This window comes from Rhinatrema bivittatum, chromosome 7 (genome assembly GCF_901001135.1).
Source record: "Rhinatrema bivittatum chromosome 7, aRhiBiv1.1, whole genome shotgun sequence".
NCBI lineage: Eukaryota > Metazoa > Chordata > Amphibia > Gymnophiona > Rhinatrematidae > Rhinatrema > Rhinatrema bivittatum.
Genome location: NC_042621.1, coordinates 161149093 through 161293271, shown reverse-complemented (window position 1 = coordinate 161293271; position 144179 = coordinate 161149093). Strand labels below are relative to the sequence as shown.

Below are 144179 nucleotides of genomic sequence, written 5' to 3'. Positions count from 1 at the left end.
AACGGGTAGATGTGAATCAGTTATTTACTCTTTCGGATAGTAGAAAGACTAGGGGACACTCCATGAAGTTAGCATGGGGCACATTTAAAACTAATCGGAGAAAGTTCTTTTTTACTCAACGCACAATTAAACTCTTGAATTTGTTGCCAGAGAATGTGGTTCGTGCAGTTAGTATAGCTATATTTAAAAAAGGATTGGATAAGTTCTTGGAGGAGAAGTCCATTACCTGCTATTAAGTTCACTTAGAGAATAGCCACTGCCATTAGCAATGGTTACATGGAATAGACTTAGTTTTTGGGTACTTGCCAGGTTCTTATTGTTACAGTTTTGGCTGCAGTGCAACCGCCTCACCACCAGGGGTCCCTCTAGTGCTGGCTCTCCTGACAGGCCCAGGCCATCTCCCCTGTCCACTCTATGTTCTGGGTTGGCCCTTATAACCCTGCCTGACAGTTCCCTCGGTGCTTCGGCATCGAGCTCACCTGGGCTCCCTGCTCTAGCCTTGCGCGGCCTTCGGGCCTTTCCTTGCCCTGCGCGGCCTTCGGGCCTTTCCTTGCCTTGCGCGGCCTTCGGGCCTTCTTCCTCGCTTTTCTTACCTGGCCTACGGGCCTTCTGACCTGCCTGCTCTGCTTACGGTGTGTGGCCTACGGGCCTTCTGTGTATGTGTGGCCTACGGGCCTTCTGACCTGCCTGCTCTGCTTACGGTATGTGGCCTACGGGCCTTCTGTGTGTGTGTGTGTGGCCTACGGGCCTTCTGACCTGCCTTGCCCTGACTACGGTGTGTGGCCTACGGGCCTTCCGTGTGTATGTGTGGCCTACGGGCCTTCTGACCTGCCTGCTCTGCTTTCTGTGTGTGGCCTACGGTCCTTCTGTGTGTGTGTGTGTGGCCTACGGGCCTTCTGACCTGCCTTGCCCTGCTTACGGTGTGTGGCCTACGGGCCTTCTGTGTGTGTGTGGCCTACGGGCCTTCTCTGCCTTGCCTTTGTGGCCTACGGGCCTTCTGTGTATGTGTGGCCTACGGGCCTTCTGACCTGCCTGCTCTGCTTACGGTGTGTGGCCTACGGGCCTTCTGTGTGTGTGTGTGTGGCCTACGGGCCTTCTGACCTGCCTTGCCCTGACTACGGTGTGTGGCCTATGGGCCTTCCGTGTGTATGTGTGGCCTACGGGCCTTCTGACCTGCCTGCTCTGCTTTCGGTGTGTGGCCTACGGGCCTTCTGTGTGTGTGTGTGTGGCCTACGGGCCTTCTGACCTGCCTTGCCCTGCTTACGGTGTGTGGCCTACGGGCCTTCTGTGTGTGTGTGGCCTACGGGCCTTCTCTGCCTTGCCTTGCTTACTGTGTGTGGCCTACGGGCCTTCTGTGTGTGTGTGGCCTACGGGCCTTCTGACCTGCCTTGCCCTGACCCAGCCTGAACCCAGACACTGCTACTTGCCGCCTGCCCTGACCCAGCCTAGACCAGACACTGCTACTTGCCGCCTGCCCTGACCCAGCCTGAACCCAGACACTGCTACTTGCCGCCTGCCCTGACCCAGCCTGAACCGAGACACTGCTACTTGCTGCCTGCCCTGACCCAGCCTGGAACCAGACACTGTTTCTAGCCATTCCTGTCTCTCTCCACCTGGAGCCACCCTGCTGGGTGGTGTTCACGACTCCTGACCGGAGCCCAAGCGTAACACTTATGGCCTGGATTGGCCACTGTTGGAAACAGGATGCTGGGCTTGATGGACCCTTGGTCTGACCCAGTATGGCATTTTCTTATGTTCTTATGTTCTTAATGTGAACTAGCAGCAAATAATGAGGAACAGGAGGCAAAAGCACCTCTCTCTTAACCTTCAACTTCTTGACAAATGTAAGAAATGTGATTAATTAAGAAATAAGCTAAACTCTGTTTCATGAATGCTGTTAACAGGCCTATTTTTCAAGATATCTACAATAAATATTTATTTAATATATTTGAATGCCATGCCTTCCAATTAGTTAATATATCTTATGCATAATCATTGTGCATATTCTGAAACCCAGACCTGTTTGTGGTACTCAAGGCCTGGAGCTGCCTACCAATGACCTATAATAAGAAACCATTGCAACAACCTCCCTTAGGGGTGGTAGCGTGGTTAATAGGGATGTGAATCGTTTTAGGACGATTAAAATTATCGTCCGATAATTTTAATATCGTCTTAAACCGTTATGGAACACAATACAATACAGATTCTAACGATTTATCGTTATAAATCGTTAGAATCGTGAGCCGGCACACTAAAACCCCCTAAAACCCACCCCCGACCCTTTAAATTAAATCCCCCACCCTCCCGAACCCCCCCCAAATAACTTAAATAACCTGCGGGTCCAGCGGCGGTCCGGAACGGCAGCGGTCCGGAACGGGCTCCTGCTCCTGCATCTTGTCGTCTTCGGCCGGCGCCATTTTCCAAAATGGCGCCGAAAAATGGCGGCGGCCATAGACGAAAAAGATTGGACGGCAGGAGGTCCTTCCGGACCCCCGCTGGACTTTTGGCAAGTCTCGTGGGGGTCAGGAGGCCCCCCACAAGCTGGCCAAAAGTTCCTGGAGGTCCAGCGGGGGTCAGGGAGCGATTTCCCGCCGCGAATCGTTTTCGTACGGAAAATGGCGCCGGCAGGAGATCGACTGCAGGAGGTCGTTCAGCGAGGGTTCCGGCGCCTCGCTGAACGACCTCCTGCAGTCGATCTCCTGCCGGCGCCATTTTCCGTACGAAAACGATTCGCGGCGGGAAATCGCTCCCTGACCCCCGCTGGACCTCCAGGAACTTTTGGCCAGCTTGTGGGGGGCCTCCTGACCCCCACGAGACTTGCCAAAAGTCCAGCGGGGGTCCAGAAGGACCTCCTGCCGTCCAATCTTTTTCGTCTATGGCCGCCGCCATTTTTCGGCGCCATTTTGGAAAATGGCGCCGGCCGAAGACGACAAGATGCAGGAGCAGGAGCCCGTTCCGGACCGCTGCCGTTCCGGACCGCCGCTGGACCCGCAGGTTATTTAAGTTATTTGGGGGGGGGTTCGGGAGGGTGGGGGATTTAATTTAAAGGGTCGGGGGTGGGTTTTAGGGGGTTTTAATGTGCCGGTTTTTCGATTTTTCGATTTTTTAACGATTTTTCACGATTTTTCACAATATTTTACCCCCCCAAACGGCAACAATACGATTCCCTCCCCCTCCCAGCCGAAATCGATCGTTAAGACGATCGAGGACACGATTCACATCCCTAGTGGTTAATTTATATATATGTATATTTAATTTATGATCTTTCAGGCACTTCAAAGAAGATTACATTAAGGTACTGTAGGTATTTCCCTGTCCCTAGAGAGCATACAATCTAGGAGCCTGATTTACTAAGACTTTTCTCCCATTCTGTATCTATGGGAAAAATGCTTAGTAAAATGAGACCCTAAGTTTGTACCTGAGGCAATAGAGGGTGAATTGATTTGCACAAGTCCAGAAGCAGTAGTAGTGGGATTTGAACCTTATATTCCCTGGTTCATAGCCCTCTGATCTTATCACTATGCTGCTCCTCCAGTCTGATAGTATACTCCTCTAACCTACGTATGCAGCATGACACTTCTAAAAGGACATACATATTAGGTATGCACATGCTCATTTTGTTTTTCATGTTTTCATTTTATTTCTTGCTTATTTCATTTTGTTTTATTTATTCAAAACAATATAAACTGCCACAAGAAATTAAACATAAAACACAAAGAAATGAAAGACTCACCTCCTCCCACCAATGAAATCAGCTTAAATGGAAGACTGCTTCTAACTCCCAGGATCCCTATGGCCTTTCCCCCACCGTTCAAACCCAGCTCTTTCCTCATTGGTTGTCTTCCAATGACAGGAACAATCCCCAGTCACTCATGTCCTGCAGCTGTAGACCACTAGTCAACCCAGGGCACACAACATTATGTTGTACAGCAGAATGACTAAACTCAATCATTTCAATCACATCCTGCAGCCTCTCTCTCTAATTGGTATATCTGTTTCTCTATCCTTTCATGTAACTCCCCAGTTCAGTGCTTGATATTGTTGACAGTCTACATCTCCCCAAGCATTTGCAAGCTATACATGAGTGGTAATTTAGCAGCACCAGAGTACATTCCCGCTGATATCAAGCATCTTTAATAAGGCTGCACTGAACTTTTCATATTATGTGCTTCACTCACCCAACCAGTCAAAGAAAAGGAAGAAGACACGATATAAGGGCTGTATTATATTCTAAGAAAGCAATTTGCATGTTAAAATCTGACATGACTGAATTTTTTTTTCTAGTTAAAAAACATCATGAAAGGCTTCTTATTAACCTAGAAGCTTATAAAATTATCTTTTCTTTTTCAAAATAATAATAGAATGTAGCACAAATTCCACTGCCTCCTAAAAAGGAACAAACATTTACACACTAAAGACATCTTTTTTTTTAACTGGATACAAGTAAAAGACAATTACATCATGAGCTTTGGAACAGTTTGTTCCAGTCATCTTAATGTCATTTAAGGGCATATGCACTAAAACGTGTGCTAAAATCATTTTAGAATGCATACTCAAATGGCTCTTAAAGGACAATCTGCTTATGTTTTAGTGCACCCAGTAAAATGTAAACACCATAGCACATGTGCAATTAGATGCATGCTAACAAAAATATATAGGGTCTACACACTATGTCCATCCAAGCACTAAATAGCATGTGGAAGCTACAAATATACAGTACATGCTAAACTAAGCATGCTTGATTCTGTTTTCCTCATTACCTTCTTCCCTTTTTAGCTGGACACTTGGAACTTGTTTCTACTGCTGAGGGGAGACATAAGGGAGTACCTAGACCCCAAGGAAAGCAGAGTGCTCCAAGACAGAAAACAAACAGGTATCTTCTGAGCTTGTGCTGTGTCTTGTACTTATACAAAATAGTGTAGCTAGGTTAATTTGCGGTAAGAGTAGAAATGAGAGTGCTGCTCCATTCTTAGCTTTCCTCCATTGGATACCGGTGTTGGACAGAGTAAGGTTTTAATTGTTAACTGTTTGTGGAGTAATGGTCTAAAGTACTTGTGTGATAACTTGGAATGGTATGTTCCAGGTCGGGCCTTGTGGTCTTTGCAGGGTTTCCAATTGTTAGTTTCAGTGGGATATGGATTTCGTTTGCAGTGTTTTTGTAAAAGATCTTTTACTAGCTTAGCTGCACAACTATGGAGTATGTTAACAATTGTAATATGGTCGGAAATGAATTATCAAAAACTCCAGAAACATGTTAAGCCTTTCTTGTTCCTTAGTGATGAAATGGATGGGGTAAAGGGGTAAAGAGGTAAAGGGTTTAGCAGTGAATAGGGTGATTATTTTTGGTTTGTTTGTTTTAATATTTTATAGATTTTTTTTTATTGTAAACCACTCTGATAGTTTTGCTTATGATGTTGGGGATATAAGTTTTTAATTAAATAAATTAATTAAATAAAAACTATGAATTACCTTTCCTTGTTTATTGTTATATTGGGTAAGAGCATAAGTTGTGTAAATCCCTTTTTGCTGGGGTCACTTTTCCAGACCTGGAGAGAACTGTATTTGATCAATGAGGGGAAATGAGTTTCTGGGTCCCATGGAATGGGGGCAGGAAATGCCTGCAAGGCCAAACTGGATAGAGGTTACCTTCAAAATCAAACAAGGTTGTGCTCCAAACAGAAAAAAAAAGTTTACCAGAGAAAACTGGCCAGATTTCAGCTAATACAAAACACAGTCCACAGGAAAAAAAATAGCAGAAGATCTATACACAAGAATGAAAAAAGTTCAAAACTCCTCCAAAGATTCTCTACAGATATCAGATCTTAAATACCATAAGTCTGTTCCAGGATTAGCCCTCTGCTCCTTCTTTTCCAGGTTCTCTGCTGTTCCCCATAAAAAGTTTGAGTCTTTCTAGTTCTTGTTCATAGTACACACAACTCAATAGATGACCCACAGAGAATCCTTCCACAGATGTCCCAGATACCACTTCTGCACTGTCAAAAGACCATCTAAGACCTGTAGGGATATGCTAGGACAACTTCTCCTTATTGTGCCTTCCTTCCTCCCAGTATGCAGATCTTTCAGATTCAAACTTCTTCTACCAATTCCTTCCAAACTTCAAGAACTTCTCTCTGTGCCTTGTAGGAGATATTTTAATTCTCTCTATATTGTCCCATTCCATTTGGGAGAACTATCCTGTCAATCCTGTCAATCTAGTAAACTACATATATCCCCTGAACTTTATCTGAACATCATGATGCTAGAAATTCTCAATATTAAGGCATAGACCAGTGATGGTGAACTCTGGTCCTCAATTGCCACAAACAGTCTAGGTTTTCAGGATATCCACAATGAATATACATGAGATAGATTTGCATATAATGGAGGCAGTGCATGCAAATCTTTATCATGCATGTTCATTGTAGATTTCCTGAAAACCTGGCTTGTTTGTGGCACTCGAGGACTGCAGTTCTCCATCATTGACATAGACTCTGAAATGCACTTCTTGTGCCAAAATGGGGCCATATCTGTGTTTCTGTTCTTTAGTTTTATATGTCACTAAGAGTCTGGAAAGAGCAAATTGAGAAGAAATGGTAGGTAAGAGAATTGACTGTGGAAAGGGATAAAGAACTGTGCATATGGATGGTCAGTGACAATATGGGTACTAGTTCTAGTGAAGTGGTGATTTTCTGCAAATTTATGCTTGACACCTTTTTGGCCTAGCTTCTTTTGCCTCATTGTGAAAAAGTGGAAGATGGAGGTTGCAGCTGGCTTTGTCCTGGTACCATTAAAGAACATAAGAATATAAAAAGTTATCAAGCACAGCATTCTGTTTCTATTTTCCAGCAATGGCCAATCCAGGATACATGTGCCTGGCAAGTACTCAAGCATAAAATAAATCACATGCTACCTATTCCAGTAATAATTAAGCAGTGGCTATTCCCTAAGTCAACTTGACTAATAGCAGTTTATGGACTTCTCCAGGAGCTTGTCCAAACCTTTTTTTAAAAACACAGATACTACCTTTACCACATACTCTGGCAATTAATTCCAGAGCTTAAATGTACGCTGAGCAAATAAATAATTTCTCCATGCTAACTTCATGGAGTGCTCCCTAGTCCTTCTATTAACTGAAAAAGTAAATAACCAATTCATATTTACCTTTTCTAGTCCTCTCATAATTTGATAGACCTGAATCATATCCCCCCTAAGCCTTCTCTTCTCCAAGTTAAACAGCCCTAACCTCTTTAGCCTTTCCTCATAGGAGAGGTGTTCCATCCCAGAGAAACATAGAAACATAGAAATGATGGCAGAAGAAGACCAAACGGCCCATTCAGTCTGCCCAGCAAGCTTTTGCACTTTTTTTTCTCTCACATACTTATCGGTTTCTCTTGGCTCTTAGTAACCTTTTTTTATTCTATTTCCCTTCCACCCCCACCATTAATGTAGAGAGCAGTGTTGGAACTGCATCTAAGTGAAATAGCTTAATTTAGTTAGGGATATTAACCACCACAATAAGCAAGCTACACCCATGCTTATCTGTTTATTCAAACTATGTAATTCAGTCCTTGTTGATTGTTGCCTGAATATAGATCCACCTTTCTTCATTCCCCCTGCCGTTGAAGCAGAGAGCCATGCTGGCTATGCATTGAAAGTGAAGTATCAGTCTTGCTCCCCTGCCGTTGAAGCAGAGAGCTAGCTGGCTTTGCATTGAAAGTGAAATATCAGACTTGCTCCCCTGCCATTGAAGCAGAGGGCGATGCTGGATATGCGTGAATTGTCAAAATTTCCTCCCCTGCCGTTGAAGCAGAGAGCTATGCTGGATATGTGTGAAGTGTCAAATGTCCTCCCCCGCCGTTGAAGCAGAGAGCTATGCTGGATATGTGTGAAGTGTCAAACTTCCTCCCCTGCCGTTGAAGCAGAGAGCTATGCTGGATATGTGTGAAGTGTCAAACTTCCTCCCCTGCCGTTGAAGCAGAGAGCTATGCTGGGTATGTGTAAAGTGTCAAACTTCCTCCCCTGCTGTTGAAGCAGAGAGCTATGCTGGGTATGTGTGAAGTGTCAAACTTCCTCCCCTGCCGTTGAAGCAGAGAGTTATGCTGGATTTGCGTTGAAAGTGAAGTATCAGGTTTTTCTTGGTTTGGGGTAGTAACCGCCGTAACAAGCTATTCCCCTGCTTTTCTGTGGTTGCAAATCCTTTTTTCCACATTTCCTCTTGCCATTGAAGCATAGAGCAATGTTGGAGTCGCATTATTGAATAAGGATATTCATTTCCAGGTAGTAGCCATCATTCCCTCAAGCCACCCCCATGCCTCTTCTCTTCATTCACATCCTCTAGACTTTATGGATCCACAGTATTTATCCCACGCCCCTTTGAAATCCTTCACAGTTTTGGTGTTCACCACTTCCTCCGGAAGGGCATTCCAGGTATCCACCACCCTCTCCGTGAAGAAATACTTCCTGACATTGGTTCTGAGTCTTCCTCCCTGGAGTTTTAAATCGTGACCCCTGGTTCTGCTGATTTTTTTGCAACGGAAAAGGTTTGTTGTTGTCTTTGGATCATTAAAACCTTTCAAGTATCTGAAAGTCTGTCTCATATCACCCCTACTCCTCCTTTCCTCCAGGGTGCACATATTTAGATTCTTCAATCTCTCCTCATAAGTTATTTGATGAAGATCCTCCGCCTTTTTGGTCGCCCTTCTCTGGACCGCCTCCATCCTGTCTCTGTCCCTTCGGAGATACGGTCTCCAGAACTGAACACAGTACTCTAGGTGAGGCCTCACCAAAGACCTGTACAAGGGGATAATCACTTCCCTTTTCTTACTCGATATTCCTCTCTCTATGCAGCCCAGCATTCTTCTGGCTTTAGCTATCGCCTTGTCACATTGTTTCGCTGACTTCAGATCATAGACACTATCACACCAAGGTCTCTCTCCTGCCGCGTGCACATCAGCCCTTCTCCCCCCATCAAATACAGTTCTTCCGGATTTCCACACCCCATATGCATGACTCTGCACTTCTTGGCATTGAATCTCAGCTGCCATATCTTCAACCACTCTTCCAGTTTCCTTACATCCCGTCTCATTCTCTCCACTCCTTCCGGCGTGTCCACTCTGTTGCAGATCTTAGAGTCATCCGCAAAAAGACAAACCTTACCTTCTATCCTGTCCGCAATGTCGCTCACAAAAATATTGAACAAGACTGGTCCCAACACCGACCCTTGCGGCACTCCGCTCAACACCGCTCTCTCTTCAGAGTAAGTTCCATTTACCATCACACATTGTCTTCTGTCCGTCAACCAGTTTGCAATCCAGGTCACCACCTTGGCACTCACTCCTAAGCTTCTTATTTTATTCACCAGTCTCCTGTGCAGAACCGTATCAAAAGCTTTGCTGAAGTCCAAGTAGATGACATCGAGCGATCTTCCTTGATCCAATTCCTTGGTTACCCAGTCAAAAAATTCTATCAGATTTGTCTGGCAGGATCTTCCCCTGGTGAATCCATGCTGTCTCTGGTCTAGCAATTCTTCCGACTCTAGATAGCTCACTATTCCTTCTTTTAACAGCGACTCCATTACTTTTCCCACCACTGAGGTGAGGCTAACTGGTCTGTAATTACCAGCCTCTTCTCTGTTTCCACTCTTGTGAAGCGGGATCACCACCGCTCTTCTCCAGTCACTCGGCACCACTCCCATTTCTAAGGATCTATTGAACAGGTCACACAGCGGACCCTCCAGCACATCTCTGAGCTCCCTCAGTATCCAGGGATGAACCTCATCAGGCCCCATGGCTTTGTCCACTTTCAGTTTCCTCAGCTCTTCCCATACATTCTCTACTGTAAATGGAGTTACATCTACTCCATTCCCCTCTAGTTTGTTAACTAGTGACGGTCCTTCTCCAGGGTCTTCTTTAGTGAAGACAGAACTGAAGTATTTGTTTAATATTTCTGCCATTTCTTCATCTCTCTCCACACATTGATCCTTTTCACCTTTCAATTTCACTATACCACTTTGAACTTTTCTCCTTTCACTGATGTATCTGAAAAATGTTTTGTCACCTCTCTTAATCTCTTTTGCAATCCTTTCTTCCGCTTGACCTTTTGCCGTCTTGATTACTTTCTTTGTCTCCCTCAGTGCTACCAGATATTCTTCTTTGTGCTCCTCCTTTTGGGATCCTTTATATTTCTTGAATGCTGTTCTTTTAGCCTTTATTTTGCCAGTCACCTCCTTGGAGAACCAGATAGGTTTCATTTTTCTTTTGCTTTTCTTTACTTTTCTAACATATAGATTAGTTGCCTTGGTAATTGCTTCTTTTAGTTTGGTCCACTGTTGTTCCACATGTCTCTCGTTCTCCCAGCCTACTAGTTCTTCCTCCAGGTACTTCCCCATCTCATCAAAGTCCGTGTTTTTGAACTCCAAAACTCGGGTTCGTGTGCTTCTTTTCCATATCCTTTTTATGATATTAAACCACACCGTTTGATGATCACTGGTGCTGAGATGGGTGCCCACCTGCACATCAGAGACATTATCTGCCTTAGTGAGCACTAAATCAAGTATAGCTCCCTCTCTTGTGGGTTCCATTACCATTTGTTTGAACAAAGCTCCTTGCAGAGCATCCACTATTTCTCTACTATTGTTAGATTCTGCAGATGGGATTCTCCAATCTACATCTGGCAAATTAAAGTCTCCAACAATCACCACTTCTCCCTTCTTTCCCATCTTTTGGATGTCTTCAACCAGATCTCTGTCCAGCTCTTCCTTTTGGTTTGGAGGGACATCCAATAAAAATGGATGTCCCATCTTTTTTTAGGTTGGCCCATAGTGCTTCTTCATTGCCCCATCTTCCTTGCAGTTCAGATGCTTGGATATTGTTTCTGATATATCATTTTGTTCACCCTTCTCTATACCTTTACTAGTGCAACTATGTCTTTGAGGTTATGACCACAATTGTATACAGTACTCCAGGTGTGGTCTCATCAGGAAGCAATACAGAGGCATTATGACATTCTCTGTTAATCACCATTTCTTTCCTAATAATTACTAAAATTCTATTTGCTTTTTTGACTACCGCAGCACACACTGAGCTGACAATTTCAATGAATTATCCACTGTGATGCCTAGAGCTTTTTCCTGGGTGGTAGCTCCTAATATGGAACCTATGCACATCACTTTGCACTTGTCCATATTAAATTTCATCTGCCATATGGATGCTCGCTGTTCTAGTCTCACAAGTTCTTCTGCAATTTATCACAATCCACTTGTGATTTAACAATTCTGAATAATGTTGTGTCATTTGCAAATTTGATCACTTCACTTGTCATTTCCCTTTCCAGATCATTTATAAATATATTCTTTATATATTTATTTTTTTAGAAAATTACCACTGGTCTATTGGTGAGGAAAGGGGAGGGGTGATATTGCCAGGAGGATAGTGAGGCTACAGAAAGGAGGCCAACCATGGTACAGGGTGAGGTAGGAGAGGGGGACAGTAATAGTGGGGCAGGAGCAGAGACAGAGGGGGTGGATGGAGGAAGCCCAAATAGCCCGGTCAGGCTCATTAGACACCAGATGGAGGAACACAGGGCAGTACAGCAGAGAGAGGATGGGATGGAGGAAGGGGAAGGGAAGAGATGTCAAGAAGGCAAGGACATTCAAAAGCACATATATACTATGTCTTTCAAGGAGGTAGAGGACATAGCAGATAGGGTTGCCAGCTGGCTCCAATTTTTCAGGGCAGGCTATATGTCTATGTTTACAATGAGATAAAACCAGAACAGGATCAGCCTGTTCTGAAAAAAGGAAATGAGTTGGCCATCCTAATAGAAGAGGAAGAGAGAAGCAGAGAGTCATTAACAGAGGAAGAGGAACTAGAGACTGGACCAGGCACTAAGAAACCAGGCACATGCCAATGACAGAGCAAATAGATGTTTGCTTTACTGAAGAATAAAACAATAAATGTATGACGTTTATATTGGACATCTGTAGTGTGGGAGCTATTTCACAAGAAAAATCACTGGAAGCAAAAAAGTGGATTTGGAAAAGAATAACATCAGAAATCAGTAGTGTTAAAGTCACCTACAGAACAATAATATACATTAAACATCAACATCAGTATATCAGAGAACAGAGATCAAATATGTTTACTCCTTTTTGCTCTTTTCTGCTTCCTATTGCATGTGGAGAAGTACATACTATGCTATTTACCATACTCTTGCTAAAGTCTAATTTGCATCTGATGTATTTCATTTATATGTACACTAGTTTTAGCTTGCATATGCTAATGTTTATTTATTTAATTTCATTTTAAAAGATTTGTAGCCTACATGCTCCATAGTTTACAGTGGATAACAATTATAAATACTGTTATGGGAGGTACATCTCATTACTCAGATTAAAAGAGAGTGAAGGGTAAGAAGAAGCCAATGTAGGTATAACCAGGGGTGGAGGAGAGGATAACTAAACCTCCCAGAGGGCCACAAGGCTGAGGGAAAAGGAAGTTGCACAAGACCAGGAGACCAGGATTAAAAAGGAGCTATGGGATATATAGAGCTGGTAGGGAAACCAAACGGAGAAGCACAGCATGGGGAAAGAAGGAGGTGAAGCTGCTGGCAGTTAACAGCAGAGAAAGTCCCTAACCAGATTGCAGCAGGAGGAGTAGGAAAAGCTGAAAGGCTTGGCATTGAAAACTGAGTAATCCAGCTTGTGGCATTCTTCCCCAGCCAGGGAAGAAGTAACCAGGCTGGGGACAAAACAGCCAGCACTGAACTGCTTTACATTAAAATACTGGTGCTGTGGACAGGACAGCCAGCACTGAAATGCCTTACATTAAATATTGGTATTGGGGATAAACCAGCCAGCACTGAACTGCTTTAGCATTGAAGTACTTGGACTGGAGACAAATTAGACAGAAGGGAACTGTTGACTATATGTGACGGTACTGGAAGGGAGAACCAGAGCTAATCCTGTCTCAGTTGTGCTTACAGCCCTGATCTGGTTCTGTTGGTTGTAGAATCCTGCAGAGGGAACTGGCCTGGAGAAATTCAAGCAGTGGAATTCTACCTGGCGGGTCTCAACAAATGGTGGCAGCAGTGGGATAGAAATATGACCACCCAGAGGGCTCAGAAGTGGTTGTCCAGAACCTCCCTGACATCGGCAACACCTCCTCACAAGAGAAAGGAAGGTAATTACCTAGGATCTGAAGGGAGGATAACTGAGTAAGGAGCAGGGATGTGCGAAGCCCAAACTTATCGGTTCGGGCTTTGTTTTCAGCCCACTAAGGGAAATCTCGTATTTCCCATGGTTCAGACCTTTAAAATTCGGGGAGACCCAAATTTCGGTTTAGTGAGCAGTAACGGGGTTAGTGAGCAATAACAATGTTAACTCCCTTTAGTGCGCTCTAAACCCGAAACAAAGTTTTCCTGAAATTTTGGGAAAAAATTCCTTTGGATTTCGGGCTCCCCGATCCAGGACGAATTAGGCAATTTCGTTGAAATTGCCTAATTTGTCCTGGACAAATGCACATCCTTAGTAAGGAGTGCTAAAGGGAGCTGCTGAAGTTGTATTAGAAAGGCAGGAATTAAACTAAGCTCTGGTAAGAGGCAAAGGTTTGTGGAGGAGGGGAGGATCATTGGACTTGTGGGAGGCCGCACTAGGGTTTTCCTCTTTTGTTTGTTTTCCGAAGGTGCCAGTGGGGTGGAGACAAAGAATATGCTGACATGGATGATCAAGCAGATAAAAAAAGCAACAGGAAACTACACACTGGCTCCTCCTGGCGACTCTGCAGCTGCAGAATGAACAATAGAAACCACTCCTGAGGCTATTGGAGGTATAGGAGAAAGACTCGGACACTGATACAGCAACAACAGTGGCTTTTCTTCAGAACGAGGTGGGAGATATGCCAGGCACACTAAGGGATACTGAGAAGAGACTAGTGAGACCACCAAGAGGCCTAAACCTCTCTAAATTGGGGCTGGAAGATGATCCCAAGGCCTTCCTGGTCACTTTTGAAAGAGTTGCTGAGATGGCCAAGGGAACAATGAGTGGTAAGATGGCCAAGGGAACAATGAGTGGTAAGATTAGCCCTGCAGTTGACCGAGGAGGCCCAAGCCACCGATTGGGCCTGGAATAAGGACCAAGCACTGGACTATGAGGCCATTAAGGCAGTGATTGTGAATCAGTTGGATTTAACACCTGAATTTTAAGTGATTTTAATTTACATATAGACAAGATTCCATTATCTTCCACCTGTGAAACTCTTATTGAAGCCCTTGCAGCATTAGGTTATTGCTTATTGAGTAAAGATCCTACACACAGATATGGGCAATTTTCTATAATGGATTAGTAAAATCTGAGGTATCCCCAACTATTACTCCAGTTCCATGGTCAGATCACTATGTAATCCGGACCAGTTTCAAATGCTCTATTGAATTTGATAGTAGCCCTAGGGAAACCGAGAGATTCAAATGGCGTCCAGCATATAATTTAGAAGAATTATGTAATGAACTTACTGCAAAATTTGGAAATATTGACCAATCCTCAGCAAACCTGGCAGTAGACTCTTGGCAAATCATCACAGGGGAAATTGCAAATAGAATTAATCCGGTTCGCACAAAGACCTTTGTTAGGAAAAGGAAGGTAATCCCTGGTACAATGAACAAATAAGGGATATGAGAAAATCATTGAGGAAAAAAGAAAAGAGGTGGAGAAAGTCTAGAACGACAGAAGCACTTGCAGATTATCGACTGGGGTTAGCAAATTACAAGAAATTAATAGATTCAATTAAAAAAGATTATTTTGGCACAAGGATCTATAAATATTCTAATAATTTTAAGGAACTATTTAATATTGTTTCCAAATTAACTAAAGACTCCAGACAAGCAGATATGAATTTAGAGGAACATCGTTGCAATGAATTGGCATGTTTCTTTAAAAAAAAAATTGAGAAGCTGCTTACTAATTTTGACAACATCCCACAACAGAACATAACTCTTGACACTAAAGACTGCAATAAGTGGGAAAGTTTTGAAGAAATCTCTGAAACAGAAATTGAATCTCTTCTAAAATCTAAAATCCTGCAAGTCATCCTTTTAATACTATAAGTATATCTGACTTCAAATTAATCCCAGAAGTGACAGTTTCAGCTCTTACAAAGTTGGTTAATATACGTCTGACGGAAGGAACGCTTCCCTCAAACCTTAAAGGGGCTATAGTGCGTCCTATTCTTAAAAAAAAGAATTTGGATTCAACAATTTTGAATAACTATCGGCCGGTATCCAATCTCTCATTTTTGGCTAAACTAATCGAAAAAAACAGTCTTGAAGCAATTAAACTATCATCTTGAATTGAATGATATTTTATATCCCTCCCAATTTTGTTTTAGACGCTATTTTAGCACTGAGACCTTGCTGTTATCCCTCTCAGACACAATATTAAGAGGAATGGATCACGGGAAGGCATATTTATTGATTTTATTGGATCTGTCGGCAGCTTTTGTTACCGTGAATCATCAGCTTTTAATCACGAGACTAACTGAAATAGGAATGTCAGGAGCATCAGTTTTGAAATGGTTTGAATCTTTTTTGTCAAACCGTTTCTTCCAAGTACAAGTAAAAAATACATGTTCTAGTAAAATGGACTTAAATTCAGGAGTCCCACAGGGTTCTGCACTGTCGCCCCCATTGTTTAATATTTATATGTTGCCAATCTGTCGGCTTTTATCAGGCTTGGGATTAAAGTATTTTCTGTATGCAGATGACATTCAGATTCTACTACCAATAGAAAATTCAGTAGACGATACATGTAAACTACTATCTATATATCTGAAAGCGATTAAACAGGTGCTTGATCAGTTGAGACTTGTACTCAACATGGAAAAAATGGTGGTAATCATACTGGAGAGTAGGTTTCCCCTAGAGACATAAGCCAGATAAAAATTCAGGATAATATTACCATACAATTTTCAGAATCAATTAGGGATTTAGGCTTTATAATTGACCCAGAATTCACTTTTAAAAAGCATATCCTAGCAAAAGTGAGAGAGGGCTATGCAAAATTGTTGATGTTAAGAAGGTTAAAGCCACTGTTAGAAACTAATGATTTTCGCACAGTATTGCAGGCTCTCATACTTGGAAGCCTGGATTACTGTAACTCCCTTTTGTTGGGACTACCAACATCTACTATCCGCCCATTGCAGGTATTGCAGAATGCGGCAGCCAGAGTTTTGACGGGGGTAAGGAAGAATGAACACATTACACCTATATTAATTAAACTGCATTGGCTGCTGATAGAGTACTGAATTAAATCAAGGCCATGTGAATTCTACATAAATTAATTTTTGCAGACCAGGTAGACTGGCTGAATGCAGCCATAAAATTACACGTCCCTCAAAGGAATTTGCACTCAGCAAATAAGGGCTTGCTTTCTTTACCATCAGTTTAGTCAGCACATCTGAATCAGGTTAGAGAAAGAGCATTATCTTTAGCTGGCCCAGGAATTTGGAACTCACTCCCAGCTCCATTGAGGTTAGAATCAAACTTTAAAACGTTTAAGCGGGAGCTTAAGACATGGTTCTTTACTAAAGCCTATACAGAATAATCTAATAGGGATGTGAATCATTTTTGAACGATTAAAATTATCGTCAGATAATTTTAAAATCGTCCAAAATCATTAGAGTGCACGATACAATACAAATGCCCCCGAATTATCATCAGGGGCATTTGTATTGCTTCGTTAAATAGGGAGTGGGAAAACCGGCACACCAAAACAACTCTAAAACCCACCCCAATCCTTTAAAACAAATCCCCCACCCTCCCGAACCCCCCCAAAATGTTTTAAATTACCTGGGGTCCAGTGGGAGGGTCCCAGCGCGATCTCCCATGATCTCCCGCTCTCGGGCCACGACTGCGTTGAGAAATGGCACCGGTGGCCCTTTGCCCTTATCATGTGACAGGGCAAAGGTAGCGCCGGCGCCATTTTGGTTCCTGGCTCCCAATGTCACGCATGCCGGAGATCGCTCCCGGACCCCCACTGGACCCCCAGGGACTTTTGGCCAGCTTGGGGGGGGCCTCCTGACCCCCACAAGACTTGCCAAAAGTCCAGCGGGGGTCCGGGAGCGACCTCCTGCACGCGGGCCGTATTGCCAATCTTCAAAATGGCGCCGGCGCTACCTTTGCCCTCACTATGTCATACAGTCGCCCGTAGTATGACATAATGAGGGCAAAGGTAGCACCGGCGCCATTTTGAAGATTGGCAATATGGCCCGCGTGCAGGAGGTCGCTCCCGGACCCCCGCTGGACTTTTGGCAAGTCTTGTGGGGGTCAGGAGGCCCCCCCAAGCTGGCCAAAAGTCCCTGGGGGTCCAGTGGGGGTCCGGGAGCGATCTGCACGCGTGACATCGGGAGCCAGGAACCAAAATGGCGTTGGCGCTACCTTTGCCCTGTCACATGATAAGGGCAAATGCCACGGCGCCATTTCTCAACGCAGCCGTGGCCCGAGAGCAGGAGATCGCGGGAGATCGCGCTGGAACCCCCCCCCCACTGGACCCCAGGTAATTTAAAACATTTTGGGGGGGGTCAGGAGGGTGGGGGATTTGTTTTAAAGGTTCGGGGTGGGTTTTAGGATTGTTTTGGTGTGCCGGTTTTCCCGCCCTCCTCCGATTTATGATTTTTAACGATTTAACAAAAAAAAACAAAACATGACGATCAGATTTCTCTCCCCCCCCCAGTCAAAATCGATCGTTAAGATGATCGATCACATGATTCACACCCCTATAATCTAATATATCGAGGTAATTATTGAGACCAACTTTGGTTTTATGTAAAGTTGTAGAGTATACTAAAAATCTATAGAGGTTAATAAGATAATACAAATATTTCACTCTTAATAGAAGTAGGTATAAATTTTAGATATGTTTGACCCACTAAAGGAGAATATTGGAAGATTGAAGGATATGATTAGAGCTATGTTTTTTTTAAGATTATATGGGATTTTAGAAATGTTTTACTCACTGAAGGAGAATCTGGAGTGATGTAGGACATGATAGGAGTTATGTTTTTAGGAATATTTTAGGATTAATAGAATTTTTATGTAGAGAGGGATAGTTTAAAGCTTTTATACTGTATATTATTTTACTAAAATGATGTTTCTATTTTATTTGTTGTGAACCGTTTCGATAGATTCTGAGCGATGGTATATAAAAATGCTAAATAAATAAATAAATAAGTCTACCGAAGGTGCTTTCAGAGTTTCATGGTGGAAAAGGGGAAAGACCCTGGGTGACAGTGCAGAAGCTAAAAGACTTAGTGAACTGATGGCTTTGCCTGGTGGTTTGGACCAGTGAGGAGGTGGTGGATGTGATGTTTTTGGAGCAATATCTGAATGTATAACCACCTCCTATGAGAACCTGGGTGGGCTGCCAAGGGCCCTGAGATTTAGGGGAGGTCATAAGTTACAGTGAACGGTTTTTGGGCACTGAGGAAATGATTGTAACAGACAGGCGGGCTACCACTGACGGTAGGACTCAGGGAACACTGAGAGAGGGAACTGCAGGCATGGAGGTGAACCGGAGGGAGTCCCTTCTCGGGGGAAAAGGCCCAGGGGAGGTGAATTTGGGCCTGGGGTTGGGGAGAAGAGAGGGGAAGATACCTATGGAAAGGATGGGGATGCCTTATATGCAAGCAGGATGGATTACTCTATGTTGCTTTACCTGTGGGGAAGAGGGGCACATTAAAATGGATTGTCCGTATATGGACTGCTCCTTCACAGGCTGGGGAAAAGCAAAAAAGAGGCGAGAAGAGTTGCAGGGAACAGGATATGTGAAGGAAGTACAGGTAAATGGCACCAAGGTAGAAGCTATCTTAGATACTGGGAGTAACCCAGTGTTGATTTCAGGCCCCATGGCAAAGAACTTGAGGCTCATAGCCCCTGGCTGAAAAGTAAAGGATAGGACCCAGATGACCAGGCTCAAAAGCGTGCATGGGGACACCTCAACATGCCCTTCTCTAGAGGACTCATTAGCTGGGGAGGGAAAGAAACTATCTTAAAACTGGTGGCAATTGAGAAGCTGTCTTTCTTATTGATCCTGGGAAGAGACTGGGAAGGGTTGAGGGAGCAGTTACAAGGGCAAGATGGTCAACTAGGGCCAACCCCAATCATAGCCAGGGGCGAACTAAAGAAGAAGGCTCGAGAGACCTGGGGGACATTTTCCATTTTGTGAATATGGATATAGTAGGGGAGCCCCAGGTCCATGCCTGAGCAAGGTTACAAAACCCAAAGAATAGGAGGGTATGCCCCCTTGGAGTCAGCAGGGCTTGGGCTGGAGATAGTGCAGAAATTGCTACATTTCAGGGATGAACAAGAAGCAGATAGAGTGATCTGTGAATTAAAACAGAGAATGGAATAAGAGAAAAAAAATAAAAGGGGAGAAGAAGTGTATGCATTTTGTGAAATTATTGATTATCTTGTCTATCGAATATTCCCTGAGTCAGGCCAGCAGGCAGGAAGAAAACAACTGATAATCCCTAAAGTTTTTCAGAGCATTATTTTCTCCCTCGCCCATGATACCCCAAAGTCCAGACACTTAGGTAGCAAGACAACCCTCTCCGGTTTAGTGGAGCATTTCTTTTGGCCGGGTATAGCTCGGGCAGTGAAGGATTTTTGTATGTCTTGCCCAGTATGCCAGAAGATGGCCACGGGCATGCCAAAAGGAGCTCTCTGATTTTTCTGCCAGTAATTTCTGAGCCCCCGAACCAGGTAGGAGTAGATGTAGTGGGGCCCTTAGAGAAAAGTGCACAGGGCCATCAGTATATTTTAGTCATGGTTGATTATGCCACTCAGTTTCCTTTGGCTGTTCCCCTTCATACCTCATCAGCAAAGGTCATAGCATAGGAACTAATCTCAATATTTTGTCAATAGAGGGACAAACTTTAGGTCACATTTCCACAAATAGGTGTGGGCCTCATTTGGAATTCAGCATATCAAAATGACAGCCTACCATCCACAAACAGATGGATTGGTAGAACAGTTTAATCTCACCTTAAAGGGTATGCTACGTAAGTGTGTTCAAAGGGACCATCACAATTGGGACCAGTTGATTTTTCTCCTTCTGTTTGCCATAAGAGGTGTCCTGCAAGCTTCCACAGGGGTCTCTCCATTTGAATTATTATTCGGAAGACAACCACAGAATGTCCTAGAATCCTTAAGCAATTTCTGGAAGGGCAGTACACCTCTCCCTACAAACGTAGGGAGAGATTTTCAAAGGGTTACGTGCATAAGATACGCGCGTAACCCCCCAAAAAGCTGCCCCTTCCACCTCCTGCATGCACTGAGCCTATCTTGCATAGGCTCGGCGGCACGTGCGCGCCCTGGGACGCACGTAAGTCCTGGGGCTTTCCTGGGGGGCGTGTCAGGAGCATGTCGGGGGCGTGTCACGGGGCCCTACAGCCACGGCCACGGCCATGGAACCATGCCCACGGCCCTGGGCTGGAACCAGGGCTGTGGGCATGGTTCCAGCCCAGGGGCATTCTGGAGGCATGGCCGTGGCCTCCGGACCAGCCCCCGAACTGGAACATGGCGCGCCGGCAGCCGGCCAGCACGCGCAAGTTACGCCTGCCCCGGGCAGGTATAACTTGTAAAATAAAGTTAGGGGGGGGATTAGTTAGGGCTGGGGGGTGGGTTAGATAGGGGAAGGGAGGGGAAGGTGGAGGGGGCCAGAAGAAAAGTTCCCTCTGAGGCCACTCCAATTTTGGAGTGGCCTCGGAGGGAACGGAGGATGGCTGCGTGGCTTGGCACATGCAGGCTGCCGATTTTGCGCAGCCTTGCACGCGCCGACCCTGTATTTTATAAAATCTACTCCGTGCGCACCTTTTAAAATCTACCCCATAGTGAGCTATGTGGTGTAGTTGAAAGAAATTGCCATGCTGGGTCAGACTAATGGTCCATCAAGTCCAGCATCATGTTTCCAATAGAGGCCAAACTGGGCCACAAGAACCTGGCAAGTACCCAAACACCAAGAAGATCCCATGCTACTAATGCCAGTAATAGCAGAGGCCATTCCCTAAGTCAACTTTATTAATAGTAGTTAATGGACTTCTCCAAGAACTTATCCAAATCTTTTTTGAACCTAGTTACACTAACTTCACTAACCACATCCTCTGGCAACAAATTCCAGAGCTTAATTGTGCCCACAAAACAGCCAGGGAGAATCTACAAAAGCCCAGGAATGCCAAAAAAGCTATTATGACAAAGGGGCCCGAGCGAGGGAATTTAAGGAAGGAGACAAAGTACTAGTATTGGTACCCACTTCCCTACACCACTTGATAACCAAGTAGTGAGGGCCCTGTGATATCTGCAGGAATCTGGGACTAGTGGGTTATGAGATTTCCCAGGGAAGAAACAAAACTCAAGTCTTCCATGTAAACTTGCTAAAACCCTGGGTTGAAAGAGATGCCTTAGGAACAGGAGGAGAAAAGGAGAAAATGGACCTGGGCCCCGAGGTAGAACAGATGTGAGAAAAGGAAGACATAGAGATTGGCCCCACACTCACCCAGAAACAGAAGTAGGAGATGCAGGCAATGACTAATTGATTTCTGGACATATTTTCTAAATATCTAGGGAAGACTTGGGTAATCCAACATAAAATATATATGGAGCCGGGGAAAATATTGAGGCAGAAACCCTAGAGAATCCCTGAAGCCAAAAGGAAGGGCATTGATAAATAACTAGAAGAGGTGCTGGAGCTAGAGGTGATTGAAGAATCACATAGTGAATGGGCTAGTCCCGTGGCTTTGGTCCCAAAAACTGATGGGTCGACACAGTTTTGTATTGATTTTCGACAAGCAAATGCCATCTCCCACTTCGATGCATACCCAATGCCCAGAATTGAGGATCTCCTGGAGCAACTGGGTGGTGCCAGAATCTTGTCAATACTAGACTTATCTAAGGGATACTGACAAATCCCATTAGACCAGAAGAGCCAGGAAAAAACAGCCTTTATCACTCCCAGGTGCCTATACCAGTTTAAAGTGTTGTCATTTGGAGTACAAGGGGCTCCTGCCAGTTTTCAAAGAGCGATCAACATTATTAGTGCCCTTTGTTCCCTTTTGGGAACATTGAAATTTTAAATTAGTATTCTTGTGATCAGTAAGATGTTTTCATGTTGACTTTATTTCTTACTTTTTGGATAGTTGTATCGTGTGGTATCATTTGAGATTTAGATATCTACTCTTTGTTTGTGGCAGCCATCTCAAAAGTTCACCCCTTTGTAAGAGCCACGTGTGCTTTTGGTTATAAAGTTGTTCTTCGGGTAAGAATAAAGTATATTTTAAGAATATTGCTGATAAACTGTACAAAAGTGTTTAATTACAATTTTGATTTAGAGTATCATAACATTGAACATGTTTTTAGAAATGTAAATGTTATCCATTTTATGATGTTCCCAAATGAGAACAATTGGCACAACTGTCACCGTGTTCCCACTTGGGAACATAGTTGAAGAAAGTTATATTTATGTAGTTTTACATTCAATGTATTATTCTGCTTTTGCAGAATGTCGAAGAAATGAGTCTCCACTGCAGAGGCAGTAGCAATGATTGTTAATGATAATTATATTTGTGAAGATGATGAATCATTTGAGTTTGAACACTTAGCTGACATCATAAACCAAGTCACAGAAAGTGATGACATGACTGAAATAGCACTGCTACCACCCAAGAGAGTTGATAATATTTCTGATGAAGAAATCATTGATGAAGATGATCTACTGCCTTCAGCTGTCCCCAAAGAAGTGCCTGGTGCAGTAGTTATACCAAAGTGTGCTACCAGTTCTTCTAAAGTAACTGTGGGCTAGCACAAAAGAAGAAAAGTTATTCTGAAAAAAGGACAGAAAGAGAGCATAAAATGGGGCAAGAAAGTGAATTTCAAACATAAAATACCTTCTACTCAACTGGACAATTTAGCTCAAAGACATCCAGAGTTTCAATTAAAGATACCATATCAGCTATTCAGACTCGATTATGATACCGAGATGAGTGATTTGATAGTGACTGAGAGTGTGCAATACGCTCGGCAGAAGAACAACATGAGTTTTGAGCTAGAAAGCAAGAATTTGAACATTTTTGTTGGAATTCTTCTTTTGAGCGGGTATAATTTGCTGCCTCATGAACGACTATATTGGAATAGGGATGAAGATGTTCACCATCCTTTTGTGTCATCCCACATGGCTCATAACCATTTCATGGATATAAAGAAATACATACATCTCGCAGAGATGTATTTCAAGGTTGTTGAAAATGATAAACTTTATAAAGTTCGACCTTTCATCACTACACTGAATAGTCAGTCATCTGCAGCAGTTTGGCATTTTCAGTGAATACCTCAGCATTGATGAAGAGATGGTTCCATACTATGGCCACCATTCTGCCAAGATGTTTCTTCAAGGATAGCCAATTTGCTTCGGCAACAAACTTTGGGTTTTGGTATCATCAAAACGTTATCCATTCAATGTTGAAGTCTATTGTGGCAAGACTAAGAGTGACCAAGTTGGACAGATTCAAGAGTTTGGGTTAGGTCATCACGTTGTGGTATCATTGCTGAGCTGCATAGAACAACCACTCTGCCTTGAGGTATTTTTTGACCACTTTTTTACTTCATATGACATTCTTCTGGCACTACAGAAGCAAAATATCAAGGTCACTGGAATTGTTCATGAGAAAGGCTGAAGCAGTGTGCACTGAGGGACATAAAGGAAATGAGAAGAAAAGAAAGAGGCTTAAGAACATAAGAACATAAGAAATTGCCATGCTGGGTCAGACTAAGGGTCCATCAAGCCCAGCATCCTGTTTCCAACAGAGGCCAAAACCAGGCCACAAGAACCTGGCAAATATCCAAACACTTAGAAGAACCCATGCTACTGATGCAATTAATAGCAGTGGCTATTCCCTAAGTATAATTGATTAATAGCCATTAATGGACTTCTCCTCCAAGAACTTATCCAAACCTTTTTTGAACCCAGCTACACTAACTGCACTAACCACCTCCTCTGGCAACAAATTCCAGAGCTTTATTGTGCGTTGAGTCAATGTCGTCAGTGATTGACATGTCATGGCTGTGAAATGGCATGACAACCAGTGTGTTGTTGTGGCATAAAACTTCAACAAATCAGGGGAAAGCAAGAAGGTGGAGCAAGGCCAAAAAGTGTCCAATTGACCTTCTACAGCCAGCTGTTATTGGTTTGTACAATACCCATATGGTGGAGTTGACCTGCTGGACAGGCATTTGGCAAACTATCACCCAGTATTTTGTTCAAAGAAATGATGGTGGTCATTGTTTGTCAATGGTATCAATATGGCAGTGGTTGTAGCTTGGTGTCTTCATGTTGAAGTTGGAGGTAAATTTGACCACCTGGAGTTTCGCTGGCACATTGTTCGTATCCGGCTTCAACATTCCGAACATGTACCATTAACATCTAGCACTTCCAGTAGACCGGTTGGTGATGTGAGGTTCAATGGTTAAAATCATCACCTTGTCTCATCAGAAAAGCAAAGAAGATGCAGGCTGTGCAAGAAAAATGCTCGTCTCCTGTGTTCAAAGTGTAGAGTTCCACTTTACCTGCATTGTGATCAGGAATATCATAGCCGTTGAACTCTGTAACTTACACTACTAAATGAGAACAGAGCGTTCTAAATATTTTTTCCTTAAATCTTCATAAAATACTTGAATCTTTATGAATCCAGTGTTATTTTTTGTATTCAAACAGTATTGTTTCCAAATGAGAACACAGCCCCGTATCTGCACATTGTTCCCATATGGGAACTAAGCGTCATCTAGTGTGTGTGAAGAAATTTAATAGAAATGTTTCATTCAGGTGTTCCTTCTGTGTCATGTGTGTCAAACTACAAGTTAAACCAAGATTGCTTTAGTGGGTAAGATTTGGGCATAAATGGGTTAAGGCCACATCAGGCTTATGCGGAATTTAGATGATGTGATGATTTTTTCAAAAATTTGGCAAATCCACATAGAAAATCTAATAGGAGTTCTGCAATCCCTGTGCCTGGCTGGATTATTAGCAAATTTGAAAAACTGTGCGCTTGGGAAAGCAGAAGTCCAGTATTTGAAACATGTGGAAGGGCATGGAGGGATAAGACCCAGGCTGAAGAAAATAAAGTCCATTGAGAAAACTCCCCTGCTTAAAACACAGAAACAAGTAAGAACTTTTATAGGCTTGGCAGGATATTATACAAGATTTATTCCCAATTTCATGGATCTAACAGCCTCATTAACAGAGTTGCTAAGAAAGGATCACTTGTATCAAGTTAGGTGGGATAGTGAGACTGAAAGGATGTTAAAGGAAATAAAGAGGAAATTATGTCAGAACCCAGTATTGCATAGCATTGATTTTCAAAACCCGTTTATACTGCAGACAGATACCTCAGACATAGGGTTGGGGGCAGTATTATCTCAATGAGTGGAGCATGAGGAACATCCAGTCCTCTATCTCAGCAGAAAGTTAGGGATGAATGAAAAACTTTATGCCACCATAGAAAAAGAGTGTCTGGTGATTAAGTGGGCCGTGGAGACTCTCCGATATTATCTTTTGGGTACAACCTTTACTTTGATCACAGACCATGCCCCCCTAAAATGGCTCAACTAGATGCAGACTTCAAATGCTCGCCTCATGAGGTGGTACATGGCCCTGTGACCTTTTAAATTTACAATATAGCATCGGGACAGAAGGGATAACAGAAAGTTCTTGTCCTGAGACGCAATTCCCTCAGAAAATGGGAAGGAACCAGGAACCTGTGAAAAGATTGGGGGGGGGGGGGGGGCGTATATAATGAGAGGTACATCCCATTACTCATATTAAAGGGGAGTGAATGGGAAGAGGAAGCCAGTGTAGGCATAACTAGGGGTGTTGCAGGGGTTAACTACACCTCCCAGAGGGCCACAGGGCTAAGGGAAATAGAAGTTGTGCAAGACCAGGAAACAGGTGGTGACCAGATTAAGAAGGAGCTATGGGATATACAGAACTGGTGGGGAAAACAAACGGAGGGAGACAGCATGGGGAAAGAAGGAGGGGAAGCTGCTGGCATTTAACAACAGAGAAAGTACCAAACTCGATTACAGCAGGAGGAGTAGAAAATGTTGAAAGGCTTGGCTTTGAAAAGTGAGTAATTCAGCTTGTGGGTTTCCAACAAAGGGGGACATGGCAATCCTCCCCAGTCTGGGAAGAAGTAACCGGGCTGGGGACAAAACATTTAGCACTGAACTGCTGTACATTAAAATGCTAGTGTTGGGGAGAAAAAGCCAGCATTGAACTGCTTTACATTGAAGTACTTGGGCTGGAGATAAACTAGAAAGCAGGGAGCTGCTGTCTAAAAGTGATGGTACTGGAAGGGAGAACCAGAGCTAATCCAGACTCAACTGTGCTTCCAGTTTCATTGGTCGTAGGATCCTGGAGAGGGAACTGGCCTGGAGAAGTTCAAGCGTGGTCTCTGCAATACATAAGCATAAATTGTGAAAGCTATGACAAAGACGGCACAATAAAAATGATAAGGATGTTCATTCATTAGAAATGAAATAGGAAATAACAACAAAATTTCCTATTTCATTTCATTCTCAAAATGAAACAATTTTAAATCCGATGAAATTTCATCAATTTTCACATTTCATTTTGAACACTCCCCCCAAAAAAGTCACTGGTTGGACCTAGACTCAGGTCTGAGGATGGGGCTTCACTTAGAGAATAGGCCGAGGCCCAAAGAAGAGGCCTGAGAGTGACACCGGGGGCTTACCTAGCCATAAACCATATCTCAATGCAGGGTCTTGGATCTACGCCTGAGCATGTCACCAGGGTCTTGGTCTAGGCCTGTGTCAGTCACCAAAGAAAAGGCCCAGGCCTCCAAAATTTTGCCTGGCAGGAAACTTCCCAGCCCCCAAATACTTGGTTTGTCGGGTATCAAACAACATGGTCCAGGTACAGTTCCTACAGTGAGACCCAGTCAGGAAGCCAGATCCTGATGTCTTGACTTCTTCCTTGGTCGGGCTTGAATGTTGGATCCCTATGACTGGACCTTGGCCTAGGCCAAGGCCTGGGCCTGGGCTTGACCCCAAGTCTTGGTCCAGAGGTGGGTCTCGATTTCTGGACCTCTGCCTATGTGTATTCCAGGTTCAGAGGCTGAAATCCAGGCTTCTTACATGCCATCCTCTTCTTTCTTCTGTCTTTTTTCATAGTTAATTAACTTCAGCATCTTCTACTTCAGTGGAGAGGACCATTTTGATATACAGCAGTTTAAATGAACTGCCGTACATCAAAATGGTGCCCTCCGTGCAAGATGAAGGTACTAGAGTTAATTAACTCCATTATGTCCCCAGCAGAAGCTTTCCTTAGAAAGAAGGTAGAAGAAAGAAGAGAATGGCATATATAAAGCCAGTGCTCTGGCCTCCAGGCCTGGGCTTGTGTCAAAGCCCCAGCGTTGAGACCTGGCTTCCACACTGGACTTCAGCATCGAGCCTAGGCCCTGGTCTTGGCCTAGAATGAAGCCCAGGGATTGAGACATGGCCTCTGGACTGGGTTCTGGTGTCAGGCCTGGGCCTGGGCCTGGGCCAAGGCCCAAGCATTGGGATCTGGCCTCTGGATCACGCTCTGGCTTCGTATCTTGGCCTAGGTCAAGGACAATGGCGCAGAATTGGACAAAGGTGGAGCATTGGGACCAGACCTTGAACCCTGGTCTTTGCTTAGGGCCTAAGTTTAATCACAGCAACCTATCATTGCCTAGGCCTATTCTTGGGACAAGACCTCAAAGCCTGGCCTTTCGTAGGGCCTAAGCCAAATCTGCAGTGACCTATCATGGCTTTGCCTCTGCAAGGCCAAGACTTCAGCCTGGGCCTAGGCCTCTTCAACTAATCCTCCCCCCAAAATGGATAAGTGGGGACCGGGTAGGATCCTGACCCCACATTTTTCCAGGTAGGAAGTGTTGGTGGTGGGGATGAGAGACCTAGGGACGCCCTGTTTCTTTTTAAAATTTGCTTTTGGGGTATTTTTTTAAAAATGTTTTTCATTTTTGTAAACACAATTCATGGAAAAAACATTCCAATAACGAAATTAAAAGAAAACATTTATTTTCCCTACACATCTCTAAAAAACAATATAGGCAATAGCAGAGAAGAAGACAAAGCTAAACAAAACAGAAACATGTTGTGGATACCATTATAAAATTAGAGCAAAACAGAAGAGACTGTTTCTCCATATGCAAGGCGGAAAAGATAAGTCTTCAATTGTTTTTTTGGAATGATTTTGTACATTTTATCAGCTCAAAGGGTTCTGACAAAGAGTTTTATAAGAACGGACAGACAATAGAAAATGCGTGCTCACAGGTTTCGCCAAGGCTTACACTGTGGACAAAGGAATATTCAGCAAACCATGTTCAGCAGAGCATAGTGATCTGACAGGATGGTATAATCTACGGATAAAACTTAAAGAAGATACATCATCACAATTAATGACTTTGTGAATCATAGTACTACTTTATAGTTTACCCTCCATTGAATAGGCAACCAATGGAGTGAGCATAAAACAAGGCTAATGTACTGATTCATTTTAATATCTATCAAAACTCGTGCAGCCAAATTCTGAATAATCTGTACAGTGGAGGCAGTCCAACCGGGTTAAGATGAGTGATTTCAGAATGGATCAAAAATGGTCGATTGAAACAAGGTTCAGCTGGCGTAACATATACATTTTAAACAGTGAAGACTTGGTCACCTGTTGAATATGCATCTTCATAGAGAAGTCAGATTCCAATTTTATAGTTCAGTACTTTCTGTGTGATTGGAATAATGCAGCCATCAAAATAGAAAACAGATGGATGACCTGGCATTGAAGTCTGACTCAGTATAATCAGTGTTTTTGTTAATGCTGAGACAAAGTTTATTAAAGTAAAGCCATTGTTTAAAAGGGATGTGAATCGTTCTTGAACGATTAAAATTATCGTCAGATAATTTTAAAATTGTCCTAAATTGTTAGAGTGCATGATACAATACAAATGCCCCCGATTTATCGTCAGGGGCATTTGTATTGTATTGTTAAATAGGGCACGGGAATTATTTGGGGGAGGGTGGGGAAAACCGGCACACCAAAACAACCCCTAAACCCACCCCGACCCTTTAAAACCAATTCCTTACCCTCCCCCACCCTCCCGAACCCCCCCAAAATGTTAAATTACCTGGTGGTCCAGTGGGGGGGGGGGAGTCCCGGTGCGATCTCCCGCTCTCGGGCCATCGGCGCCATTTTGGCTGCCACTAATTAAAATGGCGCCGATGGCCCGATAAAATAAAAAACCCACCTGACCCTTTAAATCGACCCCCCCTTAGCCTCCCCCACCCTCCCGACCCTTTTTTTTTTAGGGAGGCCCGCGCCGCTAAAAAAAAACAACCCACCCGACCCTTTAAATCGACCCCACCCTCCCGACCCCCCCAAAACCTTTTAAAATTTACCAGGTGGTCCAGGGGAGCCTCGGGGAGAGATCCAGGGAGGCCTCGGGGAGAGGAGAGATCCAGGGGGGCCTCGGGGACAGATTTCCCATTCCCAGGCATCACCTGTTCTAAAAAAAAAATGGCGCCGATACCCCTTTGCCCTTACCATGTGACAGGGTATCCGTGCCATTGGCCGGCCCCTGTCATATGGTAGGAGCACTGGGTGGCCAGCGCCATCTTTAAAGATGACGCCGGCCATCTTTACTCATTAGCCCCTATTAGGTGATGATGATGATCCTTATTATTACGATGGGTATGCTTTCTCAAAGAGTATGTTTTTAATTTTTTTTTTTAAGTTTGTGATGATGTCTCAATGCTTAGTTCAGTGGGGAGGGTGTTCCATAAAAGAGGCCCAGTCAATGAGAAAACACGTTCTCTTGTTGAGTTGAGGCAAGTTAATTTTGGGGAGATGAGCAATGGTGTCAAAGGCTGAAGATGGGGTAAGGAGTACTAGAAAGTACCATGTTCCATCTTCAAAACTTCTCTGAAAGGTATCACAGGAAGTAGTCAATATGACTTTAATACTCAGATTTTTATGAAAACCGTATTGGTAGAGGTCTTACAAATGAAGGTTATCTAGATGATAAGTAGGCTGTTTGAGTACAATTGATTCTATTACTTTAGCAAGAAAAGGAAGTGCGGAAATTTGCCTATAGTTAGACAATTCTGTTGGGTCAAGTGAAGAATTTTTTTTTTTAAATAGGCTGAATGCAGGCTTGCTTCAAAGAAGGTGGCAATATTCCTTCTGATAGGGTAAGTTGAACAATTTGAGAAATTGATGAAACAATATCGGAACAAGGTAATTTCAACAATGAGGTTGGGCAAGGATTCAATGGGCTAGATGTATTCATACTTTGAATATTAATGATTTCAGTGTTGGACAGTACATTAGATTATTCTCACATTATTGACTGATTGGGGGGTGTCACAGGATCGCTATATGGAAATTGTGTAATTTTAGAAATTGTGCACGTTTCTCACAGTTTGAAGGTATCTCTAAGAATGAATCAAATTTATTATCTAAGCTTGTCAACTTTTTAACCAAGGAAAATAGTTCTTGTCAGAACGGTTTAACTGGAATACTATGTATTAATTTATAAACATTTGATATTCCACTTTTTACCGAGAATTGCTTCAAGGCAGATTACAATCAATTTAAAAACTAATTTCAATTAAGATAATTTACAGTGGTGCTAAAATTTTCAGTTAGAAAGCATTGGGAATGCAGGATATATAACCCAGCACAAGCAGAAATTAGAAGATGTACATACAAGTCGGGTTTACGAGCGCCAACTGAATTTTAAAAGCCACCCAGACGTGCGCATATCTCCCACAATGTGCACATCCCACTGAGTTTAAAAAAGGGGTGGGGCATGGGCATTCCAGGATGGGTCAAGAGATGTGCCCTTAAGTACTTACACGCATGGATGTGCGCCCTGGTCCAGTGCTGCGTAAATTTACTTCTACTATGGAGGGAGGTGTAAATTCAAAAATGGAAAAAAAAACCAACTAGCCATTTATAAGGGTTTTAAAGGGTCTGAGGTAACTTGTGGGAGTGCAGGTTATTAAACAAGGGGGTTTGGAGTGACCTAGCTCTTAATTGGGCAAACTGGTAGGCGAACTGGTGAAACTGCCCATTGTTAAATACCCTAGCTTACATGGCAGAAGTGGGATTTATGCGGCTGGTGTGCACCCACTTAAAATTGTGCACACATGTACGTGTGTCCAGTGTATTATATAACATGCGTATAAATTTGCCACATCGCTGGGTGCGCACTGATGTACATGCTCCAAAGTTCACTCGCTTGCCAGTTTGAAAGTTACCATCCCTATTGGAAGAACGAGGAGATGGAACAGGGGAAATGGGCTTCTGCAGGTAAGGCCTGGCCTTTTTCCTGAAAGTGAAGTAGCAAGGCTCAAGTCATAGGGTTAGTGATACCTTGTTCCATAATATTGGTGCATGGTTGAAAGCACATTGTTTAATGTAGGACAATCTTGGCAGAAGTCAGAGAAGGTGAGGAAAGAAGAGTCATTTGGTAGGACTGGAGATCTCTTGAGGAAGTGAAGGAGAGAAGTTGATATATGTACTTGGGTGCTTGCTTATTCATGCATTTATAGACAAAGCAGAGAGTTTTGAATGTTATCCTGCTTTCAACTAGGAGCCAGTATATAGAACACTATTGAGGAAGAACTAATTGGCCTTTGCACACTCAAAACTTTAGCACATAGACACTTAAGCAGTAAATTAAATTTTTTACAAGCTCTTTTCCTCAAAATGTATGTTCAAGTTAATTAATTGGGGGTGGTCTAAGTTGAATAGAACCTGTAACTCTTTTTCCATGGATTTGTTAGGTTCCAAAGGGCACACACAAGAATTTATATCTGGGGTTATCTTCACTAACAACTGTCTCATCCTGCATGTCCCCAAGGTGTGGGTCCTTTCTGTGGGGGTAAAGACAGACCTTCATTGCCCAGGCATTGGTATGAATCCTTATTAACTGTTGCATGTGTCTATCCCTCTGCTGATGTCCTGTGATAATGTGCTTCAAGGACAGACAGACTAGGCACAGAACTAGGTGTTCAAATAAAATTTACTGATTTATGCAAAAAGTCAAATCAATGTCCAATCATGTATAATCATTAGGAGTGGGCATTTGTTGAAAAAAAATAGGAAATACCAATGATTTTTCCTATTTCATTTTATTTCAGATTACAAAAAAAGACGATAGGAAAAAAACATGACATTTCATGTTGGTTTTTTTCTATTGTTTTGTTTGAACTGGCCAAAAAAGCAACATCTAAAAAATAAAACATTTCCACCCACCACAGTCCTTCCCATTTAGTACAATATTGAGCCTTCCCTTACCAGCTGAAAACCATTGTCCACTCTAGCCCTCCGTCCCAACTTTCCCAGGATTCACCAATATTGCCCTGGTCTAGTGGGGGAGCCAGGAGTAATCTTCCGGTCCCAGGCTGACAGTTGCCATTAGCTGGCCTGGAAGTGGGAGGTCCCTCCCATGCCCTCTGCTAGACCACCAGGGCAGTATTGGTGAGCCTTGAGGGGGTAAGGAGTGTGGGCTAGGGTGAGTGAGGGTTTCAGCTGGTGGGGCAGGGCTCAATATTGTGTAAAAGGGAAAGGTTAGGGCTGCTTCAGAGATTTTGCTTTTTTATTTTTGTTTTTCAAAACAAAATGAAGAAAAAAAAAAAAAAAGATTCAGGGGTAGACACAAAATGGCCCACCTCTGAAATGAAAATAAAAAGACAACAAACTTTTTTGGGCCTACCACCCCTAATAATTATGGGGTAAAGTTTCAAAGGGCCGCATGGGCGTCCATGCGCACGCGGTTCCTGGCTCGAGCACATGGAAGTGCCGGTTTTATAACCGCATGCATATTATAAAATCCGATACCCATGCACACATGCGCGCCCAATTTTGTATCGGCACGTGTATGTGTGTGCGGGTGCCCACTAGCGCACAGAGGGGAGGGGTTTTTTTAAAACACGCACAGTGATGCAATCGAGCCTTTGCCCGATTCCCTATCCCCCTACCTAACCTTCCTCCCTTTTCCCCTCTCTTTTCCAACCCCTAAACCCACCTTAGCTAACCTTTTTTTTTTTTGTTTCACAACTTACCTGCTCCTCCAAGCAGAAGTAAATTGTGTGTGCTGACTGGCTGCAGGTGCGAGCTTCACCAGGACAGTGCAAATTGGCACTGTCCCGGCTGGACCTCGCCCTGCCTAGACCCCCATCCCTTTTGATTCGAGCCGGTCTTTGGCACATACATGGAGATACGTGCGTGACTGGGGACCTTTAAAAATCCCCGCAGCACGTGCGCGGCCCGGCCCAGCCACGCATGTATCTCTGTGGTTTTATGTGTGCCGGCATTTTAAAATCTAGCCATATGTGAATTACAGCTGTAGTTACATTTCTTTCTGTGTAGGTGTTTCTGAGCTCAGGTTCCTTGGGATTCAGCTTTACCACTTGACTAGGGAAGGTCCTACTTGTGAGAAGATTCCCTTCAGCATAGAAAAATCCTACCTGAGTCTAAGGTCTACTTCTCTTTCACCAGCCTGTGCTTACTCCCTTAAAATGGAAATCCCACAAGGATTCTCTGTAGCTAGTTCCTTTTTCATCTGCTCTCCAGATTGTCTTGGAAGGACCTCTCTGAGGGGAAGGTCTGTAGCACACTGAAACCAGACTATTACATTCCAACTTCCTGAAAGGAAGGGTGGCAAAAACCTCCTCGAGAAACCAAAAATGGGAAAAATCAAAAGTAAAAAAAAATACTTCAGGTGTTACTACTATCACTGTGTAACAGAATACTAAGTGGGGGGTGTAGGCCACACTGAATTTTGAGACAACCAGAAACAGCTCCTTTCTCCCAGAATGCTTAACCAAAATGACCACACGCTCTAAGGCTTCTACCACTTCTTCTGGACAGAGATAAAATCATCACAGATATCTGCTGGGGGAGGTGCTTTAGAAATGGTCTGTGCCACTCACTATCACCTACAAGGGCAAGGATATTAGGCCATCTAGTGGGTGACCAGGGGGTCTCCACACACAGAAATTTTGTATAATTACTAAATACAAATGTAGTCTACTTCAGCCAGGGCTGGATTAACATTTCAGGCGCCCATAGGAGCATGCGGTATCAGTCCCCACCCTTTTCAGCCCCACCTCCTGGGATGCAGGGTAGGGTTCCCACTTCCATCCCACACCTTCAAAGTCATTATTATTATTATTACATTTATTATCTTGCAGTGAATCTCAACTACAATTTTCTCACCTCCCAGATGCTTATTATTACCTCATTGAAAGTGGCAGCAACAACTCTGAAAAAGAAATCCAGCACAGGACCTCCAGCCACCCATCGCATTCTCAAGGCCCCGTAGCATCCTGTTCCCTCCTCCTTCACAGAATTCCTGTTATTATGGAGACCTGTGCGAGGGACAGGGATGCCATAGGCATGAGGTCCAATGCTGAATTTCTTTTTCAAAGTGGTTTCTGTCACTTTAGGTAAGGTAACAAGTAGCTGGAAGGCAGGCCTAATAGATGCATAGCAGGGTTGGGGGTCATTCCTGCTCCTATCAAAATTTGGTGTGAAAGGCAGCTGTCGATGCCAAACTCATCAGGTTTGCCTGTAGCACATTACAGGACATGAACATTCCACTCAGCTGCATGGGTCGCCGTACTATAGCATAAGGGCATTATATTCTTCTGCATTGTCATTGGATTGCATTTCATGAATATTCATTTTCCTGCATACAAAATACTTTTCCTGTATAGAAAAGCAGACTAGTTGGAAGCATAAAAGATTGTTGCTTGAAATTCATCCATCTGTATTAGAAGGCTGAATTATGCCATACAGTGAGAAACATGCTCAAGCTTTTTTCAGTATATATTTCATCCCCTGATCCATTACAACATTTGATCAACTACTGACTATTTGGAACTCTTAACCTGGTAAGGAGGTACCTCTGAGGAAACCAGTTACAATTATAAGTTGCAAATAGTTCAATTAATTGCATGCTTAAGAGGACAAAATGTAAATAGCCTGTCCAGCTGCAAGTCTGTGGGAACAAAGAAAGTGCGGACTTTGAAACTAACTTTCAGGCCAATTCATTAAAAAGTGCGAGAGAGCAAGTGCTCCGTGTTGAGCGCCAGCTCTCCCAATGTGCGCCCAGGCACCTCTCCTGGGCGCGCAATTTTGTTTTTAAATTAGGGCCCACACTAATAAGGAGGCACTAAGGACACTAGTAAATCCCTAGCGCCTCCTTATTAGCAAAAGTAGCGGCTGTCAGCGGGTCCGACAACCAACACTTAATTTTACCGACGTCAATTTTCGAAACCGTTGACAGCCATAGGTTCGGAAAATGGACACTGGCAAAAATCGGCGGGCAGATTATTTTATTTTTTTTATTGTTTTTTATTTTTGGGGCCTCTGACTTAATATCGCTTTTCTGTACACTTTCCTGGCGCTTTATATGGTTAACGCCTGCCTTTGGGCAGGTGTTAATTTCTGAGAGCAAAATGTGCGGCTTGGCAGCACATTTTACTTTCAGTATTCCATGGTAATAACTAATAGGTTCATCAACATGCATTTACAAGTGATGAGCACTATTAGTTTCAGGGTGATTGGCCACGCATTTTCCATGCGCTATTACTACCCCTTACAGTATAAGGGGTAATAATAGTGTGTCTAAAACGAGCAGCCAAAAGGGGGCTAAATGGTGCGCTCGGCTGAGTTCACCGTTCTGTATTGGCCTATTTCAAAGAGAAACTGAGTAGCTTCCCTTTGAAAATGACCTACAAGATCTGTGGGCTAAAAATACACATGGGCTTTGTGCCTGCAGTTTGTGCAGGTACAAATTTACTGGAAAACAACATGTATAGAATGGAAGATCACATCTATGTACATCGTTTCCCCCTTGCCCTCTCCCCACCCTTAGGAGTGCTTCCCCTCAGTCTCGCTTAAAGCAATGCACACTTTGGATACGGGCCATGTGCCTGGGAGGAGGCTATAAAAATGGTCCCACACATGGATATTTCAGAATAGAAAAGTTCAATTTACCTGCATGGCAAATGGATACTGGAGCATACAACTATCGCTGAAAGAACATTTCTGTGACATAGAAGCACTACAGAATGGATTAGCCCAACATTCATCATCTGAGTTATCTGTATCTGAGCAGAATTCTAATTCTTTCATATGCTTATCTGTACGTTTCATTTCACCTGCTGTCAGAAGTTGAACGATCATTCATCTGAACAGACTTAATGTTTTTGAGGCAGTCTGAATAGCTGCTGCTTTACAGCGCTAGAAAAAATGTTTGGAATAAGATAGTTTCTGATAAATGGGAACCAATTAAATTACTGGTTTTGTCACTGTATATGAAATATATGCAGAAGACCTCATCTCTGTATGGCGATGTGCAACTTAAACTATGTGCTGTACATGAAAAATATTAAAGCTTGGGAGATGGTACTTTCAGTTCAGGAAAAACAATGTTAATTTCAAAGCAGTTAGAATACTTTGCCGTTCATAAGTATTTTCAGTGTACATTTCATTCAACATTACAGCCACTGCACTGGTCTGCATAGGCTGCATGGTTGAAAACGTATTTGCTCAGTCGATGGCATTTTTCTTGCAAAATGGTTGTGTTTTTGACACAGAAACGACAATGCCTTTTTTATGTGTTAATTCACAAAAATCTCCACAAGATAAGAATTTTATAAGAATGTCAAGGATTTTATCATTTTTCAAAGATAAAACTTGATAGCTAAAATGCTTCCAATTTTCATGAGGAGTCTTTTGCAAATTTTTGTCTGTAATGTTGAAAGTTAGTCTGAATGGACAATTCACAGGAGGATTTTCCCTTCACAATGCCAATGAATATCTATCTTCTTCAGCAGCTCATTTCCAAACTGGGTGAACCTTTAAATAATACATCTCAAACTAATTTGAGGGAAAGTGAAATATGTGTTCTATCTTAAACTGGAGCAATGCTCTAATTTCATGTTTGATATATATTGCTATTAGTGCTTTGACAGGCCTTTAATGGTCCTAGCATTTGGCTGTATATATAAAACCTATCTTGGCATAATTAATAATGCTATAAGTTTAGAAATATTTTACCAGTGATGGATATGAAATGTGGGTGAATAAATTATAGGCATTTGTATGGAATGTTAAATTTAGGGTGTTAAGCTTATTAAGATGTGTTTAGGTGAATATCCTTGATATAAAATATTTAGAGTTTTGTTTGCAAAATACTTTTTTCTGAGGGTATCTGGAATTTCATTGAGAATGGTAAAAGACCAAGTGATGGTGACTAGAAGTCCCACACAAAGATTATTAAAAGCATTGACTGTGTAGAACCCAATCAAAAAGCATAGTTAAAATAAGAACCTGGAATGTCCTGGTTTAGAATGTAGATCTGGGGTATCAATGGCAGTAAACCTGTCTGGCCTGCAGGCAAACCAAAATACTGTATGCAAATTGCCATAGTTTAGAGCCATGACATATATATATATATATCTCAGGATGATTTATAGCAGATGTCCTGAAATTAACCTTTGTGTGGCCCTCAAGGACTTGAGTTTGAAATTCCTGTTTCAAATATGCACTGAGAATTACAAAGACTGGTTATCCTCTGTTAGAGCTTTCATTCTTTACCCTGCTGATCTTGATAAAAGGGCTTGTCCCTGAAATATTGGTACACTGGGATTCTTTTCCTTCTCATACTAAAATGTTCTCTAATTTAAAGTAAGTTAGTGAGGCATTCTTAATTGCTTGCTGGGTGAGTACCTCCATTTGCTGTTTGTTGCGGTCATGTCACTTTGACTGAGTCCTGGTTTTCAAACTTTCATGCTAATATATTCCGCAGAATAACATGCAGCAGACTTCATTTGGAAGAGGGTAAGAAAACAGAATTAGACTAACATATCATGACGAGATCACTTTAGAATGAGTTTAAAAGATGTTCAGATGATGCCCATAACCAAAGAAGATATTCAATCTTATGCTGGCTACAATTTAAAAAGTCCAAGACTCTTTCAATCAAGGAAGGGCAGATTTCAACTTCAAATCATAAGTATAGATACATTTATGAACAATGAAATACAGTAGATATGACCTCCTTTGGATATTATAATAGTATTTCAGCCTCTTAGCAGTTCTGATCATAATAGAGTGCTGCTGATATTGTGCTTATAGCAATAGACAACCAGCCCCCATCTAGTAACACATGCAGTACACAAATGAGACAAACTTTGGCATTTATTTATTTTTCCTTCTTGTTAAGGAGATTCTTGAGGAAGGAAAAGAGGCAGATAGAAGGCAACTTGCATTTGATATCCAAAATCTGAGGTTTCTTCAGCTACATTAACTATGCTGCAATGAGGGACAAAAGGATTCAAATAATGAAAAGTATGTATTTTTGTGGGGGGTGATGGTGGGTGTGATGGGGGAGGTAAGATAAAAGGGCCATGGGGGACAAATAAATTAGCACAAAAGGATTTGCAGCATCCTTAGTAGATAATATTGGAAGAAGGTGATGATTCCTCACAGATCAATCCCTAAAACTATTATCAATAGCACCATCACAACAAGAAGTTCATTCTGCCCCAGTCAGCAAACCTGTTACTCTTGTCAACATAAAAATAGCAGCAAAGGCAATTGTATTGGCAGCATTCATAAAAAAAAACAAAAAAACAAAAAGAAAGAAAACACTACCAGGAAAGGAAAAAGAAAAAAAAATCCTGTTTTCCTTTGTAGTCAGGGTAGCATTACTACCACATGCTTTCAATGTAGATTGTCCTCTCTTCCTGCTAGTCATTTTCTCAGGAAGTCTTGGGGCTACAATACATAATCTAGAAGAGGATTAAGCAACTCTTATCCTCAAGAGCCACCAACTGGTTGGTTTTTCAGGATACCCCTAATGGATATATTTGAAAGAGATGTGCATATAATTGAGGCTGTGTACATACAAATTTCTCTCATGCATATTCATTAAGGGGTAGATTATCATAGGGTTGCGCGTGTAAGATACACGCGCAACCCCCGAAAACCTCCCCCTGCCTCCCCCTGTGCACACCGAGCCTATCTTGCATAGGCTTCGCGGTGCGCGCAAGCCCCGGGACGTGCGTATGTAAAGGGGCTTGAAAAAAGGGGCGGGGTGTGGGCAGTCCGGGGACGGGGCGTGGCGTGGCGTGGCTTGAGCCTCCAGGCATAGCGGCCATTTGCTGCTGTGGTTCTAGGTATGGCTGGGGGGCGGGTTAGGTAGGGGAAGGGAGAGGTAGGGGAAGGTAGGGGTTAGGTAGGGGAAGGGAGAGGTAGGGGAAGGTAGGGGTTAGGTAGGGGAAGGGAGAGGAAGGTGCAGGGGAGTGGAAGGAAAGTTCCCTCCGAGGCTGCTCCGATTTCGGAGCGGCCTCAGAGGAAACGGAGGCAGGCTGCGCAGCTCGGCGTGTGCAAGTTGCACAATTGTGCACCCCCTTGCGCGCGCCGATCCTGGATTTTATAACATGCATGCGGCTGTGCGCACATGTTATAAAATTGGGCGTAGATTTGTTTGTGCCGGGTTGCACGAACAAATCTGCACCCGTGCGCAGGTTTTAAAATCTGCCCCTAAGAGTATCCTGAAAACCCAACCAGTTGGTGGGCCCTACAAGACTGGAGTTACCCAATTCTGATCTACAGGGTATTGGACAGTGACTCTAGTACAAGGGTCCCTAAACTTCTCATGAGAATTACAACATAGAACTTTTCAAATCCCTGAGATAGCCACGTGAATATTTAAATAACCTCTCTTCAGTGTATAATTTTAAACAATTAAATTCTGTTCACAAAGTGTAATGCAGTGGTTTAATATTGTAAAGTGTTACATCAATTGACTAACAAAACAAGTTTTCTACTTTTCTTTGTTTGAAAGTCTATTTTTATCATAAGACTTTTGTTTTTTTATATTTATTGCTGTTATCAATTTTACTGAGATTTGATGTAACTATTTGTTTTACCCCCATCATGCGAATGCTATTCAAAAGGCAAGTTATAAATCACAAATAAGCAAACACATAAATACATATTTTGTCTGCCATGTGAATTCTTTCTCTGATTTTCTTTCCATTTTATCTTTCTTAAGTGCTTATTTCTCCATCTCTTTTTCCTTTTGCAGCTTCCTTGCCAACATTTATCTCTTTTCACTTCTCATTTTGCTCTGGTTCACCTCTGTTGGGTACATCAACTCCTAAAAGATTAAAAGGTAGAGAAGGCTCTTATGTAGGTTTGTGTGTATTGAATTAATGCATAGTTGTGTAATATAATATTATGTTACAATGTTTCCCTCTTTCTTGGGCTGAATTTCAGGATATACAAAGATTATATCTAATTTTTCATCCCAGTAACAAAACTCAATATCACATACCTTGAAACACTTAGAAATCTACTTAGGAGCTATTCAAAGATAGCTATTTCATAACAGATGGGCCTTGAATATATAACAAAACAAATTTAACATTTATCAAGAACAGTAGGAAAAAAAAGAATTATCAGTTTTTAATTTTGAGAATCATTCAGTTCCCTTTGCGATCTATATTGAGTATATATAGATACTAAACTATCAATGAAGAACCATATCTAAACTTTAATTAAATCAGGATATCCTAAGCTTCAGTGCATCAGACAATTACTTAATTCAATCACTTCCATTTAGTTTTATAGACCCTAATTTTTGCTGGGTTAGATTATTACAATTCCCTTATGTTGGGCCTTCCAAATAATATCTTGCGATCACAACTACTTCAGAACTCAGCTGTCTGAGTGTTAAACAAGACTGATAGGTATGACCAAAATTGTACCTGCAAAATTGCAGTCTGCTGATCCAGTTTAGGATTCAATATAAAGTATTATCAATATTTCCTAAGGCCCTATGGATTGGCTCCACATCTATATACAACATATATTTATAAACACTTCAACATAATTTAAGATGGGCCATTAAAGATTTATTAGTGGCTCCTACAATCCATCTGGCTCATTTAGGAGAGGTGAGAGATAGAGCCTTCTTAGTGCAAGGATCAATTATATGGAATGCAATGCTGGAATAACTTAAAACTATCCCAGACACTAAAGGCATTAAAAAAACATAGAAATTGTGTCTCTTTAAACAGGCCTTTGGAAAACAGTGACAGATTGGATATTGAAGTTCTTGTTGAATAAAAAGAAGAGGAAAGGATGAATATAAGATTGTAAGAATAAGAATAAGCAGTTGTTAGGTTGTTTCTTCTGTTTAATGTCTAATGATTTATGTATGTATAGATCTATTTTAATGATTTATGTATGTATAGATTTGTAAACCACCACATGCGTAAGAGTGTGTGGTAAACAAATTGTTTCAATTAAATAAATAAATAAAAATATAGCTTGTGATTGGACAAGGAGTTTGAGCTGATGTCATAAGACACACCTTATTGTTCTCTCTCTCCCTGTTTGCTGCTTTCAGGTTTAACTTCTGATCTTCACAAGATCTGTGCTGCAGCTTTTAAACAGAGTAGGCATTCTAGTTTTGCATAGATGTTATGTCTATCAAATAAATATTAAACTGTGTTTTGGAACTTATTACTAGGGATGGGAAGAAGAACAATTTTTGTTCATTTTTCATTTTGTTTTTCATGAATTTAGTTTCATCCAATGTTTATTTCATTTTGTTAAAAAAATGAAATAAACATTAAAAAAAAAAAAAAAGCAGGGCCTCCAGAGGCCTCCTAAGCCCCCAACTTATCCCTCCCACCTGAAAAAATACCAGGACGAGGATCCTGCCCAGCCCTCACTTCCCCAGTCATCTGACACCAAGGCTTAAGCCCAGGCCAAAGTCTGGGCCATGCGTAGGGTATAGGCTGAGGTCATAGTGACCTCACATGGCCTAGGATGTTCCTGGCACTTAGACTCAGGTTGAAGCCTCATCTTTGCATCAGTCAAAGGCCATAGTAGTTCACCACAACTTCAGCCCAAGCTCTATGCAAGGCCCAGACTTCAAGACCTGAACCCAACATGTGTGGCTTGGCTTAGGCTGGGGCCTGGGACCAGGACCAATGCCAAGACCTGGTCTAGAGGCATGATCCTGATGCTGGGGCCTTGACCTGGCTCCAGGCATGATGCCTGGACACGACCCAGATGCAGGCCTTGACGTCTAGGCCATGGTCTATGCCGGGGCTCGGCTCCAGGCCTGATGCTGAGACCTGGTCCAGAGGCTGGGTCCCAAAACCAGAACCTCATCTCAGGGTTAGGCCCAGTCATGTGCCCAGGCCTCTGAGGTCTTCTGGTCTGTCTTCTTTCTTCATCCGCAAAATGATGCTGTTCACTTTGGAGGCGCTAGAGCTAATTAACCCCAAGGCATCCTACCCAGTGCAGGATGCCATTTTGGATACCATTTTTATGTAAAGCTAATTGTGCTGCTATACCTCAAAATAACACCTTCCTCTTTGGAGGAAGTACCAAGGTTAATTGACTCTGGTGCTTCCCAAGTGGACTGCATCATATCGCAGATGAAGAAAGAAGAAATAAGAAATACTAGAAGACCTGTAAAGCCTAGGAACAGGGCCTGAGCCTTACCCTCAGCTGAGACCCTGGCATCGGGCCTGGGTCCGAGCTGAGACCTAGGCATGAGGATAAGGATCAGGCATCAGGATACAGCCTCAGGTTTGAGTCCCATTGTCAGTCCTTGGTGCAGTTTGAGGCTCCAGAATTCAGACTTGGCCTCTGATCCAGGCCCCAGCATTGGGCCGGGGCCCGGGCTCTGGCCTCACCATTGGGACCCAATCTCTAGACTGTACTGCATTGTTGGGCCTGGGTCTGGACCCATGCCTAGGCCAAGGTCTAGGCATCAGGACCTAGCCTCTGGTTCAGGTTCCAGTGTCAGGCCTAGATAGAGGCCAAGGCCCTGACATCGGGACCCAGTCTCCAGACCAGGCCACGGCATCAGACTTGGTAACAGGCCCCAGCCTTGGCCAATGATCAGCTGCCAGGATGTGGCTTCCAGGTCGGGTCCCAGCATTGGGCTTGGGTCGAGGCCAAGGCCCCGATGTTGCGATCCATTTTCCGAACTGGGCCCCAATGTCTTGCCTGGGTCAAGCCCTGGCTTATGCTGAGGGCATGGTGTCAAGCTGGGCCTAGACCATGATACTGGATTTCTGAAGGAGCAGATAAATATTTTCCTTTTTTGGGGTCTTGGTCAAGGGTCTGGCATCAGGCCTTGGGCTCAGCTGAGACACAGGCATCATGATTGTGCCTAGGCCACAGCTCCTGTATTGGGCCACTGCCTATGCCTAGGAGAAGCCTGGTTTCATTCCCTAGCCTAGGCCTAATGAATCAATTTTATTTTCAAAACGAAAAGAGAAAACCAATGAAATTTCATCAGATTTTTATATTGTTTTACTTTGATAACAAAATGAAATGAAATAGTAAATGTCATCTAATTTCCTATTTCCAGAATACCCATTCCATTTCCTAGTAATAAGTGGCTTGTGTATTCTTTCTTCTAGGCTACCTACTTTGAACAAGAAGGCTGAACCACAGCCTCCAGTACAGAGCCTTTTTGGACAGTAAATGGTTTTAAATACAGAATATTTTTTAGTTACACCAGAAAATTCCATAAAAATAATGTTTTTGTGCAACATAGCCCAAGCTAAAGTATAAGGCCTTATGAGACTAGAAGATGGACATTTCTATTCTGCATGGTCAACCAAAATGCAAGTCTTCTTCAGCATAATGAACATTATGGGTGGATTTGATAAAGAGAAAGAAGCCAAGCCGTAGTGGGAAAGGCATGAAGCTAAGCTCAAAGTAGAAATTATCCTGGATATCAGTACAGACATCTTAAAGCTAATTGCAGATCTGCCTACAGGGAAAGAGATGTAGAAAATATTTAAGAAAACATTTGACAGGTGTGAATGGTTTCCACATCTATAATTTTCCAAACACTGTTAATCACTAAGCTAATTCAAGACAAGAACCTGAGTATATATGTGTTGGAATTTGTATTTCTGCAAAAGACTCAAAATATTTAATGTCAATTTGTCAGTAAAAACTCATAATATTTTAAAGCAGAAAAAGAGTTGTGATGTGTTAAAATTTCTACTAGCAGAAAAAACAAAACTCAAGAGAAGGGGGAAGAAAAATCTTAAATCTTCAGAAGAGTTGAAACACGGGTCAAAAAGAAAATGGCAGTAATGATGCTGGCAGTCAAATACTTGTTAAAGATAGCAAACAGCCCAAATGAAGATAGGAAGCAGGAGTTTTCCTTGGATTCAGTGCATGCTGATATGTGTGCAATGAAAGTGCATTCATTTGTTTAGACAAATCCTATAAGGCAGAGATTTGCCTAGCAGATGGTGGAAAGGGAAAAATCCAATTAAGATGCTTGACTGATGAGGTTGGAAGTTAGAACTATTGGGTTTATGGATGCATTGTTACGCTCGCCACCCGCAGCAGCCCCGCGGTGCGGCCCACTCACCTTTCTAAGCAACTTCTAGGCTCCAACTCCCCATTGCTGGCGGCAGTGGGCAACCGGCTCCAACCTTGGGCTCCCGCCAGCACATCCGGCCCTGCTCCACTTCCCGGGACTTCCAGCCAGGATGCCTCCATCCGTCAGTCCTCTTTGCGGGGTTCGCAGAGAGATGCTGCCAGCAGCGCTGTGCCCCTCCCTAGGCGCGCGCATCAGTAAACCTTTTAAAGGGGCCGCGGCATGAACCTGGCTGTGGACCCGGATGCTGACATCAGATCCTTCAGCGTAGAAATGCTCAGGCCTCACACCTTAGCATTGCCTTTGCAACAGGTCTCCTCAGTTCCTTGTTTGGTTCTGAGTACTCGTTGCTTCCATGCTTCCTTGTTCTGTGTTCCTGATTGTCTCCAAGTTCCTGATTCCTCATTCGTCTCATCTGTACTTTGATTGACTTCCTGGTGCTGACCTCTGCTACGTCTGACCTTATCTGCCTTCTCCAAGCCTGACCTCTGCTATGTCTGACCACGCCTACCTTCTCTGTGCCTTGACCATTGCTACACCTGACCTTGCCTGCCTTTTCCAAGCCTGACTTCTGCTATGCCTGACCACACCTGCCTTCTCCGTGCTTTGACCACTGCTGCACCTGACCATGCCTGCTTTCTCTGTGCCTTGACCACTGCTACGCCTGACCACACCTGCTTTCTCCGTGCATTGACCACTGCTATGCCTGACCATGCCTGCCTTCTCCGTGCCCTGACTATTGCTATGCCTGACCACATCTGCTTTCTCCATGCCCTAACCACTGCTATGCCTGACCATGCCTGCCTTCTCCGTGCCCTGACTATTGCTATGCCTGACCACATCTGCCTTCTCCATGCCCTAACCATTGCTACAGATGACCATGCTATAGACTCCTTTGCGTGCAGAGGTCTACATTGCTTGCTACACCTTCCAATTGCTGCCATCTCTCATTCAAGTTCGACAGTGACGCCTCTGTCCCTATCTTCTGGACATGGACTTCTAAGGCTCCGGCCTTTCTTTGCTCAAGCACCTTCCGTCAATCCTCATTCCTTGGTGCTTGGATTCCTGTACTGGGACCAGTCCAGGATAGAACTACGCCACCTGCTGGCTGCTGTCTCTGGGCTGAACTACCTGCCTTTGACGTCCAATCTCGAGGCCCACCTAAGTCCTGCCAGCCCCAGCCCCCAAAGCCGCAACCCAAGGGGAACGTGGGCTGGTATAGGTGAAGCTCCAGTGGCCTCTAGCTTCAGCCCACTCCACCTGCTGATGGTGGGTACTGTAGGCCCTTGCCTGTCGGTTGCGTCAACTTCACCTCAGTCCAAGAATCCACCTCCGGCACAACATGCATATTGGATTAAATGTAAATTATCTAAGTGTTTAATACATGATGCAAAGAGATGGTGTGATTATGCTAAAGGGTAGGGATGTGCAGAAGGAAAACATTTGTTTCGTTTCATTTTTCATTTTGCCAGGACCCAAATTCATTTCATTAGTTTCATAGGGGAAAAAAACAATTCGTTCATTAGTTTCATTCGTTTTCACTTGCCTTTAAAGTCAATGGGGGAAGTATTTGCAGCCTATTTTTGGCTGCAGAATTGGGGTTTTCTTATCAATTCTGATGAAACTTCTGGGGAGCAATCATCAGATTAAGAAAAGAGCTCCAAGGTACTTAGACTGTTGCAAAGTGGCATCAAAGTGGCATGATTAGCCTAAAGCACTGTAAAGGGGCAAAAGGGTACCAGGGGTGGCAAGAGTGCTTTAACAGAGGTGCAAAGCAGCAGCGAGAGTGTCAAAAACACCCCACAGCTTCAAAAGAGAGCACCAATAACAGTTGCATGAACCCTCAAAGGCAGCACGACAGGCAAAGTGGCAAGACAAGTGGCATCAACATCCTACAGCACAATGAAAGGGGGACATAACAAGCAGAAAGAGTGTCAGAAAAAACCACAAGGCGCTGATAAAGTGACAAAGCAGCAGAAAGACTAGCACCAACACACTGAGGAACCACAAGACCTTGCCTCGACACCACTTGCTGTGAGTGCGGGGCGTGAAAGAGGGAGTCCGCCATTCTCACATTTCTACGGCACCGGGACAAACCCACGCCAGCAACCGCCATGCGCCTCTGGACTTGCAGCATGTTCGACTGCCAGGCCCACCTCCTCCTTTTCTCATCCCGCCAGGGAGCTGGGAGCCAAGGGAATGCCAGCTTCCCCGAAAGGGAGAAAGAGGGTGGGCAGGTCGCCTGGTGCCCTGGACGGATCGATGTCCCCGGGGTGCGGAAATCGGCAGGCGCTGCCTTCCTCTCCGTCCCGCCGCATGGGATGCGGAGCCATCCGGCAGAGCATCCTTCCCTTCACAAGTTCCAGGTACCTAGTGCCTTTCCCCGTGCCCGCTTTATGACAGGGCTGTGAGGTCACTTATGACTCACAGGAAAGGGCTGGTTGTTGCTATGGATACTCCCACATGGCCTTCTCCTATTTCAAACATCCGCTAAGAAAGCACTGCAAACCAAAAGAATAAAACTAATATGATATGTTTCATTTGTGGGGGATCACCATGCGATTCGCAAACCTACGAATCAAACAAACAGGGATCTATTCATTACGGATTGCACATTCATTGAAAACAAATGCACATCCCTACTAAAAGGAAAAAAACAGTAAAAGTCTATAGAGAACTGCAATGCAATTAAGGCTGGTTTACATGGAAACAGAAGGATCAATTTATTGCATAGGTTCTGTGGTCATGTTAATTATGAATACTAAACAAGACCAGGAGAGAGGAAATTGGAGCTGGTCTTGACCTTTGCAACTGCAAAGGTGATAAGAACATGTCCTGTGAATGCTATAAAAGAGCAAAAGAAAAATGAAGCTCATTTCCTGTGCTGCAAACAAAAGATAGCAAACATTGGATCTAGTTTGTGCAGATGTTTGTAGCCCCCTAGTATTAAAAAGAGCAAAGATGGAAACTGCTTTTTACTTATTCTTCTGGACTACTATGCAAAGTACATTAACATCTGTTAAGTGAAGTTTTTGAAAAGTTTAACAATTAATGGGCCAGATTTTTAAATGTATGTGCGGGCGTAGATTTGTTAGCGCAAGCCGGAGCGAACAAATCTACGCCCAATTTTATAACATGCGCTCGCAGCCACATGCATGTTCTAAAATCCAGGGTCGGCGCGTGCAAAGGGGTGCACACTTGTGCACCTTGCACGCTACGAGCCCAAGGGGAGCCCCAATGGCTTTTCCCGTTCCCTCCAAGGCCGCTCCGAAATCGGAGCGGCCTTGGAGGAAACTTTTTTTGCGATCCCCCCACCTTCCCCTCCCTTCCCCTATCTAGCACACACCCCAGCCCTAACTAAATCCCCCCCTACCTGACCCCAGGCCCCGCCCCCGGACCGCCGCCATACCCCCGGACTCGCCCCCCTTTCCACCCCTTTTTCGAAGCCCCGGACATATGCGCGTCCCGGGGCTTGTGCGCGCCGCCGAGTCTATGCAAGATAGGCTTGGCGTGCGCAGGGGCAGCTTTTCAGGGGTTACGCACGTATCTTATGTGTGTAACCCTTTGAAAATTTGCCCCAATATTTCTATGCTGAAAATTTATTTCAGTGAAAAATTAAGAGATTTAGAGCGGACAATGGAGCAGACTTCTGCAGGAAACAAATGGGGGAATTTCTAAGAGAAAACAGCATAAAACATGAAAAAAAAAATATAAGCTATAGCCCTGAACAAAATGGCCAGGCAAAAAAAATAAAAAATAAAATAAAAATCAGAGCTTGCTAAGCATGACTAGATATCTACTGTTGGATATATAGTTATCTGATGACTTTTGGGGTGAAGCAATCAGTGTTGCCACCTACTGACCGAGGATGCAGATAAAATATCTTACAAGCTGTGGAATTGGCACAAGCCTAATTTATTTCATGTGAGAGTATTTGACTACAAAGCTTATGAGTACATTCCTTAAGAGAAGAGAAATAAATGTCAATGCAGGAGTGAATTGGGAATCATGCTGGAATATGTAGTAGGAAATAAAGGTTATAGAATCCTGGATCTCAAAACTTAAGAAGTAAAATATGGGGGGGGGGGGGGGGGGTAGATATTCAAAGCTGGCCATGTAAGTAGTTTAGCCAATTAGAACTAATCCAATTAAGTTACAATGCATATTCAGCGGCATGGCAATGCCACTGAATATACACATATATGTACACACTTAGCTGGTTTAGTGTATCAGGCTAAGTTTAGACCTGCTCTATGGGGCATTTAAACTTACGCGCATACTTATGCAGCAAACTGAATATTGATAGTTATCCATTTGTTACACAGCTAACTTGCTATGCCCCTATCTGCCCAGGACATGCCTACTTTTTGTGCATGTAACTTTTAGCCATCTAAGGGACATAGATGGCTAAGTGGTGGCTCGTAAACATAGCCTCATAACTCCTGCTTATCAGGCTAAATAGCACTGAACATGCTTTGAATGTTGAGCCTAGGCAGTGTGACATACTTTGATGAAAAAGTAAAAGTAAACCAGGATGAATCACTTAGCATTTAATCTGAAATAACAAAAGCAAGATCAAGTAACACATGGCTCTACCCAGTAAGAGAGCAAGAAGTGGAAATGAAGCAACAGGCTGATGATGCTGACATGCAAGCAGAGGCATGCACAACTGTCAGTGATAATGATCTACAAAAAGAAGAAGATGCAGATACTGCTGATGTTTTTCCTCAGAGAACTTCACAGTCTCAGAATCTGAGGAGCATGACAATGATAGAAAGAAGAAAAGAACATAAGAACAAAAGACTTGCCATACTAGGTCAGACCAAAGGTCCATCAAGCCCAGTATCCTGTTTCCAACAGGTGCCAATCCAGATCACAAGTACCTGGCAGAATCCCGATGGGTAGAAGGATTCCATGCTGCTTATCCCAGGGATAAGCAGTGAATTTTCCCAAGTGTACCTTTATAATTGTTTATGGACTTTTCCTCCAGAAACTTGTCCAAACCTTTTTAAAATTCATCTACACTAATAGCTTTCACCAAATCCTCTGGCAATTAATTTGAGAACTTATCATGTCATTCATCAAAATGCATTATGGTGTTAATGCACGCGATAATGCGTTAACGCCATAACACATGCAATAAGAACAATAATGCATGGTGCGAATACAAATTTCTGGGAGGGGTGGGATCAGGGAGGAGTTTGGGATTTAGGAAAATGAAGGGCAATATTGCATCATGTAATAGCATAATGCATGCTATCACACAGTTTTAATGCCACAAATTATTACTCCTCTTTTCCTGGCATTAGGCTGTGTGATATGCCCAAAATGGTCATAATGCAATTTGTGATAAATTTTTAGAATTGCATTTTGGGTATTTCTGGGCTTGGGAGGGGGGGGGAAGGGAGGGAGAGAAAGAGAGAGACAGCCTCTGTGGAGGGCTTCACAGTGTGTAACTATTTATATCTCTATAGGAGGGCCATCTAATAGGTCGAGGTGAGGTGTTGGTGATGCTTTAGGGTCTAGGGGCCAGTTTCTCATGTAGAGTGAGACAAACAAACAGCACAGTACACCTCGGTGAAGATTTGAAGTCATTTGGAGTGAGGAAAGTCCCACAAAGATGAAATTTTGTACTATATTATCTCACCCTAGCTTGACGGTACCCTTTTATAGAGTCCATTAAGCTAGGGTGAGAGGACATAGTAGGAAAAAAATTGGAATTATTGCAGGGTGCAATGTTTACCACACCACTCAATACTACCAATGTGAAGTAGTAACTTACCGTGTGGTGCGGTAATTCTAAAATTTCCCTAAATACACCCCTTTTTCTTAGCTTGAGCATTATCAATGTGTTATTTTATTTTATTTTTTTATTTAGCATTTTTTTATATACCGAGGTATAGCAGAAGTTGCCTTCACTCCGGTTTACATTTACAACAACCTATTTCATTAAAAGTATTTAACAGAGAAAACAGAAACTGGTTCTGAACAATAAATTAATATCAATCAAAATATACAATATAGTTAGGTATATATCTGTGCTCTATGAATCTAGTGGAGAATAATATGTTGTGTAAAAAATATTTTCTCTTATTAGTTTTAAATATTAAAACAATCGTCAGATATATTTTAAATCGTCAAAAATCGTTAGAGCCATGATACAATAGCAATTCCCCCGATTTATCATCAAAAAATCATAAATCGGGGGAGGGGGGAGGGTGGGAAAACCGGCACACCAAAACAACCCTAAAACCTACCCCGACCCTTTAAAACAAATCCCTCACCCTCCCGAACCCCCCCAAAATATTTTAAATTACCAGGGGTCCAGTTGGGGGGTCCCGGCGCGATCTCCCGCTCTCAGGCCACGGCTGCGTTTATAGAAATGGCGCCGGTGGCCCTTTGCCCTTACCATATGACAGGGCAAAGTTGGCGCCGGCGCCATTTTGGTTCCTGTCACCCGACGTCACGAGTGCAGGAGATCGCTCCCGGACCCCCGCTGGACCCCCAGGGACTTTTGCCCAGCTTGGGGGGGCCTCTTGACCCCCACAAGACTTGCCAAAAGTCCAGCGGGGGTCCGGGAGCGACCTCCTGCACTCGGGCCATATTGCCAATATTCAAAATGGCACCGGCGCTACTTTTGCCCACACTATGTCATAGTGACATCAAAGACAGCAAAGACAGGCATGAGGAGTCCCAGTTTTGAAGTGACTTCAGAATTTGGCCCCGAGGCATGTGCACACATTAGCTATGCCTAAAATCAGCCTCTGCTGTGTGTGTGTGTGTGTGTGTGTGTGTGTATGTGTGTGTGTGTGTCTGTATGTGATAGTGGTGGTGGTGGTGTTGGGGGAGTAGGGTTGGGGGATTGGTATAAAACCCAGGAAAAATTATTTGGGTAGTTGTGAATGAAGGTTTATGCCACCTAAATTCCAGCCCTGGTTTCAATTGAAATACAAAGGAGTAGGAGGGAAATACTAGGTTAAAAAAAAAGAAGTAAATAATTGGAAACCAGAAAGGATAGGACATACTTTACTGGAAACCTTGAAGAATAAGTTGCACATAATACCAAAACAACTTTCTATGTGGCTGGGTGGGTTTAGAAACATCTAGAAACATTCTTCTAGATAATCTTATGAAAGATATCTCTTTTAATTGGAAAAAGCTCCAGATTCAATTTGACATATGCTTGACAGACAAACTCTACCAAAACTTGAGTTTTAGGAGGACTAAGATTAAACCATTTGGCTGAAATATTAGAAAACTATTAATTTTGATTCTTCCAATAACTGACTCTGCATCAGCCCACCACTATCTGGTCTAGTCTTAACTACAAATTTATATTAAAGAATATAACATGCAAATGGAAAGAGTTTTATACAGTTCAAAATTTTCAGTATATACCATCTAAATAAATCAAGAGGCTTAATATTTAACATTTTAAGAAAGCTAAGCTAATATATAATTTTAGATTTAAGTCTATGCTCCAAAAGTTTAGTTTTTTTGTCTCAAAATTGTATCTTTAACTACATATTCATTAGAGATGTGGGTAGGAAAAAAATCATTTCAGTTGGTTCATTCAGTTTGTTTGGCTTAGTGATTCATTTCATTTGATTCATGGCCAAAACATTTTTTTTTTGTCATTAGGACATTTTATTTCCATTAAAGTCTATTGGAGAAGTAATGTGTCCTATTTTGGCTTTAAAATTGGATTTTACATCCATGTTTTATTGGAACTTGCAGGCAGACATCAGCACAAGAGAAAAGAGCATTCCGAGAAACCAAGAGTGGGGCAAGAAGCATAAAGAATGGTACAAATATGCCAAAGCCCAAATCACTATGACAGGGAAAAGTATCTCAAACAAAGGCATAAACATCCAAGGCATTGTGAGAGGAGTAAAGTAGTCAAGAGTATCAAAAACATCCCAAGTAATAAAAAGGGGGGCAAAGGGCACCAAGAACAGTGGCATGAATTACCCAATGCATAGAAAGAAAGACAAAGGCACCAACAACTGTGACATGAACAGGCCAAGGTACCAAAAGACCAGCAAAACAGCACCAAAAGTGTCAGGAACAACCCACGGCACCATGAAAGGGGCAAATCAGTACCAACAGAAGAACATAAGACATACCATGCTGGGGCAGACCAAGTCCACTGAGACCAGCATTCTGTATCCAACAGTAGCCAATCCAGATCACAAGTACCTGGCAGATCCCAAAGGTGGCAGAAACGTAAAGGCACTGTGAGACGGGCAAAGCAGCGTCAACAGTGGCATAAACACCCAAAGACAATGTAAATAGGCAAAAGGCACCAACAACAATAGTATGAACACCCCAGGGCACCAAAAAGTGGGAAAGGGCACAACAACGGTAACTTGAACAATCTAAGGAACAAAAAGACCAGCAAAAAAGCACACTAGTGGAATATACACCCCAAGACATTGATAGAGAGTTAAAGCAAGAGAAACAATGGCATAAACCATGCCAAGGCTCCATGAAAGGAGCAAAGCAGCACATACAGTGGCAAGAGCTCACAAACGTTCCAAATGAGATGAAAAGGGCTCCAACAAAAGTGGTATGAACACCCCAAGACACAAAAAGAAGGGCAAATGGCACTAACAAGAGCAGCATGAAAATCCCAGGGCACCAAGAGAAGGATATGAAGGAAATCTGGCTGTCATATCTGTCAACCCATTGATTACTAAAGTTGATTTGCCCAATATGGCCGCTCCATGATAGTCCTCCTAGAAGTTTGGTAAAGAAGGTGACATTTCGTGATAGAAGTACTTTTCTTTGGTCAAGGTTATATGAGTAGATGCTGTCCCCAGCTAGAACCTCCAGGGCACCACACGAGGGGAAAAGTATCTCGAACAATGACCTGAACACCCGAAAGTGGAATGAGAAAGGCAAAGTAGCACCAATAGTGGTAATATCACCCAATGGCATCATGAGAGGGGGAAGTAGCACCAATAATGGCAAGGAAACCCCAAGGGACTAATAAGGGGTCGAAGCAGAAGGAGAAGGTCCATAATTAAGTCATATGTATAAATTGGTCATCAGAGCTGTGAATAAAGCAAAAACCTAATTAAACCATTTAGAAGCTGAAAAATGGGAACTTATTATCTCTTTACCAAAAAAAGCTAGAGGAAATCTCTATAGGAGTTTTGTAGTAGTCCTGATATTGTTTTCCTATGGTATCAATGGGGGAAGGGGCTAGGGTCAGGTTTGAAGATTTTATTTCCTTATGCTTTGCATGGACTGAGGTAAAAGCAACCCAATTCAATGATCTAGTCCAGCATCAATTCCTCTGAAATCTGGTAGGTGGAAGAAATATGTCATACAGAAGACTGGTTGGTATTAGGCCAGTAGTGGCCCATGGCTCAAAGAGATCAAGCCTTCTTCTAGTAGTTGATTTACTTGGGAATGCAACCTAAAAATGGTTGGAATAAGCTAATGAAGTTTAAACAACAGATGATAATAATACATAGTCAGTAAGTACTACTACTTAACATTTTTATAGTGCTACACAACATACTCAGTGCTGTACTAACACAAAAAAGACCATCCCTGCTCATTAGAGTTTACAATCTAATAAGAAAACATACAAGGGAAAAGACGGGATATTTCATAAAGCAAGAGAATGGTTAAAAAAGAAAGAAAGAAAAGAAAGTTAGTTAATAAGGCTAAAAGGAGACAATCAGGCCTAAGTGTTTAAAAGAAGCTTCAAAATGTCAGTCTTTAGGTGGGATTTAAACACAGCGAGAGCGGGAGCATGATGCATCAGTTCAGGAATACTATTCCAAGCACACAAAGCCAGGTGGAAAGCACAAAGTCAGGAGTTGGTGGTAGAGGAGAAGGGCACAGATAGGAGTGACTTGTCCGATGAGTAGAGTATATGAGGAGGAGTGTAGAGAAAGATAAGAGAGGAGAGGTAGTGAGGTACTGCAGAGTGAAGGCATCTATAGGTGAAAAAGAGGAGTTTGAATTATGTGCAGGAGTGGATAGGTTGCTAATGCAGTGACTTCAGGAAAGGAATTATATGAGCGCAGTGACTTTGACAAAAGCTAAGTCACACAGCTGAATTTAGGGCAGATTGCAGTGAAGAGAGATGGCTTTGCTGGGAGACCTGTGAGGACAAGGTTGCAATAGACTAAGTGGGAGGAGAAGAGAGAGTGGATAAGGGTTCTGGTAGTGTGTTCAGAAAAGAAGGGATGAATTTTGACAACGTTATAGAGAAAGAAATGGAATGTTTTCGCAGAGTCTTAGATATGCATAGAGAAGGAGAGAAAGGAGTTGAAGATGACTCCTAAGTTACAGGCTGATGGGACAGGGACGATGATCATGTTATCCATAGAAACAGAGAAAAGAGGAAGAGGGGAGGTGGACTTGGAGGGAAAGATAAGGAGCTCTGTCTTAGCTATGTTGAGTTTAAGATGGTAGTGGGGCATCCAGGCAGCAATGTCAGACAGGCAGGCCGAGATCTGGGACTGGATTTCTGGTGAAATTTCTGGTGTAGAAAGGGAGATCTTGGAATCATTGGCTTAAAAATGGTATTGAAAGCCACTATTCTGTAAGAGAATTTGAAAACAAGTTTGAAGAAAGAGTTTGAGAAGGCTTGTAACCATTAGCGATAAATAAGCAAGTCCATATAGTAGACTCGGAAGATTCAAACCAATGGTATGGTAACTATAGCTAAAGTAGCATGAAGAACCCAAGACACTAAAAAAAAAAAGGCAGAGATACCAACAAGAGCATTTCTTAGATATCTCAGCGGCTTTTGGATACCGTTGATCATCACATACTCATCTCTGGTCTTAAATCTATTGGTATAACAGGTACAGTTCTAAATTGGTTCATATCCTTTCTTACAGATCGTCCTCAACAAGTTAACATTAATCATCACTCCTCTAATTACACAATTTCATCTGGTGTTCCCCAAGGTTCATCACTATCACCTATACTGTTCAATATTTATCTTCTACCTCTTTGTCATATTCTCTCTTCACTCGGTCTACAATTTAAAATCTACGCAGATGACATACAATTCCTAGTTCCCTACAAAACATCTTGGTCTAATACTCTAAATATGGTTTCTCTTTACGTATCCACTATTAATTCCTGGCTGTCCCATAATCGCTTAAAACTAAATCCATCCAAGACTGAAATAGTTCATTTAACCTCTATCTCAGAGACTTCCATTGGTCCACCTTCACATTGGTCTATAAACGGAACATCTATTCCTATTACACAATACGCTACAAACCTAGGAGTCATTATAAACTCAGACCTATCCATGAAACAACATATTTCTTCGTTAACAAAAAAATCTTTCTACAAATTACAACTCTTAAAACGTCTCCGTCCTCTTCTCTTTTATCAGGATTTTCGAACTATTCTACAATCTCTAATCTTCTCTGGTCTAGACTACTGCAACGCTCTTTATTTAGGACTTTCCGATTCTATAATTCATCCTTTGCAAATCGTTCAAAACAGTGCTGCTCGTATTCTGTCAGGTACTCCCATTCGAAAACATATTACACCCATCCTTCAATCCTTACATTGGCTACCAATAAAATATAGAATAAAATACAAAGTTCTTACAGTTATTCATAGCTTACTACATACATAACTCATCTTCCACATGGCTTTGCTCATTACTCCGCATTTATAAACCCACCCGTCATTTAAGATCACTAACTCAAAACTTATTAGACATCCCCTCTCCACGACAGGCCAGACTTGATATTACCAGAAGAAGAGCATTTTCTGTAGCAGGACCCACCATTTGGAACTCTATACCCAATTTACTTCGTTCAATATCCAATACCCAACAATTTAAGAAGACACTAAAAACATATTTATTTCAATTAGCATTTAATATCCATCCACAACACACTACTTCAAATAATCAACACTCAGTAACCTAACAATCTCTTCCACATCCTCAACATCACTCATGTTTCCACCTTATGCCTTCCCTCCTCCCCTTTCAATTTTTCCTACCTTTTCCCTTCCATAAAACATCTTTTACGGCCCAGCTCCACTTTTACTTTTATTTAATTAGATTTTTTGTTACCATGAGATATATACCAGTTATTGTATTTTAATTTTATTTTATTTTCATCTTTAATTTTTAACTCTATTTATTTTATTTTTATTTTACAATGTAAACCGTTTTGACAAAAAAAACCTTGTTTTGAAAAACGGTATATAAATACTTTTAAATAAATAAATAAATAAATACACCAAGACCCCGAGTACAGAAAGTGTATAAATCATCAGATCAGCATACCAAGATAAGTACCATAAAGGAATTTATAAACAACTCTGGAAGACAGCAGAAACATAGGGAAAAAAACACTCATAAAGGCATGAAGAGAGGCTTAGAGCACCAGGAGCAATGGCCTTAAAACCCCGAACCATAGGTAAATAGCAATGAATCTAGAAAAGTGGCATCAACATCCCAATGCACTATGAAGGGGGCCAAAGCAGCCCAAACAGATGCATGAACTGCTCAAAGTACCTAAAAATGGGCAATGGGCACTACCATCAAGGGAGGAGTAACCTAATGGTTAATGCAGCAGACTGAGAATTAGCAGAGCCAGTGTTCAAGTCCCAAGTCCCAAGTCCCAGTTAGTGTAGCTAGGTTGAAAAAAGGTTTGGCTAAGTTCTTGGAGGAGAAGTCCATCAACTGCTATTAGTCAAGTTGACTTAGAGAATAGCCCCTGCTATTACTGGCATCAGTAGCATGGGATCTACTTATGAGAGATTTATGTGAATATATTAGGCAAGTTTTTCACACAATTTTACACCTGCTAATTAGTAGCACAATTGCTGTCAGACCTGTCTGTTTTCTGCTATTTTTGGGCATTAGGTCTTGGTGAACTGGAGGGAGGTGAAGTACTAGGAGGGTGTTACACGCCCCGTCCGTGCCCGTCCCACGCACGGGCCTGTTCACATTCATGGTTCCACGGCAGGTCCCGGGTCAGCTTCCCTAGTGGCAGCTGCTAGCACTTCCAGGCCCCGGCATCCCGTGGCGGTGGTTGCCAGGCCTTCTACTGCACACCAGGCCTCACGCCGGAGCTTGGCATCATCGGCGCTGTTGGCCACGCCCCAAGCACGTGTGGATCGCCTGGCCTCTTGTAGGGCCAAGGGTGAGTCTTAGCTCCATGGCGCGCCGTGATTGAGTCTCTGTTGTAAGGAAGTCCCTGCCTGCACTTCCTTGCCTTGGCAATCGGGTCGGCTTATGCTAGATTGTCTCTGCGCTTGTACTTGTTCCTGTCTTGTTCCAAGTCTCGTTCCAGGATCCTTCTGTTCCAGTTCTGTTCCTGTCTTGTTCCTGCTTCCTAGTTCCAGTGTCCTCCTGTTCCTGTTCGTCTGTTTGTTTCCCAGGTAGTACCTCCGGACTGTCTCTCTGGTACTGACCTTTACTTGACCTGCCTGTTCATCTGCCTGCCTTCTGAACCCAGCCTGTTCCTCGACCTGCCTGTCTGCTGCCTGCCTCCTGGCTCCAGTCTGCTACTCGACCTGCCTGCCTGCTGCCTGCCTCCTGACTCCAGCCTGCTACTCGACTCATCTGTCTGCTGCCTGCCTTCTGACCTCAGCTTGCCTGTGACCTCATCTGACCTCCGGTACTTGACCTCTGCTTTGTTGACCATCCCTCGGACTGACTCCTGGACTCTGACATTCTCCTCCTTGACCTCGTCTTCAGATTCTGGCTCTGTTCCTAGCCTTGTTGTCACCTACACACTTCTGGTCCTCCTTGTTCCACCTGACCTCCAGTCCCAAACCTGACCGTGCTCCCCTTCTGTCTGTGGGCACGCCGGACTTCCATTCTCCCAGGAGACCCTGCGAGGCCCACCTAAGACCATGCAGCCCAGGACAATACGGGCTCCTCCCGGAGGGGACCTCGGGCTTCCAGTGGTGAAACTCTTCCTAGCCTCTGTCTCCTTCTGTGCTCCGCCCCCTGGGGGCAGTTGCCTCCTGGTCCCTACCAGGAGGTGAATCTCCACTGCCACAGGACAAGGGTCCACCCCCGAGCACAACAGAAGGTCTTCTTGAACTGGAAACAGACTGGATGAACTGGTAGAGGTATCTGCAAACTGGGGATTTCAAGTACATGCACATATTTGAAAATATACCTACTTCCGCATATAAATAAAGGTTTTTATATGAACAAATTATAGTTTTTTTACACATAAAATATTCCCATGTATGTTTATAAAGTAGTAAAATTATGTGCTTTGAATGCATTGCAAATACTCCCACATGCTGAAACATATGTGTGTATATTGAGGAATGGATTTACTCATATTTTATAATCTGTATGGTCCAGACGTGCACAGATTTTAAAATACTATAATAGATCTCAGCACCCTGCATATATGGAGCTGCAGGGAGTTATTTGAATATTATCCTTGCAGGATTTAAATTAGTAAGAATTTTCCCTATAAACATAGAATGGTAATAAAAGCCTTAGTACATTAGGCCCTTAGACTGTAATCCCTCTGGTGAAAGGGAAATACTTACTGTACATGAATGCAACTGACCTTAAGTTACCAATGAAAAGACATGAGATAAATCTAAAACAAACAAAAACCAATAGTGACAAAAACACTAAAATTGGAGCCATGCTGTACCTGCAGTGGCAGGAACATCCCAAGGCATGCCAAAACAGTGACGGGCTGGAGCAAAGTATCCTAAATAGAAGCATAAATACCTAAGGAATGCAAGAGGGGAAAAGCAACATTAGTATTGGCATGAACACCCCAAGGCTTAAAGTGAGCGGTACAGCAGCAAGCTAGGGAGTTTAAATATTACATTACTCTCATAGACACAGGTTACAGTTAGAAAAAAATCACCCAATGGCATTAAAACCGCATTGTCTAGTGGTGATGAAGTGTATGATCGAAATTCTAATCAATCGGTGGGTCCATGGATATAAGAAAGTTGTGCAGTGGCCCTGTTCTTTCACTTGTTCACAAGTCAAATGGAGACAGCAGTGATTAATCTTTCAGGTCAGGTTCTCTCTGCGGGCACAGGAAGAGATTCTAAATAAGGGTCTATCATTTGTCCCCATTCAGATCCATGACCCTTTTTAAGTGTTGGATAGAATTACACAGATTTTTTAGAAACCTTCAAATTAAGCAGTTTTTTTCTCGACAAGGGGATCAAAGCACAAAATAAAGCGTAAGGCAGCAAACACAGCAACATCAGATCCACATAAGGCATCATGAGATGGGCAAAGGGCACCAACAACAGTGGCAGGAACAGGGCAAAGTACCAAATAAATAGCAAAGGATCACCAGCAGTGACATGAATATCCTGAATCACTGTGACAGAGGGACAAAATGCTTCCAGAGGCGGCAGTGGTTCTCAAAGGTACCGTTAGAGACCTAGGAGCAGGCTGGGTTGACTCAGTGGCTGAACAGCACAGCAAGGGGCTGAACCAGGAGAAAGGGGGTAGGAAAGACTAGGTTTTTAGTTTTCCTTCTTTCAAAATGTTTTTGTGGCAAACACACCCCAGAATAACCAAGAGAGAGAGAGAGAGGCAAGGAAGGAAGACCATGCCAGAGTGAAAGAACTGCACAACAAAACAGCAAGAGAGAGGAACAGATATCAGGTCTCAAGGACAGTACAAAATACCAGCAAGAAGCTGCACCAGGAACAAGCAGCAGCAGAAGCACGGGTCCAGGTTTCCAAGACATCCAGAGAGGAGCAAGGGAGGAGAAAGGTTTTCTTATTTTTCTTTACTGTTTTCTTTTGGGGCCAAAGTACCCCAGATAAAGAGAAGAATGGTGGAGGGAATAGCAGAAAGAGTGGAGCAACCAGTAGAAGAAGGAGCTGAACCAGGAGAGAAGCAGGGCACAGAGAGCAGACTGGGCAGCAGCAGCAACAAGAGTGGCACCTGGGAACATCATAGCTGAGGGCAAAGCGCTGGAGGCATTGGTTCACTGTAGTTGTGCATTCAGTTCTTCTGCCATTCACAGATAAAGGTTTATTTTAATGAAAATAAAAATCAAAGCCAACAACAACAAAAATCCTTCCAGGTTACTTGTTATTTTAATGAAGATCAACTTCTCTACCAACGCTGGTCCCAGCCATGAATGATGTGGACTCACAATGTCCTTTTACACTGAGAATAACCGTTCTCTAGGCATACTAGATTATGAGTAGAAGAGGAAATACTGGGCTCCCTGGATCAGGTCTATCCAGACTGCAGCCTTTTGTGCTCTATATGCCAATGCATCTGTGGCCATGGGCTTGATGGGCTTGGCCAATTTGTGCTGGTACTTCCTTTACTGGGAGCTAGGAATATATATATTTTTTTTTTTGCTGCTAACCACTGTAGCTATGGTTTGTATCAGGACAGCTGATTCTACAGTGGTCACGGAGGGGAGAGTGATGGATAAAGGCACGGTTAAGAAGTGATAGCTGACAGCACTAATGGGCCGATGCAGTAAAGTGCGCTCAGGCCGAGCGCACTGTTAGCCCCCGGTTGGATGCGTGTTTTCCATGTGCTATTATTAATAGCTCCCGCAACATGCAAATGCATGTTGATGGGCCTATTAGTTATTCCCGCGCGATACAGAAAGTAAAATGTGTAGCCAAGCCACACATTTTACTTTCAGAAACTAGCGCCTGCCAAAGGCAGGAGTTAATTTCGACCAGTACCAGGAAAGCGTATAGAAAAGCAGAAAAAACTGCTTTTCTGTACACCCTTCAACTTAATATCATAGCGATATTAAGTTGGAGGCCCCAAAAAAAAAAAAAAAAAATTAAAATCTGCCTGCAGCCCATGGGTTGGAAGATGGACGCTCAATTTTGCCGGCGTCCATTTTCTGATCCGTGGCTGTCAGCGTGTTCAACAACCGACACCGGTAAAATTAAGCGTCTGCTGTCAAACCCGCTGACAGCCGCCACTTCTGTCAAAAAGGAGGCGCTAGGGACTCGCTAGTGTCCCTAGCAACTCCTTTTACCATGGGCCCTCATTTGCATATTTTTTCTTTCTGAATCGTGTGCCCGGGAGCGTGGCCTGGGCGCGCGCCGGGAGAGCGGGCGCTCGCCGGCTCTCCCGCGGGTTTTTATGTATTGGCCCGTATGTGGGGTGCTCACTCTTTCCTGCATTGTTTCCCCTCTGTCTTTCTGGATCTGGAACTCCCATTACAACTCCCTAGCCACCAGTGTCTTCTTCCAAAATGTTAGACTGTGGGGATCAGAGGGCAATACTCCCTTTCACTCATGAGTCATGCAGAGAGACTAGTATGCAAGCATTCATTTGGGTGATGGGTTTGAGCCAATCTTGTGCCTGCTGCTGTAAGGATTCCACAAACACAAACTGCAACACCTTGGAAACCATTCAGCTTCTCTTCATCTCCTGATGACTTCAGTTCGTGTAGCTATTGTGGAACTGATATTCTCGATGGCATCCTTGAAGAGCTTCAGGACTCGTATCACCTACATCATGTGTATCCAATCATGATGCCCGGGGAGGTGAGTCACATCTATTGCTTTTCAGAGACAAGTAATGAAGGGATGTCCTTTGCTGCAGTAACCACATGGTGCCTACAATCTGAATGAGCTGGTGCAGAGGCTCCCCCCACTGCTTCCTGACTGTCACAGAACTCCTCCCCACCATTCATCCTCTGGTGAAAATACCCTGCTGTTTTTCAGCACCTTTTTATCAGTTCCATTAGGATTAAGCTATCATATTCCTCCTTGGTCACCAGCACATCCTTTATTACCAGATGCAGCAAGTGTGCAAATCAATGGATCTCCTCATAGCCCCCATCTTCCACTGCTTTTTTCATGTTAGTATTACTGTCTATATTGGAAGACAATGAGAGGCAAAAGAGCTGCAAATGGACAATAACAAACCAGTGCAATAGCAGAAGAATAAGTGAATAAATAAATGAATACACAAATTTAGATTTATATATATGAATACATAATTCAAAAATTATACATAGAAAACTTAAAAAATATATATATTTAAAATGCTTTTAGTACATAAAAACATCTAAATCATACAATCAGAGTAAAAGAAAGAGCCTGACATGGCCAAGTTTCAGTTAATGCCTGCAACAGGGTCATGGCATTGAATCTTATACTTGCAAAAAAGGAACAGTAGACAATGAAAATGAAAATGATAGTAATCCCTATGGTAATATGTTCTCCAGTATAGCCCAAATGTTCAGGTGGTGATTGCTTTTTCACTCGAAAAGTATTATAAATACATCACCAACTGGATATTTGTATGTGGCACAAACTGGAACACAAAATATTTTAGTGCTGCTTCCACACAGAAAGGTGCATCCACCCTTCTGCACCCTGCTTTCTTTGACAGCAGTGCACAACACCTACTTAAAATCTCCTAGGGAACTCCAAGGGAAACTTGCCACAGTAAAGACAACCACAAGACTTGTAAATTGAAACAATTAACAAGCCTTTACACTACAACCTCTGCCTTTTTCCCAGGCACAGATCTATGGACAAAGGTGCAATTCATTGTTCCATAAGGAGTAATATTTCTGACAGTCGGCTATGAAGTCTACCTTTATGCTTACCCATAGAAAGGGAAAGCATCATCTGGTAATAGCTAAGAAGCATTAAAAAAAAAAAAAAAGAGTAGCAGGCCAATAAGCAATGTATCACCATCTTGGATCTGAATTGAGATCAGCCCTGGGATTTTAATTGAGAAAAAAGTTGCAATTAAATCAGTTGAAAACAGAGAAAAATATATTCCCTCTGTCCTGTTGTTCCTTGACCTACAAAAGGGTCCTGTTAGAAGGTAAGTTAACGCTATATTCACTTCATCCATTCAAACTATTTTTTACCTCTGTATGTTAAACAGCATTAGATATTCAGGGCTGGCTGAGTATTAACTGTTGTAATGGTACATACATATACAGGCAAAACATCTTTTCTATCACTTCCAAAGAAAATATTTGATCACTGAGGGAGGAGTCTTCCACTTTGCCCATGGACTTATCTGTCAGTTCTGATTCACCCAAATATCTACACAGGATCTGCATTGTTCCCAGAGCCATAAGAACAGAATATAATTAGGAGTAAATCAGACGCAGATGGCTACCACCCAAATGAAGGCCTAATCATTTCTAAGGATACTTTAACAAAATTAAATTGTTTTCCAAAGTTTTTGTTAATGTTTTCTTTTACTGTACCCATAACTCATCTTTTTCTAGAAAATATATTTTAAACATTTTTCTAAACCTTCCCAGTTTTTAGAGCCTTCCTGTAATTTGCAACACTGGTTGTCCAAAACGCGCATCCAATAGAGCGTGTAGCAAATAGCACTCATCACATGTAAATTCATGTTGATGAAGCAATTAGCTATTTCTCCCAAGGCAAAAAAAAAAAAAAAAAGTGCACCTGACGCACACATTTTTACTCTCCAAAATTAATGCCTGCACTGAAGCAGGAGTTCTGTACTTTCTCTGACTTAATATCATGGGGATATTAAGTCGGAGGAAGAGAAAAATTAGAACTGTCCAAAAAAAAAAAAAAAAAGAAAAGTGAGCCTGCAGTCAGATTAGGAAAAGGGACACTTAATTAACAAGCTTCCATTTTCTTAACCTGTAGCTGTGCACAGGTTAGGAAAAGGGACACTTTTAAAACTGAGCATCCGTTTTCCTAATTCGCTGACAGCCACTTCTCCTTGGCACCCGCTGCCAAGGAAGCGCTAGGGGTACACAATTTCCCCTAGCACCTCCTTTTTACCGTGGCAGCCCACGGCGTGCATTAGGAGAGCGGGCACTCAATCACGAGCACCAATTTTCCGTGCACCAATATTGCATCGGCTTGTTTGTGTTTACCTTTTCTATAGGCAACCAACATCACACAAGTGGCTTTGCATGTCAAAAAAGGAATAACCTTGCTCATACATAAGGAACTGAAGCAGTTAATGCACTCAGGGACTCAGAATAGGATGGGTCCAACATGCATCATTGTACACAGATTGGGGATGATGCAATACAATGCGGTGAGCCCAGCCCACTGTATAACCTGCAGTTGGACGTGGGTTGTAGAGGCACTAACTAATCCCTTTATGCAGTAAGGGGATTAGCGCCTTTACAACGCATGTCCAACATGGAGTGAAACTAATAGCACTCATCACATGCAAATGCATGTGAATGAGGCTATTAGCTATTCACTCCCTATGCAAAAAAAAACAAACAATGTGCGTCTAGGACGCACATTTTAGCTATCAGAAATTAATGCCTGCCCAGAGCAGGCATTAATTGCTGAGCGCTATTAAAACTAGTAAAGAAAAGCAGAAAAAAAACTGCTGTTCTGTACTGCCTCCTACTTAATATCTTTGGGATAGGAAGTGGGAGGAACAATTCTTTAAAAAAATAATTTAAAAAAAAGTTTAAAAAAAGCACTGGCAGGGGTTTGGAAAATGGACACTGGTTAATTCAGCATCCATTCTCCAAACCTGACTACCTGCACCAGAAAGAGTATATAAATCAATAATAATATCATCAGCAATTGGCCCCTACACTGTCACATGTAAGTGAAAGGACCAATCCCCTTTCAGGACAGCCTTCTGAAAGGAGATTGGTCCTTTCACTGACATGTGACAGTAAAGGGTCCAATCCACAATAAGTGAACATAAGAACATAAGAAATTGCCATGCTGGGTCAGACCAATGGTCCATCAAGCCCAGCCTCCTGTTTCCAACAGAGGCCAAATCAGGCCACAAGAACCTGGCAATTACCCAAACACTAAGAAGATCCCATGCTACTGATGCAATTAATAGCAGTGGCTATTCCCTAAGTAAACTTGATTAATAGCCATTAATGGACGTCTCCTCCAAGAACTTATCCAAACCTTTTTTGAAACCAGTTACACTAACTTCACTAACCACATCCTCTGGCAACAAATTCCAGAACTTTATTGTGCGTTGAGTGAAAAAGAATTTTCTCCGATTAGTCTTCAATGTGCTACTTGCTAACTTCATGGAATGCCCCCTAGTCCTTCTATTATTCGAAAATGAGTCACATCTACTCATTCAAGACCTTTCATGATCTTAAAGACCTCTATCATATCCCCCCCCTCAGCCATCTCTTCTCCAAGCTGAACAGCCCTAACCTCTTCAGCCTTTCCTCATAGGGGAGATGTTCCATCCCCTTTATCATTTTGGTTGCCCTTCTCTGTACCTTCTCCATCGCAACTATATCGTTTTTGAGATGTGGCAACCAGAATTATACACAGTATTCAAGGTGCGGTCTCACCATGGAGCGATATAGAGGCATTATGACTTATGATTTTATACACTCCTTCTGGTGCCGGTAGTCAGGTTGGGAGAATGGACGCTGAATTTATCACCGTCCATTTTCCTAACTCCTGCATGTGCGCTGGTTAGGAAAATGGGATGCTGAAAAATTCAGCGTCCGTTTTCTTAACCGGCGGACAGCCACCAACAGCGGAACTCTCTCCGGCTTGTGCTGTCAAGGAGGTGCTAGGGGCATGCAATTGCCCCTAGCTCCTCCTCGACAGCACGAGCTCTATTTTAAATATTGCATCGCTCCCAGGAGAGGTGCCTGGGGGCACATTATGAAAGCGGGTGCTGAATTTTTTTTTTTTGCTTCAGCCCCATTGGTGCCTAATTCATAACTATTCAGCTTCCACTGCAGCCCTTTTCCAGCTTTGAATAGCAAACTTACAGGGTCATTCATCAAATTGCATTAGGGCCTTATCGCGGTCTTTAGAGTGAGAGGGAGAAAGAGAAAAAGAGAAAGTCTGAGTCTCTGGGGTGGCACATATATTAGCCAACTATACCTCTGTAGAAGGGTCAACTAGTAACTTGAGGTGAGGTTTTGGTGGTGGTCTAGGGTTTAGGGGGCAGTTTTACATGCACATTAGAGGTACGAACAGCACATGTGATTTGGAGTGAGGAAAGGGACACAAAGATGAGATTTATACAATGTACTCTCACCCTAGCTTGGTAGCAACTAAAATAGCACGTGTTGCATTAACTCCAAAATTACCCTACCACACCCCTTTTTTTAATGCGGCACTATTCATGCAAAATTTGTAGCGAAATGATGAATCTAGGCAAATATTATTTGCTGGACATCATGAATAGCTATTTATCTTGGCCCTTTTTTTGCATTCAAAATGAGTGAATCAACCCCTTGCACATTGAAAACAGACAGGCTAATTTTCAGAAGCCCGTGTGCCTAAAAACGGGGAGTTACACGCGTGGTCGGGCCTTGGGAGCACTGTGAGCATTTTTGGAAAGGCCCAGCCATATGCATAAACCCCGTTATGAGCCGAAGTGCCAGGTCTTTCCCAAGGGATGGGCCGGGGGCCATGGTCTGGGTGGGGGTGGGTGGGCTGGGACAGCGCCATTCGATGCTTTCCCAGGGAAGCGCACTCTGGCTGCTGGCCAGCATGTGAAGATTACTTCTGCTCCCGAAGAGCAGTAAGTAATCAAACAAAAAAAAAGTAAGTAGGTAGGAGGGTGTTTGGGGTCCGGGAGGAAAGGGAAAGGATAAGAAGGTTAGGGAGGGGTATAGGGAAGTTCCCTCCCAATCTGCTCCTTAATTGGAGCGGACTGGGTGGGATACTGGGGAAGCCCTACTCCTGTCGCCGCACATGGCCTTTTAAAATGTATCCGCCTTGGGTGCGGAGGCCATCCACCCGCACATGCGCATGTGGATCTTAAAGTCCACTGCACATGTGCGTGTGGATATTGTATTTTATGGCCCGTGTGCGCCGACACACGCGTATTGTATAATAGCCGCGTCCAGAGCTTTTCCTTCTCCTCAAGGTTTCCAGTAAATATCATAATCCAGAAATCCATTGTTTATTTTTCATACTAGAAATCCCTATTTTAGGTTCATGCTTAAGCACAGATCATTTAAATTGTGGCACTATTGACTGTGCACTTTCTGTTTGCTTATTTCCTTTCTTGTCCTTTCCGCCTTATTCTTTAGGGTTATGTACTGTATGTTCTCCTACTCAAACAATGCATCCATTACCATTACAAATTTTTCTGTGACTGCATACATTGTCAACACGAGTACAATCATGATTCACAGGAACAGTCTCAACACTGCTATTACCTTTCATCCACAGTGCTTAGAAAACTTCATATAGATACTGCATACCTAACTTGTTCTTTAGATTGAGAGTCATTAGTGACACCATGAATTCCATACTTACGCAAAGCTATGAATTTACTGGCAATGCATGGCACTCTATGAAAATCTAAACCACTTATGACATCATGGAGCCAATGTACTATACTGTATTAAAATCATCAGGTTAATGAAGGTAAACTGCTGATTTTGCTCAAAAAAATTAGTAGGGTATGAATATTGCAGAGTTTCTGAATCCAGTTCTCAGGGCACACCTAACCAGTCATGTTTTCAGATTATCCACAATGAATATGCATGAGATAGATCTGCATGCTTTGCTTTTATTGTATGCAAATCTATCTCATACATATTCATTTTGGATATCTTGAAAACCCGACTGGCTAGGTGTGCCCTAAGGACTGTGTTGAGAAGCACTGTATTAAAGGAACTATCATACACAATTTATGGATCTGAATCAGTGGTTACATACCCAACAAATAAATCATATATCCCAGTTCTTATGTACTTTTTGAGAACAGGTTTTTCCTATGCCAAAAGTGCAAATGATTTAGTCCATTTTAGAATTTAAAAAAACCCCAAAATCATGTGCAAAAAAATAAAGGATCAAAATTATACTTCTCAAGCCAGATCACCAATTCAAAGCATCTTCAGCCCAAAACTCAATATGCTACCATGAGCATTAATAATAATAATGAACTACCAAAACTCAATATGCTACCATGAGCATTAATAATAATAATGAACAAGAAACAAACCTTTTTTAATTGAAATGTAGTACAACTAGGGATCATGATATGAAGCTCCAAGGGTTAGACTCAGAAAATAATTTTTTCATGGAACGTATATTGAATGCCTGGAATAGTATCCTAGAAGCAGCGGTGGAGACAAAAAATGATAATGGAATTCAAAAAAAGCATTGAATAATCACTTGATTCGTTGATTCTTAGTGGCAAGAGGATGATAACAAAGTCCTGGGATAACCTGGTTCATCCTAAAGCATCAGTACTGTGACTCCACTATGCGGTAACCTGCAACTTCCTTCAAGTCTCTTCCCCTAAAGCCATGAGACTTAACTTGAAAAAAGAGCACGTCTTTTCCATCGCCGGCCCCATCTTATGGAATTCTTTACCCAATGCCATTAAGAAAATCTTAAAGCGCCACCTATTTAAGGAGGCTTTCAAAAATCTTTAATAATTGTTCCCCGTCCAACTATGTTGTCTGCCTCCATAGGCCTTTTAAGTATGCCTGTGAGTCCCCCTTCTCCCTGGTTGTTTATTTACTTAATACATTTTATCTTTAGTTTCAATTTCAATTTTATCTATGTGAACAATGTACTACATACTTTTATGCTCATTTTTTTTATTGTAAACCACCCCAAACCTTGGAGGGCACGGTCAAGAAATATTTCCAAATAACTAACAAAATAAACAAATAAATAAATAAAATAAATAAAGTAGCAGTGGTACAAGACCGAGGTGACCTGCCTAAATTTCAATGAGTATAGGATGGATTTATTATTATTTTTTTTTTACAAATGCCTCATTAACCATGGTAGCTGTGGGGATTATTACAATACTTGTTAGTAAGATATAGAAGAGAGCCTGGGTACTGTCTTAAGTTCTGATTTTGCAAAAAGCAAAACTGAAGATGGCAAGGCCTAAATAACCTGGCAGCTGAGCTATTGGAGGCTATCACTGTAACAGATGTCCTGACATGTTTGGGACAGATATGGAGGGCAATGGTAGGAAAAAGAGAGGTCAGGTGAAAGACAAAGGGGAGGGGAGACTTGATACTGGGTTGCATATGGGAATTTAAATACACATCTACCCAAAGTGGACAAATCTCAGCTGGACTAGATGAGTCAGTTTGGTCTTTATCTGCCATCATTTACAGTGTTACTATGATAACCACACTGAGGAATATTCAGTGCAGGCGGTGTTTTAATGAAAGTTTGTAACAATGGATCCTTCATATAAACTATTTACCATATAATTAACACATTTACAGTAATAACCAAAATCAGACCTTGTATTGTTTATTTTGTAGCACAAAAAGTGTGCTGAGTGAATGATCCTACTTGATTGGCTGCCCCCCCCGTTTAACCTCACACAATGCAATTTCTATTGCCATGAGCAGCAGGAGAACCTTTCACTTCGACAAGAGACTTTTTTTTTTTTTTTTGTAAACTCACATCTTCCAAAATACCTAAACATTTGAAATTAGGTGATTTCTAATACAGGTATATGACTTCCAGGATATTTAAGTTACTGCATAAAACTGTTTCTTCTCAGAAGAGAACTCCTTGTCCAAACTTGCACAAAGCAACAATTAGAGGAACAAGCTTCATAGAATATTAACTTAGATAATTATGATAATTGTTCTTGGTTTTGCAAAGCCATTCTTCCAATCCATACTGCAGCTGTGCTGAAGTCAGAGCCAGCTATGAAATTCCCATGATGGTCAGAACCCTGCAATGGTGATTAGTACCCTGTGAGTTCTTTGTGATGTCATCAATTCAGAGGTACGGACAGCACAGTACACATCAGTGAAGATATGATGTGATTTGGAAGGAATCAAGCTAGGGCGAGAGTACATTGTACAAATCTCATCTTTGTGTACCTTTCCTCATTTCAAATCACATCAAATCTTCACTGATGTGTACTGAGCTGTTCATACCACTGACTGTGCATGTTAAACTGCTCCCCAAACCCTAGACCACTACCAAAAACTCACCTCAAGTTACTAGCTGATCCTCCTACAGTGGTATAAATAGTTGACTACTATAAGTGCCTTATAAAAAGTCTCTCTCTCCACAAGCAGCCCAAAATATAGCAAAGGCCTTTCTGGGCACATTAGAGCAAAATGATGAATCTAGGTCAGAGTTGTGTAGACTAGAAGGAAAGAGACCTCACAACTACTTTCTTAAAACCTACGTTGAAAAGAAAACACAATAGGAATAGACTCACATGTTGCTGTGGGTGCTGAGCAACAAAACTACTAAATCATGCAGAGACCACCTTCTGAAGACAATAGTTGAAGATTAAAATAAAATGTTATATGCATGCTTTCTTAGGAATTAACATTCACAGCTGTGCCTTTTAAGACTAATTCAACACAAACTTTATATGAATCTTTAAAACATTAAAACACACACTAGTGACAGCATTTTGCTCCAAACCTAATGCATGCATGTACCTAGTATATATCATTATGGAAATTAAAAACAAGTGTTAGCAAATTCAATATGCATTAAACTGCTATAACCTTATTAGTGGGTCAAAGTTGATCTTTAAATTTCATTCTGTTTGTTAGTAAAACCCTAATGTCTAGCTTCTCAGATATTACTTAGTGAAAAGGATTTGAGAGGTTCAAATTCAGTTCAGATGGGATCAAACACTTTACAAAAGTGAGCAGCTGAAATAAAGGAATGATCTTCCTTACTAGTTCAGAGCTGGAGAGGGATCAGCTGCATATGGCACAGAATATGTCTATGGACTAACAGTTAAATGCACCCAGTACCAGTTATTTGTACTCTAATAGTCCCTGCCTGCCAGTCACTTGTTTCATGTCTTTGAAACATACAATACGTGTATTTCTTTTATCAACTGACTCCCACTATCTTCTGCTGCTTTGTTCAGAATCTGGATGTGGTAGCTGTGTGACCCCCTTATAAAATGTCAATATTTTCATTGCTTTGAAAGTATGTAACTAAGAAGATTTTTTTTTTTTTAAATATAAATAATTGCTATCCTTGAATCAGAGTATGAGGCAAAATTTTTTTTAGTAAGCATTACATTATGTTGCTGTTTTCTGCCCATCTTGATCACCATCAGAGCAGCCTCAGGGAATGCTGCTTCCATTAACAGTGGAAGAGACCGAAATTGAGCACTTCTACAGTTCTTTCCTTCCAGTCCAATGTAGGCAATTAATCCACCTTCCTGCAGTCTCACCTTGGCTCTCAGAGATTTCATAACCTTCTGGAAGCCACACCCTTTTACCATTATGACATATATTATTACATCACATGCCAAGGAGATGGCACAGCTATGAGTAACTTATTTATGGTCATTGCTATTTCTACCTCTTTGCTGGATTAAAACTCACAAAACAATGATGCTTCGCAGAAGTTTAAGAATTAAGGCCCTGTCAGACTATCAAAACTATGTTAACATCAGCAGCAGTAGCAGCAGTAGCAGCAGCAGCAGCACTTCATTATCAGCTGTTTTTCACTCAGAGGATTCTGTGAACAGGTAGGACACCAATTCTTTCTCTCCTTCTTTTGTGCTTAGTTTCTATCTGTTATTTATTTTACATTTAGCTGGGGATTCCTGCCTTCTTGAACTTACTTTCCTGTTATACAAATCCTGAACTTACTATCCAATCATGCAAAATACCAGAATTCTGAAATATAGAAATAATAAAAAAAATATAAGTGTCTGGCTCTATAATAGTTCTGGTCACCTTCATACTGCAGATTGAAACCCTAAAATAGAATGGGAGGTAGGCAACTTGGAATTCCTCATCTGAGCCAATTTGCTAACCACATTTTATAGGAAGGCCTTTTAAAATTAGAGGCAGGTGGGTCAAGCCAGGGGTGGGGGTGTTGAAGGGCTTTGGGGATTCAAATAAAAAAGCATTCTCATGCATTTGCTTTTTATATTGGATTGTTTAGTTGAATATGTTTGTACAATGTCAAAATGCTGTCTTCATGTGTTATCTATATGCTGATTGGACTACTATATAAAACTAATAAATATATGTTAAACCAAAAAATAATTAGATGAATTATTTTGGAAGGAACCTACCCATGATTGCTAACATTGGGGTTAATTTACTAAGCTGCAATAGCATGTTAATGCATGTTAAATGTCAAAATCATTGCTGATAACACAGAACTAAATCAATGTGGAAAATGTGGAAAATGCCAGTGAGCTGTGTTGCATGTCAATGCATTCAAAGCAAATTATTAATATCTATACGCACTAACATTCATGTACTATAGTTAACTAGACCTCAAAAGCTGAAGTTGATAAACCTTTGAGAGAATCGACAGAATAACATAGCTCTGATGCTCACAGACCCTCCCTTAACCCCCTTCTGGGAAAAAAGGTGCAAAATTCCCAAGTGTAAAATTATAAGCACTACTCCCCTAGATACAACCTTGCCCCCCCCCCCCAAATGCAAAAAATACCTACCCCCATGCTTCCAGACACCACATTTCCCTCATCTGTCCCAGACCATCCCCCTACTTGTTGGAGCTCATGGTTGAAAAAGGAGCAGGAACAATCCCTGATTGCTTTTATCTTGCTGAGGCCTTCATCCAAAAATGTTCCAGTTGACCCAAGGCTTCCCTTTGTCCCTCACATCCAGGGGTAAAAGGGAGACCAGGTCAACCGGTGCCATTTTGGATTATGGTAACAGCGAAAGGATTGTCTGTGAGGTAGAGGGATGGTCTGGAGAACTTGTAAGCATGAGGGGATATTTTCGGCATTTTAGGTGGGGGTGGGTCTTACAATTTTACACTTGGGTGCACTAGGGGGCCACAGGGTGTCATTTTGAGGTGGGGGATTTGATGCAAGGGAAGGATGAGGGTTGCAAGTTAGGGCTTCAGATTCTTTTAAGCATTACTTGGGGTAAAGAGGGACCACACATTCCCATAAGTAGAAATGCATGAATGTAACTGCCACTAATAACATCTGCACATTTCTGGCCATGGGAGCAAACTACTTTGTTATTAACTAAACTGGGGCACTAAATTACTGTAGTTTAGTGAATACCATGGAAACTAATCCATATTAAAGTAGGTCCTTAATGCCTAGTTTTAGTGTGGTTTAGTAAATAGACATCACTGTCTTCTACAGTTCACGGCTACTTTGGTGTCATTTCTTCATATCTGTTTTCTAATCCTTTTTACAAGTCTGCATAAAATATAATGTTCTGAACTCCGAAAAATTGAAGTGGTTCATACTATTAAACTGCTTTAATAAGTGCAGTACCTATTGAAGAGAGAACAAATCAATGACTAGTTTTATATATTTTGGATCTTACAGGACTAATAAAGCTAGTTGCATTATATATGAATTTTATATTCACACTGATTCAGAAATAATACTGCCATTTAGATTTTTCAATATTAATTTTTCTGATGGTAGTTTATAAAAATCATTTTCATCCTTTTTTCTTTTAGTGTTCTGAAAGCTTCATGGGGTTTATTCATGGCCCTCTTTTCTCTTCCCTAGGAATTTTAGAAGAAGACACAGATCTACTTCTATTCTTAAACCTGGACAATTAAGCCCGAGTAAGATCCAATGGACACAAGTAAATCTATATGGAAATGAATCCTTTATTTCTGGATACTCTGTTTAATTCTTTAATTCAAATAATCTGTTAGAGGAGATTAACATTTTATTCTTGAAAACCATTTAATTTATAGAGATATATCATTTCTGGACAATAATAATTATAAAGATACAATGTTTTTTCATGGTGACTAACCTATTGTTTACTGGGATTTATTAATTGCCTGTCCTTAGCTCTAGACGATATGCAATACATAGTATGCTCTAACCTGATCATTTAAACCTAAAAAGAAATCAGGGAAAGCTAACTGAACAAAAAGTACTTTCAGCAGTCATGTGAATTTCAAATGCTTATCTTCCAGACTTAATTCATTTGGAAGGGAATTTCAAAGGATTTGAATCATAAACAAAAAGGAATATGATCTTATTCTAACTATTCGGGTTTTCTTACAAAAAGGAATATTAAGATACTAATCATGACAGGACTGAACAATTTTACCAGGAACATATTTGGACAACATAGTCAATAAATAACTGGGTGCCTGACCATGCAACATCCAAAAGCCAAGACAGAGGATCTTAAATTGTGATCCAAAGTAACAGGTTGGAAGTTGGAAGAAAAATGACAAAGCATGTTCCCTTAATCCACAGCCCACAATGAATCTTGCAGCTGTATTCTGGATCAGTTGTAAGTTTTTCAACGTTTTAATTGAAAGATCTACCTAAAAGGAGTTGCAATAATCCAATGGAGATAGCACCAGGGATTGTACAAGAGATTGAAGCTGTCTGGAAAAAGTGTTCTTCATTCAAACCACAGTTTAAACCAGGCTGTTCTACATATAGTATTTGAACAATATGGTCCTCAAAAAGGTTTGTGAATTCAAAATCACTCTCAGGCTCTTAACCTGGGGGCGGGGGTAGGGTGGGCGGCAATGGAAGATAATTACTGCCTAATATAATCTGGAAATCAGGGAGATTCACCTCTACCTTGTTCAACACCAGGATTTAAAGACAGGCACTTACTCCTCATCCAGTCATATATACTCTGAGGACAACAGCTGATGGATTTCACAGATTCAGTCAATTAAGGTTCTGTGGACAACAGAAGGGTAAATCACCTATATAGCATTATGGCTAGAAACCAAAAGATCTGGTAATGTTCAATACTGGGCACATATAAACATTAAACAACATTGGTGACAAAATTGCCCCCATGGCATTCCACTGTAAAAATATAGAGGGGGAAATTTTCCTTCTCCAAATCACTGATTAAGTATAATGAACCATTTTGCAACCTTGCCTCTGACACTGAATTGGGAGCCTGGACAACAGGATCTTGTGCTCAATGGTGTTAAAAGTAACTGATAGGTCTGGAAGGATCCACAAAAAAATCCCCTTATCCAAGCTATGGTCTATCAAATTCACCATAGGCATTTCAGTTCTATAATTGGCACTGAGGTCAGACTGGCAGCGATCTAAACTGATTGTTCAACAGAAACTCATCAAGATGTTTCAAATCATGATAGTAACATGTATTATAGGCAATTTTTGTCTAATCTATTGTCCTCCAAATTCTTCAGCTGTGGGATTATCCACTTTGATTGAGTCCTTAGTTTCCTCCCAAACTGTAGCTTAGCTGATTCAAAATCCCTAACTGAAAGCTGAGCACATCTCTTAATCTGGGTATTGGTAAACCCATCTCTCCACCAGTTCTCTTTGCCCTTAAAAGACACCCTAATTCCTCATAGTAGCTCTATAATTAGCCTTATCTGTGTTCCCCGCTTATTTCCAGCACAATGAAGGACCACAACCTTCTTCTCAAATGGCTCTCTGGTGAAAGCCTTCAAACTATACTTCCCACCAGATGTTTGCCTCCGGTTCCTTCTGTCTTTATGAGCCCCCGGCAACCCTTGTTCTTTTTTCCTTTCCTTTTAAGGCAGCATTCATGCTTGAACTCCCTCTAGGGCTTCCTCTGTCTTCCTGAAAATCCAATTCTCCTGATCTGCCTGCTGCTTTTGTATGTGTGAAACACTTGTTTCATCCCGTGTGGGTTTGGCTTCTGCTAGCAGATCTGCCAGGTGTGGGTTGCTGGGAGGCAGCATCCACAGCTTTAGGGGGAGGAGATTCAGCCATTGCTCAATAGGAAGAGACAGGGAGGATAACTTTCAATCCTATTCACTTTACTGGATTTGCACGTAAGTGGACTCACAGAGATTTAAAATAGTATTGCTGCACAATTTTACCACATAGTTCAGCTCTGAAAGTATATGCATATGTTTCAATCTGCACAAATATTTTTGCAATGCATTCAAAGCACATACTTTCTTTACCTATTTTATAAATGAAGAAAGAGGGTACCACTATAAAGGTCAGATCACTATAGAGTCTGATAGTTTTTAATTTGCAAATGTACAAAGCAGTTTTACCTAGCATGCAAACATTTCTTTTGATTGAAAAACATCCGAGCACACCAGTTTTTTATGTGATACCCAAAATTGAAAAATCTCTCACACACCCTCCTGGTCGCTCCATCATAGAGGGCATTGGGTCCTTACTAGAATCACTATATATTTTCATAGACAAATTTCTCCAACCTTTTGTAAGTCGTGCTCCCTCATACATACAAGATTCTGGCCATATGATTTCTCTATTATCCTTTATTCATCTCCCTTCTTTTTCTGTTCTCATCACTCTCAATATTAAATCTTTTATTCAAACATTCCCTAGGCAGCTGCTATTGATTTAGTCCATAACACTTTGGATTCCCATTCTTCAGACTCCTGAGTCCCTATTTCATTCTTGGTCTCACTCACCTGTCTGGCACTCACTCAAAACTTCTTTAGATTCCAGGATCAGTATTACCAACAAATATTCAGCACAGTAATAGGGCTACCATGGCCCCTGACTGTTTTTATGTTATAGCTTTTGAGTCTAATTTTCTTTATGATTCTCTTTTTTGGGCTTTCATTCTCACTTGGTACCGATGCTTAGATGTTTTTATGATTTGGATTGTGTCCATTTTTCTTATCATTGACTGACTTAACACATGTGATATCAACCTCCATTTTTCATATCATTACCATTCTTCCATGATGACATTTTTAAATATTACCATTTCCATTATTGACAATTGCTTCCAAATATCCACCTGTAGAAAACCTACTGATAAAAACAAATTTTTCCATTATAATAGCTGTCATCCCTGATCTCTCAGACAAAACATCCCTACTGGGAAATTTTTCTGAATTCATCGGCTGTGCTCATACCATAATGATTTTCTATCTAAAGTCCAGATCATGTTGACTAATTTTCTCTCACAGCGTTACCCACCCCATGTGATTAAAAAACCCTTTAAACATGCTCTTTTCATTAATAATGACCTTCTTTTTATACGTCATCAGGATGCTGTCACAGATAGATCTATCTGTGTCCTTCTTTTCTCTCATTATCAAATGCCATTTGCAACAGCAATGCACAATTAAGCTCTGAAATTTGTTGCCAGAGGATGTGGTTAGTGACATTAGTGTAACTGGGTTTAAAAAAGGTTTGGATAAGTTATTGGAGGAGAAGTCCATTAACTACTGTTAATCAAGTTGACTTAGGGAATGGCCTCTATTACTGGCATCAGTAGCATGGGATCTTCTTAGTGTTTGGGTATTTGCCAGGTTCTTGTGGCCTGGTTTGGCCTCTATTGGAAAAAGGGTCTGACCCAGCATGGCAATTTCTTATGTTCTTATGCCGTCACTGGTCAGTACTCACTCCCCTACAGATATTCCACAACTCTCCCCATTTTGCCTTTAAATGTAGGTATAATCTCCGCAACTCTCTGGTTTCCTCAGATTTACTCTCATTATCATCTCGGGACTTTCTTAATACTACCTGCCACCAATCATGCAGCTCATGTGCCACTTGTGCTCATTCGCTCACTATTTCAGAATAAATATCCCTTGAAAAATAATGCCTACTCTAATTCTTTTGGGGTTGTTTATGTAATTTCCTGTCCATGTACTCTCCTTTACGTTAGCCAAACTACACGTAAGATTAAAATGTGCATCTTCGAGAACTGCAGTAAAATCCTACCCTCTCGCTCCACAGCTCCTTTAATATCTCATTGGCTCCAATCTAAACATTTCATAACTGATTTGAAGTTTTTTATTCTGGAATCATGTCCCCCCAATCCCCCTGCTGTTGTGGTGGTAATCACACTGCTTTTCTACTGTACCCAATCGGTCTCAATCATGAGACTGAATTGTTATCATGCACTCAACTTGTTCTGATTTTTCCTGAGTTCTCCTGATTTCCGAATGGTTCTCTTTTTCGGTCACCAGATTGGTCCTTAGACATCATATGTTCTTTTGGTGCCCTTTTTCCTTCTTTAAAAAAAACCCAACAGCTTTCATTCTTCACTTTTAAAGTCATTCTCTGAAGATTGATGCTGCCACTCATGTTTGTAAATTTTCTCCTATAACTCCACTTTTTAAACTTCTCACTGGCTATTTTTCCTATATTTTCCTTTTTCCATTACAGATGGCAAAATCCCTTTACTAATTCTCCATTTGTGGCTTCCAGTATATATAAACCCTTGTTTGTTTATGCATGTTAGTGCATTTCCATTGCTTTTTAATTTTTTGCTTTTTAATTTCTTGTTTACATTTGGGATCGTTCTTTTGCCTTATCTCGTTGTTTTTATTTTACTTTGTAGATGGTTACTTCCCCGTCTTGAGAAAGCCCTGTGGCAGAACACAGCTTGTGTCAGAGTTTGCGTTCTCTACTAGCCACTTTCGAATTTTGTTGCATGCTGAGTGACACCGCTTGGTACATTTGCAAATTAAAAACTATCAAACTTTTTACCGTGATCTGACCTCCATTGTGATACCCTCTTTCTTCATTTATATTGTTGTGGGTATACACCTTTACTCCTACCTATTGCTGTATTACCTGTTTTATAAGCATATGCATATAACATGCACACGTAAAACCCTGATTTATACATGGAGGCAAGTGTATTTTAAAATATGCTCTATACTTGAAATCACCAGTTTGCTGATGCCTCTGCCAGTTTACCCAGTCCATCACCAGTTCACTGAGACGCTCCTAATACTTCACCCTGAACTCCCCTCCGTTCACCCACGTCTCCCACCCCAAAATAGCAGAGAACATATTAGTCTTATATTATTTGAACTAGTTAATTAGCAGTTGCTTAATATATTCATGATCGGTGTAAAAAATGCCTTTATTAAAGTTTCCTTTATTAAAGTTGCCCGACTCTGGCCGAGTTTTGCTCTCGCAGGAGCTGCCTCAGGGGCTGTTTCTATCCTGTTGATTTTGAAAAATTGAGTGGAAAGTCATCACCGATTGCCTATATCAATCTCAGTGTTGTTAATACAGTCAGTCCCACATGTGTTAAGTTATTTATTCAAAATCTCAAGCTGGCAAACAGGCATGATTCTTAATACATTCCAGTTTGTTCAATGCCTTGTGTAAAAGCGAAAATAAGATAGCACATTCCTTGTGTTCGGCCGGTCATTGTCAACATCGGCAGGAGACTTAACCATGTACTTCATATTTCGAATAAATAACAACACATGCGGGACTGACTGTACTAACAACACTGAGATTGATATAGGCAATTGGTGATGACTTTCCACTGAATTTTTCAAAATCAACAGGATAGAAACAGCCCCTGAGGCAGCTCCTGCGGGAGCAAAACTCGGCCAGAGTCGGGCAACTTTAATAAACCATTTTTTACACCGATCTTCTTCGTCTCGTTGCTTACTAGCAATATTAGATCGGCTTCCACTTTGTTAATATATTCATGTAAATCTCTTATAAAATAGCAAGTTCTGCACATACTTCTTTGTCCCGTCTTGGAATGCCCCTAGACCACCCCTTTTTGCACAGGTAAATATATACATGGAACCAAAAATGCATGCATATTTTTGATGTTTATAAAATAGAATATATGCAAATATAGTCTACTTATGTATATGCCAATTCTCCACACATGGGGTAGATTTTCAAAAAATACGCATGCACATCCATGTACATGCACTACCCGGCACGCACACATGGATGCATGATTTTATAATATGCACAAGCTGGTACACACATGTTATAAAACTCCAGGTCAGTGCACGCAAAGGGGGGTATAATTTAGCAAATTCATGTGTGACATATTGGGGCCTTCCCCAGTTCCATCCCAGTCCGCTCCAATTAAGGTGTGGACTAGGAGGGAACTTCCCAACCCCCTACCCTAACCTCCCTTCCCCTTCCCCTATCCTATCCTACTCTCCCCCATCCCTTTCCTATCCCCCCCATTTTTTAAGTCATCTTTTGCTCTTGCAAAGGAGCAGGAGCAAGTTGCGTGCGCTGGCACAGTGGAAAATGGCCGCTATACTGGGTGCCTCTAGCCTCCCCCCGCCCCGGACTGCCCCCTTTTAAGGCCCCGACACTTACACACATCCTGAGGTTTGAAAATTGGCCCGGCGCACGTAAGACCCGGCCATGCTCATAAACCCCAGGATTTACGCTCGCCAAGGTTTTAAAATCTGACCTATTGTTCCTTTGGAAATTTACCTTTTAGAGTCAAAATTTACAGTGTTCTGCAGGGAGCCATGGTTTGTGCCCTTGGCAAAGGACTGTTATTGTGATAGATAGTCTGAGTTGGAAGGGGGATAAAAGAATGGAGGTTAAAAAGAAACTAAAGGCTGGATTTTAAAACCCTGGCGCGTGTTAATCCCGGGGTTTAAGCATGTGGCCGGGTTTTACATGCACCGGGCCAATTTTCAAACGGGCCTGGCCACGCGCATAAACCCCGGGATGAGTGTAAATGCTGGGGCCTTAACAGTGGGATGTACGGGGGCAGGGTGGGGCTAGAGGCGCCCAGTACAGCGGCCATTTGCCACTGTACCGGCATGCGCAACTTGCTCCTCCTCCTTTGCAGGAGTAAAACGTGAGATAAATAAATGGGGGGCATTGATAGGGATAGGGGGAGGGTAGGATAGGGGAAGGGGAAGGGAGGTTAGGGTAGGGGGTTGGGAAGTTCCTTCCCAGTCCGCTCTTTCATTGGAGCATTCTGGGAGGAAACTGGGGAAGGCCCCAATGCGTCGCCGCGTGAATTTGCTAAATTATACCCCCCCTTGTGTGCGCTGACCCAGAATTTTATAATATGCGTGCGCTACTTGTGTTCATAATATGCATAGCTACTTGCATGCATATCTCTTGGCTCTGCCCCAGAATACCCATGACCCACCCACATTCCTCCCCTTTTTTCCCTACATTGGGATAATCATGTATTTGTACTTGTGCACACATGTGAGCAGCTTATAAAATTGGGCGGACGCGTGCATGTGCTAGATGTGAGCACATCTCCCGATTTTGGCATGCACCTGACTTTTAAAATTCACCTTTTAGCTAGGGTAGGTTTAAAAGGCACGATACCAATTTCAAAGAGTTAATGGGTTTACTACTGGAAATCATAAGGAGGCCAAGTTTCAAGTTATGTGTGGTGTTTGCAGGCCTGTGGGTACTTTGTAATTTTATTGATCCTCCGGTAAATCCAAACAGTACAATATGGGGCGGATTTTAAAAGGGCCACGCGCGTAAATCCTTCAGGATTTACGCGCGCAGGGCCCTCGCGCGCCGGCGCACCTATTTTGCATAGGTCGCCGGCACGCGTAAAGTCCCGGACGCGCGTAAGTCCCGGGGCTTTTGAAAAGGGGCGGGAGGGGGCGTGTCCGGGGCGTCCCCGAAACGACGCGGCGTTTCGGGGGCGGGCCCCGGCGTTTCGGGGGCGGGCCCGGGGGCGAGGTGCCGGCCCGGGGGCGTGGTCGAGGCCTCTGGACCACGCCCCTGGGACCGGAGGACGGAGCGGGGCTGCCGGCGACACGCGCAAAGTTACGCCTGCTTTCAGCAGGCGTAACTTTGCCGACAAAGGTAAGGGGGGGGGGGTTTAGATAGGGCCGAGGGGGTGGGTTAGGTAGGGGAAGGGAGGAGAAGGTGGGGGGAAAGCGAAAGAAAGTTCCCTCCGAGGCCGCTCCGAAATCGGAGCGGCCTCGGAGGGAACATGCAGCGCGCACTGGGCTCGGCGCGCGCAGGTTGCACAAATGTGCACCCCCTTGCGCGCGCCGACCCCAGATTTTATAAGATACACACGGCTACGCGCGTATTTTATAAAATCCAGCGTACTTTTGTTCACGCCTGCTGCGTGAACAAAAGTACGCGCTCGCGCAAGGTTTTAAAATCTGCCCCTATATGTACAAATGGAGTCCCTAACTGAGAGGGAACGATTAACATTGTGACATCAGAAGAGTGTCCGTAGCCTTGAGTACTAGTATGAATTAGAAGAACCAATGTATGTAGTATCAGGTATATGCAAAATATACAGACACATAATCATTTCATATGAATTCTCTCATTTTGATTTTCTACTTGCTTATTATGCTTAATAGTTAATCTTTCCAGACTTGTTGCGAATCTGTTGAAGCAGATGATGGCACCAATAGGGCTAAAGACAAATTACTGAAACCTATAGGTACTTTCATACCATGGGAAACATGCTTGCAAAGCTGTAGAGATGAGAAAGTGAGCATTTCATTTTGAACATGTAGTGTCCAGACAGGGTTCCCAATCACTTAAATAAGGACCATGAATTTGTCTCAAGGTAACTAAAAGACTTTGATGTAAATATATCTGACCATAACATTTATTAATTGGCATGGGGCCTAAGGTAAGGTATGTTGAGTGCCAACCTAAGAAAAGAATGTATGGAGTTGTCTATTTAGAGAATGATGGGTGAGACTGCAAGTTTGATTTAAATGGAGGGTTATTTTCTCTACATGATTTTGATCTAAGCAGTACAATAACAAAACAAGAGCAAAATATATATATAATCAGGACGATCTCACTGCAGTCCAGTCACTGTCTCTGTTGGATTTCACCTACTAGTCTTTAGTCTGAAATATGCTTAAAAGATGCTGAAGCTTCTCTGAAATGGCTGCTTAGGGTTCTGTACTGCCATCCTTGTATGGCCTTTCAACTGCTTTTCATGATCCTTTTCCAGCCTGCTTCTGTCTCTGGTTCCTATGCTCCCTGTGCTTTTCTTTTATGCATGGACCATGTCCAGTGAGTCAGCAGTATTTCCTGCCTGCCTCTTAAGGTAATCTACCAAAGTTAGCTTGGGGTAGCCTTTCAACATAGACTATTCCTGTATTTATTTATTAGAGACGTGTATTTGTTTCTAACAAGTGCCAAAAATGCAATGAATGAGGCCGATTTTGGTTCATTATGAATGGAACAAATAAAAAAATAGCCTTCTAAAAAAATTCTGAATATATTAGGGTGTTTTCATATTTGTGACAATTAAAAAAAAAAAAAAAAAGGCCAACAGCCTTGACTGGACTTTCCTGGGCTAAAAGACCATTCTGGCCTAGCTTGAGAGCTGGGCCTGATGACGAGGCTTAGCCCTGAAGCTGGGCCTGCACTGGAACTGAGGCCCAAGCCAATCTTAGACACCAGAATTAGGACTGAGTTGGCCCAGCCCTAAAGCCTAGGCCCAAGCCTTGCCCAGCACTGAAGCCTGGGCATGTGACAGGCCTAGCCCTCATCTGGGCCTGATGCTAGAGCCTTGGCTCAAGCCAGGTCCAGTGCCAGGGCCTTGGCCTAAGCCAGACTCAGTGCTTGGCCCAGGCCTGGCACAGAGCCCTAGTTCCATGACAGGCCCAGTGTCTATGCTCAGCACCTAGGCCCAAGGGGAGCCGGAGCTGGGGCCTTCCCTTGTGTAAAATTGCCAGAGCCAGGGAACTCCCATCCTGACCTAACTTTCCCACTTCCTGGATCCTTCTTGCAAAAAGGCAGGAGTACAGGTACAGAGAAGGGCTACCAAAATGATAAGGAGAATGGAACAGCTCCCCTATGACTAAAGAGGTTAGGACTTTTCAGCTTGGAGAAGAGACGGCTGAGGGGGGATATGATAGAGATGTTTAAAATCATGAGAGGTCTAGAACGGGTAGATGTGAATCGGTTATTTACTCTTTCGGATAGTAGAAAGACTAGGGGGCACTCCATGAAATTAGCATTGCACGCATTTAAAACTAATCGGAGAAAGTTTTTTTTACTCAACGCACAATTAAACTCTGGAATTTGTTGCCAGAGGATGTGGTTAGTGCAGTTAGTATAGCTGTGTTTAAAAAAGGATTGGATAAGTTCTTGGAGGAGAAGTGCATTACCTGCTATTAAGTTCACTTAGAGAATAGCCACTGCCATTAGCAATGGTAACATGGAATAGGCTTAGTGTTTGGGTACTTGCCAGGTTCTTATGGCCTGGATTGGCCACTGTTGAAAACAGGATGCTGTGCTTGATGGACCCTTGGTCTGACCCAGTATGGCATTTTCTTATGTTCTTATGTTCAGTTACTCCATGCCAATTTGCAATGCTTTAAAAATTATTCTATCTGCTTGGAGAATGGTGCTGAAGTCACATCACTTTTGCACCTTCCATCGGTGCGACCAGTGCTGGGAGAAGGTTCCGAAGTAACTTCTCTACAACACCATCCTTCAAGTGGATGGTGCCATTTTTAAAATGTCTACACCCAGGCAGGAGTGACTAAACATGTTTCTTGACCTTTTGCATGCAGGATCTGAGAAGAAGATTATTGCGGGATGAGGTGGGAGATCTCTGGCCCCAGTACTTTTACACTAGAGGAGAGCCCAGGCTCTAGCCAGGTTTGAATAGACACCAGTTCAGGGCTAGACCTCAGTGTCTGGTCAGGCTTGGTGCTATACTCTGCACCAAGTTCAGCTTAAGCCTAAGCCCAGCACTGGTCTCTGGCATCTTTTTTCCCAGCCAGGGCTGCTGAAAGTACATTTTTTTAATTGACTCATTTCTTTTCTTTTTTTCTTTTGGAGGTTTTTTTCTTGTTTAATGTTTTTTTGGGGGGGGTTTGACAAAAGAACCAAAATGAAAATAAAACATAAAACTGACCCCCCCCCCCCCCCAAATTTAGAAATATTTTGGGTCTGTACATTCCTATTATTTATTTATTTGTACGTTTTATAAACCTGTTCCCCAATCATATCAGTGGTTGCCCTATGAAGTATACAATATCAATACACATACAGAAAGTAAAACAATTATCATTATAAAAATAGCTATCATAATATAGACAAAATATGATAGTATTACAAATATTAAAAACATTTGTGAGCAGGAGAAAAAGAAATAATCCTGAATAATAGCTCTTACACCTCAGTTCCCCTACCCCTTCATTCCCCAGTTCCCTCAACTCTTAACCCACTCCAAACATTGCACCAAACTCAACCCCCTTCCCTTACTACAGCAGCAGACAATCAACCAACCTCTGTCCCCCATAGGCTCAAATCTTAAACAGGTTATAACCATGTTTTTAATTTCTTAAAAAAATGTGCCATAATCTACCTCAGATCTTATATATTTATAAAAAAAAAAATGTATAACCCACACAAAATCCAATGCTCAAGACTGTGTACAATATAAACAATCATAAAAATCTAACAAACTTAATAAGTCAGATAGAATTGCTCATAATGTCATCGCTAAGATCTACAAACATAATTGTCAATATTATCCTTTTCTTTTCTAGGGGCGCTATTACTAACATCCTTGAAACCTGACCTAACATTTATGACTATACAATACATATGCTGAATACTGCATGCATTGACCCCATCAAAAGTGTATAGAAACAGGAATGCTTTGAGGTTCTTATGGAAAGTCTTAATACAAGTAGTTAACCATAGGTGCTCTGGGAACATATTCCAGAAGCTGCCAGCCGCAACAGAAAAGGCTTTTCCCTAGTTTCTGCAAGACAAGCCAGTTGTACTGAAGGAACATAGAAAAGACCACTCTGGGATGAACTCAGCATGCATATAGGGTTGCAAATATGCAGCATGGCATTAAGCCATAGTAGGGTATTATTACCCAAAAGCTTGTGGGTCAGCATGACCATTATATATATAATTTGCCATTTGAGTAGCTACCAGTGAAGATCATACCAAATAGTAGGGATGTGAATCGTTTTAGGACGATTAAAATTATCGTCCGATAATTTTAATATCGTCTTAAACCGTTATGGAACACAATACAATAGAGATTCTAACGATTTATCGTTATAAATCGTTAGAATCGTGAGCCGGCACACTAAAACCCCCTAAAACCCACCCCCGACCCTTTAAATTAAATCCCCCACCCTCCCGAACCCCCCCCAAATGAGTTAAATAACCTGCGGGTCCAGCGGCGGTCCGGAACGGCAGCGGTCCGGAACGGGCTCCTGCTCCTCAATCTTGTTGTCTTCAGCCGGCGCCATTTTCCAAAATGGCGGCGAAAAATGGCGGCGGCCATAGACGAACACGATTGGACGGCAGGAGGTCCTTCCGGACCCCCGCTGGACTTTTGGCAAGTCTCGTGGGGGTCAGGAGGCCCCCCACAAGCTGGCCAAAAGTTCCTGGAGGTCCAGCGGGGGTCAGGGAGCGATTTCCCACCGCGAATCGTTTTCGTACGGAAAATGGCGCCGGCAGGAGATCGACTGCAGGAGGTCATTCAGCGAGGCGCCGGAACCCTCGCTGAACGACCTCCTGCAGTCGATCTCCTGCCGGCGCCATTTTCCGTACGAAAACGATTCGCGGCGGGAAATCGCTCCCTGACCCCCGCTGGACCTCCAGGAACTTTTGGCTAGCTTGTGGGGGGCCTCCTGACCCCCACGAGACTTGCCAAAAGTCCAGCGGGGGTCCGGAAGGACCTCCTGCCGTCCAATCGTGTTCGTCTATGGCCGCCGCCATTTTTCACCGCCATTTTGGAAAATGGCGCCGGCTGAAGACAACAAGATTGAGGAGCAGGAGCCCGTTCCGGACCGCTGCCGTTCCGGACCGCCGCTGGACCCGCAGGTTATTTAAGTCATTTGGGGGGGGTTCGGGAGGGTGGGGGATTTAATTTAAAGGGTCGGGGGTGGGTTTTAGGGGGTTTTAATGTGCCGGTTTTGCGATTTTTTGATTTTTAGATTTTTCACGATATTTTACCCCCCCAAACGGCAACAATACGATTCCCTCCCCCTCCCAGCCGAAATCGATCGTTAAGACGATCGAGGACACGATTCACATCCCTACCAAATAGGTGTATTGTGATCTGTCAACTTTATGCCAGTCAGAATGTGAGCTGTGCATTCTGAACAATTTGAAGAGCCCTAACAGCATTCAATGATATCCCAATATAAATTGAATTACAATAATCAAGGGTTGAAAATAACAGTACTTGTAGAACAGTGCGAAAATCTGTACAATCTCCAAAGCAGTTGTAGTTTAAAAAATGCTGCCATGATGATTGATTTTGCATAAATGTGCATAGAGAAACTTGATTCTAGTGAGACCCCAAGGCTCCTTATTTGCAATGCAATGGAAATTTGATGACCCTCAAAATCAAAAGTGGTAGGATCAGTCTTGGATGAGGATCACTGAAGAATGATAATCTCAGTCTTCTGCAAGTTTACTGCTTCACTGCTGAAAGGCAGAACAAGGCTGATTTGAATATAGCTGTCCAAGTATACATTATAGGTTCAAAGAATTGTATATCTTCTGAGTATATTCAATATCCTCACAAAGACTAACAAGTAATCTACAAATCGGGCCAAAAAGATATTAAAAAGTGCAGACAACAAAGCTGATCCTCGAAGGACTCCAGTGGTCACTGAGTGCCAATCTGAAATAGATGAGCCAAATCTAATGCACTGAGATCGGCTAGCAAGGTAGGAAATAAACCTGTTTAACACAGAACCTGATATTTTACATTTCTGTAGATTTGATGGTTAATAATATCAATGCAATGCTTTAAAAATATTGAGGAGAACAAGAACAAGAACAAAACTCTGACTGCTGTCAAAACCACCATCTAAAGGTGTCAATACTAGATAATAGCAGGATTTCCATATTGAGGTCCTTATGAAAGTCAAATTAAAAATGGTCACAATAAAATCATCAAGCTGTATAAATACTACCATTTCAATCATTTTAGCAGGAAGGGTAAAGAGGAGACAGACTGATAATTTGCCAAAACAGCAGGATCTGGAGATTTTTTTCAATAATGGTTGGACCGAGGCTTGTTTCAAACTTGAAGGCATACAGCCTTCTGAGAGTGAAAGACTGATAATCACTGAAAATACACTGGCGATGACTTCCTTAAGAACCTTTAAGAGAACACTTGAATAGGGATTTAGAGGGCTAGAAGATGAATTCATTGCCTCAATAATCTGAATAATCTGATGTTTGGTCACCAAATTAAAACTGTCCCATTTAGTCTCTGCACTTTCTAGACTGGCAACAAACTAATTAGTGATGACAGGAAAATGTATGCAAATGTCGATTTTCTTTGCAAAATAAAGAGGAAATTCATCAATGTGAGATGGAACCAAAGTTGCATTATTACATGACAAAACATGATCTGAGTACCTGGTGAGGTTCTCCGTTAATCGGAAGAGCTTGGTGGACTATTTCCAACCCAATGAAATTAAGTAGAATAGTAAAGTTTTTTGGCCTCATTGGTCATCTTTCTACATTTATCAAGATATAGTTTATTTTGTAATAAATAAATCTGCTAGCTCAGTGGGAAGGCATGACCTACACCAGTGATGTTTGGCTCTAAGTAACATACACCTGGCTTCCTTCAAAGCAGTCACATACCAGGGGACATTCTTAGGGCACTGCTGATTACCTGGACACACGGGGTGAGTTTTTCACCAGTCGGAAACTGCAGTTGTTATACTGCTAATATTCACCTTTGATAACTAAGGAATTAGGAGTAAATGATCGGGATGTATGTGTCCTCTTTTCACTGCACAATGAGAATCTTTAAAGTGTGACCATGATGTAGAGGGTAAAAGACAACATAATGGCAGAAGGTGATGATCAGATCATGGCACATTCCCTATTATAAGATGAGAGGGATTTATAGAGAAAAATAAGCAATTTAAGAAAGATTAGATCAAATGTAAACCACTTTGAACTTTGCATAAATAGTATAAAAGGTGTTTAAATAAATAAATAAAAGCATGTGGCCTCACTGATGAGTGGAGCCATGAACCACTTGACCCCATTCCAATGCAGGCATTACATTTAAGAATTGCTCACACAGCGTAGCAGGTGCAATTACAGAACATATTCTAGCTTTTAAAAGAGCTTTTCTGACTTCATTTAAAAAGGGAACTTCCAATAATCTAACCTAGATCTTTGGGTCCTGTTCCTCTCAGCACTGATGTATAAGTGCCAGCATTTTAAATGTAGCCATTTCTTAATCAGCAACTAATGAAACCTTCATAGGCCCCAGTTTGAGGTTTACAATAGAAGGATGGAAGGAGGGATATATAAAACAGAAGAGTGATACAGAAAATCTAAAGCATAGCTCTATTCAAGCTTTAACTATATCAGCAGCCATCCCTGCCCCCTCCTCCCTGTTATTAAGGACCAGACTAAGCCAGTGGGCCCATTTTCTTCACATCTTTCCCTCTTCAAAAACAGAAAATTCAAGAAACGTTAGTCCAATGACCCTGCTGGAATATCTTTATGAAGCTGGGGCTATGATGTCAGGCTTCCAAAGGTTTGATGATGGTCGGGGGGGGGGGGGGGGGGGGGGGGGATTTCCCTGCAAAATATTGCCATTTCTTCAGTCAAGTTTCTGTTCCTCATTCTCACTTTACTCACAGAGCAGAGGTTCCCAAACTTGTCCTGGAAGACTCCCAGCCTATCAGATTTTCAGGATTTCCACAGTGAATATTCATGAGATAACATTTGCATGCTATGAAGGCAGTGCATACAAATTAATCTCATGCAAATTCATTATGGATATCCTGGAAACCTGACTGGTTGGGGGTCCTCCAGGACAGGTTTGAGAACCACTGTCATAGCGTTCTCTCTCAGCCCCTGTTCCTACAGAGCTTTTTTACCTGGTTTACTCTGAGTGAGGAAATGACTCTGCAAAGTTAATGTTTCTTTGCAGACCAGTTATTAGACATCCCCTGAGTCTGGCAATAGGTCTGAATTGTAGGCTGATTCAGCACAACTGTAGTAGCTCTAGAGAGAGGCTGCTAGGGGCACAGGGGCTACTCAGGGGGTTCTTTTTTTGGATCAAGGTTCACTACATTCCTTTCTGGTTTTAATAAAAGCAAGGGCCCTAGAAACAGAGTCTACAGTTAGGAAAACATCAGACTTGCCAATTCATGAAACTATTTTTACTAACGGTCTTCCAGAGTTTTACTGGTAAGCTAACTTTTCTATGGCCATAATTTTATTGTTGCCATTTTGTGCATAGCTGAACTTACTATTTATTTATTACTTTGATTGTCTTCTATTCCATGAAACATCATAGCGGATCACAGGCAGATATACAGTGCTAAGATTTACCTCTTTATTCACCTCGATCTAATCCCCAACTCTCAAACAGTGCAGCCTCACAGTGCTGCAGCCCATGGCACTTGAAATAAACCTTGTCATTCATGACATTTTTACTGACATGAAATTATTTTTTACAGACATGTCATTTTTTGTTCTTTTCCTTTCTTTTACTGTCAGAAAATGTAGTGACAGATAGCAACCCTGGAACATATACTCCTTCACAGAAGCTATAACAGCTCATTCTTAAATGGAAAAAAAAAATGCATGTGTCAATCAACTTATGCAGGATCATTGAAATAACCTCATGATTTGCTTGAATCAATTTATCTTGTCTTATTCCAGACCCTATATACATATATCTATATATATATATATTCAAAGAGATTCTGTCTCATAGATATCAGTTAATTATCATGCTTTCCTTTGTATCATGGCAGCTGTTTAGTTCCTGGCTAATTAAATGCCATGTTTTGGGCAGATGCAAAGACAAGCAGCAGTAGCAGCAGCAGCAGTAGCAGCAGTAGTACCAGCAGCAGCAGCATTCAAATGAACATTACCAATCCTGTAGATCTTCCAAACCCTGCAATGCCCGTAAAGCATAAACAATGGACAGAAAAAATTGGTAGGCAGATACTGTCTTTCTCTGTTTTCACAATTATGTAAAGCAACCAATGATCTAGAATCAATTCTGTAAATGATAGAATGAAAGTTTGGCTGCTCAAGTGCTATGCAAAATATTTATATGGCTTAAATATTTGGGTTACCAATTATCATCTAAGGTCATCATTACTAAGACTAGGGGCCTCATTTTCCATCCGGATCACATGCGATAAGGGACGTTTCGCACGTGAAAAGTCCCTTATCACGTGCGATACCAAAATGGGGGCGGAGTCGACCCGGGAAGAGGAGGAGTCGGGGCGTCACCAGGGCCGACTCCGCGAAGACGCCGCGGATGATGAAAAGGTAAGGCCCTTTTCGCGTCCAAGTTCGCGCCCAGTAGCTACACCTTCTATGGTGGTGCTATTGGGTGCGAAACCGGCAGCGATCGCACCGCGACGGTGCGATCGCTGCCGGCTAGCGCAGGCGCGCCCCCGTTTCGACCCCTCGCCCCTCATTCCCTAAAGTATCGCAGGCGTGCGATACTTTAGAAAATGAGGCCCTAGGATTGTAGCTCTTGCAGGAGTTTAGAATTGCACCACCGATTTGCAACATAGCTAAAACCTGTACCATTCTAGTGAAAAGTGGCTAGCATCAACATACATCCTACAGGTATATGTTAAAGGACAGGGAAATCATCATTATATAGCTAAAGTTTATCAGGGTGATTTTCAGTAGAGCACGCAACTTAAATCTAGCTGGCTAAATTTTAGGGCTCTACATCCCGATTATTTTCATTTTTGTTTTGCTTTGCTTTGGTAGGGAAGGTTCAGGTTTTTTTTGTTTCTTTATTTTTCATTTTTGTTCATTTTTTTTCTGATTTGTAAACACAATTTACAAATTGTGTACGTAAAAAACAAATAGCATGCACCAAATTAATTTGCAAATTGATAATTGTGTGTGCAAAGGTCATTTTCAAAAGGTTTTACACACGTAAGTGGGCTTTTCAAAACTGTTACTTTTACATGTGTAACTCCTTTGAAAATTCACTCCATAGGGCTGAATTGTCCAAAGGTTTTGTGTGTAAATGCACTTTACATTCATAAATAGGCTTCTGTAAATTGCTACGATATATATGCTACTTTTATGCATATAAATCTGTTGGAATGAAAACAAATTTCATGGCTGTTCCTTCCAAGATAAATGGACAGATGCCTCTAGCTCATTTAAAGGTTCAAGGAATTCTAAAAATTATCACTGTTTTTGCACCTCCTCTGCAGTTCCAGTTTGCTTCTATTTGAGGATGGCATGTTCTCATTTTAATTTAAATTAACCTTTCAATTTATTCTGGTATTGTTCTTACAGATTACACTTTGACATGCCTCATATTTGGCATCAAAGGTGTGACAGTACATATTATGACCATGATTGTGAGGTAAGTGTGTGATGGATTTATCCTCTGTGGAGTATGAATGTATAATGTTTCCATTTTGTGCAAGATAAGTGAATTGTCATTACTCTTTCAAGGCATGAAGTGTGGATTCTATGGAACAGAGTGGTATGTTGAAGGGAAAGTAGGTAACATCATTATATCAAATAGAATTATGGGAAGACATTGTTGTTCAGGGTTGGGCAAAGGGGAGAGAATTTGAATAACTCAACCCAAGATTAATCCTGGATAGGAGGCTGGAACAGGCATGATGACCTTGCCATTATAAAATGTACCACTGTAAGAGATAGGTGAGCCATTGATTTATTATTATGTTTTATTTATTGATTATATATGTTTTTCACCTGCAACCTCCTATGCATGCTGGAAGATGCGGGATATACATTTTTTAAATTAAATAAAAAAACTGCAGAAAATTTCTCTTCCTCAATGCTGGCTACAAACTGCCAATGAATTAGAAATGGGCAGAGACGTGCAACTCCTTGCCTTTAAGATGTGAAGTAACTGTATTACTAATATAGGGTGTCATTTTCAAAGGCTTATCGCGGGCAATAAGCCTCTATCGCACGCGAAAAGGCCCTTTTCGCGTGTGATAGCATGCTGGGGGTGGAGTCGGGGCGGCGAGGGGAGGAGTCTGGGCAGCGAGGAAGTGGACTCGGCGGTGTCTTCACTGGTGGTGATAAGGTTAGGAATGTTATCGTCACCAGTAGCACGCCCAACAGCACCACCTTTCATGGTGGTGCTATTGGGTGTGAAAGCCGGCAGCGAAAACACCACGGTGGTGCGAAGGCTGCGGGCTTTCACAGGCCCACTCCCCCTCCACCCCCCCATCCCCCATTTTCACTGGATTCACCATTCTGAGATAGAATGGTGAATCCAGGCCATACACTGGTAAGAATATAAGAAAGGAGGACTTTGGAGGAGCAAAGGATCTTCATTTTCAGATTTCATTTTTTTTCCCTGAAATGTATGAATTAGGGATGTGAATCATTTTTTGACAATTTAAAAAATCGTTCGATATTTTTTAAATCGTCAAAAATCATTAGAGTGCGCGATACAATAGAAATTCCCCCGATTTATCGTGAAAAATCGTAAATCGGGGATTTGGGGGGAGGGCGGGAAAACCGGCACACCAAAACAACCCCTAAACCCACCCCGACCCTTTAAAACTAAACCCTTACCTTCCCCCACCCTCCTAAACCCCCCCAAAACTTTTTACGAGTACCTGGTGGTCCAGTGGAAGCCCCGGGACCGATCTCCCGCTCTCGGGCCATTGGCGGCATTTTGATGCCACTAATAAAAATGGCGCCGATGGCCCGATAAAAAACCCCCACCAACCCTTTAAAAATCGACCCCTTAGCTTCCCCCACCTTCCCAACCCCCCAAAAAATGTTTTAAAATTACCTGGTGGTCCAGTGGGGGCACGGGGAGCGATCTCCCGCTCTCAGGCCATCGACTGCCACTAATAAAAATGGCGCTGATGGCCCTTTGCCCTTACCATGTGACAGGGTATCCGTGCCATTGGCCGGCCCCTGTCACATGGTAGGAGCACTGGATGGCCATGCCCCACGCCATTTTTAAAGATGGCGCCGGCCATCTTTCACAAAGAAAAGTGCTGAAGATTCCTGCCCTCCAGTATAGCTGCCAACTCCCATTCTTTCTTGTGGCTATTAGGTTATTGCATGAGTTATGGGGGTTTCTATCACCTGAGTTTGCAGCACAACCCACTTGCACCCTGCTGTTTATTCCCTACTAGAGCTGCTGCCTGCTTCTGCCTTGGCCAGTGTGCCATTAAGAAGAGGTAAGAATATAAGAAGTTGTTATACTGGTTCAGACTGAGGGTCCATTAATCCCAGCATCCTATTTCGAACAGTGGCCAATCCAGGTACAAGTACCTAGCAAGTACCCAAACATTAAATGGATCCCTTGCTACTAATGCCAGTAATAGAAGTGGCTATTCACTAAGTCAGCTTGATTAATAGCAGTTTATGGACTTCTCCTCCTGGAACTTGTTTAACCTTTTATAAACCTAGCTATACTAACTGCCCTAACTAAATCTTCTGGCTACAAATTCCAGAGCTTCATTGAGTGAAAAATAATTTTCATCAATTTGTTTTGAATGTGATACTTGCTAACTTTTCAGAGTGCCCCATAGTCCTATTATTTAGAGATGAGCTTCATTTTTCTGGCTTGGGTCGGCTTTCAGTTCAGGCGCTTCATGGGAAAACTCATTTCCCACGGATCATTTTTCGGCAAAAATGAAGCTGGAACCTGAAACTGGAAAAACGAATTAAAAACAAACAAACCCCAAATCAGAAAAAAAAACATCCCAACCCTTCACATTTACCGTATTAAACCCCCCCTCACCATCCCAATCCAGGGGCCGACCAATGGCACCGGTAGCCCCTGTGACATCGTAAGGGCAAAGGGCCATCGGCGCCATTATGATTCATAGCAGGCCCGACAGCCCGACGGCCCGGAGGGAGAGATCGCTCAAGGGACCTGCTGGACCACCAGGGCTTTTAGTAAGTCTTGGGGAGGGATTGGGATGGTGGGGGGGGGGGGGGTTAATACAGTAAATGTGAAGGGTTGGAATGATTGTTTTTTTTAATAAATGTACCCCTCCCCCCCGCACTAACCCAAAAAACAAATTTTCCATGAAGTTCGGGGAAAATCCGTTTTGTGGTTCGTGTCCCCCGAACCACGACGAATTAGGCAATTTTGTTGAAATTGCCTAATTCATGATAAACAAATGCACATCTCTACTATTATCCGAAAGAGTAAATAACCGATTCATATTTACCTGTTCTAGTTCTCTCATGATTTTATAGACCTCTATCATATCCCACCATAGTTATCTCTTCTCCAAGTTGAACAGGCCTAACCTCTTTAGACTTTCCTCATAGGGGAGTCGTTCCATCCCCTTTATCATTTTGGTCGCTCTTCTCTGTACCTTCTTCAGTGCAACTATATCTTTTTTGAGATGCGGTGATCAGAATTGCATGTGGTTTGTTCATGGTGGTCCAGATATTGCTGGTAAAATGCACGCTATTTCCCTCTGACTTAGCCAGCAGAGTCTGCACATAACTAGGGCACTGGTTGTACAGAGTGGGGATATCCTGTCTATTAAATGTAGTCCTATACAAGATATTATATTTGGGGGCTAGCACATGGAGCAGATGTTTAAAGCCCATTTACTCAACTAACTGCAGGGGCTGGTCATTCAGGGAAATCATTTCCCTGATGCTCCTTGTTACTACTTTAGATGCTATCTTCCTCTTGCCCCAGGACAATGGTAATGAAAGCCAATCCATTTTCGGTATGGTGGGTTGCCACTGTGAATGAATGGAAGGGAGATGCTGGCCTGCTACCTGACTGGTGGAAGGAGTTGTGGGATCAGCTTAGGGAAAAATCTTCCCCTTTTCCACCTCTTTCCCCTGGCTTTTTCTTGGAGTGGCAGAAGGGGTACTCAGGTTGGTACTACCACCCTCCCCTGATGCCAGTGCTAGCAGGGGCTTTTCCTGTGGGTGATATTAACTAGCTACATTTGTCAGATGTTCCACTTGCTTCCCTCAACTGATATCCATACTGCTGTATATATACTGAACAAAACATAGGCCGTCCCTCATTTTAACGTGCCTCCAGAACAGGGATGTCTTTTGAGATCTCTTCTCTATATCCTTGGGGGCTGATACTGGCACAAGAGCTGAGGTCGAGGGTTGACCCTGAGAAGAAATGTCAGGGATATCACTCACACTCTCTACCTGCATTGTCTGCTCTTCCTGGGGGTGCTCTCAACAACATCAGTATCATCAACGCCCTCACCACTGTGCTGGAGGCTAAAATACTACTGACAAATCCACAAAAGTTTTCTTCAAGTACTGATTCAAGGAATCCTTGATAAAATTCTTCATCAGAATCAATAGGTGAATATACTGCCTTATAAGCAGTAACTATACCAGATTATGCTGGTGTTTTTTGCTATTGTACTTCTGCTGCCCTACTAATGCCAACCTTGGATAGTTCTCTCACATTTTCCTTCTGCTCCAAAACTAGAGGGAGAGGAACAGGCAGTCTTGTTACATGCTTCCAAATGTCTGCTTTGAGCTGTCATCCTCTCCTGCTAAAACAGTATATTTCCAATGTTGGGGTTAGACTGTCTTTTTTTTTTTTTATCTCTGTTGCTATGCTGTGTTACTTCTCCAGCAAATTCTCTACTCTTGCTAAAACTGCCATTCCCTCCTTTTTCTTTTTCTCTCAGTCACAAGACTGCCTGCTGAAGATTTGGAAATCATAAAGAATGCAGTATTTATTGAGATTGTACTCTCACTCACAGTGCCACTCTACTGTGTGGAGAACTGTCTGTCTCACACACATATATACAGTATATGTGTGCTGTGCTGTATGTGATTCAGTGCTGATTGACTTCTTTTTCACACCTACACACATAAAAAAAAAAAACCCAAAACTGTTAGTTGAAAAAGAACCAAAAAGACTTGCAGCCTGGTAAGACCCTTCAGTCTGTCAGTTTGTTACCTTCACTGCTCTCTTATCTCAGACACTCAGACAAGACAGGGACAAAAAAAAAATCTGTAGTACTGCTACAATCTCCATACTCCTACCCTGAACCCTCCCAGTGAAAAGGAAAAACAGCAGTGCCACTCTCTGGGTCTTTCTAGTATAGTGAGTGAGACTACTACAACAGAAAAGATCAGAAGCAGCCCTTTACCAGTGACAAATCCAAAAGTTTCTAGCTTTTATTTTAAACTCAGAGACAGCTTCTCAGCACATGACTTTGTCTGCCAACTGTTAGAAAAGAAATACAAAGCTTCTTATACATGCTCAGACTTTGCAGTGGGAGTGGTCAGCATCACTTGATCCAGATAGCAGCTATAAGCTAGTTAGAAAGATGTGGCATCATGATTTTTCTTCTCTCTGTTTCCATGCCAACTTGTCCTGCCTCTGCTCATATGCCACACAGGCAAGCATTGGTTGCTATAGTTACCAATTGTTTGGTTTTTGCTCAGCAGTATATTACAATAGACTTAAATGTGCCATAAATTTGAATAAGAAACATAAACAAATGAGACAAAACAATTTGATTCATTTGTGGGACCCCTCCATTCATTTTGGGGGTCCATGAATAAAACCAAATAGACTCCATTGTTATGTTTTACACATTCATTTTAAATGAATGCACATTGCTATTGTATTGTGCTATTTTGAGCTATCGGTACTTGCTATACTTTTACAGCTCTATTTTAAAAGTGTTGCTCATGCAAAAATGGCCACATATAGGCATATGTGGGCTGCGCATGAGCAATGCAGGTTTTAAAAAGCTGCAAAATGCATGGGTATTTACCCGTAATTGCATAAGCAATAAGGAGGCAGGAAAGGGCATGGGCAGGCCATGGACATTTTGGGGTGGGGACAATACTTATGTGTGTAACTCTAAAGTTTAAAAACAGAAGCCGCAGTGCGCATATCCGTGTAACTTTATTTCTGCTCCTGAGGAGGAGCAATTCTGTAGATCCTAAGTATTAGTACTTATAGTACAGGGCGAGAGGTCTGGGTCAACTGGGTAGTGTGCAGGATAAAGAACCAGAGGAGTCTGAAAGTCCTTGCTATTAACTGGACAAAGTGGAGGACTAATTGGAAAACTGGGAATGTGGCTTATGTGAGCTTGTTTTTAAACTTCGCTGCCATATGCACATAAAAGCTGACATGGGCCTTTTGAGGACACATGAGTGCTAGCTGTGCTCAAGTAATCTCTTAAAATTAGGAGCATACTTACGCGTAGTTGGTGCATTTTAATACATTCCTGCATAAGTGAACGCATGATTAAAAATTCTAGTTTATTCTTGCTCGCATGCTGATATGCACGTGTATGGGTACATGCGCTATTTTAAAATCGACCTCAAAGTGTGTGAATGGGGATTGTTGGTCATTACATGTAAAATGGTGAGATGTATTCTTTATGAATTCAATGTCCCCAGTTATGGCTAAGAAAGCAGGGAGGCTAATGCAAGGTTTACTAACAGGATTAAGACAGGATTTCTTTTATAATCTAGTTTGCCTCGGGAAAAAATGGTCTTAGAAAATCATCTTGTCTGTGTACCTGTCTCTCTGCCTCTCTTTAAGCATATCCTCCTCTGATAACTATTGAATCATTTATCCAAATGCATTCAGATTTCTGACACAGATAGTAGGCCACACAGAGGCCCCCTGTTCACACTTTTCATATGACATGATGCCCCAAAAACTTTAAAAAGCTGTCTGGCTTTTTGCGTATAAGGCAAAAGATTGGTTCAGTTGTAATCTCAGAAAGGTCAAAGCATTTTGCCATGTCTTTGAACATTTTAAAAACTGCTGTGGCATTGGTCAACACTGAGTATTTGAAAGCTACTCAGCCATTATGGGTAGTCCTAACCATATGCAAATTTATGCACCAAAGAAGGAAATTAGGGCTTATGAAATATTTATGCATATTCTGGTTTTCATTTCATATACATATGACTGACTCTTATCTCAAGAACATTTTAAAAAATGTCCTTCTACATCTGATAGTGGTATTTTTATTTTTCTCCTTTTTCGTCATTTATTTCTATGCAGTATGGACATGTAAGTGTTTCAGAGAATATTTAAATAAGACAAGGAGAAGCTTGAAGTGTGAACAGGTATTTTTGGAATCTTGCCCTTAATATGCAGTAACATCACAGAAAGAGCACATGGGTCCTTCTGCACAATTCCAGAAGTTAGTGATGTCATAAAAGTAGCTACATATCAGATAAGGGATACGATTCCTACATGTGATATTATTGTTATTGATTATTATAATACAATTTATTGTATATTACATATTTAGAAGTGGGATCTGGCCTACTTCTTTGAGATCCATAGAGCCTCAGTGATGTGTTTTTAACATAGGGCATGATTATTTGTATTCATCCTAGTGGCTGAATATATTTTGACCATACATTTTTCTAAGTTTCAAATTAAGGGCAAATTGACTTCCAAGAGTCTCATGATATGGTAATAGGTGTTCTGCTTCCCCAGAAAAGGAAAGTGCTCAGTCAAGAACATGTAGATCTGGAATATTTAAAGCTTTAAAAAAAAAAAAAGAAAAAGAACACTTTTAGAAATGATTGTTGTTGACAAAATCTCTAGAATTGCTGCAATCACTCTGGATTCTCTATCTCCCTGCTCTCTTGCAGACTGATAAAGATTATGCGTGGAACTTCATTAGGGCTGATGGTTCTTTTTGGTGAGTGTTCATGACATTTAAGAGAATGGCAATTGTATAAATTCCAGTCTTTCCCTTTCTATAATAATTATGGGGTCAATGTTCACTAAGCTGCTTTAGTGACAAGGTACTCAGATACTTTTGTATCAGTGTTGAGTATTATGAATTTTCTAAAGGAAACTATGTCTGTTGATGGGATTAGGCAGGTGAAATTATGTGTACATATTTGAAATTTCTATATACAGCATAAGCATAGTTTATTCCCCTGATCCAACTCCACTTCCCAAAATGCCCAGTTTATTTAGCTGCTGTACACAGGCTAATATTAATACCATTGAATCTTGCCGGTTAACTCCTTAGTGAACTAGATCTGTTTGAAAATTGCCCTATTTTTATTTGTTGATATGGAAATCTTAATTAAGGCAAATGTAACTAGGTTCTTGGGGCACATGGAGATAAAATGGCAGGCTTAGTTTACTCAGATCCAGTGACAGAAAAGGCTTGAACTCCTCTACCAAGCATTCAAATATATGGAAAACCGAAGGTGAAACTCAAACCTGGTGAATTTCAGGCTGTTTTCAGTTCAATGGGTATTTTTTTAAGTGTTTTCTAGCAACAATTGCCCAAGCAAATCTGGAGAATATCTGAGCAGATGAGGATTTGCCATAGATTTATCTATTTTCAGGAATCCACATTAGATCTGTCTCTTGAATCAGGGTGAAGCTGCTAGAGCTCTAAATTCAGCTTTGCTGATTTACAGTGTCTGTTTCAAATATATATACTGTATTTTTTGTTTGATAAATAATTTAACTTACCCTCAAATTAAAAAAATATTGGAAGTATTCTCTCAAAAATTCTCCAGATTCATTTTCCAATGATATAACAAATACCCCACCCCCTATCTGAATTTCAGTGACATTTTGCTTAGTGTAGTTAAACTAACTTCATATGAAATTGAAATCCAGTTCCTAACTCACCCTGGGGCTTTGTTACTGTGTTTTAGCTAGATGCACTCTTGCATTACTTTCGATTTCTTTTGCTTTCATCACCTACAGGTTTTTGGTTTGTCTTATCAAATCCAATGATTAAATTTAACTTACAAGGCATTGACGACGCAATTGTTAACGTGAGAACAGCACAGATGCTACAGAGCTGCCAAAGTGACCTTGAGACTGAGAAGTAAGGCAATATTGTGTTTACCTTTTAATTTTTATGCATTGAAGCCCTTCCATATTCACACAGAGCTAATTTTGCCCTCTTTACCATGTGCACTGACTGGCCATTGCTGATGCCCCTGTTCTCCCTTTCCCCTGGGTGTGCCGCCTGATCCTGATTCAATTCCACAAGCGCCCCACCTCCTCCGTGTAGCTGCATGCTCCAAAATGCTAAGAACGTTGTGCAGTGCTTTCAATAAATGGGCATTCTTTCTTATTGCCCCCTGAGAAACTTTCCTTGCTATAATTTGCAGGCAGTTTTCATCAGCAGTGCTCAGCAAGACTGCACAAAAGCAAAATGTATTTTTTTTCACAGAATTTCCATTCATTTTACCTTTACTTTTGTCAAGGAAATATGAGGAGCTGGCATTCCTTCTCCAACAAATTCAGCCCCTGCAACAACATCTGGCAGAACTAAAGGCAGACATTGTGACTATAAAAAATAATGTCAAGGACTTTGTCCTCCAGTCTATTCATAATGAAATGCAAAAAGCTGAGACTGCTGAATTCATTTCCAGGGAGGTAAGGGCCAGATACTAAGTTAGGTTTTCACACTTTTCTCCAATCCCTTCTTTCCTCTTCTTCCTTCCAAGTCATTTTGCAGTGCACCCACTCCTCTGTTCCTATACTGGAGCTCCACACTCAGTTCTGCTAAAGCATCTCGAAGCTGACCTGCATAACCCCTTGCTATTTCATTAATGGGCCTTACAGTACTTTAACACATGCTATTTGTGTCTTTCTTTGTATATGTTTCTCCCTCTGTTCTGTTTCTTTTTTCTTCACAGAAACTTACAGAGATGCTTAATAAATTACTTAAAAATATAGCTGAAGATCATGTGCAGGTAGCAGATTATGCCCTGAAATCATCAGGTATGTGAACACATGGTTACAAAATATTAGGAATGGGGATTGGGTAGATTGAAATAGTCATATTAAATTGAAATAGTGTGCACTAAGTGGAAACAATAATTTTCCTCCCCAAAAAATCAACAAAACAAATGGGGAAAATTTAAACAAATATTTTCTGTTTGCATACCCCCTACAAAATATAAGAAACATTTAAAAAGCTGACACTCCATGTTTATCCTCCCTATCTTTTCTTTTCCTCCCATTTCCTCTTTCTCCCTCTCGCATCTATTTTTACATTTCCCTCTAAATCTTTTTTCTGTTCATCCCTTTCTGCTCTCTCCTGCTGTCTACCCTTCCTAATTCCCTTCCTTCATGTATCATCATCTTTCATTTTTTGTTCATCTGCTCATGAATGAAAAGTGCCCTGTATCAGGGAATGATACCAACTGGGGAAAAAAGTAGTAGATATTCTATTTTGGATTTCCATTGATTATTAGGGATGCTAGGGATGCGAATCATTTTTTGACGATTTAAAAAATCATCCGATATATTTTAAATCGTCAAAAATCGTTAGAGGCATGATACAATAGGAATTCCCCCGATTTATCGTCAAAATCGTAAATCGGGGGAGGGGGAGGGGAAGGGGGAGGGCGGGAAAACCGGCACACTAAAACAACCCTAAAACCCACCCCGACCCTTTAAAATAAATCCCCCACCCTCCCGAACCCCCCCAAAATGTTTTAAATTACCTGGGGTCCAGTGGGGGGGTCCCGGTGTGATCTTCCACTCTCGGGCCATGGCTGCGTTAATAGAAATGGCGCCGGCGGGGGTCCGGGAGCGACCTCCTGCACTCGGGTCGTATTGCCATATTGCAAAATGGCGCCGGCCTTATGGCCATACGGCCGGCGCCATTTTGCAATACGGCAATACGGCCATACGGCCGGCGCCGTTTTGCAATACTCGGGCTGTATTGCAAAATGGCGCCGGCCATATGGCCGTATTGCCGTATTGCAAAATGGCGCCGGCCGTATGGCCGTATGGCCGGCGCCATTTTGCAATATGGCAATACGACCCGAGTGCAGGAGGTCGCTCCCGGACCCCCGCTGGACTTTTGGCAAGTCTTGTGGGGGTCAGGAGGCCCCCCTAAGCTGGCCAAAAGTCCCTGGGGGTCCAGCGGGGGTCCGGGAGCGATCTCCTGCGCTCGTGACGTCGGGGGACAGGAACCAAAATGGCGCCAGCGCTACCTTTGCCCTGTCATATGACAGGGCAAAGGTAGCGCCGGCGCCATTTCTATTAATGCAGCCGTGGCCCGAGAGTGGAAGATCACACCGGGACCCCCCCACTGGACCCCAGGTAATTTAAAACATTTTGGGGGGGTTCGGGAGGGTGGGGGATTTATTTTAAAGGGTCAGGGTGGGTTTTAGGGTTGTTTTAGTGTGCCGGTTTTCCCGCCCTCCCCCGATTTACGATTTAAACGATTTTTTAAAAAAACAAACCGCGACGATCAGATTCCCTCCCCCCCCCAGCCAAAATCGATTGTTAAGACGATCGATCACACGATTCACATCTCTAAGGGATGCTGCTTCCATGCCAGAAACCATGTGCTCTTTTTAACTCCTATTTGATTTGTATCCCATTAGTTTACTGCATCCTGCAGGGATCCCTGTTTTTAATGTGCATGTTACAAACATTTTACTCCAGTTTTAGCACAGGTTTTATTATATCAGCCCCAAAATGAGCTACTCCGAAATCTGCATAGTGAAGCCTTGGATCTCTTCATACTGTCTAGGGGCTATCCCAGCCTAGTTCTGGCATCAGGAACTTGATAGTTTAACCAGAAACCCTATGCCCAGCTCAATGTATTGTGCCTTCAGAATTATGCAGGATGTAAACCATCCTCCCTTACTGTGAATATGTAATTTTCAGGTGCCAAGATTGTTTTAGCTAGAACAAGTCAGAGCTTCATGAGAGAATCCACATCATTTCTGCAGCGCCATTTAAACTTCAGGGCATATAAATCAAACCCTGACTCCATTTTGCAGGTAAGAATTTGCTGTAACACAAAGGGCATTTTACGCGATGATATTATTCACCTTATGGAGATCCTGTTCCTTTCATTTGATAATGCACAGTTGGCACACACAAATATCCAATACTGATAACTGCATGATCTGCTATACAACTGAGATTATTTTCTTTGTAAATATTTATGAATTGAGGCTTCATTTAGTAAATTTTGAGGGTGATTCTTACAGCTATTTACATGGGTAAATAGCAGTTTAGCCAGATAAAATAAGTGTCTCAAAATTGCCCTTACTCAATCTAACTAAAAGTATGTGCAGGGTTTCATAATGTTTGTAATTTTTGCCATAGTGTGTGTGTGTTGGGGGGGGGGGGGGGGGGGGTTGCAGGGATCTTGTTTTGTAGAGCATTAGAGAATAATATATTTTGAAATCTATGTGTGTTATTTTCTGTAGAAATTTTACCCACAGAGAAAGCAGGTGAAAGGTTTATGGGGTTCATTGAAATTTTCAAAGAGAAAGTGCATATATACTTTCCCTTTGAAAACTAAGTACAAGAGTACCAATGGACTTTGCACCTTGTAGGAATTTTGGAAATTGCAGTCTATAAGCCTTATAGTAGATTACTGAGTCTGCCCCAAAAGTGATTCTCACAATTGCTCCACTATTTGAATCTGAGGAGTCCTAATCATCAAAGGAGGCCTTCCAGGGGCAGGGCTAAGCTTTAATGAGCATGCATGGGGGCCGATGTAATAATACCTGTGCTAAAATCATAGCTAATTTTTAGCATGGGCTTTAGTTTACACATGCAGAAGAAACTCATAGTACCATAGGAAGTAGTAAGTTACTGCAATGCAAATAGACCAGGAGTAAAAAATAACCACATTAAATGGAGAAAACACATTAAAAATGTGAGTTAACCTGAAAATCTGCACTAATGCAGAAAAGTGCATTAAAAACTGGCTTAAGGGGTGGCAGTTCCTGGAGGTTGGAAGGAGTTTTACCAAAATGGTTTTGCATGCAAGACTGGTGCTGAGCATCCTGACTTGGGCATAATCTCACATGCAAGACCATTTGGACAAGGCATGGCAAGTGAAATCAAATGTAAGCTCTTTGGAGTGGGCACCTAAAGCTGAAGAGTATGCACTTTGATGCTGTGCATCCTGACTTTGTCATAAAAGAGCACAAACTGTTCAGCACTACAGCTAAACAGAATGTAAAATTGGGATGCACAGTGTGAAAATGCCAATTGTTCAGCTATTGGTACCTATTCCATGGAGCATACCCTTTGTTCAGATGCAGTTAACCATCTCAAGAGCTGGAGATGTAATTCCTGGGTCTGAGGTGGATTAACCTTTAATTTCTGATGGCCACTATTGCTGTGCTCACTGTGTAGAAGCAGCTAGACACTACTACATGGTCACAGCAATAGAATAACATGGTTATCAGAAAGTGAGGTTACCAGAAAGTGAGTTAAATTTTACTCCACCTCAAACCCAGGACTTAAATTTCCAGTGTTCAGAAAATGTGCCTTAAGCTGTCTGCCCTTTTAATGCAGCTCCTTGCATTGATGGGGAATAGCTGATGCATCAATTAATATAGGGTTTTGTATATACTAGGGATGTGAATCTTTTGACGATTTAAAATATCGTCCGATATATTTTAAATCGTCAAAAATCGTTAGGGCCACGATACAATACCAATTCCCCCGACTTATCGTTAAAAAATCGTAAATCGGGGGAAGGGGGAGGGCAGGAAAACCGGCACACTAAAACCCCCTAAAACCCACCCCCGACCCTTTAAATTAAATTCCCCACCCTCCCGAACCCCCCCCCCCCAAATGCTTTAAATAACCTGGGGATCCAGCGGTGGTCCAGAACGGCGGCGGTCCGGAACGGCCCCCTCAATTGAATCCTGTTGTCTTCAGCCGGCACCATTTTGCAAAATGGCCGCCGCAAAATGGCGGCGGCCATAGACAAAAACGATTCGACACAGGTCGTTCCGGACCCCCGCTGGACTTTTGGCAAGTCTTGTGGGGGTCAGGAGGCCCCCCCAAGCTGGCCAAAAGTTCCTGGGAGTCCAGCGGGGTTCAGGAAGCGATTTCTTGCCGCGAATCGTTTTCCGTACGGAAAATGGCGCCGGCAGGAGATCGACTGCAGGAGGTCATTCAGCGGGGGTTCCGGACCGCCGCCCCACAAGACTTGCCAAAAGTCCAGCGGGGGTCCGGAACGACCTCCTGCGTCGAATCGTTTTTGTCTATGGCTGCCGCCATTTTGCGGCGGCCATTTTGCAAAATGGCACCGGCTGAAGACAACAGGATTCAATTGAGGGGGCCGTTCCGGACCGCCGCCGTTCTGGACCACCGCTGGATCCCCAGGTTATTTAAAGCATTTGGGGGGGGGGGTTTGGGAGGGTGGGGGATTTAATTTAAAGGGTCGGGGGTGGGTTTTAGGGGGTTTTAGTGTGTCGGCTCATGATTTTAACGATTTTCACGATAGTTTACACACCCAAACGGCAACAATACGATTCCCTCCCCCTTCCAGCCAAAATCGATCGTTAAGACGATCGAGGACACGATTCACATCTCTAGTATATACCCATGCTAATTTTAACTCCTGGCACAGTTTTTTTTCTGCAGAAAAAAAAAAACCTGATAAATACCAGAGTTAAGTTAGTACAGGAAAATGCATGCTAGAACAGGATTAAAAAACAGCCCTAAGGTCAATGCACCTTATTACAACAGACCCATATTGATCACTCTTTAGCAAAAGTTCCATGCTGAAGTCTGGTCAGGAAAAAAGCAGTCTTAAATTTACCTGGATACATTTACACTGTTAGCTTTATCCAAGTATATTCAATGGGAAACATGTGCTGAACATCAATGGAAAGTTTTACCAAGCTTAATGCGTCTTCTTTGGCTTCTGGTAGAATATCAGACACAATTCAAAATATTGACTCTTGTATTCAAAGCTTTGGGATATTTGAGACCTTATTTGAAAGAGAAAATCCATTTTTATGTACTCCTTCCCCTACCGCCACCCCCTATTTTCTCTGTTTCTACAGCATTCTCATCTATAACACTTACAAAGACTCGAGTGAGGTCCTTTTCTTGTAAGGGGCCATTTTTATGGAATGCTATTTTGTAGGGATATGAATCGTTTTTTGACGATTTAAAACAATCGTCAGATATATTTTAAATCCTCAAAAATTGTTAGAGCCGCGTAACAATAGCAATTCCCCCGATTTATCGTCAAAAAATCGTAAATCGGGGGAGGGCGGGAAAACAGGCACACCAAAACAACCCTAAGACCCACCAGACCCTTTAAAACAAATCCCCCACCCTCCTGAACCCCCCCAAAATGTTTTAAATTACCTGGGGTCCAGCGGGGGGGTCCTGGCACGATCTCCCATTCTCAGGCCACGGCTGCGTTAATAGAAATGGCGCCGGTGGCCCTTTGCCCTTACCATATGACAGGACAAAGGTAGCACTGGCGCCATTTTGGTTCCTGTCACCTGACATCACGAGTGCAGGAGATCGCTCCCGGACCCCCGCTGGACCCCCAGGGACTTTTGGCCAGCTTGGGGGGGTCTCCTGACCCCCACAAGACTTGCCAAAAGTCCAGCGGGGGTCCGGGAGCGACCTCCTGCACTCGGGCCACATTGCCAATATTCAAAATGGCGCCGGCCATACGCGTATGGCCGTACGGAAAATGGAGCCGGCAGGAGATCGACTGCAGGAGGTCATTCAGCGGGGGTTCCGGACCGCCGCTGAACGACCTCCTGCAGTCGATCTCCTGCCGGCGCCATTTTCCGTACGGAAAACGATTTGCGGCAGGAGATCGCTCCCGGACCCCCGCTGGACCCCCAGGGACTTTTGGCCAGCTTGGGGGGGGGGCCTCCTGACCCCCACAAGACTTGCCAAAAGTCCAGCGGGGGTCCGGAACGACCTCCTGCAGTCGAATCGTGTTGGTCTATGGCCGCCGCCATTTTGCGGCCGCCATTTTGCAAAATGGCGCCGGCTGAAGACAACACAATTCAATTGCAGGAGCCCGTTCCGGACCGCCGCTGGACCCCCAGGTAATTTAAGGCATTTGGGGGGGGGGGGGGGGTTCGGGAGGGTGGGGGATTTAATTTAAAGGGTCGGGGGTGGGTTTTAGGCGGTTTTAGTGTGCCGGTTTTCCTGCCTTTGGTTTAGGGCAAGTAAGTACTTCCCTCCCAAAGTTGAAGTATTAAGGCATTTGGGGTGGGGGATTTAATTTAAAGGGTCGGGGGTGGGTTTTAGGGGGTTTTAGTGTGCCAGCTCACGATTTTAACGATTTTCACGATATTTTAAACACCCAAACGGCAACAATACGATTCCCTCCCCCTCCCAGCCGAAATCGATCATTAAGACGATCGAGGACACGATTCACATCTCTAGTAAAAATATGCTTTTTATGGTTTTGCTTTTAGATGATGAATTCAGAATTTCTAACATTCCTTTTACTGATTAATTGGTGAAGTGATTGTATTTATGTATAATTGTTTTATTGCTTATTTATAACTTTGTAATTTCAGACTATTGTTTTACAGTTCTTATTTTAATTTTTATACTTTGAAGTGTTATTATTAGCTTATTTGTATTTACTATATCAGTTTGATGGATATATTGATTGATATTGTTTTATTGTTGTACCTTGCTTTCAGCACTTTGTTACATCCATGAGTAACAAAATATTTGTATTGGATTGGATTGCACATCAATTGCCTTTAGTTTTACTTTAAAATATATTGATTTAAACTACTCCTAGTCTGAAGTCCTCTTGGCTCTTCCTAAAATGCAATTGGAAACTGTCCTGAAAAGAAGTACTTTCTTATATTCTGTTATGCCATCCATATTAACATATTAATGTTAATTTGTTTTGTGTTTTGATCTGGTTTCAGCCAGATGTTTACCCAGGTAACTGCTGGTCCTTCCCAGGGTCTCAGGGTGAGACTGTAATTGAATTAGTCAAATCAATACAACCAAAAGCTGTTACATTACAGCACATTCCCAAGGCAATCTCACCGACAGGTGAAATAAGTAGTGCTCCCCGTGACTTTGCTGTCTATGTAAGTAATGAGAAGAACAAAATAAATGCAATAATCTATCTTTCCTTTGCACATCTACACTAAATTATGTTGTAAGATCTGACTCAAATTTTGTTATGTATGATCCTTTGTCATCACCTGCGAGTATCTCTATAACTGTTTTGCACAGATGGGCATAAGTCAGAAAATATACATTTTTTAATGCAGGTATTCACATATTTTATATACATAATAATTGTAACATGCATGCAATAACCATCAATTTATGTATGGAGGCAGCTATTTTAATTTATAAAGTTGGATGATGTATGCAAGTATCTCACTTATGAAAATACTTACTTGTGCAGGTACTTGCAGAGATCCCCACCAAATTTCCAACACTTGGCATAAGCTCTCCTCTGGTTCACTCACACCCTCCACCACTTGCCCTAGGACCCTCTCACCCAATATCTGCTAATAAAAGAGATCTCAGATTTAATTCTGTGTCCTGATTGGCAAGCGTAAAAGTATGTATGCACGTTTGATAACATATACACATAACCCCTGTATAAAATATGTGACTGTGCATGTACTTTCTGAGCCCACCCTTGAAATGCCCTCTGAATGAATACCCTCTTTCTCCATGCATACTTTTCCATGCAGCAGCATAAATACACACCTACATTTGTCCTTCTGAAAATGCGCCTGACTTACTCAAAAGCTGGTTACATGCATATATGCCAATTTTATATACACAAGCCCAGCATGACTTTGACAATTCACCCCTAAAGATAAATGCCATGAAATATGTTTGTGATACTACATATATTTTAATGATTCTTTTCCCTTTAGGGACTGAAAAACCAGGATGACACTGAAGGGACCCTTCTAGGAAACTTCACTTACGATGCAAATGGAAAACCCATACAGACATTTCACCTGAAGGTATAGTTACAGCAACTGGAGGAAGTAGTTGATTTTGGGTAAGGAGAACTGTGGCTATTGTACTTCAAGGGCTGAATTTTTAAAGCCATTTACACACATAAAATATGATTTCATGTGCATAAATGAGACTCTATTGGTCCTTAAAAGTACACGTGCCCTTTTATACAAATTGGGGAGGGGAGTTCCAGGGAGGCACAGCTGATTTTCAAAAACACGTGCAAAAATTCACCTGTAGAAGTCAAGCCCTATGAAAAGCAGGGGAAATTTTCTAGGGGTGAGTTTGTGCATATTCCAAGCCATTTACATGTGAATTTTCAAATCAAAATTGTGTACATATCAAGGTCATTTCTGCATTATCATATGCAATAGTGCCCTAATGCCCACAATAACATTGTAATGCACATGCTAAATACTGCATCGCAAAATGCGTATGCAAATTTAAAATTAGTTTTCAAGTGGGAGGAGTTTGGGCAGAGTAAATGGAAATGAGGGTCAGTTAACATAGTGTGCGATAAAGTAACACACACTATCACAGGGTTTAATTACATTTTTTTCTGTGTGTTATGCCGTTACTGGCCAAACCGGTATTTATTGCAAATAATGGTAGGTAAGTGAGAGAGAGAGAGAGAGAGCAAGAGAGCGAGCCTTTGTGGAGGCTCACTTATATTTGAACTTTTTATACCATTGTAAAAGGGGGCATTATGAACTCAGGATAAAGCTTGTGGGGTGGGGTGGGTTTTGGGGGGACAGTTTTACATGCACAGTCATACAAACGAACAGCCCAGATACCATCAGTGAAGATTCTCTCTATCTAGCTACAATCAGGCTAGGTAGAGAGAACATGGTAAAAACCTATCTTTCATCCCTCCAAATCACATAAAATCTTCACTGATGGTAACTGTGCTGTTCATACTTATTGCTGCGCATGTAAAACTGCCTCCAAAGCCCACACCACCCCACAAACCTCACCCCGAGTTATTAGTGCCCCCTCTTTCAGTGGTATAAATAGTTAACTATTTGGGGACCCTTTATAGAAGCTCTCTTTCTCTCTCACTTGATCATCAGCAGCCCAAACCACCATTCACACACAAAAAAAATCTTTTTAGCTGGTAACACAGCTGCCATAGGCTCAGTGTGCAATGTGAAAATAACATACAATGTGATAATGGTATCACACTTTGCAGTAATAATACCTATGAAAGGCAGTATCATGAGAATTTGCCTAGCCATGGCCCTTTTTTTTTTAAATCATGGGCACTATTTTTGCTATATTTATAGCAAAATGATGAATCTAGCGCTAAGTTTGAAATGAAGTCTGCACATAAAAGCTCAAAGTTTAAAAGGCCCACACGTACAAAATTCAGGGGTTATGCACGTGACAGGCCCCTGCACGCACCACCCACATTTTTGAAAGGGTCCAGCCGCGGCCACACGCATAACCCCTGATACGCGCATAAGTGCCAGGCCAGAAGAAAGGGGTGGGTCAAGGATCAGAGTCTAGGTGGGGAGTGGCGGGATAGGAGGAGTGCCAGGACAGCGCCATAGGACGCTGTACCAGGGAAGTACATACTGGCAGCTGGCTGTCACACGGAAATTACTTCTGTTACGGAGGAGCAGTAAGTACAAAAACAAAAACATTGCAGATAGATAGGGTAGGTTTAGGGGTCGGGGAGGAGAGGGGAAGAGGGAGGAAGGATAGAGTTAGGGTTAGGGAACTTGGAAAAAGGCCGATCGTGCAGCCGCTTGTAGTTGAAAAATCTCCCCCCCCCCTTGTATGTGAATGGGGCACTCGCCCACACATATGCATGCCAATTTAAAAACCGGGCATGCACGTGCGCACGGATATTGTATTTTATAACATGTATGCGACAACACGTGCATGTTATAAAATCAGCGCATCCATGTGTGTGCGCCAGGAGTCGCGCACACATGAACGCATGTGCGCAGGTCTTAAAATCATACCCAATAGGTATAAACAGACTTTACCCAAACATATGTGGTTATAAAATTGCCCTCCAAGAAAGCAAATTTCAAACTATGTGCACAAGTATAAAGGCTACAGGTACTTTTTACATACAGACTGTGTCAATTTTCAAAGGGAAAATTTGCCCTTTTAAATTTTGAGTCGGAAATAGTACATGCACAGACACATATCCACTATTCATGTAGGTACATTTTCCAGCAAAATCATGCACGTACACATAAGTGCATAACTGTGCTCATATGCAGGTAAGTGCTAACCTCTCCCTGACTCTACGCCCAGGATCACCTCCTCCCTCTGCATGAAAAAGTACATGTGTGCTGACATGCAGGTGCACTTTTACATGCAGTGTGGGTAGGCAATTTTCCTAAGACCTCATTTCTGAACATAAAACATTGTTTTACCCTTGGAAATCCCCTTGAAAATTGCCCTCAAGATTATGTGGTGGAATAAAAGAAGTATATCTAGGTAGAGAGTTGGGAGATCTCATAGTTCAGTGTTAGAGGAGGAACTTAGATACAATTTTTATTTAGTCTTTGACTCCACTGCTGTTAAAATTCCATCTCAATGACTTCTGCGAGTGGTTCTGCTTGATATCGAAAGCCTTGAAGAATCCAAAGTATGGGTAGGAGAGATGGGTAAGACTTCCTCGTCATCTTTATATGGCTAGCTGGGAAAAATAACCGTTAATCATTAATATGGCATATTCTCTTTTTTTCCCAGGGAGAAAGCTCCTATCGTTTCATCCAGCTCAAAGTGCTTAGCAATTGGGGGCATAATGAGTATACATCTCTGTACCGCGTCCGTGTCCACAAAGAGCTGCCCAACTCCCAGAACATCTAAGGGCATATGACTTTAGCAGGTGGCAAAGAGCAAGGAGTGACATGATTTTTAAAAAGTAGATGGCTATGTTTGTAACTCTTTATTTGATTAAGAGCAATAAAAAAAAGATGTATATATCACAAATTAGTACAATCATTTATATTCCATATAGGAAATCTATGACCTTCTTCAACAAAATATAGATTATCACTTAGACATATCTACTGTATACACTGAGGTTGTTGCAAATACTTTTCATTATGACGTTTTATTGATAATGTATAGCATATACCAGGATACCGTGTAGTTAGATATGCCTTGGTGTGATAGCCCTACCCTAGCATTAATTAACTTGCTATTTTTTAAACTATTAAATGACATTTTACATAAACTATCACAGTGTTAAGCATATAAAACCTGACAATCTAGTCACCAGCAGGAGTTTGAATTCATACTTGCAAATATATTATTATGTTAAGTTGCTCAAAAATGTTCATGTTTCCTTTGCACAATGGGCAGATTTTAAAAACTACGCGCGGGCGTAGATTTGTGCGTGCAACCCGGCACGCACAAATCTACACCCGATTTTATAACATGCGCGCGCAGCCACGCGCATGTTATAAAATCCAGGGTCGGCGCGCGCAAGGGGGTGCACAATTGTGCAACTTGTGCGTGCCGAGCCGCGCAGCCTTCCTCCGTTCCCTCACCTTCCCCTCCCTTCCCCTCCCTTCCCCTACCTAACCCATCCCCCAGCCCTACCTAAACCCCCCCCCCCCTTTAATTTTGAAGTTGCGCCTGCCCCCGGGCAGGCATAGGTTGCGCATGCTGGCGACAACCGGCCCGCGATTCCGGGCACAGCAGCAAATGGTCGCTGTGCCTGGAGGCTCCGGCCCCACCACGCCCTGGACCACCCCACCCATGCCCCACCCCCTTTTTCAAGCCCCGGGACATACGCATGTCCCGGGGCTTGCACGCGTTGCCAAGCCTATACAAAATAAGCGAGGCGCACGCAGGAGGCTTTTAAAAGGGTTACGCGCGTATATTATGCGCGTAACCCTTTTAAAATCTGCCCCAATGTGCTCAGGGTATTTATTGCATAAGTTAGGCAGGATTCTATGCAGTTTAAATTCCTAACAAATAATAAATTTTAGTTTGCAAATGGCACACTGCACAGTTTTGATAATAACTGAAAAAAGGCATTTTCTTTTTACTAAAAATGTACTACTTTCCGTTCTCCAATAATTGAACTACTTTCCTTTCTCTTCAATAATTTTTTTCCAGTTCTACTGTGTGTCATACTTGTTAGCTTTTTCCAAGGAATTTTTGATTTAATCTAGCATATCTGAATCTATTTTCTTGCTATAAAAAGACCTATAGATTTGGAGGTTTCCCCCAATCTGCTTGAATCTCCTGTATAAATATCAAATCTATCTTGAATTTATAAAACATTCAAAACTGTTCCCCAAATTTAAACTCTCTCTTTTTTCACATTTTTCATATTTATTTGTTTTTTGATATGACATTTTCTAGCCTCTTGTTCAACTTATGATACGTGGTTGGAAAAACCGAATGTTTTTTAGTGTCTGTACACATTTGGCTATGCTCACCTAAATTAATTTTATTTTCTGTAGAATGAATAAGACATTCGTCAAGAAAAAAGGTGATCAGTTTTCCATGGGACATAGTTGCCTAATTAAGGAGTAGATGGCTAGAACTACTGTGTTGAAAATTACATCCTGCTGAATGAATGAATATAGCTGCCTAATTTTAATAAAGGACTATATTTAATGTAGCTGCACAAATGAATTGGTGTTATGGGAGGCATGGTGAGGTTGAAAACTTTGAATGCAATACTGTCAGGTAATTGGGGCCGTCTGTAAAAAAGATACTCCCATCCAAGTTTCTACAACCAGGCTTTATTTTGGTACACAATCTGAGAATAAAATAGAAGCACATCCTGGCTTATACTTTACAGATTTATGTAACAAGTTTAAGATCCCTTCTCCTCTAGGGGATTCAGGTTTAATAGGAACTTATGTCAATTCAAAAGGCAAACTTACAGTTTATTTCACTTCAGGTCAAGTTAAATGGTTAACACTGAAATTCACTACTTCACTTTAGAAACACTGATACACTTTCTATAATTACACATTAGTCACAGGTTTCCTCCAGGTTCTCACAATTCAGGTCTTAACAACTGAATTGCCAGAAATACAATAACATCCCCAGAAGCCCCTTTTGAATCCCTGAGGACTAATTCAGATCCGCAGGGGCAGGGTTGCAATTTTGAGCTTGGAAGAGCAAGTAAGCCTTTTCTGCTTGCTCAGCTTCTCTTCCATAGAGCCACCAGGTGGCTGAGAAACAAGGCTTCTCCCTTTCACTCCAGCAGTCTGCTGATTCAAGACTGATTCTAGCTTTTTGCCCTGCCAAATATTTGTATAATCACTGTAGAGACACAAAAAATGAGAGTCCTGATGCTGGGGTGGGAGACAGGGTAGGGGGGAGTCCTGTAACCATTAAGTGGCCATGAACCTATATGTGCAAGTGCATCTTCTACCGCATAAGTGGAGGAGGGGGGTTAATAGACACACATGCCAACGCCATTTCCAGTTTTCCCAGTGCCTTGCCAGTTTGTCCAGGTAAGGGATAGGAGGACCTCCAAGCCCCCAATTTAAAAGCCTTCCTTCTCCCCTGTTAGCCCTAACACTTAAAACCCCACCGTAACTGACTGATCTGGCCTCTTTTAGTGGCCAGACCCTTCTCCGGCTGCCGCCCGTCACCCCCGCCACCCTGCTCCAGTGGAAAAGGACACCTTTCTGCCCTGCCCACGGCTGACATCATCAATGGGTGTGGGACACCATCGTCCGAGACTCTGCTGCTACGACTGCCTGATCTGGCCATCTTCAGCAGCCAGACCATTCCCCAGCTGCTGCACATCACCTCCGCTGCCCTGCTCCAGTGGCAAAGGACTCCCGTGCCTCGCTCACCGCTGACATCATCAATGGACGCAAGGCATCTTAAATGAGGCACATATGCCAGAGGTGCTTGCTCTGTAGAGTACACGCCTCTGTCACGTGCATGAAGGAACGCAACAAAGGAGCATGCCCTGTTTTGCTCCCCTTCATGTGTGCCTCATCCGAATTTTTTTTTTAATTTAGATTTATATTCCACTTTTTGCAGCACTTCAAAGTGGATTACATTCAGGTACTGCAGGTATTTCCCTATCCCCAGAGGGCTTACAATCTAAGGGGGTTATTTTCTAAACCCTTATCGCGTGCGTTAGGGCCCTAACACATGCGATAAGGCCATATCGCATGCAAAAGGGCCATTTCACATGTGATCTGATGCAAATTAGGGGGAGGGGAGGAGTTGGGGTGGGGAGGGGAGGAGTCGGCAGTGTTTTCTCTGCTGGCGATAATGTTACTAACAGTATCGTCGGCAGTAGCATGCCGAATAACTACTCCTTTTATGGTGTCGCTATTCAGTGCAAAAGCTGGCAGCCGGCGCACTGCAGTGGTGTGAAGGAAGCGGGCTTTCGCAACCCCATCCCCCCTTTGCCCCCCGCCACCCGTTTTTGCAGGATTCACCATTCTGCAAAAGAATGGTGAATCCAGGCTTAAATTTGTACCTGAGACAATGGAGGGTGAATCTGCCAACTGGACTACCATGGCATTGATAGACAACTGTGAGTACAATCTGTCATCTAATCCAGCTAATTTCCCTATCCCAGTTGTTACAGGCCAAGAATGCTATGGTGCATGTGGTATTTGTCAGCATTTCTGTCCTCCATATGCAAGAAAGCTCAATAACATTGCTTTAAACACCATGAATCCCATTACTGCATCTACTGCTCTGCTTTTAATTCTTATCAATGTACAATTTATATTACGAAAATCTGTTATTTATGACCTTCTAGCTTCTAGAACATATGATTGTTTATGTATCACTGGAACCTGGTTGAAAGACTACGACATCCCAGTGCTTAATCAATGCTGCCCGCCAAACTTCTACTACTTCCATAAATCAAGGTAGGGGTGAAGAGGAGGAGCTGTTTTCTTTAAATCCCACTTGAAACTTTTTATGGTTGATATCTCAATTCCTTTTCCATATGAGTTGTTATGACTGAAATCTTAACATATTAATCTCTGCTTACCTACTGCCCCTCAGGGCTGCTTGCCTGTGACTCATTACCACTTTGCAAATTGATTTTAAATCTCAATTTAAATCCCGCTACGATCATAATCTTAGGTGACTTTAACCTTCACCCCCAGTCCTCCTCATTCTAATCCCCTACCCAAACCTTGTTTGATACCCTACTCTCTTGTGGCTGGAAGCAAATTATTTCCTCTTCCACTGACAAGAAAGGAAATTGCTTAGATATGGTATTTATTAACCCCTCAGGCTTCCTTATAAACAAAGCTAATATCACCATAACTGAAATCATTGGAGTGACCACTTCCTTGTCTCCTTCTCACTTATATCCAAATCCCTTGAGCAAATTCCTTATAAGAATAATACCACTGTCATTAAATGAGGGCATTTAGATCCTGAGACCCTTGCATCTAATATTATACCTCTACAAGACAGTAAAAGCTGTAATTCAACTGAAAGATTGTTAGAACTCTGGAACACCTTCTTAACACTGACTCATAATAAACTGGTTCCTTTGAAACCTTTATCAACCAAGAGAGCTAACTCATCCCCATGGTTCAATATAATGCTTCAAACCAAAAAAATACGAGCTGAGTTGATATAAGAGGAAGTGGTGAAAAGACCCCACCTAGACAACAAAATACTCTATGATTGTAATCTTGCAGCATATCAAGATGCCATCATCTCTGCTAAGAAAACATATATTTACATGAAACTTGCATCTACACTAAACAACTCAAGAAAATTATACTCTTAAGAAAGTCATAAGAACATAAGAAATTACCATGCTGGGTCAGACCAAGGGTCCTTCAAGCCCAGCATCCTGTTTCCAACAGAGGTCAAACCAGACCACAAGAACCTGACAATTACCCAAACACTAAGAAGATCCCATGCTACTGATGCAATTAATAGCAGTGGCTGTTCCCTAAGTAAACTTGATTAATAGCCATTAATGGACTTCTCCTCCAAGAACTTATCCAAACCTCTTTTGAACCCAGCTACACTAATTGCACTAACCACATCCTCTGGCAACAATTTCCAGAGCTTTATTGTGTGTTGAGTGAAAAAGAATTTTCTCCGATTAGTCTTAATTGTGCTACTTGCTAACTTCATGGAATGCCCCCTAGTCCATTAACCCCAGTTCAGCTCCTTTTATTTTGCCATCCACGCTTCCTGGGATAAATATCTCGGAGACATTCACATCATACTTTAGCAATAAGACATCAACTGTAATTAATACCTTTAATAATGCCCCTACTGAAGATGCCTCAGGTACAAACTTAGGCCTGGATTTATCAAAATGCGATAAGTATCGCATGCGATAGTAAAAGGGATGTGTTTTATGTTAATATACAGTTTATCACAATTTGCGCTAATTACCTATGTGAAGAGCTAAGTTAGTGCAAATTGCAATAACATTTTCAGACTGCGATAAGTGCCATACCTGTTGTATTTCCTGCATTCAACCACTGGGGGACCATTGTTAGAGAGAGAGAGAGAGACTAGCCATTATGTTCTCTCCCTAGATAGGTATTTGTATCCCTATGGGAGGCCCACCACTCCAAGATGATATATTTGTGCAAAGTTTTCTCAACCTAGCTTAATGGACTCTCTATCTGGGTAACATCAAGCTAGGTGGAGAGAACATTGCCCATATCTCATGTTTGGGTGAGTTCCTCTCTCCGTAGGTCATCCAGTCTTCACAAGAGGCCAATGTTCTATTCGTACGTCTCACGTTCAATGTCAAAGTGGTCCCTAACCCCTAATACTAATACCTAAACCTCACCTCGAGTTACTAGGTGGGCCACCCATAGGGATACAAATACCTAATCTATGGAGAGGATATTATGGCTAGTCTCTCTCTCTCTCTCTCTCTCTCTCTCTCTCTCTCTCTCTCTCTCTCTCTCTCTCTCTCTCTCTCTCTCTCTCTCTCTCTCTCTCTCTCTACACATCAAATCTACTAAAACAGGCCTTTCAGGAGACATCACAAAATGCACTAAAACCTTATCATATGGCTTAATGCTACTGAAAAAGGTGTAGTTAATATAAGAAAATGCCATACTGGGTCAGACCAAGGGCCCAGCATCCTGTTTCCAACAGTGGCCAAACCTGGCAAGTACCTAAAAACTAAGTCTATTCCAAGTTACCATTGCTAATGGTGGCTATTCTCTAAGTGAATAGCAGGTAATGGACTTCTCCTCCAAGAAGTTAACCAATTCCTTTTTAAACACAGCTATACTAAATGCACAGCATTTTTTAAACACAGCTATACTAAATGCACAGCATTAATTCTGTGCAATAGCACTTCACAGACTGGCAAGCCCATGTTGTAATGGGGCTTTTTGCATGCAATAAGCCCTTAACACATGGGAAAGCACATTTTGATAAATGACCCCCTTAGATTGTGAGCCCTCTGGGGATAGAGAAATAACTGCAGCACCTGAATATAATCTGCTTTGAAGTGCTGAAAAGCAAAATATAAATATTTAAAAATAAATAAATGCTGATGAACCAATCACTGATGGCCCAGTTTGGGAACATTTTGATTATGTTTCAACATCAGATGCTATCGAGATTTTCGACAACATGAAACCATCATTTTATTCCCCTAACCCATGTCACTCTACATTACTTAAATTGATTAAACTTGACCTTGCTCCTTTTATTACTAATTTCATTAACTTTTCACTACAACACGGAATTGTTCCTGACCTACTAAAACAGTCCTCAGTCTGGCCCACAATCAAAAAACCATCAGCTGATCCTACCCTTATCTCCAACACCTGCTCAATCTCTTCCCTTTCATTCATAGAAACAGCAGTCCTCCACCAACTGTGGAACTTTATTGATTCTAATAATATCCTTAATCAATATCAATTTGCATTTAAGAAACACCATAGCACTGAGTTGCTGTTACTTTCCAGCTTTGACATGGTGAGACAAGGTTTCTACCAGGGTTCAAAATTCCTCCTATGTCTCCTAGATATCTCCTCAGCATTTGACACAGTAAATCATCTCATCCTACTCTCTAGATTATGTTCCATTGGTATAACTGGATCTGTGGTATCTTGGTTCTCTTCATATCTCAACAATAGGAGCCAACATATTGATTCCTCCACCACTTCCATGACATCCATTAGCTCTAGGGTACCCCAAGGGTCTGCTCTCTCTCTGCTGCCTTATTTAACATCTATTTAACACCTTTAAGCCACACCCTTGCTGGACTTGGAATTCATTATAAGATCTATGCTGATGATATCAAATTCTTTTTCCCTCTGATAGAAACATGGGCCCTGACAGAATCATTCCATACCCACTGTCTCATAACCATACAAAAATGGCTCCACTGTAATAAACTAGCTCTCAATATTTCTAAAATAGAAATCACTTTCCTATCACATTTTCCTATTGAAAACACACCCAATAATTTCCTATTCGACACTCATTCCATCATTGCCTCCAAAACGGTATGTATCTTAGGAGTCACTATTGACCCCTTTCTCTCTCTCTCTTTGCGACCATATAAGAACCATTACCAACTCATCCTTTTACAAACTACATTTACTCCATCACCTCAAGCCTCATCTTGAACACTCTGATTTCTGGTCTTTCCTTCAATCTCTATTAGTCTCTGGTATTGATTATTGTAACTCTCTCCTAAAAGGTCTCCCACTATAAGCTATCCATCCATTGCAGATCATATAAAACACAGTAGCAGGACTTTAACAGGTATTCCCATTCATAACATATCACTCCTATCCTTGAAACATTACACTGGCTGCCAATCACATACCATATACAATACAAGCTCGCTACGATCATACACTCTGCTTTTTACAAATTACACTCCCCCTGGATTTCCTTGATTCTAAAAATCCACACACTCCCTCCCGGTCCTTCAGATCAGCAAACCTATTGCTATTAGATGTTCCATCTCCTAAGCTTACCCATCTTAATGAAACCGGAGAGCATGCTTTCTTTTTTGCAGGTCCTCTCCTATGGAACAGCTTACCAAAGGAAATAAGATATCTCCAAAAAAGAATATTCTTTAAAAAAGCACTAAAAACTTTCCTCTTCAGAAAAGCATTTCCAAACCTAAGCGGAAATGGATAATACCCTGGCATCTTTCCCCTTCAGCGAGCCTGTTATAACCTTTTATTGGTCCCCCTTTTAGCTTTTCGTCATGCTGGAGTCAATTCCTATGTTTTTAAAATGTGATCTTCTGATAGGCAATGTTCCCTTTAAATATGTTTCCATCTAATAGGTAATGTTCCCTTTCTCAGATATATGTAATGTGTTGTATTTTGTTCATCTGACCTATGTATGTTCATAATGTATCCCGCCCCGAATGTAGGAAGGGTGGGAAATAAATGCTTTCAAAATAAGTAAGTAAATTAATAAATATTTATCCTTATTTTGTTGCATATACATCCACCATAGCAGAAGTGAAGTTACACGGCAGAGACCTTGGCACGTGCCTGTGCACGTAAGTGTTTATGCGCTAATTTGAAGTTGAAATCCAGGAATGCCCATGCCCTGCCCGTACCATGCTCATGCCCCACTCCTTTTTGGAACTTTTCATTTGTGCACATAGCAGTAGAAACACATGTACTCTGGCAGCTTTTAAAATCCGCTTGGTGCGCCGGCCCAACATATTCGCATATCTCCAAGTTTTGGAGCACACCAGGCTTTTAAAATTCACCTTTATATGTTTTCTTTACAAATATGAAAAGTTAGCTGCCATCAGATACATCATAATAGGATTGCTTCATGGTTCTGCATGTGGAATTTGATACTTAATTTGATACTTAATTTCCATTTCATCTTGGTTTTCTTCTGTTGTTCCTCCTTCGCCCATTTCCTTCATGTACCCATTGCTCTGGATTATTCTTGCACGATTTGCAGTTCATGCTGTAGCACATATGAAGTATATATGGCTTGTATATATTTCATTTTGTTAATTGTTACCTTGTATTTGTTTTTCTTGTGTTTGTATTCCTGAAATTTCTAATAAAAAAAAATAGAACTTGAAAAATTGCCTGTAGTCTTTTTACTAGGAACTCAATCTGAAAGTTGTTTTCTTAGTTTAAAATCCTTAGGCATATTATAACACCTTTCTTTTGTTTTTAAAAATCAATTCATGTTTGACATGCTAAAGTCATTTTTAAAGGCCCACATTTTGGTGATCATTGCACTTACCATTTAAACATTTCTTTGGCCTATCTTGTTTCCTATATAACCGTATACAATGTTCTCACTATGTCTTATCCTATTGAAAACCTTTCAGTCAGAGCTGTTTACCCTATCACATTCAATTTGTCGCACCTTACACACTCATACTTTTCACATATCTACCTTCCATTTAACATACACTGCTACCATGGTAGGTTGGTCTATGCAAACAATATCTGTAACAAAAACAAAACAAAACAGGAACAACAGTCCTGTCACTTTGATCTAGCTGACAGCCCTTCATTATGTTCCTTATTGCTGCTAAGACATTGACTGAGATATGACTGATATCCATCACTGGGTGTGCAGAACAGCCTATCTAATCTCTACTGGTCCACCCCTGCTAGAGCTGCTTTCTGCCCCTTCCTCAGCCAACTGCTAATCATGTGCCATCAGGAAGAAGTAGGCATACTTTGCATTCTGGCTGGATGAGATGTCACTAGTAAAATGGATGCTAATCGCCATCACCTTGACCAGCTGTATCCTCATGCAAGTACAGTACAAAATGTTGTCTGGGAGGATACTTTGTAATTGAGTACTAAGTGGTGCAACAGCCACGAATATCCTAAATTTTCCTTGATCAACCAGGACAATCATTTCCCTGATGCACCAAGTCACCATAATTACTGCTATCTCTCACTTTAGGGCAGTGATTTGGAAAGGAATGGAGAATAAAATTGAGAATGTCATAATGCCTATGTATTGATCCATAGTGCAGCCACACCTTGAGTACTGTGTTCAGTTCTGATCATCCCATCTCAAAAAAGACACAACAGAACCAGAAAAGTTACAGAGAAGGGTAACACAACTGATACAGAGGATGGAATAGCTCTCTAATAAAGAAAGATTAAACAGGTTAGAGCTTTTCAGCTTGGAAAATAGAAGACTGAGAGGGGATATGATAAGAATTTATAAAATCACTGAAACACTCCATGAAACAAAAAACCAGTAGATTTAAAACATATCATAGAAAGTCTTGTTTCAATCAGCACACAATTAAGCTACGGAAATTTTTACCAAAGGGCAAAATCAAGGTTAGCATAGTGGTGTTTGAAATAGGCTTGTACAATTATTAGCCAGGAAGACTTTGGACAGCCATCACTAATTTTAGGGAGTACATTACAAAAACAGATCAGTTTTTTAGGACTTGCTGAGTACTTGTAACCCAAAATGGCTACTGTCAGAGACAGAATAATGGGTTTAATGGACTTTGTTATTACCCAGCATGACATGTCTTATGTTCTTACACTCTTAAGATAATAAATGGAGTTCCTCGGGAATTGGTTATGGGTTGGTTCTGTTCAATATCCTTGTGAGAAATATAATGAGGGGATGAGGAGAAAAAAAAATCTTTTTTGTTGACAAGATCTGTATCAAAGTGGACATGTTTGAGGGAGTTGAGAGAAAGAGAAAATAAAAACACTCAAGAACTGCTTGACTGCTTGGTTTTAAGTTTCAAAATTTAAATATACAGGATTATGCATTTGGGGTAGATTTTCAAGGGGTGCATATTAGCGCAACTTGCCCGCTCCAATGCACATGGTCTTCCCTCGTTCCCTCCCAGACCGCTCTGATTTTGGAGCGGCCTGGGAGGGAACTTCCCAACCCCCTAAACTAACCTCCCTTCCCCTTCCCCTAACCTCCCTGCCCCCTAGCCCTAACCTAGACCCCCCCGACCTTTGTCTTACCTTCTGCACCTGCCCCGAGGCAAGCACTGATTGCACTCGCCAGCAGGCTGCCAGCACGCAATCCCCCAGCCCAGCAGCAAATGACCGCTGTGCAGGGAGCCTCTACCCCACCCTTCCCCGCCCCTGGATTGCCCATCCCACTTCTCATGTCCCTCCCCACCCCTTTTCCGAAGCCCCGGGGCTTACGTCCCAGGGCTTTATGTGCATGACCGGGCCTTTTTAAAATAGGCCCAGCATGCATAAGCCCACTCACACGCATAAATCCACCAGATTTACGCACGTAGGCCTTTTAAAATCCGGGCCTTAGCATGTAGAAAATGTAGGGGCAGGTACATGGGGGTGGGGGAGGGGGATTAAAATTTTGATGACCAACAAGCAGGAAATATACTTCTAGGTGATTATATCTGATGAATTCTAAGTACCAAAATATTATGACAAGGCAGTGGCTAGAGCCAGAGGGAAGCAAGTGTGAATAAGGAGAGGTATATTTATTTATTTATATCTAATAACATGACAATCAATCAAGATATGTAGGAAAATAACTGAATTGTAAATAACGTCATAAATATAAAATTGCTAAACATGGAAACATGACCATACAATACAAAATATAGAACACTAACAATGTTATGGAACCTCATCCAATCCATAGACAGACATAAAAGTCTCTTATTTTTCAAGAAATCTCCCTTAGAACTCCGTAAAAAGCCACAATTTTATTCTATTCCTAGACTGAACATTGTTAAGCACATCCTTCATGTCCTTTGGATTTACCTTTACATTTATTAAAATTTATAAACCACCTAACACTTAAAAAGGCCTAGGTGGTGAACAAAATAAAATACACAATTTAAATCAGAAAACAATAAATAAACAACATACAATTAAAATTAAAATAAAAAATTAAAATGTTACAATGGTGCAAAAAATAAAAAAATATTAAGTTTGGGATTGAGCGCCAGAAATTAGACCCAAACAAATGAAATACTGAATGTCTTGTGCTAGACTTATGAACTACAGATAATGGTGGAATCATAATCCCTATTGGTATGATTTTAGTAATTTACCCTGAATGAAATGTAAAAGGGATGAGTAGCCCCCAATTTTTTTGTTTGGCTCTTTATTTTGTTTGGGAGTTCATTTTAATTTGGGCCTTTAATGTTTTTTTTTTTTCAGTTTGGTTAATTTGCCAAATGAAAATAAAACATTAAGCATGAAAAATAACCCCCCCCCCCCCCAAAAAAAAAAAAAAGAAAAACTGAATTAAAAAATAGGCCTTTGGTGGCCCAGATTGGGCAGTCCTGATGCTGAGACCTAGGTAGAGCTGGGGCTGGGCACCGAGTCCTAGGTCTGGCACCACGGCCTCTGTCCAGCATCAAGACCTAGCTCTATTACCAAGGCTCAGGTCCAAAGCCTAGGACTGGTACTGAAGCATAGGCCCAGGCCAGACTTGGCTTTCAAGGCCTAGGCATGGGTTTAGCCTGGCACTGAGGCATAGGCCTAGACAAGGCCAAGGGCTAAGGACCATGCCCAGTGCAGAGATCCAAGCCTGTAGTCAAGGTAAATGCTTAACATCAAGGCCTAGATCTGGTGCTGAGATCTAGGCCCAGGCCAAGTCCAGAGCCAAGGAATTTCAGCACTTTAAATATGACACCATCTGCCTGGAGGATGGCACCAAAATGACATTAATTGGATGCCATCCCCCTGTGCAGCTGGCAACATTTTGAAATATGGCTGTAAATTTCTATAGGTATACACCAAAATGGTGCTGACTAAACTGGAGGAAGGAACCAAAGTGATGGCCTTTTGGTATCATCCTCCAGGTAGATGGCATCATTTTTAAAGTGCCCTTGGGCAGGAGAGAATGGGCTTCACTCCTGCCTGTTTTTAGCAGATATGGGAAGAGGGTAGGTGGGAGGGGTGGGAGGGGTGGGAGCTTCCCGGCCCCAGCAACCTTATAGAAGGGAAGGACCCCAAATCCTGCCTGGCTTAGACTTCTGTGATAGGCATAGGTCTCTACACCAGATCTGGCCTGGACCATAAGCATCAGGACCTGGCATAGGCTTCAGTGTTGGGCACAAGCCTTGATGCAAGTCCTGGCCTTAGCCTTTTTTATCCAGCTTCAGCACTGGGGCTAGGTTTCAGTGCCAGGAAAGCCCTCCCACCCCCTAAGGCCACAAGAGACCCATTTCACCTAATGTTTTAAATGTCACAGATAGAAAAATACCTGAAAGATTTAGGGAATTTTCATAGGAGGCTATTTTGGTTGATTCTATTTGAAACAAACCAAAAATGGCCTAATTTGATGCATTTTTGGTGTTCATTTAAAATGAATGTATACCCCTATAATGTAACAAGCGAGCTGATAGATATTTTGGTTCTCCCCTACGCAGACACTTAAAAGGCAGACACAAGATATTAAATTTTATGTGAGCTTCAAGAAGGACGCCAGCATAGTTTCTATATTATAGAGGTTATGTGATCATAATTTTTAGCACCTGTAGTTCCCAGTCATAAGTGTCTTGTCTACCCCTAACTACCTTTTCACTTCTTTTCAATGAATTTTCATTCCCATTTTCCCTTCATTTCCTACCTAATTCTAATTCTAGCATGCAGATATTGGCATGCTAAAAAACAAACCCACTAAGACCAAAACTCTTGCAACACAGTGAAATGAAACTATTTCCATTGAAAATAGGAACATACTATCTAACAACAATACTGAACATTAAGTTAAGGCAATTAAACTTCCCAATATAAGACTTTTGTGGTTTCACAGCAACCATCATAAGTATGTAAGACTAGCATTTGGTGATTATATTTCCCCTGGGTAAAAGAAGCTGGTGTTAAGCAAAGAATATGTAGCTTGATTAGGAAACAAATAACACTGCAGTTTGCTTTACAAGTTTTAATTAAAAGAATTAATGCAGTGGCTAAATTATAAATTAACTTCCCTATGACGCTACTTAACATAACTGGTTTTCTTTTTTATATCATCATGAACATAGCATATACAGGGCATTCCACTTAACATCTGTATGATTTTATCCCTTCATTAGCTAACTTTTGGGACTCTCTGCAAGTGCACAATGTCATTCTTAAAAGGGCCCAGGTAGGCACAGGCAGATTAAGTTAGAAAGAGCAATCATTGATAACCAGTGCTTCAACAAGACAAGCAAATATAAAAAATGCTAGGATCAAGTGTGTTCATTATTGTCTTATGGCCTGATTTGAATCATTTTCTGCAACTGCATCATAATCATAATCACTGATAGCTGAGACCACAAACCATCTTGAAAGGTGCACTCTACCTAGATGTGCTGGAAAAGCAATATAGATTGCAACCTTCTGTCTATTTATCCTGCCCTGAGTGCTTCTAAGATGTATGAATCTCTTATAGAAAGAGTTGACCACCCAGGTTGATAAACATATGAAAAATCGACGAGTTCACCAAACTAATTTAATTAACCTATTTAAAAGTAAATGTTGCATATATGGCAAAATTAGCATTAGATCCTCATAAAATTTACATGAACATATAAGAACATAAGAACATAATATCAACAGCAAAAAAGCAACAATCATCCTAGGAGACTTTAACCTCCACGCCGACGTCTCCCCACTTTCCCAATCTTGCCAAACACTGATGGACGTCCTTACCACCCTCCAATTCACTCAACTCATTAACAACCCAACACACAAAGCCAGACACACCCTAGACTTGATTTTCACCAATGACAACCTCTTTTCAAACTCAACAATATCCTACTCCGAAGTCCCATGGTCAGACCAGCTTCTCCTTCAATGCACGACCATTAGTGACATCATCAACAAGAAGGAAACCAACAAACCACTATCATTCAAGTACAGACTAGGGATGTGAATCGTGTCCTCGATCGTCTTAACGATCGATTTCGGCTGGGAGGGGGAGGGAATCGTATTGTTGCCGTTTGGGGGGGTAAAATATCGTGAAAAATCGTGAAAATCGTTAAAAAATCGAAAAATCGAAAAATCGAAAAACCGGCACATTAAAACCCCCTAAAACCCACCCCCGACCCTTTAAATTAAATCCCCCACCCCCAAATAACTTAAATAACCTGCGGGTCCAGCGGCGGTCCGGAACGGCAGCGGTCCGGAACGGGCTCCTGCTCCTGCATCTTGTCATCTTCGGCCGGCGCCATTTTCCAAAATGGCGCCGAAAAATGGCGGCGGCCATAGACGAAAAAGATTGGACGGCAGGAGGTCCTTCCGGACCCCCGCTGGACTTTTGGCAAGTCTTGTGGGGGTCAGGAGGCCCCCCACAAGCTGGCCAAAAGTTCCTGGAGGTCCAGCGGGGGTCAGGGAGCGATTTCCCGCCGCGAATCGTTTTCGTACGGAAAATGGCGCCGGCAGGAGATCGACTGCAGGAGGTCGTTCAGCGAGGGTTCCGGCGCCTCGCTGAACGACCTCCTGCAGTCGATCTCCTGCCGGCGCCATTTTCCGTACGAAAACGATTCGCGGCGGGAAATCGCTCCCTGACCCCCGCTGGACCTCCAGGAACTTTTGGCCAGCTTGTGGGGGGCCTCCTGACCCCCACGAGACTTGCCAAAAGTCCAGCGGGGGTCCGGAAGGACCTCCTGCCGTCCAATCTTTTTCGTCTATGGCCGCCGCCATTTTTCGGCGCCATTTTGGAAAATGGCGCCGGCCGAAGACGACAAGATGCAGGAGCAGGAGCCCGTTCTGGACCGCTGCCGTTCCGGACCGCCGCTGGACCCGCAGGTTATTTAAGTTATTTGGGGGGGGTTCGGGAGGGTGGGGGATTTAATTTAAAGGGTCGGGGGTGGGTTTTAGGGGGTTTTAGTGTGCCGGCTCACGATTCTAACGATTTATAACGATAAATCGTTAGAATCTGTATTGTATTGTGTTCCATAACGGTTTAAGACGATATTAAAATTATCGGACGATAATTTTAATCGTCCTAAAACGATTCACATCCCTAATACAGACCGCCTTTCTCACCCGACCTACTTCAATTCGAACTGGAAAAACAACTGTCGAACATAGATCTCTCCAATATAAATAATGCCACCCAATCATGGCATCAAATCACCACCGAAACAGCCAACACCATAAACCCAGAAAGAACCAATATAATCAAATCAAAAAGACATAACAACAACCCTTGGTTCAACTCACATCTAAAGGAGATAAAAGCCACCCTAAGACGGAAAGAAAAAGAATGGCGAAAAAACAAATGTCCACTAACCCTGGAAAGATACTGTACCTACTTTGCCCTCTATAAAAGCCAGATAAACAAATCAAAGAGAGAATTCTACAGCAAAAAAATCTCTAATTCCTCAAACAACCCGAAATCCCTTTTCAATCTAGTAAACAACCTAATTTCAGCGAATAACAACAACTCCCTCCCCAACAAACACCTAAGTCAAGAGCTCGCAATGTTCTTCAAAAACAAAATAAATAAAATATCCGAAAAAATAACTAAGACCACAAGCAACAATTCTCAACTGAGCTGCAAAGACATCACACCCTGGACCAACTTCAAACCTATATCAATCACTGAAAAGGAAAAGCTCATCAAGACATTAAATCCAGCCCGTCATGATCTAGACACCATACCAACACATTCACTCAAATAAATCTCCCAAACCATCTCTCCAACCATCACAGCTATTATAAACAAATCACTTGAAGAAGGAGTACTTCCAGACAAACTAAAAATCGCCACCATAAAACCCATCCTAAAAAAAAAGAACCTCGACCCCACTGACCTAAGCAACTACCGCCCTATATCAAACCTCTCGCTCCTCGCCAAGCTTACTGAAAAGGCCGCCCTCAAACAACTGAACAATCACATTGACACAAACAAAATACTATACCCACCAACACGGCTTCAGAAAAAATCACAGTACCGAAACACTACTCATTAACATAACAAACGCCATCCTAAGAGGATTTGACAACGGACAACGATACATCCTCATCCTTCTTGATCTATCGGCCGCCTTCGACACAGTCGAACACAACAGTCTAATCAACAGACTATCTGAAATCGGTCTAACTGGAAAAATGTTAGAATGGTTCATCTCCTTCCTCCAAAACAGAACATACAAGGTAAATTTCAACAACCACACCTCCGAAGCCATCCCACTTGAAACAGGACTCCCTCAAGGATCCTCGCTATCTGCAATCCTTTTCAACATCTACCTAATACCCCTTTATCCAGTCTCAGTGTCACTTACTTCCTGTATGCCGATGACATACAACTCCTCATCCCTGTCACAAACACCATCAAAAACGCACTACAACTTGCAGCTACAACCATCAACAAAATTAAAAGCCTATTAAACCAACTGAAACTATGCATCAACACAGAAAAAACAGAATGTATGCTAATTGAAAAATCCAACACAGGAGATCATCATAACCACTCCATTAACATCGACAACAACCCCATCAAATTAAAAGAAAACGCTAAAGATCTGGGAATATGGATGGACCCACAGCTCAACCTTAAAAAGCATATCTCCTTAAAAGTAAGAGAAGGTTTCCACAAACTATCAATTCTCAAGCACCTAAAACCACTGCTAAACCACTCAGACTTCTGAACCATCCTTCAAGCCCTGATTTTCTCAAGCATAGACTACTGCAATTCGCTCATGTTAGGACTCCCCAAATCAACTCTACACCCTCTTTAAATATTACAAAATGCCACAGCCCGAATTCTCACAGGTCACAAAAGATCAGACCACATCACCCCTATCCTAAAAGAGCTACACTGGCTCCTGATAGAACAAAGAATCAAATACAAAACTCTAGCAATCATACACAATTCAACTCACCACAATGACGATAACAGCATTAGCACCCTAATCTAGGGATGTGAATCGTTTTTCAACGATTAAAATTATCGTCCGATAATGTTAATATCGTCTTAAATCGTTATAGAACACGATACAATAGAAATTCTAACGATTTATCGTTAAAAATCGTTAAATCGTGTTAGTGCGCACTAACGGGAGTTAGTGCGCACTAACTCCCAGTTAGTGCGCACTAACTCGATTTAGTGCGCACTAACTGAAAATGATACAAATAAACACTTTCCAGGTCACTGAAGGTCAGTTAGGAATGAATATGTGTTCCTATTGGCTGGCTGCCCTCTTATCTATTGATGTTACCAAGGTTACCACTGAGGTGATGGTTGGGGGGATGGGAAATGGAACTGGAAACTAACGAACACCAACAGAAAATGAAACAAAGTGTTCACACTTCCCAGGTCAGTAAAGGTCACTTAGGAATGAATATGTATTCCTATTGGCTGGCTGTGCTCTTATCTATTGATGTTACCAAGGCTAACACTGAGGTAATGGTTGAGGGGATGTGAAATGGAAACAGTTGGAAGCTTGACAAAAAAAGTAATGTAATGATCAGCACTCACGTGACTAGAACTTGTTTGTTTATTATTTTTGTTAGCAGGCACCTGAAATGCTAGTGCATGTTGAATTTGCCAATCACTGTGCATTTTAGAAAGGTGGTCCTGGTTGGAACTGTACACAGTTCAAATATATGTAATTGATTGTTGGTAAGTGTAGATTTTAAGTGATTTTCCTGCACACAGTGCCCTAACCCTGGCACCAGGGGTGTTGTGATCTTCCTGCACACAGTGCCCTAACCCTGATACCAGTCTGAGACAGCTCCCTCCCTGCATTACTAGTGAGAGGCTGGCTTCACAGACAGGGGGGAGCTGCCTGACCCTCACTCCTGACTTCCCCCATGTCCCAGCTAGTGAATGGTGTTTGGGTGAGGGGGGGGGGGGGATGGTGAAGTCTGAGACAGCTCCCTCCCTGCATTACTAGTGAGAGGCTGGCTTCACAGACAGGGGGGAGCTGCCTGACCCTCACTCCTGACTTCCCCCATGTCCCAGCTAGTGAATGGTGTGTGGGTGAGGGGGGGGGGGGGGGAGGAGGATGGTGAAGTCTGAGACAGCTCCCTCCCTGCATTACTAGTGAGAGGCTGGCTTCACAGACAGGGGGGAGCTGCCTGACCCTCACTCCTGACTTCCCCCATGTCCCAGCTAGTGAATGGTGTGTGGGTGAGGGGGGGGGAGGATGGTGAAGTCTGAGACAGCTCCCTCCCTGCATTACTAGTGAGAGGCTGGCTTCACAGACAGGGGGGAGCTGCCTGACCCTCACTCCTGACTTCCCCCATGTCCCAGCTAGTGAATGGTGTGTGGGTGAGGGGGGGGGGGAGGATGGTGAAGTCTGAGACAGCTCCCTCCCTGCATTACTAGTGAGAGGCTGGCTTCACAGACAGGGGGGAGCTGCCTGACCCTCACTCCTGACTTCCCCCATGTCCCAGCTAGTGAATGGTGTGTGGGTGAGGGGGGGGGGGGGAGGAGGATGGTGAAGTCTGAGACAGCTCCCTCCCTGCATTACTAGTGAGAGGCTGGCTTCACAGACAGGGGGGAGCTGCCTGACCCTCACTCCTCCGGGGTGATCTTCCTGCACACAGTGCCCTATCCCTGATACCAGGGGTGTTGTGATCTTCCTGCATGCAGTGCCCTATCCCTATTAATACCAGGAGTGTTGTGATCTTCCTGCACGCAGTGCCCTATCCCTAATACCAGGGGTGTTGTGATCTTCCTGCATGCAGTGCCCTATCCCTGATACCGGGATGTGTGCAAGAAGATCCCAACACCCCCGGTATCAGGAATAGGGCACTGTGTGCAGGAAGATCACAATACCCCTGGTATCAGGGTTAGGGCACAAGTTCTAGTCACATTGACTGATCACATTACTTGTTTTGTCAAGCTACCAACTGTTTCCATTTCCCATCCCCCATATACTGTCAGTGGGAAGCTTGGTAACATGAATAAATAAGAGGGCAGCCAATAGGAATACATATTCATTCCTAAACTGACCTTAACTGACCTGAAAAGTGTCAAATTGTATCATTTTCAGTTAGTGCGCACTAACTCTCCGTTAATCGGAAAAAACGATTTTTAACGATTTTTTAACTAAAAAATCGTGCCTAACACGATTTTCTTGCCCTGCCACACGATTTCTATCGTTAAGACGATATGGAAAACGATTCACATCCCTACCCTAATCCAAAGACAACACTCTCAACGTATCACCAGATCAACAAACAAAGATTGTCTTGAAATCCCATCTGCAACCACCGCTAAACTCACCACAACCAGGAAAAGAGCATTTTCAATAGCTGGTCCACACCTATTGAACTCCCTTCCAACACACCTAAGATCTGAAAGAAATACAATATCTTTCAAAAAACTGCTCAAAACATGGCCTTTCAAACAAGCCTTCAAGGACAGGATAGGCTAAACTATCCATTGCACAGCACAATCCCCCTTCTCCCCTCCATAGCCCTCCCCCACTGATGTCCCTTCTATCCACCCTATATTCCCAGCTCTGCCCCCTCTCCAGTCTCGCGACACTAGTCACCTCGATCACCGTGCCAGAACAACTGTATCAGTTTTATCCCTTTGTTATTCCGTCATTTCCTGTTAAGTTATTATCTCTTGTCACAGTTACCCCCGGATTCTTATATTCTCAGTTACCACATTCCTCACATAATTGCTATATATTATGTTCCTGAGTTCTTATATATAATACTGTTCTTGAGTTCTCATGTATAATATTCTTGAGTTCTTATGTATAATGTTCTTGAGTTCTTATGTATAATACTGTTCTTGAGTTCTCATGTATAATATTCTTGAGTTCTTATGTATATTGTTCTTGAGTTCTCATGTATAATGTTGTTCAAATGTAAACCGGATTGAAGGCCAACACCAATACTTCGGTATATAAAAACAAATAAATAAATAAATAAATAAACAAATAAATAATAAATTGCCTAATTCATCATGGTTAGGAGAACCCGAAAACCGAACCAAAATGTTCCCGAAATTTCTGGAAAATTCGGTTTTCATATTAGTGCATGCTAACTCTGCATTAGTGCACACTGACTCTCATTAGTGCATGCTAACGTGAGTTAGTGCGCAATAATGGGAGTTAGTATGCACTAATGGGGAGTTAGCGTGCACTAACTCCCATTAGTGTGCACTAACCCGAAATTCAGGTCCCCCAAATTACAAAGACCCGAACAGCGGGACATACTTGCTAATATCATTGATTGTCCTCTAGTCCTTGTAGTATCTGAAAGAGTAAATAACCAATTCACATTTACCCATTCTTTTTTTTTTTCTCAAAATAATTTATATTGGTAAGGAAACATTACCATGCTGTAACAAAGCTCACAATATGAACAGTACAAACTGCATGACACAATAACATTTACTTACCCATTCTAAACCTCTCATGATTTAAAAGACCTCTATCATATCCCCCTTCAGCCATCTTTTCTCAGTGCTGAACAATATTAAACTCCTTAGCCTTTCCTCATAGGGGGCCATTCCATCCCCTTAATCATTTTGGTGACTCTTCTCTGTCCCTTCTCCAGTGCAATTATATCTTTTTTGAGATGCATCAATCACAATTGTACACAGTACTCAAGATGCAGTCTCACAATGGAGCGATACAGAGACATTATGACATTTTATATTTTATTCACCAGTTTCTTCCTAATAATTCCTAACATTCTGTATGCTATTTTGACTGGCGCAGCACACTGAGCTGAGTATTTCAACGTATTATCTACTATGGCGCCTAGATCTTTTTCCTGGGTGGTAGCTCCTAATATGAGACCTGACATCATGGGATATTTTGCCCTATATGCATCACCTTGCACTTGTCCACATTAAATTAACGGCCATCGTTGCTCATCAGCCCCTATTATAGAGTATAATATAATAGGGGCTGATGAGTAAAGATGGCCGGTGCCATCTTTAAAGATGGCGCCGGCCATCCAGTGCTCCTACCATGTGATAGGGGCCGGCCAATGGCACGGATACCCTGTCACATGGTAAGGGCAAATGGGCATCGGCGCCATTTTTTTTAAGAACAGCTGATGCCTGGGAACGGGAAATCTTTCCCCGAGGCCCCCCTGGATCTCTCCTCTCCCAGAAACCCCCCTGCATCTCTCCCCGAGGCCCCCCAAGGCCCCCCTGGACCACCAGGTAATTTTAAAAGGTTTTGGGGGGGTCGGGAGAGGGGGTCGATTTAAACGGTCAACTGTTTGTTTGTTTTTTAGCGGCGCAGGCCTCCCTAAAAAAAAATGGTTGGAGGGTGGGGGAGGCTAAGGGGGGTCGATTTAAAGGGTCGGGTGGGTTAATCGGGCCATCGGCGCCATTTTAATTAGTGGCAGCCAAAATGGCGCCGATGGCCCGAGAGCGGGAGATCGCGCCGGGACACCCCCCCCCCCCCACTGGACCACCAGGTAACTTAACATTTTTGGGGGTTCGGGAGGGTAGGGGAGGGTAAGGAATTGGTTTTAAAGGGTCGGGGTGGGTTTAGGGGTTGTTTTGGTGTACCGGTTTTCCCGCCCTCCCCCAAATAATTCCCATGCCCTATTTAACGATACAATACAAATGCCCCTGACGATAAATCGGGGGCATTTGTATTGTATCGTGCACTCTAACGATTTAGAACGATTTTAAAATTATCTGATGATAATTTTAATCATTCAAAAACGATTCACATCCCTATTAAACAATATTTTGATCTACCAGAGGTGGCAGTAGTGATCCTGGATAACTGAGCTGTAGAGAAACTGAATATAATAAGTAGGCAGGATATGCAGAGTTCAGGAACAGAACCTTGATGGTAACACTCACACAACAGTCTCTAGAAGTAGTCCAGATTTTGGAATAAGTTAGGCCCTCGAGGAGCGAGTACCTGGTTCCAGGGAAAGCTCTGAGAGAGAGAGATGGTAACTCACTGGTGTAGTAGGCAGCGATGACTTCCAGGCAGAATAAGTATTCAGCAACCAGTCCGGGAACATGGGTCCTCGAGGAGCGAGTACCGGTTCCTGTCTGTGACCTGAAAAACAAAGAGAGAGCGAGGCCCCCGAGGAGCGGGTACCCCTGGTAAGACCAAGGAGGCAGAGTAGCTAGGAGAGTGCGAAACTGGTCCAACTCCTTTTTAATCCAACTCCTTGCTAACTCGATACGTTAGCGATTTCTGAGACCTTAAATATCTGGTACGGATGGCGTCATCTCAGGGGGACGCCCCTGAGGTTCGCGCCACTGCTGGTACATCAGTCGGGGCCGCGCGCACCCTTAGGCTCTTGTGTATCATAGCGGATTGCAGCATCAAGCCGCTCTGGGGATGCCGGCAGGAGTCGGCAGAAAGAAGCCGTGGCAGCCAACCTTCCACTTCAGCAAGAAGGAGTCACCAAGGAGGTAAGGAGGGCGGAGTAGAGACATCGAGCAGCAACGGTCACAACAGTACCCCCCTTCAAAGGGTGATTTCCTCTTCGGGTACCAGGCTTAGGTTGTGAAGGATGCGCGAGGTGGAACTGACGAAGCATCTCTTTGTCCAGAATATTGGTCTGAGGCTCCCAAGAGTTTACTTCGGGGCCAAACCCTTCCCACTTTAGAAGGTATTCAAAAGTATTGCCTCTTTTACGAACATTCAGAATTTCTTTGGCAATAGGAGCCATAGTGTAGGGTCTAGCAGCTATAGTAGTCTGTGTCCTGGTGTCAACTCATGGACCAGTTTCACCTTCCACTCTGCTTAAGTTCTCTGTCTTAGATGCCTTGATTAGCATTTCATCAAGTTAGTTCTCATTCTTCTGGCTGCTTCTAAGATTCACCACCTCCTCTTTGAGTTCCACCACCTCTTTCCTGAAGGAGTTGATCTACAGACATCTTTCACACTGAAGTGATTCCTCACTGTGGATCAGGACATCTGTCTGGACAGCAGTGGAATTGGTAACAGCAACAAAAGCTCTTGCAGTATGATGTTTCCTGAACATCCTTTGGTTGCTGGTAGCTTCTGGTACCTGTTGAAAGAAATAAGAAAGACCTGCCAAAGTCCCTACCTTTTCCTCAACTGTCCTGGAAAAAAATTTGCTTGTCTGTGGAATCTAACTTATACCTCTCATTCAGTGTCCCTGTTGCTGTCCTGTTCAAATCTCACTTGATGCTTGGAAGTATGAAGTGTCTTATCTTATTCTTTTAGACTGCAAAATATATGTATAAACATATGAGCTATGTAGTAGTTTTGGGTTGTTTCCCTGGTAGACTTTTGTTGTTGAAAGTATAAAAATAAACCTCAGTAACTAGAAATTATTACCCCAAGTTCTAATATGATGCTACCAATCAGCTCACAAGAAATTTACTTCATTTGTTCTCTTTGTAGAAATGAGCTAATTCACTTGTTCTCACTTCTCTTTCTGGTACCAAGCAGTAATTTTCTTTTATTCTGAAAGTTAATTACTTGACATATTTACTAAGGTATTACTAATTAAGCTCCTCCTGAACTTTACTTAAGTGTTTTGATTCCACAAAAATTACGTTTATCTAAATTACTTCCATGTTATACTCTGCCAGCCAAGGTCAGGTTAGTCTATAAAGTTAGAATTGAAGGTAGGGGCGAATGGGAAGGACCCTCTTCCCTTCAAGTCTTTCTTTCTAAAGCTAAGTAGAAAGAATTCCTAAAAAAATAATTAAAAAAGCAATGCAAAAAAATCTCTTTTCAAAACATAAAAGAGCAAAAAGCTATTAATAAAATATATCTCATTTCAAAGTAAGGTCTCTACAGTTGAATTCAGACAGAACATTTACCTATTTAAGTTTACCTTCTGATAATGGCAGATTTTTTCTTAGCTGCGGTGACCTATATGCAGAGCTCAGATCCTGATCAAGTTAAAACAGGCAATGAGCTCCTTTATCTTGTTTCATGTCAGCGGTACATGAAATAGGAGTGGAAGGAGAGACTTTCTTGGAGTATCTGTTGAAGATCAGGGGTTTAAGTAAAGAGACATAGAAGGAGTTAGCATTTGGAGGGAAAGGAGAATGTTAATTTTATAAGTCACTGGGTTAAATTGTTGTATATCCTGGTATGGATCAATAAATCTGAGCAAATTTGAAGGAGGGTACCCTGAGTCTGATGTTTCTGGTACTAAATCACACCTGATCAGGGGAGAATTGAGGTACTTGTCTATGTTTCCAGTCCACTCACCTTTTGTGTCATTCTTCTGCTTTCCTGAGGAGTCTCTAGGTATTTTCCTAAATCTCCTGTAAATTAAACAAGAAATGGTCTGCTGTGAGAGCCTGCAAGGACAACTAGAGAGGCAGTGATATTTTATTTATTTATTTTAAAAGTTTGTATCCTGCATTCTACAATAGCTCAAGGTGGCTAGCAATGATAGACATACATAATTTAAAATAGCATCAATTATAAAACATGTGAGAGATACAGTCAAATAAACATTAGACCAAGGATAGAAAAAGTCTGTATATACATAGCTTAAGCAAAGGCTAATGTGAAAAATAAGTCTTCAGGGCTTTTTAAAATCTTTCAAAGATGAAATATCTCTTAACATTTCTGGAATATCATTCCGTAGGCATGGGCTGGCAACAAAGAAGGCGAGATTCCTTGTGATGTTAAGTCTTGCCAGTTTCAAATTTGGAATCTCAAGAAGATTCTTATTGGAAGAGCGTAGCTGTTTTTCTGGCTTGTAAAGGTAGAGAGAGTTATTTAGCCATATTGAGGAATCATTCTGTAAGAGTTTGTAGATTTGTAAGCTAACTTTATATTTGATCATGGAAGTTAGTGAAGGGTGCATAATACAGGAGAAATATGTTCATTTTGTTGAACACTGTATGTCTCCTGTACACAACATAGAATAGAAGTGATACAGAAGATTTGCTTACTAAATTATTGAAGCCCAAAGGAGCAATTGCACTCAGTTATCCTGCCTGGCCAATATGTAGGCCCTAAGGAAGGTCTCAAGAATCTGGTTAACCCTCTCTGTTTGGCAGTACATTGAGGGTGATAGGCCAATCAGAAGTCCAAGGTCACATCCAACTTTACTCAGAGGGTATGCCAAATCCTTGATGTGAACTGCATTTCACAGTCACAGATGATATAAGGAAGTCCATGCAATCAGACTATAGGTAAAATTGCAAGTGGGGCAAAATGGGCCATCTTGGAAAATCGGTTGATGACCACCAAGAGGACAGTGTGTCCAGAGGAGGAAGGAAGATTAATAATAAAATAGATAGACAGATGCATCCAGGGCTTCTTGTTGTGTTCAGCGGCCATGGTAGGCCAGCGCCATCTTTAGGTGTGAGGTCGTGCCTCCTTGACACATTTAAAGGGACCTGTTCCCTTTAACTAGCTTCAGCTGTTCTCTATCAGCCAGAGCAGGGGAAGTATAAAGGGCGGCTTCCTCTGCTCATTCCTTGACTTGGCAACTTTCTTGGTTAGTCAGGTCTGCTTGCTTCGGTGAGTTCTTGTGCTTTGGATCCTCGTTCCTGTTTCGTCTGGTTTCCTGGTTCCTGACTTCGGATCAGCTAGCAATGATTCCTGGTATTGACTTTGGATTGGCAAGCGGTGATTGTCTGGTATGTGACTTTGGATTGGCAAGCGGTGATCCCTCGGTGTGTGACCTCAGACTGGTGAATGACGACCCTCTGGCACTTGACCTTGGACTCTTCTTGACCATTGTCTCCAAGGGCCCGCCTAAGTCCCAGCGGCCCGGGTCCCTACGGGCTCCTCCCGGGGGGACCGCAGGCTTCCAGGGGTGAAGCTCCAGTCAGCCCTTGCACGGAACTCTCGACCTCTCAAAGGTCCACCTAAGTCCCAGCGGTCTGGGTCCCTACAGGCTCCTCCTGGGGGGACCAAGGGCTTCCAGTGGCAAAGACACACTTCTTCTCATCAAACGTCTTGTCTCCTCGTCTGCCTCCACAGTCGCCTCTGTCTTCAGGGCCGAGGGTTAGCTGGTCACATCTTCTGCTCCTGCCTTGCCACCCGACAGGAGAACCTTCGGATCACCTCCTAAGGTATTCCATCCTCCCATCGGCCCAAGGGTTCACAAGCCTGAGCATAACAGATTGCCAAGTCCATGGACCCGGCGGAGATATCTGCCCACCAGGCCATTCCCGGAATGACCCAGTGTCTGAAAGATCAGCAACAGACCCTTGATGCCCTGGTCTCTGCGGTGCAGGGTCTGACCCAATGCCTCGAGGCATTAGGGCCCATGAACCCTACGCTGCTGTCCCCGCCCCGGGCTCAAGGATGCCACCCTACTCAGCCAGGCGCCATCCCGGCCTCCATGGGCGATCTGGGGCAAGTAACTCCCATACAACTCCCGGCACCCTCTCGATAAGCCGGATATGCGAAGTTAAGAACATAAGAACATAAGAAAATGCCATACTGGGTCAGACCAAGGGTCCATCAAGCCCAGCATCCTGTTTCCAACAGTGGCCAATCCAGGCCATAAGAACCTGGCAAGTACCCAAAAACTAAGTCTATTCCATGTAACCATTGCTAATGGCAGTGGCTATTCTCTAAGTGAACTTAATAGCAGGTAATGGACTTCTCCTCCAAGAACGTATCCAATCCTTTTTTAAACACAGCTATATTAACTGCACTAACCACATCCTCCAGCAACAAATTCCAGAGTCTAATTGTGCGTTGAGTAAAAAGAACTTTCTCCGATTAGTTTTAAATGTGCCCCATGCTAACTTCATGGAGTGCCCCCTAGTCTTTCTACTATCCAAAAGAGTAAATAACCGATTCACATCTACCCGTTCTAGACCTCTCATGATTTTAAACACCTCTATCATATCCCCCCTCAGTCATCTCTTCTCCAAGCTGAAAAGTCCTAACCTCTTTAGTCTTTCCTCATAGGGGAGTTGTTCCATTCCCCTTATCATTTTGGTAGCCCTTCTCTGTACCTTCTCCATCGCAATTATATCTTTTTTGAGATGCGGCGACCAGAATTGTACACAGTATTCAAGGTGCGGCCTCACCATGGAGCGATACAGAGGCATTATGACATTTTCCGTTTTATTCACCATTCCCTTTCTAATAATTCCCAACATTCTGTTTGTTTTTTGACTGCCGCAGCACACTGTACCGACGATTTCAATGTGTTATCCACTATGACACCTAGATCTCTTTCTTGGGTTGTAGCACCTAATATGGAACCCAACATTGTGTAATTATAGCATGGGTTATTTTTCCCTATATGCATCACCTTGCACTTATCCACATTAAATTTCATCTGCCATTTGGATGCCCAATTTTCCAGTCTCACAAGGTCTTCCTGCAATTTATCACAATCTGCTTGTGATTTAACTACTCTGAACAATTTTGTGTCATCTGCAAATTTGATTATCTCACTCGTCGTATTTATTTCCAGATCATTTATAAATATATTGAAAAGTAAGGGTCCCAATACAGATCCCTGAGGCACTCCACTGTCCACTCCCTTCCACTGAGAAAATTGCCCATTTAATCCTACTTTCTGTTTCCTGTCTTTTAGCCAGTTTGCAATCCACAAAAGGACATCGCCACCTATCCCATGACTTTTTACTTTTCCTAGAAGCCTCTCATGAGGAACTTTGTCAAATGCCTTCTGAAAATCCAAGTATACTATATCTACCGGTTCACCTTTATCCACATGTTTATTAACTCCTTCAAAAAAGTGAAGCAGATTTGTGAGGCAAGACTTGCCCTGGGTAAAGCCATGCTGACTTTGTTCCATTAAACCATGTCTTTCTATATGTTCTATGATTTTGATGTTTAGAATACGTTCCACTATTTTTCCTGGCACTGAAGTCAGGCTAACCGGTCTGTAGTTTCCCGGATTGCCCCTGGAGCCCTTTTTAAATATTGGGGTTACATTTGCTATCCTCCAGTCTTCAGGTTCAATGGATAATTTTAATGATAAGTTACAAATTTTTACTAATAGGTCTGAAATTTCATGTTTTAGTTCTTACAGAACTCTGGGGTGTATACCATTCGGTCCAGGTGATTTACTACTCTTCAGTTTGTCAATCAGGCCTACCACATCTTCTAGGTTCACCCTGATTTGATTCAGTCCATCTGAATCATTACCCATGAAAACCTTCTCCATTACAGGTACCTCCCCAACATCCTCTTCAGTAAATACTGAAGCAAAGAAATCATTTAATCCCCCACCCTCCCCCACCCTCCTGACCCTCCCGACCCCTCCAAAACCCCTTCAAAACATTTCTAAAGTATCTGGTGGTCCAGCGGTGGCCCAGGAGTGATCTCCCACTCTCGGGCCGTCGGCTGCCAGTAAAAGAAATTATGCCGATGGCCCTTTGCCCTTCCCATGTAACAGGGTCTTTCGGTGCCATTGGCCAGCCGTCCATTGCGCAGCCAACCCCCCTGAAATTAATAGCGCCTGCAACATGCAAATGCATATTGATGAGCCTATTAGTTATTGCCACATGATACAGAAAGTAAAATGTGCAGCCAAGCCACACATTTTACTTTCAGAAATTTACGCCTGCCAAAGGGAAGCGTTAATATCGGCCGGCACCAGGAAAGTGTACAGAAAAGCAGAACAAACTGCTTTTCTGTACACCCTCCGACTTAATATCGCTATGACATCAAGTCAGAGGCCCCAAAATTTTAAAAAAATTAAAAATTAAAAAAAAAAAAAATTAAAAATCTGCCGGCGAGTTAGAAGACAAATGCTCAATTTAACCGGCGTCCATTTTCCAAACCCGTGGCTGTCAGCAGGTTCGAGAACCGAAGCCGGTAAAATTGAGCGTCGGCTGTCAAACCCGCTGACAGCCGCCGCTTCTGTCAAAAAGGAGGCACTAGGGACGTGCTAGTGTCCCTAGCACCTCCTTTTACTGCGGGCCCTAATTACATATCTGGGCTTTCTGAATTGTGTGCGCCAGCTCTCCCACGCGTTTTTCTGTATCGGCCTGAATATGAGTGTGCAGTTTAAAATTAAATTTTGCCTTGCAACATTCTTAGTCTGTGGAAATGTTTATAATGGTAGCAGCTGCCACTTACTCCTTTGTCCGTCGTCCCTTCGGTTTTACCTTGCCCATACTTTAACAATCATCTGTTGGTGTCCACTCTAATAGTAACCACACATACTCTGTCTTTGGTATAAAAATGGCCGCAGATTTTATTTTTAAACACAACATATTAACTTTCTGGATACCTGAGCCGGTAGTATGTTTTGGCTGCTGCCCGCCGCATGAACCAAGCAAGGCCGTCCTACTCAGTGAGGCCCCCTACCATGTTCCCAAGCAAGGGGGCCATACCTTCAGCGCCTTCCACGTCCTCGCCTTTCACCTCCCGGCACTGATGGCAACCCCGCCATCATGTGATGTCACCAGCACCACTTGTAATCCGGCCCAACCGGCTCTGGTACCCGCCAAGACAAGAGGAAGGGAGGACCATTGCCTCATGTCCCCCCACTAATATATAAGCTTTTTAACCTTACTGTCTTGTGCCTCAATGGCATCCTGTAGGGTATTATTGAATAAGTCATATCCAATATCCGACAAGTGTATTCTGTCTGGTCTGAACAGTCCACTGTCTTATCTGCTGTCCCCCCATTTTTTGTATCTATATCCCGATTTGGTGATTTACCTTCTTTCTCCCATGCCCCCATAATTTTTCCATTTTGGTCTGGGTATGATATCCGACCAGCATACCACGGCTCTCGGGTATAGCTCAAATATGATGCCAGGTCACTTTTTATCTTTTTTACAAAGTGCTTAAATGTCCATGAACACAAGTCATTGCCCCCCAGATGCAATATTATTACATCCGGAGCTGTCCCCGCGTGCCTCAGGCACTGTATAAAGGGAAATAACTGTTCCCATTGCATGCCTGGCTTTCCCATCCATTCGACGACCCAACCTTTTGGCGCCAGACCCAAATGTTGTCCGTATGGCTGCCCGTGTGCTCTCTTAGCCACCCAGCATACGTTAAGAGTGACCAATAATCTATGCTATACTCTGTCTCTGCAGTCCATCTGTAAGAGAAAATTAACAATTCTTGTTAGCAGTGTTCACTCTATCTAATCGTACATATGTATTGACCGCCTTAGATAGCCACCGTTCAATTTTCTTTATTGTAGCTGTTTCAAGGCCAGCCTGCACCGCACTTGTGCCCGCAGCAATTCTGAATGAGTGGGTGGTGAATTTCTTAGTGTCCCACTTCATTTAGTACTGCAGCGAGGCTGAGTCATCACCATCACAAACCCTCCCCTCTCCTCACACCTCGGATTGCGGGAGGGAATGGGGGTGGGGGGGGGGGAGAGGGACATGAAATTGAAGAAACAAGTTATTATATATATATATAATTTTTTTAAAGTAATTTTTAAATTTCAAATTCTATTTTATTTATTTATTTATTTATTTATTTATTTTATACTTGCAGTTTTTGTGCTGATATCCGGCCTTTATCTGGGCCGCCTCCAATGATCGGCTCCCTCCTTCAGTCAGAAACGTGGACTTCTGCCGCACTGCCAGATCTCTCTGAGCCAGGCCCTCGGGAGACCACCCGATCACTGTCTCCTCACCGGGAAACCACACCGGGAAACCCCCGATCGCTGCTTCTTCACCAGAAAACTCGATCCAGCTACTCGACTAGGGCCGCCCCGCCGATCTTGCGCTTCCACGAGGGCCGCCA

The 144179-nt window shown here is 42.4% G+C and overlaps 1 protein-coding gene and 1 long non-coding RNA gene across 2 annotated transcripts; one reads left to right on the top strand and one right to left on the bottom strand.

Moving 5' to 3' along the window:
* Positions 1 to 39870: 39870 nt before the first annotated feature.
* Positions 39871 to 71622, bottom strand: LOC115096137. The gene is made up of 2 exons (XR_003857990.1): positions 71461 to 71622; positions 39871 to 40271 (listed from the first exon to the last, which is right to left on the bottom strand). It is a non-coding gene; the product is annotated as an uncharacterized LOC115096137 (long non-coding RNA).
* An 89-nt stretch (positions 71623 to 71711) lies between these two features.
* LOC115096136 (SUN domain-containing protein 3-like) lies at positions 71712 to 112653 on the top strand. The gene is made up of 12 exons (XM_029610652.1): positions 71712 to 71916; positions 73906 to 73964; positions 90854 to 90997; positions 92338 to 92407; positions 99637 to 99686; positions 100721 to 100844; positions 101230 to 101401; positions 101665 to 101749; positions 103655 to 103770; positions 108673 to 108840; positions 109651 to 109743; positions 112448 to 112653. The coding sequence occupies exons 1-12, from the start codon at positions 71777 to 71779 to the stop codon at positions 112565 to 112567; spliced, it is 1341 nt and encodes a 446-aa protein (XP_029466512.1). The 5' UTR covers positions 71712 to 71776; the 3' UTR covers positions 112568 to 112653.
* The last annotated feature ends 31526 nt before the right edge of the window (positions 112654 to 144179 follow it).

Coding starts and splice junctions, on each gene's coding strand:
- LOC115096136 (XM_029610652.1), top strand. CDS start 71,777: ATGATGCTTCGCAGAAGTTTAAGAATTAAGGCCCTGTCAGACTATCAA. Junction 71,917..73,905: donor TCAGAGGATTCTGTGAACAG/GTAGGACACCAA, acceptor TCTCTTCCCTAG/GAATTTTAGAAGAAGACACA. Junction 108,841..109,650: donor CCCGTGACTTTGCTGTCTAT/GTAAGTAATGAG, acceptor TTTTCCCTTTAG/GGACTGAAAAACCAGGATGA.